We start from the raw sequence: 121,896 nt of genomic DNA, 5'->3' as shown, positions 1-121,896 counted from the left end.
CCCCAGGGTCAGACATGAACCATGGGGCTGGTTCCTCATCTCCACCTCCCCCCTCATCCCACCTATCTCCTCCTTTCAGTGTCTGGCTCACCGTTTCTAGGCACTATGGGCATCCAATCTCCTAGCCCTGACCAGGAGCCCCCATACCCCATTCTCTCTTCCCTGGGGGCCTCATCACGATCTCTGTCCCTAGAGCTTACACCTGGCATTTTCTGTGAGGTACCAGAATGCGCAGGGGTCTCAGGGTAAGATGCTCAGGGACAGGACAACCTCTGAGGGTTGTCCCTCGCTCTTCGTAAGTCCTGGCCCCTCCCAGTCCCCTGGCTCTATCTTGAACCTCAAAACCATCTTCCCAGACTGAACCACCTCAAGCCTATCTCTTACCTTGGAGATCAGAACTCCTGGGGTTCACAATCTGGCCTCCTCCCCCCTCCATCCCACAGCTGAGCCCTGCTTCTCACTTGCAGTCCTTCCCATCTGTGGACTGGTAGAACAAGAACAAAGCACAGAGGCCAAAACAAATGAGGTGCCAGAATTTCGTTTATTGGCTCATCCAGTGCGAAAGGTCCATTGAGCACCCTCTTTCCATGGATTTGGGAGCCCCCTGGCTCCTAATATCTTTTTCTTCTTCATACATTCCTCCTAGCCCTGACTGAAGCCACGGCAGAAGCTGGGGCAAAGTGTGGGGCAAAGGCTGGGCTCTGACAGGGGTCTGCTTACATGGGGCCTAGTCTGCTTGGCATAAGACGAGGACCCTAGTGGGGAAGGAAGATAGGCCCCCAGGTCAGGAGGAAAGGAACCAGCTCAGCAAGGGCCTCTACTGAGGGCTCTGAGGGGTGGAGCCCAGTCCAAGGGCAGGGCAGCAATGGGAGGAGGCAAAGGGGAGAGGATCAAGGGCAGAGGAGGAGGTGAGAGGCCCCTCGGAGCCCTACTCTCACATGGGCTGGGGTCCTCTGAGGCTCAGAGAGTAGGAGGGAGGGCTGAGGGTGGGGGGAGGTTACTGCTAGAGGGAAAGTCCTTTACGCAAAACCCCCCAGCTCTAGACCCAGAAAGATGCACACACAGGTACACTCTCACACGCACACCCCTGGAGCCCCAGCTCTTTTCAGTGGGCGCATGTAGCACACAGCCCTACCCAAGGCCCTCAGCTGCAGCTCTGGCCTGGCCCTCCTGGTCATTTAAGTGCACACTAAGCCCGTGTCCTCCATTCACAGCTTCAGGCCCAGAGCCCCTGCCCAGGTTCTCCGAGGCCTTCCCCACTCCCTCCCTCTCTCCCAGGGCCTTCAGGCCTGTCTCTGGTCATTCTGGGCTGTGACTGGCCCCCAACCCCGACCCCGACCCAGGGAGAGCAGTGGGACCATGTTAGGACTTCAGACAAGGGGATGGCCATGGTCTTCAGCAAGGCACTGGGTGGGCGGGGGCAGGGCTGGAGCGGGGAGAAGAGCGTTCAGGCTCTGAGGAGCCCACACCTCCTCGAGTGGCTCAGTCCTCAGCTCCTGGTCCAGCCTCTACCCTCAGCCCCCACAGCAGGGCCTCCCTCCTCTTTTCCAAGCCCTTCCGGGGGAGGGGCCACTGGGCAGGCACCAGAACCAGCCATCTGAGAGGCCCTAGGGCCTGAGAATGAGGGCTGCTGGCACAGTGTGGAGCTGGGGCTCTGCAGCCTGGGGCGGGGGGTGCGTGCCGGGGCCTCAAGCGGAGTCACCCCCCGCGGAGATCTTCTTCTTGGGCCGGGTCTTCAGCGTCTTGGAAGCCAGTGGCTGTGGGAAGGAGACAGGAAGACAGAGGGCTCAGCCTGGAGTCGCAACCCCTCGCCATTTCCCCAAGCTCTGGCCCAGCTCTCACCTCAGCTTTGGGCACTTTCTTGATGGATTTGGCCCTCTTAGGGGCCTTGTCTCCCGTGTCATCCTCAGAGATCTCTGTCCGGGGATCTGCCTGGTTCGTGCCTGACCTTAAACTCATGGCAGGGTCATCTCCTGGTTCGGGGAGGAAAGGAGAACAGCAGTCTGGCCTTTCTCCCACCTGGCCTCCTTGCCCCTGTGCCCCACGCCCAGCCCTGGGCCTGGCCTGTACCTAAGTCCTCAATGGTGTCCAGGAGGCTGCCAGGGCTGGGTCTGAGGCGGCCGTCGGGTCCCTGCAGGGGCAGCGCATCCTCGTCCCGGATCAGGGTCAGGTCCTGCATGCTGAAGCTTCGGAGCTTCTCTGACAGCACCCCCTGGCCCTAGGGTCACCACCACGCACCGGGAGAACCGGAGGAAGGGGCGGGGTGGAGATAGAGGTCACCGTGGGGCACTGGGCAGCCACTGGGCTCAGTGCTCTCCCCGCAGTGTCCTCACCCCGTCCTATGGCAGCACTGACAGGCTGGGGCCATGCTTTCCCTTTGGACAGATGAGGAAACTGGCCCGTTGAGTGGAAGTTCCTTAGCTGGAGGGTGTTAGAGGCAGGACTGGAACCCTAAGCTGCACAAGACCCCAAACCTTCACAGACCTGAGGACCTGGTGGATGCAAAGGGGCTTGGCCAGGGGGACGAGATGAGCAAAGTGGGGCCCTGGGAGCTGGGTCTGCCCCCATCTCACCTTGGCAGCGGCCGTGACCGCGGCATTAGCGGCCAGGTTCAGACCCCTCTTGCCCACCCTCATCATGGTCTCATAGCTCTTGTCTCGGGCCTGTGTGATGTACTCGTCGATCTCCTGAGGGGTCGGAGGGGAAGCAGGAAGAGGTGAGGGGTGGGCCCTGCTGGCCAGGCCCTGCCCTGCCCTTGTTCACACCTGGACAAAGGCACTGCTTGCCCCAGGAGGCCAGGGCCCTGCCAGATCACCCATAGGGAGAGCCACGAATGCACGTGGTTACAGGCACTGGGCTGCCTTGACCTGGGGCAGGTGGGAAGAGAGCTTCCCTCGTCCCAACAGACCTTCTCCTTGTTGGACAGTGTTGGGTGCACGAACTTGCGGTAGAGCACGCTGGAGCCTTTGGTATAAGGGGACAGCAGCCATATCACAAAGGCAATCTTGAGCTCAAAGTAGAATGGAAACCTGTTGGGTGGAGAGAGGCAAGCGGCGGAGCCTGGGGCAGGGAGTCAGGAGATGCGCCGACCCTCTGCATGACCCTGACTGGCCCCCCACCCCTTAGTGCACTGAGGTCCCCATGTGGCTCAGGAGACTGGTCAAAGGGAGGCTCAACTGAGACTCCAAGTGGGAAGGTGAGAGGTGATCCCGCAGAAATTCCCCGCAGCAGTGGCTCTCCTCACCCTCTTCTGACAGAAGACTACCCATTCCTCTGTCCTGGGGTCAACACCATGGCGAGATCCCTAAACTTCCAGCTGCACTCTTGGGTCCTCACCCCATTCTCTTCCTGCCCTTCCTCCCATGAAGAAGCCGGGCTTCTCCAGCTGTGCTCTGGATCCACCCCTTGATGCCATGGCATGGCCCCTGCTTTTAAGGATCGTTCTTCATTCCCCAAGGCTCTTTCCCAGGCCACACACTCCTTCAGGTCTCCTCCATCCTCATCAAAGCTCCCTCCTTTGCTTGTGTCAAGAGGCACCTACACTCACTGTTCTCAATTTTTAACCCATTACTCTTTCCTAATTTGACCCCATTCAACTTTCTCTTCTAAAACTGTTTTTCTCAAAGGCCATAGGCCCTTGAAATCTACAAATGCAAGGATGTTTTGTCCTCTACCTCTCTGTAAAACTCTTTTCTTTTGACTTCCAGTGTACCGTGCTATGTTAGTCCTCTCTTCCAAGAGGCATTTGCTCATTCAGTAACATTTTTGAGCGCCTGCTGTGAATATACAGATGATTAGGGCATTCCGTGTCCTCAAAGGACATATACATAGTCTAGTAGTGCCTAGAAAAAGCCTTTGAAATACAAGCATCTAATGTTTATAAGACTGACTCATACGCCTATTTTACAAATAGGGAAACCGAGGCCTAGGAAACTGTGACCTGTCAAGGTCACGGCAAGTCTGGCAGAAGCAGGTTTCCTGAATTCTATTGTGGTGATTTGGCTACCACCAGAAAGAAATGTGAGGGTTATGTCTGTTCTCATTCTGCTGATCAAGCCAGGTCGGAATGGGGATTGGGGGGAGGGGACACCCAGGACCCCGTGGAACTGTTGGGGGATTCCACCCTGGGTCTCAGTCTTCTGTTTGACTGGCTGTGTAGAAAAAGTCAGAGGCCCTGGCCCCTGAGATGCAGGGAGGGGATGCTAGATCTCACCAGGAGAGCACGATATCTGTGAGTGTCTCGGCAGTGGTGAAGAAGGCAAAGACAATCCAGTACATCATCCATTTCACCTGAAGGTACAGAGGGTGGTGTTGGCTGGGGCCTTGGAGAAACACCCAGGACCCCACCTTTGCCTGCCAACCATGCTGGAGGTGCTGTGGGGGACACTCAGGACCTCAACTTTGCCTGCGTATCACACCAGGCCTGGAGGAAAGGAACACACAGGAACCTCCCCTGAACCAGGTCTCATTAGTGCTGACAGCATTAGTACAAAGTCACCCCCACCTGTCATGTGACCCAGTGTGCTCCCTGATCTCTGCCACGTGGGTTGGGTGTGAGATAAAGGGTCATACACTCACATATTCCTTCACGTTTTTTGTCTTCACGGCCTTGTAGGAAGAATAGGCTGGGTACAGGGTGCCAAAGATGAGCCTAGGGAGGCAGGCATGGTTACTGGGCCCCTCGGCCAAGAGCAGTAGCCTCTCCCTCCCAGCTCTGCATCAGTCCCTGGGTAGGTAAGGGGAGAATGGACAGAACTCCAGAGTGCCACATCAGCTGGACTGATGAACTCAGGTCAGGGGTTTAGGTCAGAGCAGGCAAGCCTGAGGTGATACACAAGCATGGAAGCCCCAGCCAGCTAGGGTGATGCCTCATAACACCCCCCCCCCCTTTTTTTTTGGCTGTGCCGCACAGCGTGTGGGATCTTAGTTCCCTGACCAGAGATCAAACCTGGGCCCTCGGCAGTGAGGGCACCGAGCCCTAACCACTGGACGCCAGGGAATTCCCCTGTAACCCTTTATTGTTCAGTTTTTCTCCAGCCCCTGAGGCACAGAAAGACCCAGAGGCCAGAGGGTCTGATGTGGCCTCTTCAGCCCTGATCCTTGTTTGTGCATAAGCATATCAGGGGTGGGGGCCTGGTCACTGCCACAGGGTTGTCTTCCTTCTTGACACCACTCCCATTCATACCCATCTGCCCTTACCCTCTACCTCCCTGTCGCAGAGCCAAGCTGGGTAGGGCCACCTAACAGGGCACTCTACTTGGCAGTCAGAGGTACCACTGTAGCCCTGGGGGCCTGGGGAGCAGAGGGCACAGGGGCAGGAGGCCCTGAGAGGGGCAGAGAGGTTTATTCCCCCATGTAAACACTTTTGGGAATAGGCTCAGGGTAGTGTGCTGGGCTGGAGGTCCTGGCTAGAGTAGAGTCCGGTGCTGATCCCATCAGAGATCACGTACAGGACACAGGTGAGGGAAGGAGAGGACCGATGCCGCTCAGGGAGCTCATTCACACAAGAGAGAAGCAGACACTCGGAAGGTCACAGGGAGGTCTGAGGCCCCTGGATTCCCTCTGGGGTGGGATGGGGGAGAGGCAGGAGGGAGACTCTGGTGGGTCTAGAGAAAGCCAGAACACAAGCACATGACAGCAGGGAGGGGATTCTGGAGTGTCAGTCCCCCAGGGTAGAGGCTTAGGGGCAGGGACCTGAGCTGCGGCAGGGGTTGGCTGAGGCCCATGTGGAGCCCCTGCCAGGCCCAGCCCCTTGACAATGTGTGGTACTGCCTGTTCCCCCATGGACTTGCCTCACTGAGGCAGGACACTTCTGAGAAATGGCCTTTGGAGATGGGGTGGGGGGCAGAATCCTCAAGGACAAAGTCCCCAGTTGTGGGAGAGGGTACCCTCCTGCAGCCTGGGGGAGGTGGGAGGGACGTAGTTGGCAGCCTGAAATGAAGGCCACCTAACACCCTCCCCTCCACGGCTTTCACAATCCCAGGCTGGCCACACACATCCTCTCCCAGTTACCTCCCACACTTTGTCCTCCAAGCATCTCTGCTTCCCATATCCAGTCCTCCCTGGGGGGTCTTCAGAGCATGTGCCCTCACCCCCCAGTCTCCTGACAGTCAGTGGAAGAGGCAGGAGAAACCCGCCCCTTTGGGGAGGCCAAGGCTGCCACAGCCCTAAGCTATGGAATGAGGAGGCCCTGCCTTGCTCCCTGGGCTCTTCCATTAGCCCTCTCCCCAAGGGAGATGAGGGCCCAGGTTTGAGGAGCTCCTCCAGTCAGATCTGCGACGTGGGGGAGGGGACAAGCCACCTCCCCTGATAAATCAAGCCGTGCTGCCCAGCCCCTGGGGTGAGGGAGGGCGAAGAAACAGGGAAATTAAAAATAAAAGGGGTGGGAAGCCAGGCCTGCCATGCTCCTCTAACAGTTCCCCCTCCTCCAGGTCCCACACCTCCACGTCTCTGGGGACCCCAAATAGGGACGATGTGCCTTTAGGTGACTCTGCTGTATGAAGCCACGGAGTGGTCCATCCCGGGCTTCAATACCCCTCACCTCCCATCCCTAGCCCCCATCCCCCTCCCAACCGGCCGCGCCCCGCCGCCGCCGCCGCCGCACTCACACCACCAGGCGAGAGATGATCCAGGACACCATGGCGGGGCCGGGCGGGGCGCAGGGCGGGAACCCGGCCCGGGCCGAGGATGGAGCTGCTGGAGGTCAAGCGGCGGCGGCAGCAGGAGCCGCACTAGCAGCAGCACCCGCAGCAGCAGCCGCCGCGGGGGCAGCGGAGCGCCGAGCCGCCGCCGTTAAAGGGGAGGTCCTTGCCGCAGCGGCGGGCCGTGGGCGGCGGCTCTTAAAGGGGAGGCCGCGGCGGCGGCGGCGGCGGCGCGCCCCCTGCACCTGCTGTCGCCGGGCATGCGCCTTTGACCTGCCTTCTTCTAATCGCTTGTTCACCTTTCTTGGGTTCCAAGCCCTGGGTTGAGGTCCTCAGAGGCCTTCATGGTTCCATCCTGACATCCTAGCCCTCCCCCTGCCCTGCCCACAACAGTCTGAAAGAACATCCCACGAGGAATAATAGCTATGACTTATTGAGTGCCTACTGTGTGCCAGACCCTGTGCTAAGAGCTTCACATGCATTATTTCAGTGACCATCCTATAAGGCAGAAGTTATAGTTATTCTCATTTTGAAGATAAGAAAATGGGAAGCTTTAGGGAGGTTCAATAACTTGCCAAGGGTCACAGAACCACAAAGTCATGCTGCTAAGATAGGAACTCAGGAAGTCTACTAAATGGGCTACTTCTCCCAACTGCTGACTATCAAACCCTCCTCCCCCATCACAGGCCGTCAAGACACCCACCCAGGAAGTCCTGAAGTCAAAGGTAGAGGGGCATCTGTCCACCCCACCATCACCAATCACTCCAGTTGGAAAAGGACCTAACCCTGTTCCCAGTCTGATCTGCTTTTTCAGTTTTGTAAGGGAACTGAGCCCTGTGCTCTCAAGGTGGATACCCTGGGGCAGGGGAGTGCCTCGTGGTCAACAGAGGCTGGTAGAGAGGCCTGGGGTCCAGGTAGGAGATGAATCCAGGGGCTCCAATTCCATCCCCATCAGCAAGCACTGGCGGCAGTGGATGCCCTAATTCTGAAGACATTTATATCCAGAATGTAGGCTAGCCTGCCTCCTGATTTTCACCAAAGCAACAAAGCTCCAGCAACCTCTGCAACCCCCCTTCCCCCACTGCTTTCCTTTCCTGTCCCATTTCAAAGCTTCTGCATTCTTTATGTCGAGGTGTAATCCTCTGATGACCATAGCATCAACCCGTGCCCATCCAGGCTGAAAGGACATGCTCAGAACTCTGTATTTCATTTATAGTCCTATTCAAGCTCAGTATCCTTGAACCACACAATGGTCTATTTCCACCCGGATAATTGTATTTCCAGGCTGAAACACTTTGGAAGATGTTTTTCCAACAGGATCCAGAGAAGCAGCTTCTGATGACCCCTCTTGCTATTCTTTACAACTTCCTCTTCAAAAGGCCTTTTCTAATTGGAACGTAGTCTGTCCTCACCCTTCAAGCCACTTTAATTTCATATGTGGACAGCCAGGCCTCTTGTTTTGATGAACTTTTGTCACTGATTGCCCAAAACCTTGCTCAGGCCACTTCCCATGGCCTTTTCCCCCCAGACTGTTCAGGAAGATAGGAACCCAGCTTTCCCATAGAGCATAAAGTATGGAAAGCCCATCTTTGCTACTACCCTCTAACTCATGTAGCACCTTCCGTTCATCCCCAAGCCCTCAAACCACAATGACCTGGCACTTCCCTCTCCCAATTGGACACATTCGGGAAGCAAAGAGTAATAATCGGATGCAACAACGTAATGATGATATGAAAATGAACCATCCTCCACCTCCAACCCCATCCTCAACCTGGCCCTGCTTTTTAGAACGGCTGGCACAGGAAGAATTTAGTCCACTACAAACAGATTTGTTAGATTTTTAATAAGAACATGGAAATCCCAATCAGCCCTTCAACAAAATTAAAATACAGAAAGTGAAATTAAAAGTATTCTACAGTAAATGACTTTTATTAAAAAAAAAAAAATGTAACTGTGAACATATAAACAAGCCTGCAGGGCACTACAGTACAGCCGGGAAGATAGATACATTTTCCAATGTACCTATGGGCCAATGAATTCCATCATTTTCAAATAAATTCTTAATAAAACTCCACTGAGTTGGAAAGTTTTGCTGAAAATATTTCCGGACAAAAAAACCCCCAAAACAAAAAGCCTCATGTAGGAAAGCAAACTTTCCTTCGCATTTGGAACTATAAGAGGAGTCCCAAGGGAACGCTGGTAATAGATGGAAATGGGTCCTGGAGTCACCAGTGTGTGTATGCGTGGAACACACCAACAGCACAGACATGACAAAGTTCTTTCTCAAGATGGCTGTTCCCTCAAGATAGGACTGAGATGGGATGGGGAGAAACTAAAAGAATCCTACAAAGCCAATTCTTTAAAATTCTGCTTTGGCTGATTTTTGTGCTATAATGGGCAGTTGATTTCTAAAAATCTTATTTCTTCAAAGAGTTTTATCGAAAGGAAGACTAAATGTAATGTGCCTTTCCTCATAATCCAGGAAAACAACTGTGGTATTTCAAAAGTTCTAAAAATATCTACTTTCATGAAATAGTAACTATTTCACTACAAACCTATTTTTCACTAAATACACACGTTTCCTAATCCTGGAGCCCCTTGGGAAAAGCAGTGGATTCCCCCTGGGTCCTTCAAGACTCCACTGTTTACGGGAGAGATGGTGGGGAAAGGCTTCACCCGGCTCCCGGGATGGGGTGTGTCAGAGGTCATGTGCAGAGACACCGTCAGGCTTCCACCAGGGGTGTTTAAGCAATTAGCCCCCACTTGTACCAGTTATGTGATTCCCCCTACCTCCAAACACATTCCCACTTAACTAGGCACAAGAGAAAAAGAAAAGAAAGGTGTGCCCACATTCCTGGTTTCCACGAATCTCAAATCATGAGAATGTGCAGGAAAGCCCAGCGATATTCAGGCAATTCAGAGTCCCAAAAGGCCACAGGATGGGGATGTGGCACCCTTGGCTTGGAGTCTGAAACTGTGTGTGTGAACAGTGCGACTTTCCTGTGTCAACCTTCAGTGTTGAGGCAGCAAAGAAAAGAGTGGCTGGAGAGTTTGTAATACTGACCACACTGGCTCCAAGTGAAGGACCTCTGCTCCAGCAGAGAACCCTGCTGTTCCCTGTATGTGTTGTGAGTGAAAGACCTGCTTCACAGGCGAGTTTGGAATTTCTCCACGCCTAAGACCTTGCCAGCTTGGATTCATGAGCCTTGAGGGTGCCAACAGCATCTTTCACTGCGTGATAAATGATGTTCTTCACCTGGAGAGAGCAATCAGCACAGTCAGTTTATGGCAGCCACAGACTGTGTTCTGCAAATGAAAATGTATGTCCTACACCGACTAAAAGCCTTCTGATTAGTGAGGAAAGCCCTCAACCAGGACTGCGTGCTTCCTAAATCAATCCCAAAAGATGATTTACAAGTCACACAAGATATATAGTCTATATTCAAAAAAGAATGATTTCATCATTTGAAAGGCTATGTAATCACCATCCTCTATATGCTGGGAACTACTGTTAAGCTCTTTATGTGGACTTTCATTTAATCCTTACCATAATACTATGAGGTAGATTCTATTATTATCCCCATTTTACAGATGAGAACTGAGGTTCCATGGTTAAGAATCTTACCTGAGGTCCTGTAGCTAATAAGAATGCACTAAAACAATAGTGGACAGGTAGGATTTATTGGGTATTTTTCCCTTTTGTGCTTATACATATTTTCTAATTTGTCAAAAAGGAACACATATGTGAAGTAAAAGTTATTAAAATAAAGTGAACAGGATAAAGATGGTTTTAAACCAACACTGTGATTATTTCTGAGGAGGTGGAATGGGAAAGAGTACATGGAGGCTTCAATAATGTAGTTGTTGTCTATGTATATATTGTGTATGTGGTATGTATATGATGCTTTATTTCTTAAGCTGAGTTATGGGCACACAAGCCCCCTTTGCTGTTCTCTATTACATTTTTTGTATTAATTCAATAAATATTTACTGAGTACCTACTATGTGCTAGGGAAAAGCAGTGAATAAAACAGTAAAATCCCTGCCTTCATGGAGCTTAAACAGCTTATGTCCTAGTAGGGATAGAAACAAACATAAAATACATAGTATGTTAGATGGTGAAAAATACTACAGAAAAAAATAAAGCAGTGACAGAGGATTGGGAGGTGACATGTAACAAGTAGAGACCTAATGGAGGTGGGGTCTGAAATATGTATGCCTGAATACTTGCATTATATATCTATAATATCAATGTTATCTATTTATCAATGTGATGGTACTCTGTATAAGAACTTTATGGTTGAAATATTCCATAATTTTGAAAAAGGAACAGCAAAACAGATCAAGTTCAGGGATAAAGGTGATTAAATCTACCAGCAACCAAGAAAAATCTCCAACCTCATGGGTCACTGACCAAAGAAAACACACCTGAGTCACAGGCACGATGGAGGAAAACAGGTCACATGTGAGAGGCTGTAAGAACGCCTGTTCAGATGCTGAAGTTCTGCCTGGGAAATCTTGCTTCCTTATTCTTTTTTTTTTTTTTAATGTTATTAAAGCATCCAAGTATATTAACAATGAAATTCTGCCCTTAAAGTTCCAATCCATTTCTGAGCAGAGGAAAACCTAATCTGATTGTCCAGCTTAGATCTACAAGTGGGAAACAACTCTTAGGGACATGGATTACAGTCCCTAGCAAGGCTCTAAGGAATTGAGTTTTCACAAAAGTTTGCTGTGAGAAGCAGCTTCGGGGAAAGAGGTTTAGAACACATTGCCACAGTGCTTTTCCCACCTGACTGAGGAAGTCAGTCTAGTCAGTTACTAACACGGATACACTGTATCTTCCAGAGGCAGAGAAACAGAAGATTGTCACACTGGAAGTGATTAGGTTAAAAGATTCATATTCTCTAAAAGCAAACCCGAAGAGGACTGATTAAATACTTCCTGGAGGGAGGACTCCATACCCCAGACATGGGTCCCTTAATCATCTCTCTGCAGTTATACTGCCCAGGTAATACCCTCAGAAAGCAGAATGTGCCTCCTGTGTATGTAGCCTAGTAGGAGATGAGAAGACAGGGTTCGGGTGGAGAAGGAGTCCTTTACCTGCAGTTTATCCTCATGGTTTGTATGAGTGTTAGAGAGATGCCTGAATTCCTGAGTCAGGCGGAAACAGTGCTTTACATGTTCTGGAGATACAAAGTCTTCTGCTACTTTTATGCAACTGTATAGATTGTGCACCTGGGAGAGGAAAAGTACAGAGGCAAACATCAGGCACTAGAGAGTCAGCAACAGGTGGAAACTGTCCATCATATCGTTTAAAAAAACACTTTAGAAATACTTATGATATTCCATTTTCATAAAGACAACAAATGCAGAAAGACTATGAGTATACATTTATAGATGAAAATGTTAGTATTTGCACAGAAAAGGATCTGGAAAAATATACACCAAACTGTTAACAGTAGGCTACTTTCTGGAGAAGGCAGGCAAGGGGACTGAAAAGGGATATGGCATAGGTAGCTGAACAGAGACTCACCTTTTCTTTAATAGTCTCCCTTATTTAAAAATCTTTAAATGAGCATTTAAAATTACATGGAAGGGGGACTTCCCTGGTGGCGCAGTGGTTAAGAATCCATCTGCCAATGCAGGGGACGCGGATTCGAGCCCTGGTCCGGGAGGATCCCACATGCCACGGGGCCTGTGAGCCATAACTTCTGAGCCCGCATGCCACAACTACTGAAGCCTGCGTGCCTAGAGCCCGTGCTCCGCAACAAGAGAAGCACCGCAATGAGAAGCTCGTGCACCGCAACGAAGAGTAGCCCCCGCTCACCACAACTAGAGAAAGCCCGTGCGCAGCAACAAAAACCCAACGCAGCCAATAAATAAATAAATAAATAAATTTTAAAAATAAATAAAATTACATGGAAGAAAATTAAAAATCAAAAAATAAGTTGCACTTGAAGAGCAATCAGTCTAACCCAGCCATTTATATCTATTGCCAGATTAGCAAGAAACACAGATATAAGGAAACTATGGGAATTGTGGAGCCAGCCCTACTCCCAAGTTGGAACATACCTGGTGTGGGGCTCCAGCAGGTATGAAGACGGCATCTCCCAGGAACTGAACAATGGCCCAGCCTTGCACACCATATTCCTCATAGAGTCGCTTACGTAGGGTCTGGTCCAAGTACCAACTTTGGTCATGAATTGGATCATGATCAGGGGGATTCTCTTGGCCTTGCTCTTCTCCAACCTGATCATGAAACCATGATCAAAACCCAAAGATGGAAAAATCAATAAATACATAAAGATTATTAACAGGATAAATCCAACTTGCTGCAGTAACATCACTGATGGGCCAAAGTTTCTACTTTATTTAATATCCTCTAAGTGTGGACAGCCCTATGGGGCATTTTGACAGAGGACACAGGTCTTTAATGCCAAGGGACTCCACATGAGAAACCCTAGGCAGGCTGTCTCAGCATCCCCAGACCCTTCGTCTGTGAGCTGGGAGCCCACCCAGGGACATACCTTTCGGAGCAGCTCCCGGATCTTCTCTGCATCCTTGGCTGCATAGATGTGCCACAAAGCACCGGGTTTCTCCTTTCCATCATGAATCCTTTGCTTTGTCACCTCATCAGCATCTCCCTCATCAATTGTCTTGAGCACCTCTGAAAAGAGCAAAGTGACACTTTTCAATGTAACCAGCCATTTCACTACCTCTGAGTGAAGCAAAATGTCCAATTCAAACAAGTTTAGTCTCTAGTATTCTCTATCTCTCTGGAGTGATATAAGGTAGAATCAAAGAATCAAAACTCACATTGGTCTAAGCTTCCTACACATGGGAAGAGCGACCCTAATCTTCCATACTTAACAGAGACTCAGCATTTTTTGGAGATATAGTGTTCCTTTAAAACATATTTCCTGCTCAAACTGTGTAGCCATATTTTATGTTCAAATTGCAGGTTATTTCCTGCTGTAAGTAGGTGGACTGTATACTTTCTCAAGACCTCTTCAAACTCTAGGATTCTGTGGATTTAAGGCCATGAAGAGTAAAGCTTCTCTGGCAAGTTAAGAGGCTTGGCTTCTAATCCTTGTCTGTTATGACCCTTTAAATGACAGCCTAATGGAAATATGTGCAGATGTGTAGCATCAAAAGCAAATGTGTGGCAGGAAATATACCAAAGTCATGATATTGATTATCTCTGAACTTTGAGATTTTGAGTTTTCTTCTTTAAAATTTTGTTTTCTAAAACTTCCATAATTAACACACATTAATTCTACACTGAGATAGCGGAGAGTGCAATGCAGCAAAATATCACTTTTATGCTTCATCTCTGTGCAAATGACCTGGCTTTATCACCTATTACCCCACAGCTAAACTGGGTGATGGACCAAGTAGGCCAGTTTGCCCTTTCTTCTTTATTCCTCTTTGTGATGCTACATACTCAGTGTTAAAGGGCAGCATTCCCAGAGAGGGAATAACTCTGGTCAAAGATACACAAGTAGCACTCTTCTCTGCTGCAATCACCCCTTTGTCTGGGCACCTACTATGCATCATGCCTGGCAGAGATTTAAGAAAAACCCACTGGCCCTGACTGAGGAGAAAGACACACCATTTTACTCCTGAGGCTAAACCTTACCCTGCTGAAGCACTGGGTTCTAGAAATCATACCTTCATCATGAGCACCCTCCCCGATGGGGATCCCAACATACACCATCACATTAACTGCATCAGACACATCTAAGTGAAGATTTGTTGTGCCAACTCTTCTGTCTTCTGCTGTTATCAAGCCTGAAGGTAAAAGGAAGATATGCAAGGTGAAAGGGCAATATTCTGTTGTTGTTGTTTTTGTTCTTTTTTGGCCGCGCCGCAAGGCTTGCAGGATCTTAGTTCCCCGACCAGGGATTGAACCTGCACCCTTGGCAGTGAAAGCGTGGAGTCCTAACCACTGGACCGCTAGGGAATTCCTGAAAGGGCAATATTCTGAAGAATCCATATAGACCCTACAAGTGAAAACATACTCGAAGATGTTCTTAAATGTGTAACACTGGGAGAATGACGTATATCTATTTATCAATAAATAATTCTCCTTGTCTCTTTTCTAGTGTTTTAAAACTGATTTCGAGCTCAGCTGATACTATCATTAGCTTTGACCATTGATCCAATTCCACCCTCCTAAATGATCTCTCCTTCAAAAGCAAAACAGATATGGACATTATGGACACTCAAATGAAGCTTGGCTTTCACAGTGATTTAGGACATTACTGTGACTTCACAAAGAGCTGGTTGGGTAGCATGGTACTCAGACGTGTTCACTCTTATCTTATCAAGTCTCTTAAAAGCTAAGGATCTTTGGTCGTGCCGTGCGGCATGCGGGATCTTAGTTCCCTGACCAGGGTTAGAACCCTCACCCCCTGCAGTGGAAACACAGTGTCTTAACCACTGGACCGCCAGGGAAGTCCCTTGGATGGAACCTTTAAGAGGAAACTTTCTAACTACTGTGTGTGTGTGTATATATATATACACACATACATACATATACAGTACTGGGCCCAAAGGGCTATTATGCAAATCAATGACAAAAGCAAACATATTCTAAACCATCCTGGATACTGTCAACTTCTTCAGCGCCTGTCACTTTGCCCTCTATCATCTCTACACATGATCCTGACTACAAATCTCCCTCTATAGGTGAAATGGAAACAGTAGTGTCCAAAAAGGTCAATTATGGCCTCTCCCTCATACCGTAGGCATTGTACATCTTGGGGCCCAAATCGGGCCTTACAAAGTAGCTGGGTAGCCTAGAGGCTAGATTGAGTCTGCCATCTCGTTTGGTATATTCTGGCAGAGGAAGGTTCTCCATCAGATCTTCAAACCTATAAAAAAAAAGCATGAAAGATGACTTAGCTTGTTATAGGGGAAAAAGGAAAAGAGGTGGAATTCACTGTTCTGTGATTACTTTGTGACAGCTTCAGCAAAGCACAAGTCTCTCAAGACGACTCACTGTAGTTCACTAACCTTGTTGGCATCATGTCCCGAAAATCTTCCCCAGGAGGCCAGTCCTTGAGTTTGAGCACCATTGGCTGCCCATCTTCTGACCTTAATCGCTCTGGAAGACAGAAAGCACTCCTACAAATATCTGCTGGGTTGGCTGCTGCCTGATTCTCCAGTGACTAAAAGGTTTAGAAGACTAAACTCTTATTTTCAGACTTGTAAACCCCCATAATGGATAAGGTGGGCTTTGTTTTCCTCAGCCACTGCTTTAGTACATGATAAATTTTTCCATCTCAAAGTGAAAGTGCTCCACACATCCCGTGTGATCATGTGCTTAAGTCCAGGTATGCTCTGGGAGCCATGTGATTGCCATGAGAGCTACCTGGTTGGCACCTGGATAGAATGTTCCTCCTGTTAAGAGGATGTAATTTGTTATTTCAGCGGTAGGGCTGGGCATATAGATGCTTACTTTGCAGTCTGCTTTTACTGAACCAGATATCAAAGCTACTTACTGCATATGATCTCGAAGCCATCCCAGAAATCCCGAACTTTCACATCGGAAATTATAGCACAGTTCCTGCAGTTCACCAAGTCCACATCCTGGTCTCCAAATTCCTGGCTAAAGGCTTCTGGCTTCCAGAGTTCAGACTTGAGTTTTTTATGTACCCCTGATACCAGCACTGGCTGTGGAAACAAAAGTATCTCAATCAGAGCCACTTAGGAAATACTTAGCTCAGGGCTAAGGGACAGAATAGGAGGGTTTCCTGGGGACAACCTCTTCTCCACAATGATTTATTATTCCCTCCCAGTTTCACAATCTATGGATTTCAACAATGTCAGCTACAGAAAATGAAAACACTTCTACTCTGTTATTACACTTGATTCTCACTGCGGGGGGTGGGGTGGGGGGTGGGGGCGCGTTCCACAAAAATCACTTCTGCTGCCCTGGTATCTACCACTATTTTGAGGTGAGAGGATGAAAAGCTGACAACTGCAAACTCTGAGAATACGTCCTCACATCTCGAATAAAAAACTATCCAGACAATTCTACAACCTCCCCCTTCCTCACACTTGCTAATGTATAAAAATCAGGAAGTGTTATCACACTATCACACAGACTTGTATGGTCTTGAAACATTTACCTAGAAGAGTACCACCCACTTCCACCCATTTTTGCCTCACCCCATATCACACTTACGGATTTTCCTCTAAAGGTGTCATTAATGCCAGATCACAACCTCACAGGAATTTCAACTGCCCTTTTAAGAACACAGAGCTACACAGCTGAGAAATAAAAAGATCCACAATGTATTTTTAGGAATCTTCTGACTTTTAAAAATCCAAGAAAACTCGAAGTAGCAAGGCTGTCTACAACAAACTTAGTATATGTCTAAATCTCCTTGGCAAAGTGTCTCCCAGAGAGAATTGAAACTATCCTGGTAGCTATAGTGGGCAGGCAGACAGCCGACCCTGGGATCTGCTTATTCTTGCTTACCTGGCCTTGTTTCCAACACTCCCGGAAGATCTTCCAATTGTTTTTGTTGCTGGGGTCATGGAGACACAAAAGTCTTCCATCACAGAGCCAGGAGTGAGAGGTATGGGGGTCCAGCACATTTAACCCCATCACCATCTCCTTCACTTCCTTTTGGGTATCAGTCAAGTTACAGGCCCGCTTTGCAGCATCTGAGGTTTTCTTATTTTCTACCACTGAGGCAATGATGTGGTCAAGGAAGTTGGGTAGGCTGGCCTTGCTCTTCACTCCCTGCCAGACACAAACCCATCAGGTTAGCATGACTGAGGCACCACCAGTAGAGTATTCAAAAATAGTCTCACAGTTATATTCACACGGAGTTCTGATCTACCTGATTAAATTTCATAAAAGTTATTGTAAAGTCTTTTGTAGTTGGAGGGGGGAGCCTATTAAGTCACTATCTTACATTTCCCTAGCCTTCATATTTTGCTTTATATTTATGAAAAAAAAGTACAGAAAGGTCGCCTCTACTGCAGGAGATTTGAGACCTAAGAAATATCTTTGGCATTCAGCCCCGTTTTAAGCATATGCACGTAGACTGCAGGGATCACAAAATGCTGTAACTGAGTGAGAAAGATCATTTATTTTGAGGGTTACACATTTTTTTTGGCCAGCATGCCCAAGGGATATACTTCAATTAAGTAACTGAGGTGACTTATCAAGGCAGTGATTTTTTTTACCAGGGAGTGTACCCCAATAAACAGTTGTACCAGAGTACCCAAGAGAACTGTATATTCTGAAAGCAGTCTTCTACTCCCCAATCTGTGGCCCCTACCAAGAATCTCTCATTTGTTTCAGCTGGTGGGAAAGCTCAGGCCCAGAGATGAAAGTGACATACCTAAGGTCACAGAAGTGAAGGAAGGGGAGGGCTTTTGTCAACTTGATAACACAATGTCTGAAGTATCACTAATCATGATCTCTACAGAGTATATGTAATCATATAACATCCTGGGAAAATTTAAAAAGAAAAAGGAGAACTGGGAGTTGGAGCAGTACAAATAAGACAGAGCTCAAAGTAATTTTTTTGGTCATTTATCCAAAAGAGAAACAAATAACTCACATTGTACAAGGCTCAACCACCCACAGTTCATCAAATTTCAGTCATTAGTCATAAAATAGAATGAGAAACATATTTGTGTACTTGTTTGAAATGATCTCTGAAATATATAAACTGAAAATACAAAAGCAATGTATAAAAACATCTGTGTAAAAAGGGGGGGGAACTATATACATATTTTATTATCACTGAAAGGACAATCATGAAACAATGGTCACCTACAAAAAGGGAGGCAACAGTGGGAAGGAGACTTTTCACTGTATTTTTAAAATTTAAATTTTGTACGTTTTGAATTTATTAGTTCAGTAAATGCTTACTAAATACTTATGTATCAAACATTGTGCCACTAGGGATATACTAGTGAATGAAACAGACAAAAATGGGGAATTCCCAGGCAGTCTAGTGGTTAGGACTCTGCTTCCACTGCTGGGGACCTGGGTTCGATCCCTGGTTGGGGAACTAAGATCCTGAAAGCTGTGCAGCACAAAAAAGCCAAAAAAAACAAAAGAACAGACAAAAATGCCTTTAAGTGGAGGTGAGGCAGAAAATAAATAAAACACAGCAAGTCAGATGGTAATAAGTGCTATGGAAAAAGTAAGTGCAGGGCTTCCTTGGTGGCTCACCAGTTAAGAATCTGCCTGCCAATGCGGGGGACACGGGTTCGAGCCCTGGTCTGGGAAGATTCCACATGCCACGGAGCAACTAAGCCCGTGTGCCATAACTACTGAGCCTGCGCTCTAGAGCCCGTGAGCCACAACTACTGAGCCCAGGTGCCACAACTACTGAAGCCCACGTGCCTAGAGCCCGTGCTCTGCAACAAGAGAAGCCACTGCAATGAGAAGCCTGCGCACCGCAAGGAGGAGTAGCCCTCACTCGCCACAACTAGAGAAAGCCCGCGCGCAGCAACGAAGACCCAACGCAGCCAAAAATAAATAAATTAATTAATTAAAAAAAAAAGTGCAGAGGTAACAGATATGAGTGGAGGATGGGAGTAGAATGGACTTTTAAAAAGGGTGATCTAAGAAGAAGGCTTACTGAAGAGGTGACATTTCAGGAGGGAGGAGAGGAAGTTGATTAAGAAGCAGGCCATGTTGTGACATGGGAAAGAGAGTTCTCGGTGGAGAAAAAGACAAGTGCAAAGGCTCTGAAGAGAGAGCATGCCTGCCCATGTTCAAGAAACAGCAAGAAGGTGGGTGTGGCCGGAGCAGAGTGAACAAGAGGGAGAGTGGTAGTTGAAGTCAGGGAAGTGAGGGGAAGAGAGGGCTGGAACGTTATAGTCCACTGAAAAGACTCTGCTTTTATTATGAAATTGGAAGCCCTTGAAAGATTTTAGGCAGAGGTGATATGATGTGACATATCTTAAAAGGACCACTCTAGCTGCTCTGTGTAGAAAGGGAAGAAATACAGAGGACCTGTAAGGAGTTTACTACAAAAATTCAGGCAAGAGAGGATGTTGACTCAGACTAGAGAGGAAGCAGTGGAGCTGATGAGAAATGGGTGCACTCTGAATACATTCTGATGATCAAACTGAAAGGTTATGCTAACAGATTAGATACGAAATGTGAGAGGGGAGTCCCAAAAGACTCCAAGATTTTTGGCCGAGCAATTGGAAGCCACTGACCAAGAGAAGCAAAAAATAAAGGAGATGCAGGCTCACAGGCAGAAGAACAGGAGTGTGGTTTTAGAGGTGTTAGGTTTGAAGCGTCTATTAGATACCCAAGAGAGTACAATATGAATGTACTGCCTACATTTAAAAAAAATTTAATGTCTGTTATTGTCAAGAAAATAAAGTGATTTCTGCTGATGATTGAAAAACTTCAGTCTCAATTTCTACTGACTTCCTAACATGGCACAAAAGGTTTACTACTTAAAAGGATCTCAAACATTCCCAAAACTTAATATAAAGAAAGATCTTGTCAGCTGGACTGATAATGTGAAGGACACAAGTCAGTCATATACCCTCTAACCCAGTTATCAGATCTCTGATGGTTCTTTCATGGAAAAGCAGCAAAGGCTAGAGTTGTAGAGAGGACACTTACTGCTGAGGATGTAGAGAAGACCGGGGGGAAGGGTATGCCTGTGTCCAAGGGGGTTTGAGGAAGCTTTCCGGGCCCGGAGTGGAGGAGGTCTCGAAGGCTAGAGCCTTCAGTTTTGTTGTTGGAGGCAGTGGGACCCAGTAACAGACTGTTAAAAAGCTTTGGAGTCAACGGAGAGACCTTTGCAGTGGAGTTGAATGAGTCCAGCCCAAAGGGTGAATGAGACTCTTTATTGAGCACCGACCTCAGGGACCCTGCTTCTGTAAGAACATAACCAGGAATAGCATTAGGCACAAGGAATACCCAGCAGGCAACTGACTCCTAAAAATCAGCCAAGTGGGAAAGAGGAAAGACTTTCCCCTCCCTTGCCCCCCAAACTACGTACGGTTTGTCTGGGCCAAGCCTGATGAGCTATGACTATGGCAGGTCTCATGGCCAAGGAGAAGCTCTCCTACTTCTTCCTTTCTTTTCCAGATCTGGATTTCAAACTTCCTTTTGTTCCCATCCATCTTTCGTCTCCCTCACTTTCTAAGACAGTGTTTCTTCAAGTGGGTCTCCAGAATACTTGTATTAGAATTACCTGGAGTGCTTGTTAAAAATGGAGATTCTTGGTCTTACTCCAAGAGATTTTCACTTAATAGTTCTGGTGGGGCACAGGAATCTGCATTTTTAACGATTCCCCAGGTGATTCTTGTGCCCACTGAAAAACAAGTCTAGCCCTCCTGGCTAGTAATACTGGCTATCAGGGCCATTTGGGAAGCTTGTTAAAAATCTTATATCGATTCTGACTAAAGAGGTTTGGGGTAGAACCCAGGCATGTGCCTTTTTTAAAAAGCTCCATTTCTAGAGAGAAGTGGAAAGAGATTCCCTCATTTTACATGATCAGCCAGAGAAAGCAAGTGGCATGTTTCAAAAATATGGATGGTAATGTGTGAGTCTGAAGAATCCCAGAATAACTCAAGTGTTCCACCCACAGGCAGGGCAGAGGCTTGTGTTAATCTCACCTTTTGTTTCTTCCTTAGCCTTCTGAGTTGCTAAATCCGCCAACCAGTGCAGGGCAGAGGAAGGTGGGCCTGTGTCAGGGCAAGGGGGCCTGATGGCTTTTAGCTCACTATTGCTATTTGACGCCGAACTGTCTGCTTTCAGAGGCTCGTCAGATCTGATGTCAGTACTGTCGGCTTTGGCAACATGGTCAGTCTCTGGTTGTGTTACCGACGCAGTTCCTCCTCCACCTGAGAAGGTGGTTTCATTTCCAGAAGAGGCACTAGGGTTTATGCTAGGAAGCTATAGCACAGAACGCCAACATGGTTAAAGTGTTGTCCTTGTGTAGAAAAAATACAATGCAAATAGTAATGACAGCTGACACTAAACAGGTCTGGGAAAGCAACTGTCCCATAAACTGCTATTTCACTCATTCATTAATTTAACATATATTTGTTGAGTCCTACAATGTGACAGAAACTATGCTAGGTTCTGTGGAAAGAGCAGTGAACAAGACTTGAAAATAAAACAGCGTTTTTGTTTGGCATGCCCGAGGCTCAAATTCTGCACTGGCAAATTGGTGATTAGAACTTGACCGCATAGAGCTGTTCTGAGGATTAAATGAGATAGTACTGATATATGCAAAGAGCTCAGCATAGTGTCTGGCACACATAAATGCTCAATAAAATGGTTATTATTCTATTATTGAATTTTCTAGATGATTTGCTCTAATATGTCAACTCTACTGAAAAGATATTTTGAGATCTCTCAGCATTAATCCCTGTACCTCTTATTGATCATGTGTAGCATTCCTGGAAAGCCCTCCGAATGTAAGAGGTATGTGTGCGGTTTTTTCCTTTTTTTTTAAATAGCCTCTTATTCAAAATAGTCACCATCACACCAGAATGACCTCCACCTCTGACAGAGCAATGAGAAAATCACTGCCTCTCTGTGAAGGCTTAGGACTGCTTTCAGGGTAGAATGATCCCAGATCAGCAGGCTAATATTCATATTTCTTTCCTCAGTACCTAACATGACAAGGCAGGGACCATGCACACGATAGGAATGTATTCCTAGTGACCTTTTCTGTACTCTTCACCTACACAAGGAACCTGAGGTACAAATCTTGACAAGATGCAAAGAATCTCTTTGTGCTATTTATCAAACAAGCCTGAATTGGTTTTAAAGACACATGAAGAGAAACTCATACCAGTCAGGGGGAATTTAAATCCCTTGCGTAACTTCTGGGGCTCTCTTTAGACAGGCCTCCCCATCCCCTAATTCCCCAGGAATCTGACAGTAGCCTGGGACAACAGAGGTGAAAATGAGGCACTTCCTGGTACAAAGAACTTGAGTTTCTCTCAGTTGTACCTATACACACCACTTTACCTGTGACATCCCATTAGTGACAGCAGGTCTCAACACAGATTTGTTCTGCCGGCTAATACAAGGGCAGTTTGCTTTAATTCCCCACTTGCCCCGGGCAGCATGTACCATGTCTCCAATATTGTAAAGAGCTGGAAAAAAAATAACAATTAACCTTAGAATAATTGTATGTGTCAGGTATTGTGCTAAAGACCTTCTTTACATTATCTCTCTCAAGCTTTACCACATTTCAGTGAGGTAGCAGCTTGTACCCTCAACTTTTGATGATGAAACTGAGACTCAGAGAAGTTAGGTTATTTGCTTAAGTACATAAAGTTGGTAAATGAAAGTACCGAGACTTTAACCCAGGTCTATCTAGCACTAAAGTTCTGTGCACGCTTAACCACTAAGCTACACTCCCTCCCTCCTCTAGTAAACGTTAACAAGGTGTCCTTTAGCAGAAACTCTAGGGGTAGATTCCCTATTGTTCAAGCGTATGTAAACATTTTGAATTGTATACTTGAGATTTACTGTAAGTTATACCTAAAAAAAAAATAGACCGATGTAAACTTTACACAAACATTTAACCAATGCTTAGATCAGCAGGGAGCAGGCATCTGACCACTGTACTCAGGGAGCTCTTCTGCTCTGATGCACTGGGTTATAAAGATCCAGGGGGTGGCTCCCCAAAGTGGAGAAGAATATAGGCAGAGGATTCACCAACTTCAGTGTGTGTATGTTAATGGAAGTGTGGAAGCTGGAAACAGACTATCTGGAGGAATCAATGAAGTAAGCTGCCACATGACCATTCATTCCTACTGTTAAGCTGCCTTCTTCATGGATTCAAGAGCTTTGATTAGCTTCAGCTGGATTTTTATAAACCTAGAACCAAAGGTCTTTCTGGAAGCCAGGGGACTGGCTTTTTCTTTCTTTCTTTTTTTTTTTTGCTGAGCCACATGGCTTGTGAGATCTTAGTTCCCCGACCAGGGACTGAACCCGGGTCCTCGGCAGTGAGAGCACAGCGTCCTAACCACTGGACCACCAGGGAATTCCCGGACTGACTTTTTCTATTCTGGTCCTGCCGACCATAGGAATGTAAAATGACATCTGAAAAGCAACCAACCCCTCCACCCAGAAAGGTGAGGCAAAGTGGGTGCAGTGGCTGCATACAATCTAACATTTCTGAAGATTCAAATTCTCAGGGAAATCTAGTGAGGCTTAAAAAGAGTCAAGCTGGGATAAACCATTTTACCAAATATTATGGTGTGTAAATTATAGCTCAATTAAAAACATCTTTTTTCCCCCACCAAATCTAAAACAGGAATTCCTTTACCTGTGCCAGGGATGATCTGTGTGGGCATGAGATTCTCTGGTTCATGGGACTGTCCCTTTGCACACTTCAACCAGGAGAAAACCTCTTCATCACCTATCTCTTCTGTCTCTGAAACAGAAATGAAATGACTTTACTTATTTTATGAGGGTCACAAGATGTATCTCTCTCAGTAAGTCAGAGTTTCAGACTTTACAGGCCAATTTTTTCATGGGTCAAAGAAGATAACAGCTAACTTTTAAAAATACTGCTACACTGAGGTGCAATTTACATAAAATTAATTCAACAATTTAAAGTGTACACTTCAATGAATTTAGACAAATGTATATAGTTGTAGAAACAGTACTACATTCAGGATTTAGAACTTTTCTATCCCTTCCTGAAGTTCCCTTCAGCCCTTTACAGTCAATACCCTTTCCTCAACCCCTGGCCACCAACGACCAACTTTCTAACACTAAAGTTTTGCTTCTTCTAGAATTTCATATCACCGGAAACATATGGTATGTCATTTGTGTTGGGCTTCTTTCATTTAGCAGTGATTTTGAGATTCATCCATATTGTTGCATTTATCAGTAATTCATATCTTTTTATGTCTGAGTGCTGTTCCATAGTATGGATGTACCTTATTGTGTTTACCCACTTATCAGCTGGTAAATAGTTGGATTGTTTCCCATTATTGGCTATTATGAATAAAGTGCTACAAACATTCAAGTACAAGCCTTTGTGTGGACATATTTTCATTTCTCTTGGAAATACCTAGAAGTGGAATGCTAGTTTATGTCTAAATTTATAAAGAAATGGCTATACTGTTTTCCAAAGTGATGGTACCAAATTGCATTACTATCAGCAATGTTTAATAAGTTTTAGTTGCTCCATATCCTTGACAGCACTTTTGTACTCTCAGTTTTAAAAATTTTAGCCATCCTAGTGGGGTTGGTGGTTTCTCATTATGGTTTTAATTTGCATTTCCCTAGTAAGTAATGATAGTTTTTTCCCATGTGTTTATTTTCCATTGATCTATCTTCTCTGATATCTGTTCAAATATTTTGCCCATTTAAAAACTGGGTTTTGGTGGGGACTTCCCTGGTGGCGTAGTGGTTAAGAATCCGCCTGCCAATGCAGGGGACACGAGTTTGAGCCCTGGTCCGGGAAGATCCCACATGCTGCAGAGCAACTAAGCCCATGCACCACAACTACTGAGCCCGCGTGCCACAGCTACTGAAGCCCGCGTGCCACAGCTACTGAAGCCCGCGTACCTAGAGCCTGTGCTCTGCAACAAGAGAAGCCACTGCATGAGAAGCCCGCGCACCGCAACGAAGAGTAGCCCCCGCTCTCCGCAGCTAGAGAAAGCCTGAGAGCAGCAACAAAGACCCAACGCAGCCAAAAATAAATAAATTAAAAAAGTAGGGACTTCCCTGGTGGCAGTGGTTAAGAATCTGCCTGCCAATGCAGGGGACAGGGGTTTGATCCCTGGTCCAGAAAGATCCCACATGCCGTGGAGCAACTAAGCCCAAGCGCCACAACTACTGAGCCTGCGCCCTAGCGCCCGCGAGCCACAACTACTGAAGCCCGCATGCCTAGAACCCGTGCTCTGCAACAAAGAGAAGCCACCGCAAAGAGAAGCATGTGCACTGCAAAGAACAGCAGCCCCCACTCACTGCAACTAAAAAGAAAGCCCACGTGCAGCGATGAAGACACAAAGCAGCCAAAAATAAATAAATAAATTCATATTAAAAAAAAAATTAAAAAAAAAACAACTGGGTTTTTTGTCTTGTTATTGAGTTTTAAGAGGTCTTTATTATAAATGCAAGTTCTTTAGCAAATATGTGATCAGCAAATCTTTTCTCCCACTATGTGGCTTGCCTTTTCATTTACTTAATGTCTTTTGAAGACAGTTTTCAAATTTGATGATATTAATTTTTCTTTTGTTTTTTGTGTCTTATCTAAGAAATATTTATGTAACCCAAGGACACAAAGGTCTTCTATTTTTTTCCTAGAGGTTTTAGAGTTTTAACTTTTATGTTTAGGTCTATAATTTACTAGAGTTAATTTTTTGTATATAATGTGAATCAAAATAGTTCATTTGATTATTTGAATATGTATATACAGTTATTTCAGTACCATTTGTGAAAGGACTATCTTTTCCCATTCAATTACCTTGGCACCTTTGCAGCTAATCAGGTGAATGTATATGAGTGGGTTTACTTCTAGACTCTGTTCTGTTGTACTAACCATAGTGTTTTGATTACTGTAGCTTTATACAAAGTCTTAAAATGAAGTAGTATAAATCCTCCAACTTCATTCTTCTTTTTCAAAATTTTGGTTATTCTAGGTCCTTTGTATTTCATATAAATTTTAGAAACAACTCGTCAATTTCTACAAAAAGGCCTATTGGGATTTTGATTGGAATTGCACTTAATTACAGATCAATTTGGAAGAACTGACATCTTAATATTCAATCTTCTATCCGTGAATACAGTATATCTCTCCATTTATTTAGCATTTAATTTCTCTTAGCAATATGTTGTAGTCTTCAGTACATGTGTCTTTTACATATTTGCTAAATCTATCCCTAATTGTTCACTGACATCATACAGGAATAGAACTGAATTTTGTTATGTTGACTTTGTATCCTGCAATCTTGCTAAACTCATTTATTAATTCTGGTAGCTTTACTGTAGATTTCTTGGGATTTTCTATATAGATGATCATGTCATCTGGGAATAAAAACCATTTTATTTCTTTCCAAGCTATGTGCCTTTTATTATTATTATTATTATTATGCTTTTCCTTGTCTTTTATTTCTTCATGCTGACTAGTAACTCCAGTTCAATGTTGAATAGAAGTTGTGAAGAGTGGACATCCTTGCTTTGTACCTGATCCTAGGGGGAAAAATACAGTCTTTCACATTATATAAGATGTCCCTATCTATACCTAGTTCAGTGTTTCAACTTTTCTTTATCATGCCCCCAAAAAACCTTCTTAGGCTTTTTTTTTGGTAATTGTGCTATCCACTCCAAGAAATCTGAATACAAATACTGTATATCTGTTTATTTGTACCATTTTTTGGTTTCATTTTTCCTCCTTTTGAATTAATTATTTTTTATAATATGATTTTGTTTCCATTTTTGGCTTAGTGGCTATATCTCTTAATTTTTTTGGTTTGTTTTAGAGTTTGCAGTATCTTTAACTTATCACAGTCTATCTTCAAATGCTGTAACACTTCACAGTGTTAAGACCCTTACAAAACAATACTTCCATTTTCCCCTCCTTTCCTTTGTGCTGTTATTACATATTTTAGTTTTACTTAAATTATAAACCCCACAATACACTGTTACTACTTTTGCTTTAAACAATTATCTTTTTAAAAGATTAAGAAAAAAAGTCTTTTATATGTACCTGCATATTTACCACATAGGATATTCTTCACTCCTTTGTGTAAATCCAAATTTCCACATTGTATCACTTTCTTCTGCCTGAGTAACTACCTTTAACTTTGTAGCATGGATCTGCTGGTGATGAATTCTATCACTTTTTCCATGTCTGAAAAGCTATTTCACTCTTGAAAGATATTTTCACTGGCATGAATTCTAGGTTAATAGGTTTGTTTTCAGCACCTTAAAATACTGTTCCATTGTCTCTGGCATACAGGTTTCTGACAAGTTAGCTATCATTCTTATCTTTATTACATAATGTGCCTTTTTTCATCAGGTGCTTTTCAGCTTTTCTCTTTATCACTGTTTTTCGGTAAGTGATTATGATGTGCTTTGGTGTGGTTTTCTTTTAATTTATTTATTATTTTTATTTATTTTTGCCTGCGTTGGGTCTTCGTTACCGTGCACAGGCTTTCTCTAGTTGTGGCGAGCGGGGGCTACTCTTCATTGCGGTGTGCAGGCTTCTCATTGCGGTGGCTTTGCTTGTTGCAGAGCACGGGCTCTAGGTGCATGGGCTTCAGTAGTTGTGGTGCATGGGCTCAGTAGTTGTAGCTCGCGGGCTCTAGAGCACAGGCTTGAAAGCTGTGGCGCACGGGCATAGTTGCTCCATGGCATGTGGGATCTTCCCGGACCAGGGCTCAAACCCATGTTCCCTGCATTGGCAGGCGGATTCTTAACCACTGCGCCACCAGGGAAGCCCCTGGTGTGGTTTTCTTTTCTTTTTTTTTATGAATAAATTTATCTATCTATCTATCTATCTGTCTATCTATTTATTTTTGGCTGAGTTGGGTCCTTGTTGCCATGCGGGACTTTCTCTAGTTGCGGTGAATGGGGGCTACTCTTCGTTGCGGTGCGTGGGCTTCTCATCGTGGTGGCTTCTCTTGCTGTGGAGCACGGGCTCTAGGCGCGCAGGCTTCAGTAGTTGCGGCACGCGGGCTCAGTAGTTGTGGCTCGTGGGCTCTAGAGCACAGGCTCAGTAGTTGTGGCGCACGGGCTTAGTTGCTCCGCGGCATGTGGGATCTTCCTGGACCAGGGCTCAAACCCGTGTCCCCTGCATTACCAGGTGATTCTTAACCACTGAGCCACCAGGGAAGCCCCGGTGTGGTTTTCTTAACGTATTTTCTGTTTGAGGATTATTGTTGGATTTGTGGTGTTATAGCTTTTTCATCAAATTTGGAAAATTTTTGGCTTTATTTGTTCAAATATTTTTTCTGTCTCTGCCCTCCTGCCCTTTCTCTTTCTGGAACTCCATTTATAAGTTTTGGAGACTGCCCAATATATCCTGTAGTTCAACAATCCACTCTTCAACTTATAAATTTCTTTCTTCTCTCTGTGCTTAGTTTTTATAGTTTCTATTGCTGTCTTCAAGCTCACTGTTTCTTCTGGAGTATCTAATCTGCCACCTAGTGTAATTTTTGGGGGGAGATATTTTTCATCTCAAGAAGTTTCATTTGGGTCTTTTACATGTCCTCTGTTTTTCTCATTGTGCTTTCCTTTATGTCCAAGCATATTTAAAAGTTTTATAATAGCTGTATTATGTCCTTGTACAATAATTCCATCACCACTGTCATTTCTGGATTTGTTCTACAGATAGTTTTTTTTTTCTTTTTTCCAGATTATTGGTCATATTATTCTGCTTTTCTGTATACCTGATCGTTCTTCACTGAATGCAGAGTTTTGTGAGTTTTATGTTCAGAGTACTGGATTTTGTTGTAATCCTTTAAAGAATGTTTGGTTTTAGTGTGGCATATAACTAAGTAACTTGTAGATGAATTTGATCCTTCCAAGGCTTGCTTTACACTTCATTATGGCAGGTCCAGAGCAGCCTGTATTCTGGGACAACATTAGTCTTACTACTAAGGGTGTGACTCTTTTGAACTCTATCCAGTGTCTCTCCACTCTGGCTGGTGGGAATACAAACTGTCAGTTCTGTATACTACTCAGTTGATTGCCTTGAGGAAAGTTTCATCTTATGCATGTGCAGATCACTATAAGACAAAAAAAATTTAGACGATTTCTCCACAGATCTCTGGTGTTCTCTCTGTGTAGCTGTAACCTCTTCAGTACACTACCTTAGTCTTCACAGATTCTGATCTCTGTCTCAACTCATGAGATTGCTAAACTCTATATTAGCTACCTTTCCCTGTGGTACAGGATGGAAACTGCCTCCAAGCAGTAAACTGGGGCAACTGTAAGATTCACCTTATTTCTTCCCTTTTCTTAGGGAACACAGACTCAAACTGCCTGTTGTCTAATATCTGAAATTGTGGTTTCATATATTTTGTCTGGTTTTCTTGTTGTTTATGGCAGGAGGGCAATTTGTGCAGAAGTTTATCTTTCATGGGCAAAAATGGAAGATCTTAGCTCCATTAACATGTAGAACCTAGTGGATGTCAGGCCCTGTGTTAACCACTTTACATACGTCATCTCGTTTAATCCTCAAAACAATGCTGTGAGGGACATACTCATATTATCTTTGTTTTATAGACAAGGAAACTGAGGTTCTGAGGGGTTAAGTAGCTAGCCCAAGATACCATAGTTGGTATAATATCGTGTGCAAGTAGGATTCAGATCCCAGTAGCCTAAGCTCTAAAACCACTGTTACAATGGTTACACTGTATCTTAGAAGAGGGAAGAATGAGGAAGTCAAGGGCCAAGGAGGATTCTTGGTGGGCAATAAGGTAAAGCAAAAACAAAGTGAAGCAAAGGATTTGAAGAGACATTTTTCCAAAGAAGATAAACATAGGGCCAATAAGCATATGAAAAGATGCTCAACATCAGTAGTCATCTGGGAAATGCAAGTCAAAACCACACAATGAGGGACCTCCCTGGTGGTGCAGTGGTTAAGAATCGCCTGCCAATGCAGGGGACACGGGTTCGAGCTCTGGTCCGGGAAGATCCCACATGCCACGGAGCAACTAAGCCCGTGCGCTGCAACTACTGAGCCTGTGCTCCAGAGCCCGCGAGCCACAACTACTGAAGCCCGCGCTCCACAACTACTGAAGCCTGCGCGCCTAGAGCCCATGCTCTGCAACAAGAGAAGCCACCACAATGAGAAGCCCGCGCACCAAAACAAAGAGTAGCCCCCACTCGCCGCAACTAGAGAAAGCCCGTGTGCAGCAATGAAGACCCAATGCAGCCATAAATAAATAAATAAATAAATAAATTTATTAAAAAACACACACACACACACACACACAATGATATACTACTTCATAGCCACTATGATGGCTACAATTAAAGACATTTAATAACAAGTGTTGACACGGATGTAGAAAAACTGGAATCCTCGTACATTGCTGGTGGAATTATAAAATGGTGCAGCTACTTTGGAATACAGTTTGGCAGTTTCTGAAAGGGTTAAAAATAGAACTGCCATATGCCCCATCAGTTCCACTACTAGGTATATCCTCAAAAAAAATGAAAACATATGTTCACACAAAAACTTGTACACAAATGTTCCTAGTGGCATTATTCATAACAGCCCAAAGTAGAAACAACCTAAATGTCCATTGACTTATGAATGGATGAAGAAAATGTAGTATATCATACAATGGAATATTACCTGGCAATACAAAGGAATGAATTAGGTGCTATAACATGGATGAAACTTTGAAACAGTATGCTAAGTTAAAGAGGCCAGTCACAGAAGGCCAAATATTGTATGATTCCATTTATATGACATGTACAGAATAGGCAAATCTATATAGACAGTAAGTAGATTAGTGGTTACCAAGGCCTAAGGAGGGGGAGGAATGGGGAGTGACTGCTAACGGGTGTGAAGTTTCTTTTTGGAACAATGAAAATGAAATTACTATATAACCTTGAGAATATACTATACTATGGTGATGACATATAACCTTGAGAATATACTAAAAACCTTTGAACTGTACATTTTAAAAGGGTGAATTTTACAGCATATGAATTATATCTCAAAAAAAGATGTTATTAAAAAAAAAAAACCAGGGAAGATGAAGATTTACTCTTCTTGGCTTGTTTTAACCTTTCCAGTTAGGCTGGAGTATTGGCAATTTTAAGACCTCACAATGTGACAAAACATAAATGAAGCTAAACAGCTAAAGAGGAGGCGCAAACCCATTTCTGCTTCAATTTCCAAGTCCACACCTCCACTGGCAGTTTACCTTTAGAACTACACAGGACAATATTTGCTCACCACTGCGTGGTCGGCTTTTCCTGAGCCTGTAACAGTCAAGGCAGACCCCAAATCCGCATTTGCGACAAACCCAGTGGATGTTGAAGAGAGTTGTTTCACATACATCACACATCTCCCGTACACCACGCACTGCTCGCTTCCATGCCACTTTCTCTGGTGGAAAAAGGAAGAGGAATACTGTTGGCACTGACCATCCTGAGCAACAGCAAAAGATCCCAGACCCACTGATTTCTACTCAAGTGTTTTGTCTAGCAATTAAACTCAAAGGTTCATGAAGTCTGTATTTCTATAATTGTAAGAGAAACAAAATACATGGAATTTCTAATATTTCTGAACAAGTGTCAATGAGAATGAATGCCACATGTTGTCATTTAAGATACTATAAAATTTTCAATTTGGGGAATTTTGAAACAAGAGGATTCTTCTCTTCAAGTGTAGGGCATAATTTCATAGTACAATATTCCTTGGTCTAGAAATAGGGTATAGTATCTCATAGACATGGAAATATCATAAATGTCTGAATAATGTGGGTTCTAGGTATGAAACACAACAACCAGTAGCACTTCATCTATTCACAAACCATCAAGTATCACATACTAACACAAATTAGTTCAAAGCAAACTGAAAATATTCAGCGTGAATCAAACCCAAACAGGGATCAAAATGCAAATTATGGCAACTGTGCTACAACAATGAAAGACAAACAGGGAAGGAATTTTTAGTTTGTTAACTGCCGAAGACTAAAAGAATGAGGACTGCTGGATACAGGTGTGGCTTCAGCTATTTAGTTTACTACAAAGAAAAGTTTTATTGGTCTTACTTCATCTATAGAAAATGCCACCTGCCACTCCTTCCACACCTCCCTTTAAGCAAAAGAAAATGAGTTTCCACCTAGAACTGACTGGAAGACAAGCAAGAGGGTGCCTTACGGTGTGGCTCCACCATCATCATGGCCTCCTTCTCAGACATCACAAGCTGGCAGAACTGGTCTCCAACGTTGGCAAGAATGTATTTTGAGGTTTCTAGGTCTATTCCTTCTGCTAGGGAGGAAGAGGGAATCCACAGGTTCATGGCATCAGGGTCACTTTGCTGGGGACTCAGAAACCCCTCCACTCGGAGTACCCCCTTTCGAGTGAAGATCAACCTGAGACAGGAATGTACACAGTCAAATACATAGTAAATAGCAGCAACCATGCAAACCAACACACACTTAAAATCCTAGGATCTAAAAGAAATTAAATGAGACATAACAGGAATCAGACTGAGTTAAGAAATTTCACTGTATTAGACCAACAGAGTATGCACTAATAGGAAGGCTTGTTAACACCTAGTAGGTCTGGGTTCTTTAAAAAGCTGTCCCCAGAAATGTCCACCAGTTTCTCCAACCACCTGTTCCACACCAGCACCCACACCACTGAATGTGACCAGAGAAAAATACAGAGCTATGCTCACTGTCACACTTGAAATTCATGTCTACTCACGTGAACCCTTAATATTGCCTGGCAGCCACAATACAGTTTCCTGGTGTGCTCCCTCTCCTAGATGCCTGTTTAATATCTTCTCCTTTCTTTTCAAACGTCCAGTATTACTTTCCCCACAAGGACCTTGTTAAGTATTTCACTGAAAAAATTCCGCAAGGAGCCAGAAGAGAATTCCCACAAGCTTCCACCACCACACTACCACACATTCCTGTCACTGGCCCCATGTACTCCATTTCATCTTCTGCTACTATGGATGAACTAGGTACCAGTGAAGACCAACCCAACCTCTCCACCTATGTTCTACATCCTATCCTCTTGCATAGGCATCCCTCCACTAATTCTCTCTTCTACATCACCTATTTTCCTCTCTACTGAATCACTCTTGTCAGTATTTGAACGTGCTATCTCAAAAATCCCCTTGATCCCACACCCACCTCCTCCATTTATCAGTTTGTAAGAGCAGTTTCTTAAAAGAGTTGTCTATACTGACAGTCACCAGTTCCTTTTCCTTTTATTTTCTCTTAATCCACGTCATTCAGGCTTTCTCCCACCAATCTACCAAAATTGGTTTTGTTTTTTTTTGCTATGCCACACGGCATGTGGGATCTTAGTTCCCTGATCAGGGATCGAACCCGTGCCCCCTGCAGTGGAAGTGTGGAGTCTTAACCACTGGACCGCCAGGGAAGTCCCAAAACTGTTTTTGACAAGGTCATTCCCCCTTGTTAAATCCAATGGTCATTTTCAGTCCTTAACTGACCCCACCCAATCACCAACATTTGCCGGAGTTCATAATTCCTTCCCAGAAACACTTTCTTCAGTTGTCTTCCAGGATACCTCACTGGCTGTTCTTTCTCAGCCTCCTTTACTAGTTCCTCCTCATCTTTCCCATCTCTAAATGCTGGAGAGCTTCAGAACTCAGTCCTTGGATTACTTCTCTTCTCTGCCTAGACTTTGACTCCTTAAGTGATCTCAGTTAGACTCACAGCTTTAAATACCCAGTGACGTCCACATTTTTATCTCCAGCTTGGACTTCTTCCCTCAACTCTGGAGTTGTATATCCAGCTGCTCTTTCTTTCTTTTCTTTCTTTCTTTTTTGGCGCACCACGCAGCTTGTAGGATCTTAATTCCCTGACCAGGGATTGAACCCGGGTCCTTGGTAATGAGAAGGCAGAGTCCTAACCATGGGACCACCAGGGAATTCCCCAGCTGCCCTTTCAACATCTCTACTTGGAAATCTAATAGGCATCTCTAATTTAACATATCTAAATTAAAACTCCCGCACTTCCTTGGTGGCGCAGTGGTTAAGAATCCTCCTGCCAATGCAGGGGACATGGGTTCGATCCCTAGTCCGGGCAGACCCCACATGCTGTGGAGCAACTAAGCCCGTGAGCCACAACTACTGAGCCCACGCACCACAACTACTGAAGCCCACGTGCTGCAACTACTGAAGCCCGTGCACCTAGAGCCCGTGCTCCACAACAAGAGAAGCCACCACAATGAGAAGCCCGCACACCGCAACAAATACCCAACACAACCAAAAATAAATTAATAAATTAACTAATTAAAACTCCCCATTTTCCTCCTCAAACCCACTTTTCCCTAAGAAATCACCTTACCAGTAAATGGCAATTCCATTCTTCCAGTTTTCAGGCCAGAAGCCGTAAAATCATCTTTGACTCCTTTCTTTCATATCCCACATGCAATCCATCAGAAAAGCATGTGGCTCTACCTTCAAAATATATCCTTAATTTAACCACTTCTCATCACCTCTATTAATACCTCCCTACACTAAGCCACCATCATTTCTCACCTGGATAATTCCAATATTCTCCTAATTTCTCCCTGCTTTTGCCTCAATATAATCTACTCTCAAGAAGGTAGTCACAGTGATCCTTTAAAACATTCATCAGTGTTACTCATCAGCTCAAAATCTCCAACAACTGCTTCTTCAGCATAAAAGCCAGGGCCCTTAAGAGTAGCCCTTTAGAATCTGGACCTATCATTAACTCTTTGACTTCACTCTTTTCCCCCCCTTGCTTACTCTCTTTTACCCACCCTAGCTCCATGAACACACTAGAAATATTCCAGCCTCAAGACAGTTGCTGTTGCTGTGCCCTCTATCTCGAATACTTGTCTCTCAGAAGAATGCGTAGCTCACTCCCCTCACCTCCTTCAGGTCTTTACTCAAAACTCACTTTCTCAAGTCATCCTTTTTTTTTTTTTTGGCCTTGCCACGTGGCATGTGATCTTAGTTCCCCAACCAGGGATCAAACCTGTGCTCCCTGCAGTGGAAGCGTGGAGTCCTAACCACTGGACCGCCGGGGAATTCCCCCATCAAGCCATCCTATTTAACTGTAGCCTCCTCCAATAAAGATATAAAAATAAATAAATAAATAAAAATAAACTGTAGCCTCTCTAGCCTCCCCACACTTCAATCCTCTTTCCCTCCTTTTTCTTCCTCACAGTTATTACAGACTGACACACTATATATTTAACCTTTTTTTTCTTATTTACTCTCTGCGTCCCCAACAAGCCTCCTGAGGGCAGGAATTTGATGGTTTTATGTACTGTTTAATCCTCAATGCCCACAGCAATGGCTGGCACACATTAAGTGCTCAATAAATATTTGCTGAATACGTGAATCCATGCCACATGGATAAACCACCTGGATTTCTTTATTTAAAAAACTAAGGACACTTGAATGATTGCTTAGAAGAAATTCCTCTTCTAAGTTTATCAAGCAGAAGAAAAGTGACTAAATAGCTGTTGTTTGGTAAAAGCAAGGGATATTCCTAGGATTTTCAACAGTTATCTCTATTTCACATTATCTCCTAATCTTACTTCCCCTTCTCCCTAGCGGACTCAAGTTACTCCAGCACTAAAGAGGAGTAAGTGGTCAGGCAGATCTAGGACACAAAATGGCACCCTTCTGCTCACACCACTGGTTTCAAATGGAGCCCAAGTTAGGAATAACTCAACACAGCTCAGGGGGCAGCAGGTGAGATTGTTCAATTTCAATTCTCTAAGGACAAAGTCACATATCATTTCACAATCCAAACAACTAAGTGGCCACTAATGGGATGGCAGAACCTTAGCACAGACTCTGAGAGCAATGTAATTTAGGAAAACAATAAAAAGATGGTGAGATATGTTTACCGATTCAGAGAAAGAGTGGAAGTTAAGTGTCACTAACGAAACTGGGAAGGAGATGAAGAGAGGAGTCTGGGTACCTCCGGAAGTGAAAGAAGCGGCAAGCCACAGTGGAATCATCTTGCTCTTGTTCCTTAAACTTCCGATACCGCTCCAGGCGGCACTCACGACACTTGTGCAGATGAGGGGCTACATTGATGCACGACCCATCCTGCAGGAAGGGCTCTCCGGACTGCTTCAGCTTCTTCACTTTGCTCACATCTTTCAGCACTGACTGGCCAACTGTGGCAAGGGAGGGGGAGAAATGGTTGGTCATGAAAGGTTTAAATGAGACTCAATAACATAATCCTCCTGGGGACAGTCACTTGTCCTGACCTGAGTCACTCCTCCTTGCACTGAATGGGCATGAGCCCATCAGGTCCATCCTTGACAGAAAAGGAGCACAGGGAACAAAGGCTTCAACTAGGAGCTAAAGACCATGGAGAATTTGTGGGAAGTACCCCATGACAACAAAACAACTCTGAGCATGGGTGAGGAAAACTCAAGACGGCAGAAGCCTCTTGCCACTAGCCCCTCAGGATATGACTGTTCTACTAATCAAGAACTCTTGGGGCTCCCATGGGATACCAAATCCTAACGAGAATGGCGACTTTTACCATCAGACTTTCTCTTAGACACTTGCCCTTATACAATTTTGGACCATAACCTCACTCTACAGGAGTTAACAGTTTTTGGAAGAGGTGTTAAAACCATATATATGTGACAGAGAGGAGCAAACTGAGGAGTGGCTCTCTTTGCTTCATCAACTCTACTAAAGGCTGCGATGTGAGAATGAAGACTAGTACTGAGTAACTCGCCTAAGTAAATAAAAGAGGAAGGGCCAAAGGCAACAGAAATACACAAGAAAAGAATTCCTGACCGAAAATAACAGACTATCAAGACTTTTTGGGATTATCATTACACAGGACAGATACCCCTCTTACAGTACTGGTATAGATCAATCCTGCCCTGAACCAGAAGGTCTGATGAGGGGCCCCTACTGCGCCCTTTTGACTATGTAATTCTATGAGATTATAGAACTTTCCATCAAAGAGAGGGCCTCTGTTGCCCAAGAGCACAACAAGCATTTAAAGCTAGTGCCAGAGCCAAGCCCACGTATAACCCCAGCAGGATCACCTTTCAAGGGGGCAGTCCGAGGCCGGCCCTTGGGGGCCTGCTTCCCTTTGCCTTTTCCCAGCAACAGCTCAGCACTGCGCTCCCCATTGGGGCCCAGCTTCCCCATCAGGTGCTCCGGAATCCCCTTCAGGCCAGTCTTGGCTTGCAGCTGCTCCTCAGAGTCGCTCAAGTCTGACAGGTCGCTATTGGTACTGGAGTCCGAGTCTTGTCTGCAAGCCAAGCTTCGCTCATCCAGTGAGAACCTTTTCACAGCTTCAAAAGGAGCTTTGTTCTCCTGTGAAAAATCTGCTGGGGAGGACAGAAAGCTGCCTGAGTGCCTGCCAAAGACGTTACTAAAGGTTTTAAGGAGAGGATTGTCCTGTTGCCCAGGCCCCACAGTTGGTCTCTCCTCTGTGGGGCTAGAGGAGAGAGTAGGCATCTCAATGGGCTGGGTGAGGCTGCTGGTGGGTGAACTGGACCGGCCATTCCCCATGGCAGAGAGGCTTGGCCCCCCAGTGGTAAGAGCTGAGCCCAGAACACCAGACACCAGTTTGGAGGAGTCAGTTGTGATGAAGAGGGTTTTCTTCTTTGCTAAAGATGCTGAATCTGTAGAGGAGTGAGACTCGGGCCAGCTGGGTGCTGCCTTGGAGGTGACAGTGGTAGCAGAGGAAGAGCTACCTGATGCCTGAGATGCAAAGCTGCTGAAAGGGCTATGTTCAACTTTCTCCACAAATGCCAAGAAAGGGTTAGGAGGCTCTTCTCGGGACAGTTTAGGGGGTTGTAAAAATAGATTTTCATGACTGTCTGGGGTGCGGGCATTTAGGAGGCTCCGTGGGAAGGCTGGCGTGAGGGTGGGCATGGACTCTGCAGGCACTTTCCGATCCACAGAGCTTCCAGCCTTAGAGCCTGATTTAGTGTCTGCTCCAAGAGCGGATCTTCCTTTACATAGGCTCTCAAGGCTTTGTTTGAATGAGTCTCGACTGGAGGAATCATCAGCCAAACTCTCTGAAACGGTAGTGAAGTAGTTACTGGTGGGTAAAGTTTGGGACATGCATTGAAAAAACAAGTTTTTGGAGAGATCAGAGTCTTTCTGAGACTCTGGTGCAGAGCTACAGCCAAAAGAGAAGCCCAAAGGTTTGTTCTCTGTGGCTAGAACCCCATTGGACTGGCTCCTTCCACTTCCAAAAGTCAAAGCTTGTGATGAACTCGGGAGAGATGCTCCAAATCCAGAAGAGGCCAGAACAGAATTTCTTGAATTCTGAAAAGAAGAGAAGATAGCCTGAGTTAGTGATGCTGGCTTCTCTTGACAACCTTACGATATCTTCTTGGACCTAGGCCAACATTTCCTGTGGGTCAATCAACTTTTCTCTCCTACAATTCCAGGAAAACTGTTCTTATACCTATATTTCACCAGGGAAGAAAACTGCCACAGACAGCACAGAGGGGATCTTTAGCAAGGTAAGCTAGAGATGGCAGGATGAATGATATCCTGCCATTCCCTTGGTTGTTAGCCAACTGGTTGTCAAAGCACTTGGAGGCTGTGTAGGCTTCTAAGTATCTATTTAGAAATGAAGACTCCGCCAGGAACTGAAGAAAAGGGCTCCCCAATGGACATCAGCTTTTACTCTGAAATATAGTGAAATATTACTAGTGACCCTGTAATATTAATCTATCTCAAAGACCTTAGGGGCTATGGTTAAAGTTTCGGTTTATTTAAGCCATTGCAAATTGCCCATCTTACAAAAGCGACTTCAGCCCTATGACAAGCCCACTGTACATTAAGGAAAAGTATTTTCTTTATTAGTCCGAAACTCACCAAGATGGACCCTTTTGGAATTTGGCCATTTATTTATGGGTCCAAGTCAACCTAAAAGTTGAATTATCTGTTTCAATTAAAGTTAGACCTAAAGGTGCTAAATTATAGAAGGCATACCAGTTACTGAACCCTTCTGTTATCATTAGGATCTAACAAGTCTCCAAAGTGGAAAACTGTAGACACTGATACACCCACCAAATAAAAGCATTCAGCATAACAAATTGGAGAATGAAAAAACACTTTCTTTTTTTTAATACCTTAAAAATGCTAACTTCTGCATTTGAATAAAGAAGGATGTATACATAAAGAAGGGTTAGAATCACTTTCATATGGTATATTACACACCCATATATGTGCGTAATACAGAGAAATATCCACAGGTAGGTACAAGCACTTATGTAATACTTGGAAATAAAAATTATTCCATGACTGCTTAATGGATATGGAGTTTCTTTTTGGGGAGAAGAAAATTCCTTTAACTAGATAGTGGTGATGGTTGCATAACACTGTGAATGTACAATGCCACAGTACTGTATACTTCAAATGGTGTGAGTGGTAAATTTTATGTTATGTGTTACTTTACCATAATTTTAAAAAATTTATGCCAGATAAATGAAAGGGTGTTGTTAAAAAAAGGGGGGTGCTTCCCTGGTGGCACAGTGGTTAAGAATCCGCCTGCCAATGCAGGGGACACGGGTTCGAGCCCTGGTCCAGGAAGATCCCACATGCCGCAGAGCAACTAAGCCCGTGTGCCACAACTACTGAGCCTGCGCTCTGGAGCCCGTGAGCCACAACTACTGAGCCTGCGTGCCTAGAGCCCGTGCTCCACAACAAAGAGTAGCCCCTGCTAGCTACAACTAAAGAAAGCCCGCGAGCAGCAACGAAGACCCAACGCAGCCAAAAATAAAATTAAATAAATAAATTTATAAAAAAGGGGGGGATTTCAATTTATTTAAGGTTTTCTTTAAATACGCAAGCGGAGTCTACATTAGGACTTTCTTTGGGGTGGCAAAGAGGCATGAGAACCAGGCAGACCACCTGTAGCTTGCCTCCAGCTGACATCTGCTACAGAGACTGCTTCAGTGCATTTAACAGTCAAAAACTTAGTTCATTCTTCTTTTCCTTCCCACTAACCAGCAACCAGACTTAAACTCTTCCAAATAAAAAGAAGAGAATAGACAGATACAGCACTGATGCTACGCTGTTGTTTCACTGCCAGAATTTCGCCAGGAGCCTTGACACCTGCATGACTGCAAGGAATAAGCATAAGGATCTCAGGTTTCACTACTAAAGTTACTCTTTAAGAATAAATACACACATGAATGAAAAATAATTTGGATGGTCTTTCATTTCCTTCAAATGATTAAATTTCAAATCCTCTTCTTATAAGAAAGTGATGACAAACTGATTTCAACACACTTTTTAGGGCAAGAAGTTTCCTGGGGGGCTGTGTCCCTATTTCATGATGGAAACATCCATTTCTGTACTTTTAAATCATATTCCAAGAGAATACCTAGGCTAACACATTAGCAAAGTTACAGATACAGTCACAGAAATTTCTCAAACCTGTTTGGAAAATGCCCTTTGATCCACATTTCATTTATTCAGCTTTGCTACTCCAAGAACAACAGCATTCAGTGGATCTCTTCTTGCAGAGTGTAGTATTTGTTCTATTTTGTAATCCCCATTTACATCTACTCTGCCTTTGACATGGATTCGATTTTAATCAATTTGGGCAATATGATGACTTACACATACTGGAAATCCACATAAGATCCCCACCTAGTTCTCTTGGGAATGCTGGTAAACTAACAGAGAACAAACCATGAAGAGTGCGAAATTTGCATTTACAGGCCTTCTCTTCTGCCTGGGCACTTCACCTTCCTCCCCAACCCTGCACACTAGAGATTAACAAACTGCATTTGCTAGGGAGGGGAAGAAGTCAGATGAAATGTATATGCCATGTTTTATATGGCACTGTTATACACTGTTATAAAATGATTCCATTTTAGGACGTGAGCTCCGTCAAACAGGATTTCAATTCTTTGTTTATAATATACAGTACTTAGCACACAGTAGTTTCCTATACATAATTTAAAAAAATCATTTAGTATTTTATTTGTATTTCATATTCCAGCTTGAATTAACAGCCAGTTTGAAAAAAATATGACTAGCGTCATAAATCATACTTTGGTGACCAAAATAAGAACCAAAAGACTATAAGAACTGATTTTGACACTTTCAAATTTGACTGGGGAGCCAACTTGATGTTAACTTGTATTTAACAAAAGTTCCTTTTCAGCAACAATACATGCAGGTAAGATAAAGAACATAGTAAACTGGATACTACTGTGATTAATTCCATCAAAATTTCCAGGTAAGGCTTACAAGATTAATTTAGGGGAAAAAAAAACCCAACCTTCTATGGTCATATCAAATCACAGAAAGCAGCCCAGCCTCAAAGGAAAATATATGAAATGATGAAATAATTCCATCAAAATTTCCAGGTAAGACTTAGAAGATTAACTTAGGGGAAAGAAAAAACCAACCTTCCATGGTCATATCAAATCAAAGAAAGCAGCCCAGCCTCAAAGGAAAATATATAAAATGATGAACTGAAAACAGGGGTTGGTAATAGTAGCTTTCACATAGCCTTAATTACAGTGTTCACTGTTGCCAACACTATAATTCATTAACCTTGCCTCTCATAGGCCTGGTTGAGGCTCAACCACTACATGAACTAAATAGATAACTGAATTAAAAAGATTCCCCATTAGATCTATTTTAACAACTCATTAAATTGGGTTGTATAATCAGTTTTTGATTAGCCCAATTGTTCAGGTGACTTTTAAGAGCTGATAAAGTTTTTAAAGATATATGCATTTGCCCAACGAGCAGTAAAGGACTATCCACAGAATACAATTTAAGCACATCTCAGAAATACTCCTTCCCTTTGGCATTTGAGATGCTTTTTTAATGTGTTAAGAACAAAGTAAGGTGAAAGAGTGAACCCAAATCTTGCAAATCTGCCCCTGAAACAACTCACCTCTCCTGGGGCCTGCGACCAGCTGCCTTTCTGTTTTTCCGGCCCAGTCCCTGCTGCAAGGCCAGTGTCTGAGATCCTCACCGTGGTTGGGGTGGAGCTGGCGGTAGTGACCACAGCTGCTGAAGCCACCATACCCTGGCCAACTTGTTCCAGTGTTTTTCCTGCCTCTTTATTTTCGGCTCCACCCACCTCTGGGGCCAAAGGTGTCTGACCTGTGGCTGTAGAATATGGAGTGAAAGGTACAGGTGTGTCCCCACCTATGGGCTCATCCTGCACCACCAGAGTCCTGCCGTTTTCTTTGGTGTAAGTGGCAAAGCGAATGTTGCGGTTAATCTGGGGGACAAATGTAGTCGGTGGCTGCTTGGCTCTCTGATCCAGCCCTGGCTCTCCACTGGCATTCCCTCCTTTCCAGGGCCCTCGGCTTGCCTCACCTCCATCGCTCCCATTACTGTCTACTTCACCCCTGTCTCCTTTTAATTTCTTTGATGCAGGGTCACACCCAGAGTCCGAAGCACTTTTCCTCCTCCGGCCATCTTTCCCCTCTATGCTCTCTCTCTTCTTCTTTCCTTTGGAAGATTTTACTGCTTTTAACGTACCCCCCTACAAAACAAAATTCAAAAAAGATTTATTACAAGGGACCTTCCATCCTGTGAAAACCATAAACCATTAGCTCTTTCCCATCTCTAGAAGCAGACAATCAAAGCAGGTACAGATTGCCAAATTCCAATGCCAGCTCTAAGACATCCCCTTTTGTTAAAGAGCTCCAGTCTTCCTGTGATTCAATTTATGCACACATATTCAAGATAATGATTACTAAGAAGTTAACTCACTTGGCAAACCTTTCCTTAAATAAAATGCACTACTTCCTCAACTGAACTTTTTTTAGGATTTTAAAAATTTGTGGAATTTCTTTTACAAAATAGACTGCTAGAGCTAGGCTGGGAACTTATTTGCCTCTTGATGAAAAAAAAAATCTGCTTTATTTTATATTTATCTCCTTGTTTGACAGAAACTGGCATTTCAAGTATTGAAAAATAAAATCTCTTCTATCCAGAAGTCACTAAAAACTGGTGACAACTTAACAATAGGAAAACCAACATTAATGAGTCTGTGACCAGAGCAAAAGTGAGCCCAACAGAAACAAGTCTGAATTGCTCTTATGGACACTATAAAGACACAAACAATCTCCAGAGCTTATTTCAAAGCATTAGACAGGGGAAAGCCAAAAAGGCAGGCTACCATAACCAAACAACCAAATCTCTTAGCTCTTCCAGTAATTTTAGCCTATCACATGAAATCTTATTTGTGCCTTATTTGAGAGGTCAGACAACCTTAAAAGACACAGAATTAAAAGGGGGCAATTCCTATCTCTGAATAAAAACTCTGTCCCTGAGGAGGACAAGAGGACAGGGGCTTGGGACACAGCTAACATTCTCTCAAGCAACTCATATCCGGAACAGTCTTAGATTGGTATCCCATCATGAAGCAGGTTTTCATTTTAGCTTCATTTAGCTAACTTTCAGATAGTTTTATTCAGATAACACGTTGGGGTGGCAATAAGCTAATGACATAGTTATTTGGCCATTATTATTTACTAATTTGATTACTCTATTCTTACTGCCCTTGAATACTTATAGATTCTTTGTGCAGATCTATCTTTGTTGTAATCATTATTATAGCTGTTATAACTGAAATTTTTTCAAATTTTACATTTCTTCTTGCCAGTTCTAGTTTTTTTTCTACTTTTTTTTTGCTGCCTTCATTTGTGTCTTTTCTCCCTTAATTTCCTTCTACAAACTTTAAACAAAGCTCAAGATTTATTTGTTTCTCCCATGCTTTTGGTAATATTAATCTAAGTTTCTAAATCTTTCGTTCAAGAACTGTTTCTGTTTGTTAAGAATTGCTTTCATTTGATCCTTTTAAAACCTTTTTACCCTTTCTTCAACCTCTATCATCACCCAGTTTTCAGTACTGTGAAGTATGGAAGTACAATCAGTGAAATCTCTCCTTTCTTTCTTGCTCACTCTTTCAAGGAGATGAGGTAACCATGGATCTCTAAGAAGGGTTACTGTAAAACTTGGCAGAACTGTCAATAATTGTACTTTGCTAGCTAAGAAGATAGCCACATCATGGCAAAGCTGAAAAGGGAAGAATCAACATCTGTTGCTGAAAACCACAGATTTCACCTTTAACTCATCCGGCCAACTTACAGAGCCTGGCTCAGAGCAATCTCCCTGATCAACAATTTACATGTATGCCCTACTTACGGTGAGTTACTCACACGTGAGTAAAAAGACTAGGACACTGAGACCAGTACTCTCTAGCTATATCTGGGCAGCTAAACAGTACCTGACATATAATAGGGCTTAAAGAATGAATGAAATAGGAAGGAAATAAAAGAGGGACCCAACATAGCATCAAAATAACAAGTGTTTTTCAGCCACGTAAACACAGTCAAGAGACTTATCCTATTTGTAATAATATAATATGTAGTAAAGAACTATTAAATTTAACCCTGATTCTTCTTTTCCTACCCTAATCTTGTTTTATCAAGCCAAAAATGACTGGATAAAGAAGATGAGGAAGAACTGTATACTCAGCAGGAGTAGCCAAGAGAGCAATACTATGCAGGTGCTAAAAGACTATGAGGAATATATGGACAGATGGCTGTCCAAGTCAATGTCCTACTGAAGGAAATTCATACAGGATTCCTTGATTGGTTCAGGCACTGATATATAATGTATCTTTTTATGGGTTATGATAATTCTGAATGAACCAAGAGTTGGCCTGATTCACAGTAATTATGGAGTAATCCACTGTGTGCTGAGCACTGAACTACGCACCAGTTTGATTTGACTCTTCTTGGGATATGGAATTTCAGATTTCCTTGGAGCTCACTACCACCTAATGGAAAGAAAAAGAGGATGTAGCTTCTCCTCCATTTCTTATTACTGGGTAGGTCATGAATATTTCTACTGCTTATTACAGCTTTGTCTACTGTATCTTTCAAATATACCTGTCCTGAAAAAATGTAAGAAAAAAATAGGCCATGGATTTTAAAACAGCTAGGCAACATAGCCATGATGAAAAGGGTTTGCTCAGACCTGGTCTCTTTCTTGAGATTATCCTCCCTCAACTGGACAAGACCGTGGAGAGAGCAAGAAATGTACAGTGGTCAGAGATGAAACCCAAAGGGCATCCATGGATAACACACACATAAGGAAGTCTATGTAACAAGATAACGCAAGCTCATGAGTCTGCTCAGAGACTCAGTTCATTACTGTACCTCGCTCTGAGGTGTTGAATTATCCACCAGCATCACATGGATCAGTCTGGGATCTACGGACTTGATCTCACCACTCTATAGTAGGAGCGGGATAAAAGAAAATATGAAAAAAGGAAGAAAAAGATTTAATGCCTTGTCCACCAAAGACATAATTATGTATTTTTCTAATCTATGTAATTATCTCTATTTGTTTCTACTCCCCTGCTAGAATGAAAGCTCCATGAACAGGGATCTCTATTATTTCATTCACTGCCAGAATAACAACATCTGAAACAAGGTCTAGAATATGGTAATCACTCAAATATTTGTTAAACGAATGAATGAAAAAATTGCATTCAATGCCCAAGTGTCCCTTTTAGGGATATTAACTTCAAATTCTGCATCTCTAAAACCTTCCTATTCTGTAATTAAAAAAACAAAAAACCTTCAGAACCAGTAATCATTAAAAGCACCACTCTACTATTAAAAAACAAAAGGTTTTGGGAGGGGCCAATTTGACAGACATTGTCAGATTTAATGTGCATATTCTTTGACCTAGCAATTACACACTTAGGAATTTATTCCAATAAATAATGTGAAACAGTGTACAATGATATATGCCCAAGGATATTCAATGCAGCATTATTCGTATTAGTGAAAATAATACAAATGATTTAAACGTCCATCAATTTTAAATTAAATTAGTTATGATACATCCATTCAGTGAATAGTATGCATCTATTTTAAAAGGACGAAGTATTGATAGATTTCTATATATATTTACACACAAAGATGTTGACAATTTAAAATTAAGTAAAAAAGGTAAATCAAAGAACTATATGGGGCTTCCCTGGTGGCACAGTGGTTAAGAATCCGCCTGCCAATGCAGGGGACAAGGGTTCGAGCCCTGGTCCGGGAAGCTCCCACATGCCGTGGAGCAACAAAGCCTGTGCACCACAACTACTGAGCCTGTGCTCTAGAGCCCGTGAGCTACAACTACTGAGCCCGTGTGCCACAACTACTGAAGCCCGTGCGCCTAGAGCCTGTGCTCCCCAGCAAGAGAAGCCACCGCAGTGAGAAGCCTGTGCACCGCAACAAAGAGTAGCCCCCTCTTGCCGCAACTAGAGAAAGCCTGCGCGCAGCAACGAAGACCCAACACAGCCTAAAACAAAAACAAACAAATAAATAAATAACAACAAAAAAAAGAACTATATGTATCATATGATCCCATTTGTTAATAAAGTATGATTTATATAGTTATCTCCTAAATAGACAATATATAAATATCATACACACACACACAGAGAAGATATTTGGAAGCATATGGAATATACACCAAACTGTTAATGGTGATTACCATTGTGGGGAGTAATATTTGCCTAGGGTAAGGGATGGCTTTCAATATCTATTTTATATATATGTGTATCATTTGAAATTGTAAATGAGGATTGAATAATTTAATAAATAAAATTCAATAAAGAAATAACTAAAATCATTTGTTTACATTACATGTGACTGCCGAGGGCAAGTCTGAAACCAATTCAAAGATATTATAAATACATACGTGTTTGCCTCAAAATACTCTGCTGTGGTTTTTGTTTTTGGCTGCACTGTACAGCATATGGGATCTCAGTTCCCCAACCAGGGATCAAACCTGCACCCCCTGCAGTGGAAGCAGTCTTAACCACTGCACCATCAGGGAAGTCCCCAAATATTCTTGTTGTTTTGACAGACAATTCTCCAGGTAGCTCTAGATGCTATGTTTTTTTCTATTTATTGCTTTAGAAACAATTCATTTTTTCAGCATCTAAGGGGGAGTGGCATAAGTATTATAGAAGCAAATGCTAACTGATTAGATTTTTAAATACTAAACTTTCTGAATATGATAAAATAATGATAATACCACTTCACATTTGTATACCCTTTCACAGATTTCAAAGCACTTTCAAATACATTATCTTAGTTCCCAAAACATATGCTGTGAGGTCAGGGTGTGGTTACCTAATTAACTCTAATTTACAAATGAGAACACTGCAGTTAAGAAAGTTGAACAGCCTTTCTCAAGGTGATAGAATCAATAAGTGATAAAACCAGGGGGACTTCCCTGGTGGCGCAGTGGTTAAGAATCCGCCTGCCAATGCAGGGGACACGCGTTCGATCCCTGGTCCGGGAAGATCCCACGTGCCACGGAGCCAGTAAGCCCGTGCGCCACAACTACTGAGTCTGTGCTCTAGAGCCCGCGAGCCACAACTACTGAGCCTGAGTGCCACAACTACTGAAGCCTGCACGCCTAGAGCCCGTGCCCCGCAACGAGAGAAGCCACGGCAATGAGAAGCTCACATACTGCAACGAAGAGTAGCCCCCGCTCACTGCAACTAGAGAAAGCCCGTGCGCAGCAACGAAGACCCAACGCAGCCAAAAATAAATTTAAAAAAAATGACAAAGCCAGAGATGGAACCCAAGTCTTCTTACATGTAATGAAGTGCTCCCTTTTCCTACACCACCCTGGGTAAGGGGATGGATGGACCTCGGACAAAATAACACAGAGCCTCACCTCAGTTACAGACACCTCCATAAGACGGGTGATGGAGTCTTGATGGCTTACAACACCACAGAGCCAACTTTCTTCTCCCTCTGGCTGGTATACTTTGACCCTGTGACCTTGAACACTGTAGGGACCTAAAGGAGAGATCAGTCAGTATTGAATATTTTTGGCTAAGCTGTATTTCATGATTGTTTCTAAAAACAGAAAGAAAATCATATAGTGTAAGTACTTGGCACTTTTAATCCTCTTGTATGGAGTTGAATACATGAGCAATTTCAGATTTACCATACACAGCAATTTAAAAACAAAACATAGTCTTTCCCAGAGACTTTTGTAAATTCTGTTTATTTGGAGATTTCTTAGAATGTCCCAGGCCTCTGATTCTACCTTATCTCAATCTTCCAATTCTAGAAAGTAATACAGGGAAGAGAAAGGAAACTTACAAATCAAAAACTATAGGTAATGTGAAAATCTACTCAGATCTATCTGACATATACATTAAAAAAGTGGGAGGCCAGTAAGTTGAATGTACTATTTTGTTATGTTACCATAGGAATGATATATAACCATTTACACTTTGCTATCTGACTTTCATTACAGTAGGTGGAGAGTTCAATTTATGAGATCTCCAGCCTCTGCACTAATAATAGTCTGAACAAATATAGCACCTGTCTTCCTAGGAACACAGAGTTGCAAAGATATTACTTTATCAGCAGGTAATGTTACCCTGCAATTTCAGCTGGCCCTCCAAGAAGGACAGTTTCTCTCTCCTACATATCTTATACATTTGAGACTATATAGCTAAATCACTGCTTATTTTATCTTTCAGTGCTACAATTAAGCTTAATTTTTCTATACATACTCATAAACATCTCTACCTCTCATTCTGTCCACTTGATTTTTTTCTCTCTGCTATTTTTCCTCACATTCTTTCCTCTTCTATACCTTTCCTTGATTATTAAACATCATTTTACCCTGATACTTTCCTTTCCCAAAGAGGCAAGTTTTCTTACCTTTACCTATTTAGATTTAGTTTGACAAAAGAGAACCAAGGATCCTATTTCATTGAAAAGCATGATTATCACAAGGGTCAGAAAGGACATAGAGTAGATGTACAACATGAAGGGAAGGATAAATGAGGCAACAGTCTACCTTTTGTGTAGAATCTTGGGCAAAATCTGTATGTGAACTGAAAAAGCTAATAAAAGCTAGTAATTCTTTTTTGTTTTCATTCTTAAAAATTTACATGCTGTTAATGTGAATGAGTCTATGGACACCTTCCTTTACGAACATACCTTACATTCTAAGTTGTTATTTGTTGTTGTTAACAGTCTTTAGAGCATACCTTATAGACAGTATGCTCAACAAGGGCAGAGACTTTCTAGTTCATGGTTATATCCTCAGTACCTTAACACTGTGTCTAGTACAAGGTTAGTACTTAATAAATATTTAAGAAATGAAAAAAAGAAAGACAAAATTGCATATTACGAAATGTAATACAAAAAGGAAATAGTGGTCTGAGTGAGATCCTATTTTTCCAATCTATTCTAGAGATCCAGCTAACTGGAGTTACTCTTGACACTACCCACAAAAAGAAGACAAGCACAAATGTTGAGAGTTGCATGGTGTCGCCCCCATTCTATCACTTTCAACACTGACCATACACCTGATTCAGAATTCAGGGACAGAGGACCACCTGTTCTTACCTCGGCTAAATATCTCTTGCAGCTTTTGGTCACTGATCAAAGCATTAACTGTTTCTCTCAGAGCAGCATGTTCCAAAAGAATCTGGTTTTGGCTATCTGTTCCCATCTGATAAAGATAAAAGAAGAAAGAACTGAATATTGAAATAAGTACCAATAATATCTAACCAGAAGAGAAAAATTATACCCCTGAGGAGCTCTACATCAGCATTTGCCAGAGAATGTTCCATAGAACCTTAGTCTCACAAGATGCTCTACAAAAGTTAAGGATGCTAGGGGAATTCCCTGGTGGTCCAGTGGTTAGGACTCCAAGCTCTCACTGCCAAGGGCCCAGGTTTGATCCCCAGTTAGGGAACAAAAATCCCACAAGCCAAGTGGCGTGGCCCAAAAAAAAAAAGTTAAGGATGCTAGGATCATTTAGGTTTAGGAAATATTATACCCCCATTGAACAAGGTGGGGGGGTTAGGGACACCAACTGCTTCCCCACCCCATGCAGTCAAAAATCTGCATATAACTTTTTTTTAAAAAAAATATTTTCCCGACGTTTATTGGTTCTACCAGTTTGTGGTTTGCCTTTGTGTTTTCTTTTCTTTTTTAATAAATTTATTTATTTATTTATTTATGGTTGCGTTGGGTCTTTGTTGCTGCCCGCGGGCTTTCGCTAGTTGTGGCGAGTGGGGGCTAATCTTCGTTGCTGTGTGCGGGTTTCTCATTGCAGTGGCTTCTCTTGTTGCAGAGCACCGGCTCAAGGTGCGCGGGCTTCAGTAGTTGTGGCTCGCAGGCTCTAGAGCGCAGGCTCAGTACTTGCGGCGCACGGGCTTAGACGCTCTGCGGCATGTGGGATCTTCCCGGATCAGGGATCGAACCCACGTCCCCTGCATTGGCAGGTGGATTCTTAACCACTGCGCCACCAGGGAAGTCGTGTATTTATTGATACCCTAAGTTTATGATGTCTGTTTACAAGATGAATCATCTGTCAGTATACTACATCAAGATTGCCTTATATAATACAAAACACTAGATGTTATAACTATTAGTAACACTAGATATCAAAAATGAAAAGATAATGTGAAAAAAATTCGTATTAATTTATAGGTACTGTATTTACTGAAAAAAATCCACATATAAGTGAACCCACATAGTTCAAATCCGTGTTGTTCAAGGGTCAACTGTATACTATACCTTTCTACATACGACAGTATATTAAAGGCTCTGAGAAGATGTGTAGGAAAAAAACATGTTTAGGTCAGCGTTTCTCAAACTTATTTGACCACAAAACATTTTGTTCCATGTAAATCTTTTTGTTTATTTTGATACTTATCCAACATTCACTGAGTGCCTATTCATATAAGCACTAGGATTACGAGATGAATAAAGCAAGATTGATGAGAGGGAGTGAGGCCTAATGAGGGAGGAAGACATATCAACAACAAAAAAAATCATTAATATTACACAGAACACAGTTCAGGAAATACTGTTCTTGGCTGCCTCAATAAGACAGCAAAACTCTTGGAAGTCTCCTAATTTTTAACCTTCAGACAGTAACCCTTGCAAGTGAGAAATAAATATTACCCTCCATAAATTCTGAAACTCTAACTCAGACACTAGTTTGTTTAAACTACTAACTTATCCCTTTTTTTGTAACTAAAAATATACCTAAGCTCTTCAGTATTTAATGTTGCTTGGAACCAGCCCAAATTCCCAGCTTCCCTGCCACGGACGTAAGTATAGGACCTCTTAGACTCAAGTTATAGAAGCAGCCACCTCTGGGAAGCCACCTCTTCTGAGGAAACCCTTAGAATTGCGGTCCTAAGTCTTAAGTGGTTTTAGGGTGGGGTGGGGGTGTGTAGAGGAGGAAAGAAGCCTCAGCTACCAAATACACTTTTCAAGGGAGCAAAGAAACTTTAAAAGGTACATGGAATTACTGGGAGGAAGAACTTGATTCAATGTTAAAAGAAAAGGGGACAATATAATTAATTGACTTATACTGCCACCTGTGCAGGCTGATGATAGCCAGACCAATACATCTGACCTCTGAGATAATTACGGGGTGTTCTGTGGGGCCCTCAACTCAGCCTTTCCAAGATTAAACTGATATTTTATCCTCCCTAAAATGTTGCTTTTTCTATTATTCCATCTCTTTGAAAGCATACACCATCAACTGTGGCATCCATGGAATTGTTTTACTCCATTGTTCTCATCTGGGCTGATTTTGCCCCCCTCTGGAACAACTGGCAGTGTTGGGAAACATTTCTGTTTATCACAACTCAGTGCTGGCATCTAGTAGGTAGAGGCCAGGGATGCTGTTAGACATCAAACAATACACAGGATAGCCCCCTATGAAAAAGAATACAGACCAAAAATGTCAATATCGTTGAGGCTGAGAAACCTTGGTCAAGACTGTTGAGGAATAATATTAAAATTGTAATCTAAGATTCCCACCATTCTCTGTAATTTTATAATGATTTAAAAAATATTATCTGAAATAAAAAAGGGGGGGAAGCACCCTATTTATAATCAACAGAGAAATTAGCAAGGAGAGAAATAAGTTTAGGACTAGACCAAGTGTTAAGTACCTGGAACAAATGCAACCCATTAGCATCTGACAGGAAACGAAGCTCTCGATCCAGAAGGTATTCAACTGGAACCACAGAACCCAAACCGAGTTTATCTACTAGGGGAGTGAAAGTCTGTGAAGTACAATGACAAGAAATGGATTAGAACTTGGAAAAGAAAATAAATAACAATTCAACTGAATATCTAACTGCAGAGAAAATATCCATTATTAATATATCTTTCACCCCAGTAAATATAGATAAGCTAAAGCATAAGTCCTCAGAGACATTCCCAACCTAGCATCTGCCCCTCAAATAATCATATGAAGCAAACCAGAGCATAAAGTCAGTTCAATACTCTTATTTACAGCTAAAAAGGACAAGAAGAACGGGAAATTCCTCATTCTCTCTAGCGATCTGACTAATCTTGTCAGGCTCCAATAGGGCTAAATTACAGTAAGTTCCCAGAATGAAGAGTCATGCCATTATCATCTCTGGAACTCCTGAAACCTTCATGAGATTTCTAAAATGATCAGTGGTATAAATATGCATGGGCAAATTCACATTACTGTTTCGTAAATAAACTGCCTACTAAAGTCACCCAGGGACCCAGATACATTTGAGCTTCTTCTAAAAGTTCAACTGGAAAGTGGTCTAAAAAACAAATGAAAAAAGACAGTTCAGTAAGTGATGATATGTATAATCAATAGGTTAAAAAGTTTTGTTTTGAATATTATTTAATTTGGTTAATAACAGGAGAATTAGATTTTTTTAAAAAATCTAACTATTTATGCCTACACTTTGCTAAAAGAACAGATAGAAACAAATGGATACTCTCAGAATTAAATTTTATAGCACTATTTTGTCTGACTTCAGCAAACAAAACTTAATAATTAAAAAAAAACAAAAAACAAAAAAAAACTTTAGGGAATTCCCTGGCGGTCCAGTGGTTAAGACTCCATACTTTCACTGCTGTGGGCCTAGGTTCAATCCCTGGTCGGGGAACTAAGATCCCACAAGCCGTGCTACACGGCCAAACAAACAAAGAAACTTTAAACATAACCAACAAAAGCAAAAATAAACAAGTGGGACTACATCAAACTTAAAAGTTTCTACAAGGCAAAAGAAATGATCAACAAAATGAAAATGCAACATAAGGAATGGGAGAAAATACTTGCAAATCATATATTTGATAAAAGGTTAATATTCAAAATATATTAAAAAAACTCATACAACTCAAGAGCCAAAACCCCCCACAAATATCCCCAGCTGACAGCCAGCAAGGAGACAGGAACTGAATTCTGCCATAAACATGGGAGGTTAGAAGAGGACCACCTACTATAGATGAGAACATAGCATTGCAAACAGCAATTTTTGCCTTGTAAGATTCTGAGCTAAGAAGTAGGACACAAAGTGTCTGTACTTCTAACTTACCCAACTAATCAATGGGTGTTAATTTAAAATGCTAAAAACAAAACAACCCCCCCCCACAAATAATCTGATTTAAAAATGGGCAAATCACCTGAATAGACATTTTTCCAAAGATAGATGAATGGCCAACAGGTACATGAAAAGGGGCTCAACTGCACTAATCATCAGGGAAATGCAAATCAAAACCATGATGAGTAATCACCTCACACCTATTAGAATGGCTATCATCAAAGACAAAGATGACAAGTGCTGGCAAGGATGTAGAAAGGGGGAACTCTTGTGCACCATCAGTGGGAATGTAAATTGGTGCAGCCACTATGGAATACAGTATGGAGGTTCCCCCCAAAATTAAAAATAGAACTACCATATGATTCAACAACCCCACTTCTGGGTATTTATCCAAAGGAAATAAAATCATATCTTGAAGAGATATCTGCAACCCCATGTGCACTGCAGCAGTATTTACAATAGCGACGACATGGAAACAACCTAAGTGTCCAGTGATGGATGAATGGATAAAGAAAATGTGGTGTACACACACACACACACGAATATTATACACAATGAAATATTATTGAGCCACAAAAAAGGAGGAAATCCTGCTATTTACAACAACAGCTGAATCTCCAGGGCATTATGCTAAGTGAAATAAGTCAGAGAAAGACAAATATGGTCTGATTTCAATTATATGTGGAATCCAAAACAACTGAAATCAGACACAGAGAATATACTGGTGGTTGCCAGGGGTGGAGGAAGTGAGGGAAATGGGTGAAGGTAGTCAAAGGATATAAACTGCAATAATAAGATGAGTAAGCTGTGGGGAGCTAATGTATAGCATGGTGACTATAGTTAATAATGCTGTACTGTATACTTGGAAGTTGCTAAGAGAGGAAATCTTAAAAGTTCTTACCACATATGTGTTGTGAGAAGCAAATTAGATAATATGTAGGAAAGTACTCTATAAAACAGTGAGATTATTATACCTTATTGAGATTATTAAAGTGTTCTGCAAAGTTAAAAAAAAAAAGTTCTTACCACATACACAAAAACCTATGTGAGACAATGGATGTGTTAATTAACCTTATTGTGACAATCATTTCACTATATATAAAAAATCATCACATTGTACACAAACTTACACAATGTTATATATGTCAATTCTATCTCAAAAAAGCTGGAAAAAAATAAAATAGGTTCTATGGAAGAAAAAGACTTTAAGGATTACAAACATTGTTTCATAACATAACTAGGAGAAAAGAAAGGTAAAAAATTATTTAGAAACAAAGTATCAAATATTATCTAATATAAAAAGTATGGGAAGACACAGGAGAAAAGATCTCTCCCAATTTTTGCTTTGGTAACTTCAGAATCAAAGTGTGTTAAGGACAAAGCACTGGGAGTTTTGGGAATTCTAAAGAGTTCAGCTATTGGGTAAGTACCATATAGAATAGGAATAAAGCCCAAATATGTTCCTAGCCAATAAAAGTCACTCACCAGGGCCGGCCATTGTGCAATTGAGACTCGAGTGCCCTGGACAAGGACTGGGTCCTTCCGGGGTGCCCATACTAGAGACCCTTCCAGCAAAAGTACAATAACTTCTTCAGCATGAACTTTAACCCAGGAGTGTTGCTTCCAGCTACAGCCATCAAATTCTACAAAGATCTGGAAAAAGAGATAAAAAGCCATCTTGAGGTCACATTTGGAAAAATCCCACACTATAATATAAAAACAAACACAAACCCCCTGATTTGAAAAACTGACTAGGTAAAATTCTACTAACTTGTTTTTAAGTTCTTTTAATGGATTTCAATAAAAACCAATCTTACTTCAGAGCCAGGAAGTTGGTCTCATCCTCACTCTGAAAAGAGCGTACAGATTTAAGGGGGCGTGAGTTATCTACAGTTAGTAATTTCTAGCCGTGATCCTACTGAGATTTACAACTCTTAGTTTCCAATTCACATCTAAGCACACTAGCTGGCGGCTTACTATGTATAAGGCACTATGCTAGGTTCAGGAATACAGAGGGGAATCTAGCACACCTCCTGGTCTCAAGGAGCTTACAGTCTAATAGGTAGGAAGAGAAATTTTTTATACTTCTACTGAAAATGACTGTGAACTTTTAAAATTAATTTTGAATAGGTTATATACACACAGTACAAAATTCAAAAGGATAAACAATTAAAAAAAAAAACCTCCCAGTACCAAGTGTGGATTTTTAAAGTACCACTGACTGCCAGGAGTGATCTCATATCTGCTAGCAGAGGCACACCATTGTCACAACAATGCTTTGCTTCCTCCCAGAAAAGATACTCCACCTTTTCAGATATACTTAAGTAGAATCTGTAAAGAGTTTCTGAAAGCAATTCATATTAAATGAAACTACATTTTTCTAATAAATAGTATGCTTAGGTTTAACTTTTCCATATAAATTCTGACATCTGAGCATGTTCTACACAGCAATAAAAGCAAGACATATGCATATAGGTATCAATATTTAGAACAGATATGTCTAGTGCCTAAAATATAGCTGGTTACAAAATAAAGGCTAGAGTATTTATATCCCTCTTCATTTTCGAAGGATTTTAGTTGGCTTTTGGGAAACATATACAATAAGATGATAAAATATAAATTAAAAAACCAGGGCTAAGCAAACTACAACAGGAAGTCACTATCAAAGTGTAAAAAGAGGGAAAACTTAAGCAGGCAATAGGGATCTATACAGCTGTATGACTGAGTGACATATGATGAATGATTGATTGATTGATTGACTGACTTGGCTCTGAGCTTCCTAAAGGCCAATCTGAAAATGGAGAGGTCAGTGGCATATTCATCACTGGCAAAAAGTAAAACACAAACCAGTTTCTCAGGGAAGCAACACTTTTCCAACTACTTGGCTCTACAAGAAATTTCTCACATGACACTTCCTAAGGCAGCAATGAGTGATGTAGGACAACATCAGAATCCCCACAGCAGTCATTCCCAACTAGGAATCACAGAGTTACCAGGAATATCTTAAGACTAAGGGTACTAAGCATTTCCTGTAGACTAAATACTAGAGGTCTGGTACATGTGTCACCATTATTTTTCAAATATATGTAGATCATATAATGAATAGAGTTCAAATCCATTAAAATTGTTACTGAAGTCACAACAACTTTTGTCAGTATATTAGTTCCCATCCAGTCAAGCTAAAAATTAGAGTTACAACTATATGAAAATTTACGATACTTATACTTGAAAAGTGTGGAACCACTCAGTAGCCTAGCAATAGGCTTAATCTCTTCACAGGTAATAAATACTTGTGAATTGAAGTGCACTGCTGGAAAAGCTATTCCAGAAATTAAATTCATTATACAAAGCTCCAGTTTTATTATTTATATTATACCAATATTTTATTATTTATAATATACCAAGTAACCTTCACTTCTACTTAAAAAAAAAAAGATGGGAAAATAAGGCTCAGAAAGGGGAAGCATGATTTTACTGCAATACCTTTAACATGTGAACAGGAAAGAACATTAAACTGCAATACATTTAACGTATGAATGGGCTCACTCATATATTCACATATGTTCTAGGGGAATCAAACACAACTTTAAGTAACTTGCTGATAACTGGAAAAAGATGTATTCAAACTTACATTTAAGTGCAGACTCAGGCACCAGGAAAGGTAGTAATGGACAGAGCTTGGGGATTATGTTCCGGGAGGCTTGGATTTCAGTCTTAGCCCCACCCTCTACTAATCACAAAACTTGAGCAAATCACTCTCCCCTCCTCAAGTCTTGGTTTCCTCCCATGTGATAAGACACACCTGTCTTACTTACCCTCAGACTGGTTGTGAAGATTAAATAAAGTAATGGATTCAAAAGCACTTTGGTCAACTGCAAAGCACTACTTGGGCAATAACATGCCATAAGATAAACAGAAATAAAATAAAGTATAGGGGTGTTCAGAGGCAGAGAGATCACTTCAGGTGTGCAAAGGGACTGATACGGGCTGAGGTTAAAAAAAAAAAAAAGTCCCAGTCAAATTCTAGGATGGCCAGGAGCTATAGCACACTGGGGAAGGAGTGGGAAATGAGACTAAAAAGACTAAGAGTCGATGTGGAAGACCCCGAATACTGGGATAAAATTTGGGTTCATCTAGCTGCCAATGGGAGACGTGTTTATGTGTGTGTGGGTGTGTATATGTGCAATTGCCATTAAAAGGTTTCTGATCGAGGTCAAAATTGAACAAAACAGTTGGTTTTAGGACAACTCAGCTACTCAGTGGATGTAGATGGTTTAGAGTTGGGGGTGGGATGGGAAACAGGGGGTGTTCTTACATGATCTAGAGTGGGAGCAGTGAGACTAGGAAGGAAGTTACTAGTGCTCGTGAGAATCGATGAGTCCTATCATCAAGCATGATGACTGGCTGGATATAAGGGTAAGGGAAAATTCAAAAATGACCTGGATTTTGAACCCGAGACTAGGAGAACAGTGGTCCCATTACTGTTCAGTGGTGCCATAACTGATGTCTGGAGGAGGCAATGGCTGAAGGACAGACAAGACCTTGCAAGCCATGAAAAGGAGCAGAGACTGTTGAAGCCCCAGGCGGAGTCTGACCCTGAGTGACACAGTACTCTACTGGGCATCACTTAGAAAACCGGAGGTTGAGGCTCCATGGTGCCTGACAGCTAGGTGCCATGCTATAGTTCTAATCCGCCAACCACTTTAAAAATCAACATACGAGTCACAAAATTCTAAGTCATACCAACACACAAATATAGGAACACACTAAAAGAAATCACTGTACTAAAGCTGTAACGATTTTAATTCTTCGTAGATAAGAACTTGAACATTTAAAAAGTTAATATTCAGGAATCCTATCATCACACATCTGAAAACACCATGGAAAAGCTGAAATATTTGAAAGTCATATTTCACCTAATTTAAGGGCAATTATTTCCTAACCTGCCTGGGCAAAGGAATAAAGTGTTGAACTTGACAACCACAGTGCTATATGTTCTAGGATCAAGCAACAGCTCTAGGCTAATAATACAAATATGTTTTGAGAGCAATATGGAATGTGGATATATGTAAACATGTTCTACCAGCATTAAGGCTTGTTTTTGGCCCTAGCACTGTGCTTCACTTCCTAGCTAGAGATGGAAGGAGTTAGAACATATAAGGTGAAGAATCATTTCAGGTCAAAGCACACAGAACATGAACTCTTAAAATGGTAGTGGCCAGGTCACAGGACAGAAAGAAGGGATATAAACTAACAAAAATCAATGGTGGTTGTTGGACTGAGTTAGAGACGGCCAAGGCAGGTTGATAATCTGGACAGAACAGAGCTAAAACACTTTGAGTTGATTTTTTTTAAGTCTTTTAAAAATTTCTACTATTAGAGTAAAAGCAGCAAATAGTAGTATACATTGTACAGCTAGAACCCAAGGACTAGATGTGTAAAATATTTCCTTAGTTAAGAAGAGTTAGTGGTAAAACTCCTGCTTTCATTTCAAAATTTCTTCCATGGTCTATATGTGATGTACATTCATTTGAGTGACATTAAAACGAAATAAAATTTTTTAAAAAATCAAATAAGTTAACCTAAGTTTGAAAAAAATCAAATGATAGTAATCTGAGTAATATAGACCTTCATGTTTATCACATAATCATGTAATAATCAGTTTGGATTCTGGTTCTCCCTAAGGCCATTCTTACTACAATTAATAAAATTATTCATTTATTCACTCACTCAACAAAAATAGACAGAACGCCTCAAAAATATAGGTGTGTGCGCGCATGTACAGCACTTGCCAGGGCTAAGAGTATCAAGGTGAATAAAGAAGCACTCGGCAGGAGGGAATCAAACCCTAGATGAGCCAACAGAGAGGTACAGAAATTATTACAGAGTTATGTAATAAGGGCAATAATAAAGACTGAACATGCTAGAGAAGGCGTCTGCCATGGTAAACTAGAAAGGTTTCACAGAAGAGGTAGTAGTATACAAGCTGTATCTCAAAGGACAAACTATATTCTTCTGGCAGAGAAGGGAGAGAAAGACTTTCCAGCAGGTGCAAAGGCAGAGAAACTAAGAGCAGATTGAGTGTTCTAGAGAAGGATTAGGATAGGAGAGGTGATAGTATTTTAGCCTTATCAGTAAATGTTCCTTCTTTTTTGTTTTTAAACATATTATTTATATAATAACTTTTTTTTTTTTAAAGGAAAGAATTAACTTTGGGATCAGGTTGGAAGGGAACTCGTAGAGGCAAGAAACTGGAGGCAGGGAGACCAATTATAAAGTGATAAAAACCCAGGTAAAAGATGTAAAAGGCCTAAACCAATAAGACTGTGTAAATGAAAAACATATTTGAGAAATTAGAGATAAAAATAACAGGATATGGTGATGATTGTGAGAGGGTAAGGAAAATGGAAGACTAACTTCCAAGATTCCCAAATTTTCTTTTCCTGTTTTTCTAACTACACTCTAAACAAAATATGAACTCTGTTACAAATGATATTACAAAACTGGGATATCTTGACAGCCACAGTGGGGAATGATGCATGTCTAGAACACTGCTGTTTTCAAGCAAAAAATAATATTCTCTCTATGGTTCCTTTGATCAAGAGAGAGATTTCTAACAATTACTCCCATTTTTTCCCCTACTTTCTAACAACCTCAATAAATAAAATGTTAAGTACTTGAGTACCAAAGGAATAACCTGAATAAAAACTCAAGCATATAGATATATATGCTCTTAGGGGTAGAGGAATCACAAAGATCTGGATTTGCATCCCAACATCCCTTATCTGTGTAACTGGGAGCAGGTTACTTTAGCCTCTTTGAGCCGTACTTCCTTTGCCTATTAATACGGACAGTAAGTACCTCAAAGAATTACGGCAGGATTAAACGAAGTAACGTAAAATGCCTAGCAGATCTTGGGCTCCTGATAAACATGCATTCCGTATGCAAACTCATACTACTGGTCAGAATATAAACTGGTATGACTTAAAAGAAAAAAAAAATTGTCATATATCAAGAATCTTAAATATGTGTATATTCTGTGTTTCCATAATACCACTCCTGGCAAAAATCCTAGGAAATGACCCTAAAAACAGAAAGGGCTTTATTCACAAAAATGGTCATCAATGAATTATTAATAAAGCCTAAAATCTGAAACAATTTCAATATCCAATGAAAGAAGAACAGTTAAATAAATTATCCAGGTTAAATAAATTATAAGATTTTCTTAGAGAGAATTTATTGTTTCCCTTTCAGGTATGAAAGCACCTGAAGCACATGTTATCTGTGGAAAATACAGAAAAGCACAAAGAAAATTAAAATCACCTATAATACAAAAGTTTTTGGTAATACAGGAAAATAATTGTCACATTAAGTGAAAAGCAAAACTCAAAACTGAAAATACAGGGCTTCCCTGGTGGCGCAGTGGTTGAGAATCTGCCCGCCAATGCGGGGGACACGGATTCGAGCCCTGGTCTGGGAGGATCCCACATGCCGCGGAGCAACTAAGCCCGTGTGCCACAATTACTGAGCCTGCGCGTCTGGAGCCTGTGCTCCGCAACAAGAGAGGCTGCGATAATGAGAGGCCCGCGCATCGCGATGAAGAGTGGCCCCCACTTGCCGCAACTAGAGAAAGACCTCACACAGAAACGAAGACCCAACGCAGCCATAAATAAATAAATAAATAAATAAACCCAAAGTTAAAAAAAAAACAAAAAACTGAAAATACAGTATGAATTCAACTTTTAGCAATTCTACAAAAAGATTAGAATATGTATCAAAACATAGCAGTTTTTTAATGGGTTATGACACTATAGGGGCTATTTTTTTTTACTTATATTTTTATTAAAATAATTTCTACATTTTGTATACTAGGCGTGTATTACTTGAGAATCAGAAAAACAAAACATCTAATGCTTCTAATCCAGCAACTCAGATGTAAATCACAAAAACCAATGGGCAATGTACTTTGGATGGGGGTCCCAAATATAAATCCAAACATGTAAAGAAAAAAATTAGTAGTGAGTCAATATCAGTAAAAATATATAAAAGAAAAAACCTTAAAGATCAAGTATAAATACCTTATAACAGGGGGCCACAGAGTAGAAAATCCATAATAAATCAGAAGTGAAAGTTAACCTAATACTGGCTTCTAAATATGCTATTTCTTAAGATAAGGTGGTCAGAGAAGGATTGTAAAATAATAGTAAAAAATGCATGTGTTCCCTGTTCTTGATGAACTTAGAATCTAGTAGGGGAGATAAGCTATATACCTTGTTATGTATCTATATCAAGAAAAACTGTGATAAATATTCCAAAAGAGGTATCCACAAAGTGATAAAGGAGCAAAGCAAAAAATGCTCTGGGGATTTAGAAAGGCTTTATAGAGGTGAAATAACCTAGAATGGACACGCTTTCTTTTCTCTTTATAGGATTTCAATGGATGACAAAATCAAAAGCAAAGGGTAGAGGGGGAATAAAACAATGGAAGCCAGAAAGTACTAGGAAAGCAGAGGATCACCGAATCAGGACTGCTTGCTGTAAATATTCTTTTGGCAACACCCTACTTTCCTTGTCTGATTCTGTGCATGACAAGGATCTGTCTTATCTGTAATTTGGTCTCTTGAGGAGACCAAGAGGGGGTTCTGTGCAGATCTCTGGATAGGTTTATCTCCCACTGTAGATTAATAACTTTACATGTGGATTTACAAATCAGTCTCCAGAGTTTGGTTAGTGGGAATCAGTCCCCTAGAGCCTGATTACCCGTGAAGTCACAGAAAAAACCCCCAGAACTCCTGCCTTTGTAAAACTGAGAGAGATAGCTGTATGAGTCACTACTAAACAATCAGGCAGGTTTTACCCAACTACAGAACAAGGGTAAAAGATACTTTGGCAGTAGGGATAGTGGGGTGGGGAGGGCTTAAAAACCACCAACCTGTCAAAGGCAGCGGAAAACTGAGAAGCAGCAACAGGTGTTGTGTCCCCCAGGCCTTGTGGAAGCAAAGCCTACAGGAACCCATTCCAGCTGTTGTTGAGAAAATCACTAACAGAAAACACCATGTTACTTACAGGAGCAACTAAGCCCGTGCGCCACAACTACTGAGCCTGCGCTCTAGAGCCCGCGAGCCACAACTACTGAGCCCGTGTGCCGCAACTACTGAAGCCTGCGCGCCTAGAGCTTGTACGCCCCAACAAGAGATGCCACCGCAACGAGAAGCAGAGTGCAGGTGAAAAGTCTCAGTAGAGGGCCTCACACTTAAACGTTATATATTCTTTTGTACAATCTCATTTTTATTTAAAGTTCTCTAAACCGCACACTGATCCACAAAACATATTCTATTGACTTTAATAAACAGCATATGATACTATAATATTATTCAGATTTTTATTTAATTTTGGAATTATAAGCAAGAAAAGGACACTTAAGGATAATCATTAAAAGCCATAATTTCCTGTTTCAATTAGGGCTTAAATTCTGTGTTTGAACACAGGTTGAGAATAAATTATATTGGACTGTACACTGGAAACCTGACTATAATTATTACATTATATAGAAACAAAGTAGAGAGGTATTTTAAAGTCCACCTAATCTGAAACAAAGAGGAAACATTGGAGGAGGAGGTTAAAAAAAAAAAAAAAAGGGCGGGTAGACTTCCACTCCTCTTGGAAGACTCCCAGATGGAAGAAACACGAAACACGGTACTAGCCCAGACGCTGCCACAATGATTACATTATCTCAAATCAAAGAAAAGGAGTATTTTAGAGACCACCTTTCCCCCAGATGAAGATAAAAGATTAAGGGATTAAAAAAATTAAGGCAGATATGCTTTTACTCCTGTTGCAAGTTCTGGACAGCTGAGATAGGTAAGATACACATTCAAAACAAATCAGTGCTACTAAAAGCATCATTTGATTCTATCATACAGAAAGAAAAGGATGGTTTATTTAACAAAATTGGTGCTGCCCCAATTGGTTACTACTCAGTAGGAAAAGTTAGATTGTCCATCACACATGCCACTTACAAAAATATTCCAGATGGACCAATAAATGAAACATTAGAAAGAAAAGCTGAAAAATATTTATATAGGCTCAAGGTGGCGGGGGGAGGTCCTCTTCCCAAGCAATTAAACCCTTCTTAGAAGCCATTTAGAAAGGTCTAAGAGATCTGATGATACAAACATTTTATTTTTCTGTGCAGCAAAGCAACCCAGAAATAGTTAAAAGACAAATGAGAGAAAATACACACTTGACAGGTAAAGGGGTTAATGTGCCAAATATGCACAGAACTTGTACAGAATAAGAAAACTTCTTGTACAGAATAAGAAAACTTCCATTTTTTCAAATACGCAAAAGATTGGCATAAATAACTCATAAAAAATGTAAGAGGCCAATAAACATAGAAAAAGATCAGTAGTCATGAAATGCTAGATACTATTTTTCGCCCATCAGATTGCCAAAAACAACAAAGACCAATGACACCAGTGATGGCAAGGATGAAGGGAAACAACCATTGCCTGAATGCTGGTGGGAGTATGAAAAGCTAAAATCTCATAGGAAAATAACCTGGCATTACCTAATAAAATAAAAATATATACATGTACTCCTTAACCCAACAATCCTGGATAGCTAAACTACAGAAATAAAACCATGATTACACAAAGATATATGTACAAGTATATTAACTGCAGCATTGTTTGTAAGTGCCCCAAATTTTAAAATACCTTGAATGCCCATCATAAAGGGTACGTCCATTCTATGGAATATAATGTAGTTATCTAAAAGGATGAGTAGGAGCTACAGGTACTGATGCCCATGGTCTAATGTTAAATGGAAAAAAGAAAAAAAGCAGGCTACAGATATTGTGCAGTATGATACCATTTGCTAAAAAAAAAAAAAAAGCAACCTTTTGTATAGAGATAAATGTTTTCATATTTTTTGTACCAGTATTGAGAAAGGCGCACAAGGCTTCTTTGATAAGTGGAAGCTGGTAAAGGATGGAGATTGTTGGCTTTCCCGTGTTTATGCTTGGCTGTTTGACATTCTGCAAAATGCAAGTTTTGCTTTTATAACAAAAAAAGAAAAATCCACTATTTTTGGTTTGTGTGTTTATTTACCATATGTATATATGTGAAGGTCCCAAGGTCTCTGCCACTTACATGGACCAATAATGAACCAGAAACACAAGGAGGACACAGAGTTAGAAAAGAAGTTAGAGGTAAAGGCATAAAACTCCATTAAACTAATTTTGCAACTAGACTTTTTTTTTTTCCACATAACAGGCCTATTTTGAAATACAAATAAAGCTACTATTCCATGAGGGGGAAAAAAGCTGTTTATCTACTTAATCTAAAAATCTCAGTAGTTATTTGTCAGCATAGCTTTGGTGAGGAAGATGCCCACCTAACAAACCCTTTTCAACAAAACTCTTGATCAACAAGATCCTGACTTATGGCTTTGGAACTGTTTTCCAAAAAAAAAAAGGGTTCATTAATGGATCAGGACTACATTTTGAAAGATTTGTGGATCAAAAAGTATTTAGAAAGAGGATATTAATGGAGCTTAAAATTGCAAAGTGTTTTCAATCACTTCAAAAACTCATTCATTCAACCCTCAATTACTCATCCTTAACAGGGGGCGCCCTGCCATGCATTACTCAAAACTAAGCATGCCAGAAAACATCTTAAACATAACTGAATGAAAATCTGCCCAATCACAGGCCAGCTGCTTGCAAACTCCACCCTTGAGTACAGGAAGAACACTTTTGATTGGAAGACAGTTGTGTTTACTACGGGTGTGTGGAGCAAACTGGAAAGGCCCACATGCCTAGGGTCCAAAGGAAATCTCTTTAATGAAAAAGGAAAACAAACGGCCAGTTCTGATCCTATATTAATTATTGTCATTAACAGAACCTCATCATCACAACAGCAATTCTTGAGCAATTTTGCAAGATGGTAAAAAATTTTAAATGCTCTGAGTTTTGTTGTGGCTGTTTTCTTACCTATGTCCCTTGATTATACACACAAGACAAGCGTAAGAGTATTCTTAAAACCAAAACTGCCTTTGTTTTTATATGCATAAAGCTCTATGCAAGACCTCAACACAGTTGTAATATACACTTTGCTTTAATTTCCAAGAATCACTGCAACTTTTTACTTGGTTTGAGAAACCAATTCCAAGGGCAGTGGTAGAACTACTCAGTATTTAGCTTAGTAGGTGTCCAGCATCTCAGTGAGCTTCAAAAACCTCTGCCCTTAGGGAGCCCAGCAAACAACAAAGTGAATGGGTAGCCATTTCAGGTGCAGAGCTCATTAGCAATTCATCTGATGGAGGAAACAACTAGAACATAAAACTTTGACTGAAACACTAGGACAGACTAAGCCTTTGGTCAAAATATGCACATAATGGTGGATCTTACTTAAGTTTTGCATTTAAGGGGGTAAATTACTGGATCTAAGAGGGACACCTCTCTCCTGTCCAAGCCTAAAAAGCAATCTTCTAAAGAAAGCGTAAAGGAATTTAAATCCAAATCCTCCTTCTTAATCATCATCCTCACCCCACTATATTCCTGTTATCTGTACAAATTCGCCCCACTGAAGCCTCATAATGTCCAAGCAGCCTTTTTCTTATAGAGCATGGAGAAAGATCAAAGTGAACGAACTCAAGTAGCAGAAGCCTAAGCCAGCCACAAGCAAAACAACCCATAAAGCTTGCGTATCAGGAAGAAAAAAAAAAAAGCCTAACACCACTGATCAATATGTAGAAAAACGAGTATCAGAAACCTGCAATATTAATATCAAATCTTACGAGTTCCCGTTTACAGCGAATAAAATATCTGCAGAAGCAAGTTCATCAAGAAAATTTTCCTTCTGCCTGAACATCTATAACAATCCAAAAGAATCCCCCTATTTTTCACAGCCTTATCTCAACAGAGAAACTAGGGCCGTTATCAGAATGAGGAACTAAAGAGGTTTGCCAAAGCTCAAAGGCAGTATTTTAACGCCACCTTAACAAAAAAAACACATCATGATCCCGAATGCTAGTTAAGTTCTATTACTGAACAACTTTAATCACAAAATACACCAAGACAAGTATTCAAAAGCGGCCGAGCCCCAACACAAAGTTTCAAAACAAAACCTCTCCCAAGGTTTGGGGGAGTAGCCCAGCTACGAGCAAAAAAGCACCACCCAATAGCCCCATTCCGCTGCCAAGACAGATCTCAAACTTATCAAAAACAGCTACAACGGCAGCTCCTGTCACCCAAAAGCGCAGAGAGAGGAGCCTGAAGAGAATCCTGAGAGCTGGCCTTTCTGGAGACCGCCTGGCCGAGCCTGGCTCAGACAAGGAGGAAGTAACTGCCAGCTAAAACAGCCCCGAGCAGCTCCAACTGCAGCCTCTCTGTTTCCTACAAGTGCCCACATTCCCGCCCCACTCGGGGCTCCGGGAAGAAGGGAACAGGGCGCAGGTCTCCCGGGAGAGGCTGAGGACTATAGGTCCGCGTCTTCAACGAGGCAACGGCAGCACCGGCCGAACTCTGAGGGGCCCGGGAGCCCAGGGTGCGAGAGCCTGCTCCGAAGGCGTGTTTGGCGGGGGGGGGGGGGGGGGGGAGGCGGGGGCGGAAAACACTGAGAAAGGGGTCGCTCAGGAGGCGGGGCCTGCCGGGCGGAGGCAGTAGCTCCTAGTGCCCCGGCCGCCCCCCGGGGTAAACCGGGGCGCGAACCCCGACGCGGAAGCCATGCTGGCCAGAGCTCGGGGTGCTGAGATGCCGGCGGGGGGCGCTGAGGAGATCTGGGGGCGCGGAACTGGGTCACCCCCATCCCACCGCCCCCTCACAAAGGCCCCCGGGGAGGCCGCCCGCAGGCCGTGCAACCCCGGCCTCGAGTGCCCGCCTCGGCCGCCACTCACCGCTAAGTCCTGGGGCACCGCCCCGCTCATGGCCCGCACCGTGCCGGCCCGCCAGGCCCGAGTGCGCAGCGCAGGCCCCGGATCTCCGCCCGCCGCCGCCGCCGCGGGGACCGAGGCCGAGGACGAGGCCGCGGTGTCCGCGAACAGAAGCAGCAGCCGCTTGCCCACCGGGGAGGCCGCCGCGTCCGCCATCGCCAGGGCCGGCCAGACCCGCGCTCCCGCCCGCCGCCTCCCACCACCTCCGCCGCCGAGCTCCCGATCCGCCCGCAAGGCCTCCCTCCGCACCACCCGCGGCCGCGGCTCCCCCCCCCCCCAACAGCCACCACCAACCACCGGCGCCGCGCAGCGCCCCCCGTGGCCGGGAGCGGAGCCGCAACCCGGGCCCCGCACAGCGCCCCCCGCGCTCCGGAGCGGGACGGCAGCTCCGGGCCCCTCGCAGCGCTCCGCCCCAACCTCCCCGGGGCCTGCAGTGCCCCCTGCGGCAGGGAGGGGAATTGCAGTTTCGGCCGGGGTGGGGAAGTGGGCGGGTCCCTCAGTCCCCCGTGGCACCATTCTGGTGCCATATTTCCTTCAGGGGGCCCCTTTATCTGAGAAGGCTTTGGCTTACCCTCCTCGGACACCAAAGACTTTTACTGGGCTGGGGGCCTGAGGGGCAAATTACCTAGAGAGTTGATATTTTGAGCTAAAAAGTTAGTGCCCCAATACCCCATTGATTTCCGAACCTGAAAATAGGCACTACCCCTCCTGTCATTATCTTCTAGGAAACTTTCTTCCCATTGGTCCATGGGACACAATTATCTTTCTTCTCACTGGTCCATAACATGGTACCATCCCATTCTATATTACCAATACTTCATAGGTTCCTTTCCAATTGACCAATGTGTTACACACCCATTGTATGTAATAATGCCACCCTTTACATTGGCTGAAGGCCAGCATGCTTCCAACATCTCAGTATTTTGACATAACCCCATGGAGCGTCTTCCCCTTCCAAATCAGCCAACGTTATTAAGTCCAGGTGTTTCTCAATTCAACTTTCAGGGGAATTGGAAAGAGACCAGAAGTATATACATCTTACCATGGAAGTAGTGGGGCTGGGGACAAAGATAACCTCACCACTCCTATCTGAATTCACAGGCATGGAAGATTGATACTCCTGTTAGAAAAGGGGCTGTAGAGAAGGGGAGATACAGAGATTTTTTTGCCTAGATTTTTATTCACACTGGCAATGAGAAACCTAAGTCATTAACGTTGGTCATTTAGAGACTAGCACAAGTTCCATGGCCTTATGGATGCAGAGTATATGTGGAAACAGATATAAACCAGAAAAAGGTCCAGTATTAATGCATGATTACTACCGTAAAAGTGCCCATTTTTTTCAGTGATCTGACCTACAGTTAAGAGCAGTAGAGTTCTTTCAAGACCTATGTGCCTACCCAGAAATCTGTCCATAGCCTTCTTTACCCTTGACCTACTTGTCTTCTAGCAAAAGTTGGGGGCAATACGGAGGTACCAATTATTGACTTCAGTCAAAGTACGACATCCAGGGAAGTCACTCTAGAACTAACCCTGTGGAGCACCAAGGAAACATTTCCTTGGACTTTTTTTTCTCTCTATTCATTATAACTTCCATTTCCCATAGCCAACCTGAGGACTGACTCAATGTTTTTCTGCGCCAAGAGACACCTCTTAAAGCACACGGCCCAAAAATTGTAGTTGGTAGGAGGGAAACAGGGGTGAATCCATACATGATCTAGCTGCCTTGCAGCTTTTCCATTAAAATTCACTGCTGGGATTTTCTCCCATATGGAGCTCTAATTACTGTCCCACTGTCCAAAGCTGGCTTCTCACAGCACTGACACAGAAATGTGCCTAAGCCCAGGGATGGGAAGGCAAAGGTAAAAAAATTAATTCAACAAATATGGCAGATACTTTTCACATGCCAGTATCTTTTCAAAGTGTTGGGACACAACACTGAATAAAACAAAACCTTTGCCCTCATGAAGTTTAGATTCTTTTCTATACTTCAGGAATGGAAAATAAAATCACACTTGCCTTCACAGAAAATAAACAGTAGAAAAACCCAAGAAAAAAACTGAACAGAAAGGAAAAAAAGGAGAGGGAAGTAATTTTAGATGTTCAGGCTTTACCCCTGCTCAAACAGTAGGTGAAACAAAACAGCAGTTCTGAAGAAAGAACGAACCTATAATTCTGGGATTCTTTAACCACGTGCTGTTGCCCTACCCCCTCAAAGCCCTTCTTCCTTTGTTTCCAGGGCAGGTAACAACTCCCACTCTTTTTAGAGTGCTTGTTTTCATCCCCTCAAAGTTCCTGCTCCAGGTAATCAAGCCAATCCTGCCTCTTGCACACTTCATTGGTATTCATTGATGAGTGCCACCAATTTGAAGCAGGAAACTGGGTTGGAGGCTAAGCAACTTGACTCTTCTTGCTGCCTGGCAAGTCAGCACCACAACTGTTACCAGGCTATGCCTTAGGGACAAGAGGCTCCTGCCTGGCTCTCTAAGCAACTATATTTCACCCACACACATTGGAAGAATGCTAACGTAGGGAGAAGAAAGGGTGGAATAGAAATGTCTAAAGAGAGAGAGAGAGAGCCATACAGCTTCTTTCAGCAAATGAACATTCCACATTGAAGCACTAGGGAAAATACCACCTTCTAGAGCAAAAGAGAAGCTCTGCTGCTAGGATAATTTTCCAAAATCAGTATTTTCAGGATGGAGAAATTGCCTAGGTCTTTGGAATCTGAATTCTGATGACTTTAGCTCCATCTCTCCAGGACAGAACATGTGAAAACTCTGAAAAGACATTCCTGGTCAAGGCTCCTATCGTACCTCCTCCCCACTTCCCAAAGCCTACAAACCAATCTAGACAAGTTTCTAACTGCACCATCAAGCATTTCTCAGGGAGCAAGAATGTATTAATACTTGACTTCGCCCTGCTGGAAGTGAGTGGCAGGAGGGAAGAGGAGATGGGTATAAGTACCAGGGAAACAAGAGATCAAATCAGACTGCCAGAAATAACCAAGGCCTTAACAGAAGCTGGGCATAGGATGTAACTACTGTGGCCGCAAAGGGCCCAGCGACCAAATACTGCCCTCGAGGGGCAAAGGCCCAGCCATGTCATAGAAGAAGGGGCTGGAACAGTTAGGCGGCCTTCTCCCGCTTCCTCCTTGCCTTTCTTTGTGAAGAGAGGAAGAAGACACTGTAGTACACAAGGTTGCTTGGGAAAATGGATTATTCTAATAAAACTTTATTTTTTCAAACACAGCCACAGAGGCAGGACCTCATGTTTAACATACACAGACTTATGGATTTTTTTAAAATATAAAACAAAGTTTACGAAAAAATTTTTTTCCACTTTTTGTATTTGTAATCCCATTGGCACAGGGACTTTGGCAGCAGGTGGGAGTGAAGGGCAGCTGGAGCTGCCACTGGGCAGTCACCGGGCACAGGAGGAGAGCACCAGCCTGGGAGTGGCTTCACTCACACACGCAGGAATACTCACCTACTGGTCAGCCACACCACACACACAACACAGATGCAGATGTCTACCCAGGGTCAACCACAGCCCGGCAGAGGTGTGCTCCACTCTGGGTAAGCCCAATATGTGAAAATCCAAAGAGTCAAAACAGCTAAAGTAGAGGGAGGTTGCTTGCTTTACAAAAGAAGCAATCACAGGCTGCTTTTAAATGGTCAGCAGTCCAAATGCATTGGAAAACAGCATTTGGTTTACACAGAACTGTTGGAACAGATCTACTGTGTAAAGCAAAATAAACCACTTCTCGAAAAGGCTTGTCCCAGGGCCACAGGTACTTAGATTGGGAAGCAAGATGATAGCTCCAGCTAGTTTAACTTTCCAGATCTTAAAATAATGGAATTCAAATATGGCATCTACAGACCTTCTCCCCTAAGGATGGTGCCCTAGAGCTTTGGGGAACTCAGGGTGGAGGCAGAATTATTGCCCTCACTTCTTCAGCTTTGGGCCTGCAGAGACCCCACTTGCATTACCAGTGGCCTATTGTAAGCTGGCACAGCCCATCTGTAGCAGAGAGCCCAGGGATGAGGATGCCCCAGGAGGAAAAGAAGCTGGCACCAGGGAAATTATGGCCTAAAGAGGAAGAGCCAGGGGAGGGATGAAACCAAGGATGGGCAACTCCTGGGCTCATGGTTTCCTTGGATTCTCCAGAAAGCCTCTCTCTCAAGCCCCTACAGACCTAGAAGCTCACTGGTAACATGTGGTAACTAGCAGGAGAAGTGAAGGAGCCCTGGAAGGGTAGAACCTCTGAGGGCTGGAGGCTGAAAAGGAAACAGCCACCTCCTCTGGAGTGGAGGCGAGGAGGTTAGGGCCTCATTGATGCTCCTATCCAACATGTGGCAGACCCAGAAAATGACAGGTTCAATTCCATGAGGAAAAAAACACACAGACTTTGGTCTTCTTCCCTAACATGAGCAACTGGTTCCTTCAAAACCCTGGAAAAATGCCCTTCTTCCAATAAACAGGAAGGGCAGGTCCAATTTGGTCCTGCAGGGTCTAAGCAAAGCTGGACAAAGCCTCACAAGCTATTGTAGCAGCAGCTTCAGTAGGCATCTCCACTGGAGCCAGCCCTACAGGGCTTCTGCAGTCCTTAAACCCACCACCGTGGCCACTGAGACCCATTGCCCAGGCTCAAGTTGTGGGTGTGAAACAAAAAAAGAAATTCAATCCAACAACAAACTCCCAGCTGCTTCTCACAGTCTTTGCTTTACACATCCTCAGCCAATCCCTCGGTGAGCCTCAACCTCCCTGAGGTCTCTAAGGGCCAATTAGAGACAAATATACATTTCCTAGCAGGAGTGGAAGACAAGCAAACTAGTATATGCTGACATCCCCTTCCTCTTTCTCAAGCAGGTCAGAAAAGAGGCTGGGCCTGGATCTTATAACAACAGGTTTCTCTAAAGTTAGTGCTGGGGTGCTTGCTGGGGACTGAACACTACTTCTGCTGCAGGTCAGCCTCAATATAGGGCCTTCCTTCCTTGTTCTTGACCCTCGAAGGGCAGAGGGTAAGGGGGAAAAGGTCCCATCAGTAGGGAGGGAAAGAAAGAGATGGAGCCCTTCAGCCCTGCCTCAGGTGCCCACATATGCCTGCATCTACTTAGAGAGTGAGAGAGGCAGGTTGTATACAGCCTAAGCAATCTGATGAGAAAAAAGGCCAGCTCAGAATCAGTGTGAAGAGCCCTCTCCAGCCAATACTAGATCTATCTAGGGGAGGTGTGGGCCTGAGGGAAAGACCATTAGCTGAGGTCATAGCACTTAAAAGACCCTGCTGTACCCCCAAACAGAATCCTCTGCAGAGCCATTGGTGCTAATGGATTACGAGCCTGGTTCCAGAGCTCCTTAGAACCTTGACTCCTTGAACAAGCCTGCTGTCCCGTAAAAACCCAAGATCCATGGTGCTCTGCTGTTAAGGAGCAACTGCCTTCCTTCCCTAAGGCTACCCAAACACACCTTTCCTCGAGCACTCTCATGCACGCACACACTCTCACACAATTTCTCGGAGGAGGCTGAATGAACCCCCCACCCTGGCCAAATTCTAAGACACAAGTGCCCTTTGAAGCAAAGGGGCTAGTGAAATTCCCCGAGCTGGGGTCAGGAGACCCCTTCCTTCCCTGCCCATTGCTTTCTCGGTGGCAGGGATACTCACACTCAGGGCCGCCATGGTAAGGGCATGCTCTGGGGCTGTCCCTCCCGCCACCAGCTCCGTTTATCTTGTCCCGGCCAGTCTCTCGGCATGGTCGAGCTTCCTGGAGTGAGAAGGTTTCCGGCTGCCCTGAGTCGGAGCCCTCCACTCACCCCCATTCCCAGGCTGGGCCCCCGGCCTTGGGACCTCGACACTTGTTAGTAGCCATAAGAGAGTCAGTCTGTGTGGCCCCAGGAAGTAGCCTCTCAGTTTTAGTTCTCCTCAATCAGATTCAAGTCCAGGTCCCCAAAGTCCTGCTGGCACAATGTCCGCTTGCTCAGCGCCTGCCGGCCCCACCGCACGGACCCCTCCTCCTCCTCTTCGCTTTCACTCAGCACCTGGGAGGAATCCCCAATGGGGCTGCAGGAAGCAGAGAGGTGTGAGGGGCTACAGGCCATGAACCATGGTGGAGAGATACTGCTGCCTTCCCGGGCTGTTTCTTGGAGACAGAGACCTCCTGAGTATGGTTTCTGTCAAACAAACAAACAAAATTAAGGCAAAGAAAGATGCTAATTTCCCAGAGAACCCTGGCCCAAGTTGGATTTCAAAGTACCCCTCTTAGTTATCCTTGAAGGCAGGAGTCCTAACTGTTAGGGTGAGATCGTGAACTCCCTGATAAAATTTTGAAAATTTAGTGTATGTGCACATTTCTTTGAGGAAAGTGCCCATAGTTTCTATCAGATTCAAGATTAGAAGCATGTTTATAAACTTCATGTGGACAGGAATACTGTCTGCTTGTCTCACTCCTGTATTGCCAGTGCCTAGTCAGAGCCTGGTACAGAGTAGGTATCCAACAATGTTTGCTGACTGGTTGAATGAATGACTCTATGAATAAGTGAATAAGTCCTCAGAAAGTTTTATGACCCAGTGGTCTGGAAGGAAGAATATGAAAAAAGTGGGCAACTGCCTACAACAACTGCACTCACACTGGGAAGTCAAAAAACATTTGTTGGCAGATGAACGATGCAGCAGCCTGTTTTGCTTAAGCCCTTACAGACCCACATGAAGCAGTAAAGGGCAAGTGACAAAACCAGCCTTGCATGAGGAGGGGTGGGGCACTGATGATGGGGCTTTTGTGGCTCATGCATTCTCAGAGAGGAGGGAAAGTGCCTCTAGCAGGACAATCTGGGATCTCTGTTGGAAGGTTTAACATGGGTCTCACCCCAAGTTTCTCTGGAACCCCCAGGACTGAGAAATTTCACAGGACATGGGACTTTCAATGGTAAAACCAGAATAATCCTGGGCAAATCGGGATGGTAGATCACTCTTAGCAGAAGCTCAGACAGAAAGGAGCTCCAAGGGAGGCCCTGCCAGGAGGGCCTGGAGCTAGAGGACAACTCACAGGTGAAAATGGAACAGTCCCCCTACTCCCATCCAAGCTTCCCTAGTCCTACTGGTCCCACCTGATTCATCTTGTCAAAGTCCAAGGAAGGCCGCAGCCGCCGAGGGTCCTCCTCGTGGCGCCGCTTGACCCCAGCTTTGCGGGCATCAAGATCACAAGGCTGTGAGCGGCTTCGGGGAAGATTGCGCAGGCCTCGAGGTCGCCAGGGCAGCTCTGGGGAGGATGCGGGGGAGCTCCGGGTAGAGGGCAAGAAGCGGCTTGCCTGTGGGCCCAGGCTGGGTGACAGGGAGAAGCGACGCTGGGGTGGGCAAGGTGACAGGGACTCAGCATCACTCTCCCAGGAGCCACTTTGGGGGGAGGTGGCAGAGGGACGAGAAGAATCTTGGGCCAGGGCCAGGCTGAAGAAAGGGGGGCTGTAGGGTCTGTGGGGTGGGGCACATTGAGTAGAGGCACTGGGAGCTTGGAGGAACCTGAGGCTGGAGACCCGCTTCGGGGGGCTCTGGTGAGGCACCTGCGGCCCACCCCCTCCACCACTGCCCCGGTGCTTGATGGGAGTCCACAGCTTGGAGGGGGCGGGCCGCCACACCGGCTGCCAGCGAGACAGGTCCACGGGCACTGAGAGTGAGCGGCAGTGCCTCTTAGATGGAGGGGCAGGGGGCACAGGAAGCTTTTCTGGGTCTGGAGGCTCAGGGCTTAGGACTTGGGAGAGGGGCTGCTCCTGTGGGGAATTTCCTGGGCTGGGTGGTCTGAGGTGCAGGCTCAAGCCTGAGGGGTGGTAGCTGAGATTGAGGCTGTCCTGGAACTCAGTACAGGAACAGTGGGGCAGGCCCCTCCAGGAAGCACCTTCTGGAAGGCATTCATAATAAAAATAATATTAATGATAGCTAATATATTTTTAAGAGCTTACTATGTGCCATACAATGTGATGAGCACTTTATGTGAGGTTTCCTGAAAACTTCATGAGTTAGGTACTATTACTACCCCCATTTCACAGATGAGAGAAGTCCAGTAACTTGCCAAAAGTCATGTAGGAATCAAATGACCAAGGCAGGGTTCAAAACCAGATTTGTCTGATGCTAAAGCTGCCTTTTAACCAGCATACTATATTGCCTCCAGTATGAGGAACCACCTGAAACTTAAAATATAGTCTCATATACTGCCTGCTGCTCCCCCTCAAAGGTGGAACAAGTCAAAAGAAGCAAACGTGTGTGTGCCATGCTTATCCCTCACTACTCCACCGAGCTCTACTTTGCTCCTGCACCCCCCAGCTCGGAGTTGTGAAAAGCAGGCCTATGCTCTCTGTCCTTAGCCTTTCCCTTTCCTATGTGTCAAAGCACCAAGACAGGAGGTAGGTGATCAAGCAGGTAAGATATCATTTGTATTTCTAGGGAGGGCAAGTAGGGTGGGGAAGGCCTTTGACAATGGAACCCATGCTTCGGAAAAACCCTAAGACTGCTCGTGTTCCTTTGGGTCTGGCCACCCACAAGGAACATACTTATAGAGAAAGATCTTCTAGCCATATTATGGTTAGTTTAAAAAAAAAACAAACTGCCAAATATACAGAATGCAACCTTTTGTGTTAAAAGCGTGGGAATAAATAATTTACATTTATATTTGCTTCTATCTGTATAAAGAAACTATGGTTGGATAGACAAGAAACTAGTAACAGTAGTTACTTTTAGTGAGGTGATGGGAGCTGGGTGCATAGGAGAGAGGAGAGGAAGGGGGACTTTTTTCAGTATAACGTTTTTGCTGTTTAAAAATTTTGGAAATGTGAATGTATTGCCTACACAAAAAATTAGATTATAAAAGTTCCTACAAGACTAGAATAAGAGCAAACTAAACAGGTAACTTCCATGCTGGTGCAGTAAAATGGAGACAAGCGCCAATCTCAGAAGGTGACCCTGGCAAGAAAATTGTGGAGGCAGGCTAGCTAGTCCTGGTTACTGAAAACCAATGAAAGAAATGCGTGGATAGAGGCATGGGCATACACACAAATATACACATCATGTCTTACCAGACACAAGCTGGAAAGGATTCCCACAGTTGGAGATGTCTACATGATCAGGCAAAGGCTAAGAGACAGAGAATATCCATCATGATTCAGGATCAGGACAGAGTTCCAGGAAGCCCTCTTCAGCTCACCCCTGCAATTCATGGGCTATAGGGATGTTAGGAACTCCTAAGTGTTCTCTTCTTCTTGTCCTCCCAAAGTTAGTAAGTAAAATAATCCACATCTTCCAGTATCTCAAACCCTTTTCCACCCAAATTTTGGTGTCCCTTTTCTAACAGTGAAAAAAATCCCTGCCCCCTTCCTTTTGGGCTGGGTTTTGAGCCTTTAGTGGGCTCTTCCAGTACAAGTACCATGATTCACACAGCACAGGACAAGGGTGAAGTAGTAACAACAAACAGCCTCCGAAAAAAGGGGGAGAGGGTCGTAGAGAAGCAGGAAGACTGGTCTTTTACCAGACTGATGCTGAAGCGAGTGCATTTCAGCTCATCCAGAGTCTGCTTCTGTAGCTGCTCAGTGATCAGGGTTATCATGATTCTCCCCGGAATTTGACTTGCACACTTTGGAGCAAATGATGGATGTCTTCCCTGTTGTTCTTCCAGACCTCACTCGTGAGCCGTCTTCTGCCACTGCAGCACCATTCTAGCACCATTGGGACTTCCCTCTCCAGTCATGCCTGCTGAGTCTGCCAATTACAGAGGGACCAGCCCCAAGTGATATTAGAGATGTACCTAGTCCAGAGATGGAAAATGCATGGCACACATACCACAGCATCCCTATGTCAGGCCTCTGGCAGACATCATTAATTGATCACAGCTCTTTCCTGCTAAGCCTAAACATAGCCTCAGAAACATTCTCAACCTGGCACTCCGGATAACCAGTAAAATGAAATGGAGTTGGCAAGCAAGTTGAAACCTATTTGCCACTCCTAACCTGGTTCATGCTCTGCTCTGCCTACCCAGAACACTAGCACCACTTAGAAAATAGCTCAAATGAGAGAGATGCCCAAATTGTTATTTCCATCCTGATTAGTCCAATATTTTCTTTATCTTCCAGTCATAAGCAAAGAGAGGTACCCTTTTCCTAAACTACAGAAAGAGTAATAGGGAACAGAGCGGTACAGTGGTTGTAGGAATGACTTTCTGCTTCAAACCAATCAGAATAAACAAGGTATTATGTTCTCCTTTAGCCTGAATAGCTGATATTATATTATTGTTCTCCAACAGATACTGTACATATTCTCTTATAAGAGGATAAGGAAATGCTACTGGGGAAATTCCATTTACATTTCAACTCTATAGAGTTTAACAACAACAACTCTGACTTCATTTGACTAAGTTTTTAGCCTGATTTGACTCAAAGACCATGAATACAATTAATCAAGACTCTTTCTCATGGTCAATTATAGTAGAAGCAAAGTAATTCTATCAGAGGACAGGCTTCAAGCCCACAAAACTGCCTGAGGGGCCTCGCTCAAGGGAGGAGGGGAAGTTAACCTAACATTTCCATACTGTTCTGCCTATTCCCAGAAATGACCAGCAGGCAGACAGCACACCAGACAGTGGAAGTAGCACTTGCTAGCAGAGAGAACAAACTATCAAGAAATCAAATCTGGATCCGATTTGGTGTGATGGTCTTGGCAAATCATCAAACTTTTCTTTGCCTCAGTTTACCCATACGAAAAATGGGTAGAATAATCTTACTATGTCACTGGGGGCTTCCCTGGTGGCGCAGTGGTTAAGAATCTACCTGCAGGGGACACGGGTTCGAGCCCTGGTCCGGGAAGATCCCACATGCCGCGGAGCAACTAAGCCCGTGCACCACAACTACTGAGCCTGCGCTCTAGAGCCCACGAGCCATAACTACTGAAGCCCGCGCACCTAGAGCCAGGGCTCCGCAACAAGAGAAGCCACCGCAATGAGAAGCCTGCGCACCGCAACGAAGAGTAGCCCTCACTCGCCGCAACTAGAGAAAAGCCCGTGCGCAGCAACAAAGACCCAACACAGCCAAAAATAAATAAATAAATTTATTAAAAAATATATATGTCACTGGGACAATATAACACAAATATCAAAATGTAAAAAGTATACCACATGACCTGTACAAATCAGGAGTTCACAAAGACTGCCATTTCTCACCCCTCCCATTTGTTGCTCTACAAAGCCTCAGAATGCCACAAGTGATAATATTAGGATGAAGAAGGCAATTGCGTTGATCTATTTGGCTGGATATCAACCTCCCTCACCTGCATACCAAGAGAAGCCCAAAAGGCTTGACCTTAAGGGCAGATAACTTTCTACCTTGGCAAAAAAAAAAAAAAAAAAAAAAAGAGGGAATCCTCTCTACCCGATTCCCACCTCAGAGGGAGGCAGACCACAAGGAAAAGCAAAGAAATACACCTCGGCGTACTTGGAGTTTAGGGAAAAACGCTGTAGAAGTCAATCATCACTATAGTTAAATAACATTTTCATGCATAATCATCATTACCACCTTGAACAAAGTTCCAGTTTCCTGAGTGCTCCCTTCAGCTGCTTCCCCTGTTCTTGTAGAAGCTAAAGCTTATATCACTTCTGCTCTTGGTTTCTTAACTCTGCCCTCAAAGATCAACCAGAGAGGGAACTTAACTGCAGGCTTTTACCCCCAGAGACCCCAGGCCTCAGGCTGACCAGCCATGAGGAGCAGGGAGTGAAGCAAACTCTTTCAAGCTTTTCATGAGGCATCTGGCCAAACAGCAAACTTCCAGCCCTCTCTGGGATCAAGTGAAGAGAGTGATTTTGTGTTTTTCTGCATTTTAATTGTTGGGATGTGGCCACACACGGCGGTAATTGGAACAATGCAGCTACCACCACGCAACTGATACTCTCAGTCTGAGTTTCCTAAAACAGGCCAGGCTGAGAGGGGGAACAGAACGGAAGCCATAAGGAATCAAACCAGGACACAAAAGAAGGCAAACCAGCTCCGCGAGGGGCCTCCTCTTTCTCAAGCAGGCAGAGGAAAAAGTATAAGAAGCCCTCTCTTGCCGCCTTCCTTCCCCTTCCATTTTGTGTATCTGAGGGGCAGAGAGCCCAACGTTCACTAAGCAAGTTAAAACTTCTCAGCTTAACAACTGGCACGGGGGCTCAGCCCTACACAGGGCAGCAGGCCGCTAGGCCCTCCCCCAAACCCCACCAGGCCCAACTCTCAATCCAGGCTTTCTCTCCACCATCAGCACCACCCCCCCGCAAATAAAGGCTGGACCCCCACCCCACTGGGTGGCAGTAACCCCTGACATTACGGTTTCAGGGATGCTGAGGTTGTGCTGAAACCTCGATAACCTAGGATCAAGTCAGGCCAAGGGAGAGGAGAGTCACAAACCCCTGGGGACCTTCCCCCCAGGTTCCAGTCCCACAGCTCTGGGGGAGACTGAAGGAAAACATGAGGGAGGCATGGAGGTACATGAACAGGTATGTGGGGACCTAACTGCTCTTCCTCCATATGGCACTGAGGGGATAGGGGTGACAAGTGGGGAGCACCCCTCCCCCCACCCCAATGAAGAAGCAAACGGCTAGCCCTCCCCCCCCCTCCAATCTTCAACCTCTCCCTTGGTTGCCCTGCCTGTCCCCGCGGGGTGGGGCATGGGGCGTCCGCTGGCCCCTGGGGGGCGGGGGGCGCCGGGGCACGCTTGGGGGGGCTGTCGCTCGTCTCTTCCCAATCAGCTTCCATCATCTGGCCGCGGGAAGCGAACTCAGGACGCAGGGTATGAAGAGGGTCTGGGACTTTGCGCTCCGCCACCCCCTCCCCCACCAGGTCCCGTGCTCTCCCCGCGGAGGCGGCCAGCGAGGCCGTGCCTCGAGGGTGGACGGGCTGGGGGAGGGGAAAGAGGGAAGGAGGGAGGGACGGTCTAGGTGCCCGCCCCGAGGCCCCAGCGCCACCTGCCCTCCGCCACCTACCGCGGCTCCTCCAGCTCCCAGGGCCGCGGCCGGAGCAGCTCTGAGCGCTCGGTTCGCCCCACGGTGCCCTTAAAAGGCGCCGGCCCGAACCAACGGGCCCCTGAGGAGAGTGGAGAGATCGCTCCGGTTCGCAGAACGCCCCTGAACCGTCCGCGGAGGCTCGAGACCCGCGTCGTTTCTCTCGCAAAGTCTTTCTTGGAGAGCGCAGTCGGGAAGACGCCCGGCTCTTTGATTTAGCGATGAGGGTGGTTTCCTCCCTAGCGAGTCACCCCCTGCAAAATATTGCAGAAGGTGGACTGGCCCAGTTGGAGGCAAATCTCAAAATCCCCGGGGGAGGCCGTGTCGGTCGAAGGTAAACAAAGCCATCGCCCCTGCCCTCTGTTACTACATCGGCCCCTGTACAGCCCCCAACTCGGTTCCGGCGCGTAACAGAATTAGCCAGGGTTTCTCTCACCTGCTCTCCTACCCTCTAAGGCCGCCACTCTGAAGGAATCCCCCTTCCCCCAGCAGAGGACCCGTCCGCGGCGTGAAGGTTTCTGGGAAGTGTAGTCCAAGCGCCGATTAGGGCCTGCTCTGAGTCCCGGGAGCCCCTCTTCCAGCTGCCGGATGGGCTCGAACGTTATAAACCCAGGATTTACAACGGTTGCGGGGCCGTTCCCACTTGGTTCTGTAATTAGCCGTCACCCAAAACACCGTAAATCAGAGGAGGGCCCAGGGCGGTTCACTCCTTCTCCTCCCTCTACGCCCCCCCACCCCAGCAGGATGAGGTAATGGGATTGTGATTATGACATCATAGGCGGTTCAGTTGCTTGCGTGGGGGAGGGGGGAGTTCGGTGGTTACAGCTGGACCACTTTCCTTAAGACAAAAAGGGAGGGAAGAAACAAGCAGCTGGGGAAAAGATGTTGATGGCGCTATACTTCCTCTTCAGGAAGAGGAAACCACCTTTTATTAAATCTCCACCACTACCACCACCTCCCACCTCAGCCAAAGTTTAAGTCCTTTTTGAAGAGACTGAATGTAGCAGTTAGCAGGTGAAGAGGTTGTGGAACAGCTAGGTGGTTTCTGGCTCTTATGTAAATTTGAGTCTCAGCCAGCAAAGAAGGTTTAGAGAGAGGGTAAAATATGGGAAAAGGAGAGGTTTTAAACAATGCCTTCGTGTTATCTCTTTGTAGGACAGAGTTTTAGATCTTTTTTAATCGATTGTTAAGTAGAAGTGGTGCAAGTAACCTTCACTATTACATTCAGCAACGAGTCCCCTGAAAGACATGTTTTCCCTAAATATTTTGTGTCCCACTCAAGTCTGGGACAGTTAAGTAACTGTGATCAGCTAGAAGGTAGAGCCAGTGGTGGGGATCTTCCTCACAGAGCCAGGGAAGGGAGGAGGCAGGAGCCACCAAACCTGCAAACTGGAAAAGAAGAGTAGAGGGAAAGTGAGGTAGTATCAAGAAAATGGCGGGGGATGGGAGATACACTGCACATTTGTTTGCCCTGCACATTTCCCCTTGGCAAAAGAAGGGACGGGGCCATGAAGTGTAGGAGACATGGTTTCCAATAATTGCTGCTATGGAGCATTTATGTGCCAGGCACCGTGCTGCATACTTTAAATATGTATTCTCATTTTTGTTTACAATCATCAAATGAGACAAAATCTCCTTATTTGATGGATTAAACAGCAGGAGAGGTTAAGTGACTGCCCGTGTGGTGGACAAAACCAGTATTAAAAAGCAATCTGACTCACAACATTGTTAACCAACTATACTCCAATATAAAATAAGAAGTTTAAAAAAAAGCAGTCTGAGGCTCTAAAGCCCTTGGTCTTCACCACTTGGTGATCCCCCTTTTTATTTAATAACAAAATACCATGCTTACTAAAGTTAAGTGATTGAGAATAAGAAGTTAAGTTAGCATTGGCGCATTTGGAAAACACTGAAAGAAACTGAGACACTTAAAACAACCAAACCCTGCAACTCAGGTTTCATGTCTCCTTTCAAAGGAAGATGACACCCATTTCATCACATATAGAACAGCGCCCCCAGTGCAGCCCAACCTGTCCCGCATTACTAACTATAACTAGATTTCCTTATGCCACTTTTGGTTCAAGGTTTTTTACTCACGTCCTGCAATTTTTTCCTTCTGTCCCATTTTCCTTCTTTTGTTCTTGGGCTACTACCTTGAACCCCATCATAATAGTGACCTCCTGGGCCAGATCCCATCTCTGACCCTGCTCCAGTGGGTTTTAGCAGAGGATACTACCTGGGCTCCCTTCTGTTCTCCATCCAGATTCTCTGAGGGTTCCAGGGTCTGGAGCCAGTCATCCAAAGGGGTGGAATCCATTGGCTCTAAGAGATTGTCCATTCCCCACCTAGGAAGGCAGCAGAGTCAGAGGAACGTGCAGCTCATTCAGACTCTCCCTTTCAGCCAGTGAAAGCTAAACCTCTGCAAAGTGGGGAGAGGTAGGGCTTAGGCCACCACTCAGGGAAGGAACAAGGAATAGTAGTGCACACACCCCTCAGCCTGCAGAGGCTGGCTGGGGGGATCCCAGGAATGTAGGGCTCTTCTCCACTGCCTGATCTGGGCATCCCAGGAGCGACGGCTGTACCTCCTGTTCTTGTTTGGTGTTTGAGGGTGAAGTCCTTGCTGTCGCTGTGCCCTGGCAACAACATACATGTCAGACCGAGGTCAAGGTGAAGGGGCACAGCTCACTGCTTATCATGATGAATTAGGAGACTCATTAGGGATTCTCTGATAATGAGGTAAGATCAATGCCCGCAATCCAAAGAAAATCTTTAAATTAGATTAAACATCAAACTTCCCAATTCCCTAATATTCTTTCTTCTGGGAAGGGTAAATTAGATATTCCAACTCCCTCAGAAGTCAAGGTAGATATAAAAGAAAATATTTGACATCTCTTTAAAATACATTCTACCTTTTCATACATTAATTTGTATGTATGCATGTAAGCTTACATGTAATTAGGCAAGTATGTTGTAATTAGCCAAGTCAGATGGAGGCATGGGTGAAAATGGATGGAAGAAAAAAAAATTTCATTAGCAAACATGGATAGAGCTTTAAAAAGTCTTATGGCCCATGTATAACTTGTTCCATTTGGAAAAACACTTGGAAACTTATCTGGGGGGCTAGACTGCAGGATAATTTATTTTAGTAATGCTACAACTTTGTGGGAGCATTCAGATTCTAGTATCTTTCCATCATCTGACAGTGAACAAAAGCCACGTGGTTGACACTCTTGTTGTGACTACCCACTATTGCACTCACTTGGGGACCTGCTGCAGAAAGCACTGGTAACCAGGTGTGCGCTTGCCATAATCTATCTGCTTTTGCCGCCGCTGTAGGACAATTGCATCTGTCTCTACCTCCCACCTGTGAGGAAGTAGACAGTGGTCCCATGAAGTGTGATGATGTTCATCAAAGCGGAAACCAACTCTTCCCACATTCCCTTAATCCCCAGCCTGATTGTCAAACTCACCTGGCATGGCAGGGCTCTGTACTGACTCCCACACTCACCATCTCTATCCTAGAGGATAAAGACTCTTCAGGCACCTCCTTTCTGGGGAAGCAGATTCTACAGATGAAAAGGTTATTAGGATAAAACCCAGCTACTCTCAGCCACTACCACTACCAAGATCCTGACACCAGATAAAGGTTGTATTTCTCACTTACTGTCTCTCAAAGATAAAGGCTGCATTTCTAATTCGTTTCTCAAAGTGTGGTCTGCAAGCCATCTGCCTGGGTAGCACCTGGGGGCCTTGATAATTCCTGGGCCCTACTCTAGACCTACTGAATTATCACTTTGGGAACATGTATTTTAAAGAGCTTCCAAGGTTATTTTAAACATTTTAATGGAAAATTTCAAATATATAAAGCGAATAGCATAATCCCCTGCAACTCAAAGTATGGTCCCAGTATCAGCTGCATTAGCATCAGCTGGGAGCTTGTTAGACGTTCAGAATCTTGGGTTCTTACCCAGATCTACTGAATCAGAATATGTATTTTAACAAGATCCGCAGGTGATTAGTATGCAGATAAAACTTTGAGAGCACTGATATCATGTACCCCCTAGCTACCCATCACCCAATACTCACGGCCAATCTTGTTTCACCTATACTCACCACCACTCCCACAGGATTATTTAAAAGCAAATCCCCAACATTAAGAATAAATTCTTAGTATCACCTAGTCAATGTTCAAATTTCCATAAACAAACAAAGTTTGGGATCCTTTGGACTGTGATAAGGATTACGCCAAGAGATGATTCAACTCTCCTACTTTCCTTGAAAAGGAATTTCCTTTACCGCATATAACCTAGCGTCTCAGATGCTGCGCGCTTAAAAGGAACACCGACCCAGGAAAGCTCTTGGAAGGGGCCAGTGCTACTCATCATAAATACACGCACCTGTCTCGCCGCAACATCTGCCACACGGGCGGCAAATGTTCCATCTACAGGGGAAGGCTAGCAAAACTAAGAGGGAAAGGTCCACGTAACGATACGAGAAAGAAGCAAGGGAAAAAAACAAAAACAAAAAACGTTTAAAGCACCCTCCCACCTAAATTAATTTCTCCAGGTATTATCCTAGGGAGTGGTCGTCGCTAGAAAGGTGCAATTTAAATGTCCCGGGGTTGGAGGGGCTGAAGGAAAGGAGAGCTCAGAAAGGGTGTGGTGATAGGCCAGAGGGAGAGCCAATGAGGCGCCAAACTCCCTGTGGGGCGGGGCTTAACTTGGGCCTTGCAGAAACCTGGTGGGCCAATCGGCAGCCCGCTGGGCTGCGGGGCGGGGCAAATCTCTCTCCTTCCGGAACAGTTCACGCCCCCGGGTGATGTACGAGGCAAACGATTGGCCGAGGAGTGGGGGGGGCGGGGGGTGGTCTAGGCGGGTGCGCGGAGATTGGCTGGCGCAGCTTAGAGGAGAGCGGGATAGGTTATTGGGAGGGCGGAAGGTTTGAATGGTCAAGGCCTATGGCTGTTGATCTTGCTCTGAGGCTGTAACTTCGACAGTCCGCTGAGAGAAGCGGAGAAGCCAGGCTCCGGCCTATCTAGTTGAGAGGCATAGCTGTCGTCTGGTTAAATCGCCTCCTTTCCCCAGATTTCCTTGAATTCTGCTAGAGTCTTCGCTTGTGTGTGATTCCCCGCCTACTTCTCTTCCTCCTGAAGGCAAGTCTCAGACTCAAACCTGAGGTAAGTCCAGAGCTGTGTCCTCCTTGGAATCACGGGCCTCGCAAACAGAGGTTAGGGGGACAAAACAGGCATTATCGCGAGTTAGGAGACCTGAGTTCCTTCCTGTCAGGAGTCACGAGCTGTGTGGCCCCTAACAAGTCCAGGTCCTCTTTTCATTCCATCTTTTAAGGTCCTGAGGTTGCCTTTCGGTAAGTTCAGGTTCCGCTGGAAAGGCCAAGCCGCTTCGGGCAAGTGCTATTTAACCTTCAAGCCAAGATGTGGTTCACCGTTTAGGAATGCCCCCTCCTTCAATATTGATCCGGTTGGTCGCTGCTGGAAAGGGTGGAGGAGGTTCTGACAGCTAGACCATCTGTGATGTACCTGTGTAGATGACGTTCTCCCTTTCTTAGCTAGGTTTTATTTTTTCTTAGTAGGAACTCGGAGACCATGTCTGCAGAATTCTTTTCATCTACAAGAGAGGAGGGAAGCCCTGGCTCAGGACCTAGTTTTAGGTCCAATCAGAGGAAGATATTAAACCTGCTCCTGGAGAGAGATACTTCCTTTTCCATCAGTTCAGATCTCCCTAGAACTCCAGTGGAGAAGAAACTTTTTGGTGATTCTGCAAACCTAAGCATCTTGTCCGGGTAAATCCACTTTTTCTTTTCACACCTTATCTCCTTTGCTCTTCTAAACAGTTTTTGGGTTTTTAAAAATTATCCTGGCTCAGAGATCAGGGTTTAAGTCTTAGCTCTGCCCTTGACTAGCCATGTGACCGTTTTGAGTCTCAGGCTTCTTTTCTGTGACATAATATCTTACTATCTTACTAGGATCTTGTGAGAATCAAATGATGTGATGTCTGGGAAAAGTCTTTGAAAACTTTATTGCATTATATGAGTTTCCACTTTATTAGTACCACTGTTAACGTTAATGTTACTGTACTTCAAATTCTGGTCATGCCATGCCCTGATGTGTCAGCTAGCCAACAAAGTTGGAGAATCAGAGAAGTACTGGAGACTCCAGGGAGAAATCAAATCTGTGTTGTTATGTTGCTCAGGGCAAAAGATGTGTGGTCAAGACCCACCTCAGCCAATTTTTAAAAATTACCTTGCCTCAATATGTTGGTGAGGAGAAAATGAGGTACAGATTATTAGAGTAGAGAAAAGGTGGGAGATTTTTCTCAGCCTAATCTGAAATATTTCCAAAAAACAATTAGCTTTATTTGGATACTGCTCAGATTATGTGATAGTCATTGAGGGGTGTTTCAAATGAAGAGGATAATGTGATCTTTGCCTTTTAAGGATATTACAACCTAATGGGAATCTTGATGTATTATTATGTCTCAACAGAGAAACCCCAAAACGTTGCCTTAATCTTTCGAATCTTAGCAGCGGGGAGATGTCTGCCACTCAGTTTACCACTTCTTCAGACCTTGATGAAACTGGTAGGGAAAAGGGAGGTAAAAACCTCAAGGGAAGGAATAACTGTTAGGGGTGAGGACAGAGTAGTAGGATAGAGATGGAAGGTGGTAAAAGTAAATAGAGAGCCTTGAAGATGGAATTCTTTGAGTACCTAGAGGATTTTTGAGGAGAATGATTCAGCCAATGGGAAGAGAATTGACCCCAATAGAAGTCACTTTGCATTGAGAAAGTTAGACAAGAAGGAATATTTTGTTGACTGATTGTGGGAATGAAAGTGGTAGTTAAAGATGAAAAGTTTTATGCCCTAGTCTAATCTCAGCAGAGGCAAAGAAACCAACATAAAGAAATACTTTGTCAACTAATTCTTATGTGTTTTTATAGGGTGTGTACCCCAAAGGAATGTGTTTTACTAGTCAACCATTTTAGTATTTCTTCTGATTTCACATTTCCTGAGTGATAAGCTTTCCTTTCTACTCATGGAAAAAATCTCTGTAGGTTAGCATAATGCACTGCTTCTCAGAATTTTTTCTTTCAGTGACACATGTAAATTCTTAAGTTTCCATGAACTTGTACCTTATACCATGGTACCTTGTACCATGAAACTGGTACCTATCAAGAGCCTTTGTGTTCACAAGGCCAGCTTTTGAAATTAATATGGCTCACTGGTAATGAAGAAAATGAGAAGGAAAGACAAAATGCATGGACAAGAATAACTCTTCACATCTGATTGCAGGTCACTTGGATTCTACAGGACCTGAGGAAATACAGTTAGCTGGGATGTAAGTTCTTTTGCGAAATGAACCCCATGCTAAAGCCTTTTCAGCACTGGCCTGGGGATTTTATTATCCTATGCAGACTCTGTAGAGTAGAGAATGTTTCACTTTAGATGTAAGTGGGCTTTGGGGCCTAGATTCTTCCCTTGAAATGTTTTTAAGTTTCCAAGATCTAAATTGTGTTGTGAAAATGAAGGCTATTCATTTTAACCATCACATACAATCAGTATTGTCTTTAGAATGGAGGAGAATGGTATACTGCACTTAGACGGAGTATATATGTCTTAGTGGTTGAAAGTGCAGAGTGCAGGCTCTGGAATCAGAGTGTCTGGATTCCAGTGGCTTACTACTACTTCACCAGCTGACTCTGACAAGTTTCTTAATTTCAAGGGACCTCAGTTTCTTTATTTGTAATAAAGAAATAATAATAATGGAGATAATAATAGCACTTTACATAAATGGCTGCTGTGAGGATTAAATGAAAATGTGTACCTAATGCATACCATACATTTTATAATGTTTATTATTATTACTGTTGAAGATTCTTTGTTGGAGATTTTAAAAATTAATCTATTAATTAATTAATTAACTTTTGGCTGCGTTGGGTCTTCGTTGCTGCGCGCGGGCTTTCTCTAGTTGTGGCGAGTGGGGGCTACTCTTTGTTGTGGTGCACGGGCTTCTCATTGCGGTGGCTTCTCTTGTTGTGGAGCACGGGCTCTAGGCGCATGGGCTTCGGTAGCTGTGGCACGCGGGCTCAGTAGTTGTGGCTCGTGGGCTCTAGAGCGCAGGCTCAGTAGTTGTGGCGCACAGGCTTTGTTGTTCCGCGGCATGCGGGATCTTCCCAGACCAGGGATCGAACCCGTGTCCCCTGAATTGGCAGGCGGATCCTTAACCACTGAGCCACCAGGGAAGTCCCGTGTTGGAGATCTTAAAATGTTCAATCAGAGAGTACTCAGGACTGAAAAGTAATTTTAATTCAACTTCTTAAATTTATCATAAATTTTCCATTTGACTGTTTTAATCTTTTTATAGTATTATTCTTCGATGTTTAGATGAATTAGGTGCCAATTTCATGCACTAGGGAAGGGTTTCCATGAATATTTTTAATCAATACATGTGAAAATTTTACTTTATATTGCCTGTATTTTCTTTGCATTGTTTATATGTCCTAACCCAGGTAAACTAGATAAAATCTGGAAAAGGAGGATAGAAATTCATAAAAAAATAAATATTAACTCCCAATAGTCAATGCTGAAAAATTAGTAAATTGTAAATTATGTCTGCATAAGATGTAGGACAAACTCATCATCTTTGATGCATATCTATATATATGGTTATGCCAGTGAAATGAGGTCCTTATCCCCAGGATGTCACTCAATGTCTTGATATTTACCACAGAGAACACCCTACATATTGTTATTGGAAGAGACATATCAACTAGGTACAGGTCTCCTAGAATGGAAGAAAGGAAAAGTGGGATGTCCCAAGCCACTGAAGAATAACCAAATCCTATTTGGGGTTTAACTGACTGGCAGTTTTTTTTATCTACAGGAATTATCACCAACACCTTGTAAAATGCAGCCCAGTGAGTAACTCATCTTTCTTGGGTCTGAGTTTGTTTGTCACGTGGGAAGCAGAGGGCTTCCAGCTTACCTGTGGCTTGAGGATGCTGAATGTTCTCAGAAAACAATCTCTTGTAGGCACAGCTGCTTTGTAGCACTCCGAATGCTTTGGACCATGGCCACAGGAAGAAAGATGCAATATGTAGCTCATCCGCAGATAAAGAGAATGTGAGTGTTTTAATGGAAACCTAGATCCATTAGCAGTTTTCTTCCTTTGAGTGGAGCAACTAACTCATCAGTATCATTATGAGACCTAGAGCTGTTTGTGCCTCAGTATGCTAGACAAGCAAATTGCATCACTATGGAAAAAAAATTCTTTATGGTTTGTTTTGTTTTTACCCTTTAAAGTTTGATCCTAGCTCCAAGTCTTCCACAGCAGGTCATCATTATTACTCACGTTCAGTTGATTGCAGTGTAAGGAATTTAGGACTTTTTTTTTTTTTTTTAAACAGATAGGGATAACTTACATAACTTGTTCACATATTCTTTGCATGGCTTCATATACAAGTCTAGGTTTCTTAATTTCTTCTTATTTCCCCCTTAGCCCAGCTTCTTAGCCCCTATTCTGAGGAAGTCATTGTCCTTTTTTGTCTGAGTCTCAGACCATCCTTCAGTTCCAAGTTGAAACTGGCCTCTGCAAAGCTACCTAATTGCTAAGATAATTCTCTAACTAATCCCTTCAACTAATCCCATTTTCTAGCCATCATTTTTCTTTTCGCCCGCCTCCCATCCTTTCCCCCAGGTCAGTATTTATAAAAGATAGCTGCTGTTCTTCTTTGCTCACATTGCCTAAGTTATGCCCATGTTTTTGGCTGTTCTAATCAGCTTTTTCTTGAATTACAGTCCTTCTAATCTCCCTTTATAATCACTTTTTAAAAATCTCATCATTCCTTCCCCTGCCAGGCTCCCTTCTCCCTCCCTTCCTTTGGCTTGTGATCATAAAATTAGTACCCTCCAGAGCAGATCTACACACCATAACAAATCCAAACCATAATTTGTATTTTCAAGGTACGTGGTCAACCTTGGTTACATATACTGTGTTTTGTAAGGATTATTCATGGCTTCATCAGATGAAATGTTTTTGGCAGGGTCTGCTGACACTTCTCTTCCTCCAGCCAATGCAGTTTTTCTTATGCAGGAAAACAGCACTTCAAAGCCCTTGGAGTGGTGGGTACCCAGGAACCTGAGGTCTCCTCTTTTTCTACTGGTGAGTCACTGGACATCTTCCTCAAGAGTCTACCGAGGTATTGTGGGGTAGAGGATGATAGATCTGGATTTATGCCCCTTTGAATTTTTCAAAGCTGACTTGGGTGAAAAAAGGGGTTGGAGAAGTAACCTTTGAGCAGGGAAAGGGAGGAGATGTCCTCTGATCTTTTTATTCATTTAAGTTTAAGGAGAAGAAAAAATTCTTAGGCCTTTTAAAAAATTTCCCCTTTATTCTTTAAGTGTTTCTGCCCCCCGTTCCCTGATTTTAAAAGTACTATGTGCCCATTGTGAAAATGGTATAAAAATATAGTAAAATATAAAAAAGAAAATAGCTACCTCATAGAGAAAAACCACTATTAACATTTTACCTCATTTCTTTCAATCTTTTAACCATGTGTACAGTTTTACAAAGTTGAGGTCATATCATATATATAACTTCATATCCTGTTATTTTAAGTTAATATTAAAACTCTTAGTAAACATTACTTTTTAAGGGATGCTTTTATTCTAACACCTAGGTACAATACTTCCCAATTGTTGGACACTTAGGAGTATCCACATTTTGCTTTTACAAATAATGCTATCATGTAAGTTCTTGAGCACAAATTTTTGCCTATGTTAAAAATTTTTTTATTTAGGATTAGTACCAAGACACATAATTACTGGATTAAAAGGTTTAAATATTTTTAAGATTTTTGATACATATTGCCAAATTTCTTTCCAAAAAAAGTTCTAAGAATTTACGTTTTCAGGAGCAATCCATGGCTCATTTGGATAATTTGTTATCACTTAAAAAAATTGCTAATTAGATGGGTAAAATGTTTTATTTTATGTTAAAAATAATTAGTAATGATTTCATGTGACTGTTAGCCATGTATATTTTCTCTAGTGAATGATTGTGTCCTTTGTCCATTTTGCTACTGGAGTCTTAAGTTACCCAGGCACTCACTTGTTGTGATTTTTTTCTTTTTTTTTTAAATTGAAGTACAGTTGATTTACAAGGTTGTGTTAGTTTCAGGTGTACAGCATCACTTGTTTTTAATAGACTATGGACTTAAGATACTCCAGAGATTTGGATTCTAATCTCAACCCTCTGGGAAAGCCATTTTAACATATCCCATGCTAAGTAGATAAAGTTGATCATGTTTCAGATTTTTGATTTCTTGGAGTAGGGGAAGACTTGGAGCATGGTAAATTACTAGATACTCTTCTGTATATGTGTGTGTGATTTTTTTTTTAATGTAGTAAAACATACATAACATTTACCATCTAAACCATATTTTTGTGTACAACCCAGTGACATTAAGTACGTTCACAGTGTTGTACAACTATCAGCACTATCCATTTCAGAATTTTTTCATCCTTCAAAACAGAAGCTGTCTACTCATTAAATAATAACTGCGCTTTTCTCCCCCTGGTAACCTCTAGTCTCTTTTCTGTCTCTGTGAATTTGACTACTCTAGGTACTTCATGTAAGTAGAATCATATAATATTTGTCCTTTTGTTTCTGGCTTATCTCACTTAGCATAATGTCTTCAAGGTTCATCCATATTGTAGCATGCCTCAGAATTTCATTCCTTTTTATGGCTGGATAATATTCCATTGTATGAATATACTGCATTTTGTTTATCCATTAATCTGTTGATGGACATTTGAGTTGTTTACACCTTTTGGCTATTGTGAATAATGCTGCTGTGAACATTCGTATAAAAATATCTTCAAACCCCTGCTTTCATTCTTTGGGGTATATACCAAGAAATGGAATTACTGCTCATATACGGTAATTCTATGTTTGATTTTTTGGGGGAACCACCATACCGTTATCCATAGCGGCTGCACCATTTGACATTTCCCACAGCAATGTACAAGGGTTCCAATTTCTCCATATCCTTGCCAACACTTGTTATTTTCTGGGGTTTTTTGTTTGTTTGTTTGTTTAATAGTAGCTATCCTAATGGGTACAAAGTAGTATCTCATTGTGGTTTTGATTTGCATTTCCCTAATGACTAGTTATGTTGTGTATCTTTTCATGTGCTGATTGGTCATTTGTATATGTGTGGAGAAATGTCTATTCAAGTCCTGTTTGCTTCTGTTGTTATTGTTGCTATTGTTGTTATTGTTGCTATTGTTGTTGAGTTGTGGGAGTTCTTTATATATTCTGAATATTAATCCCTTATATGTGATTTGCAAATATTTTATCCTATGGGTTGCCTTTTCACTTTTTTGATAGTATTCATGTGATTTGCAAATATTTTATCCTATGGGTTGCCTTTTCACTTTTTTGATAGTATTCTTCGATGCACAAAAGTTTTTAATTTTGATGAAGTCCAGTTTATCTATTTTTTCTTTTGTTGCTTGTGGTTTTGTGTAATATCCAAGAAATCATTGCCAAATCCAAGGCTGTAAAGCTTTCCTCCTGTTTTCTTCTAAGAGTTTTATAGTTTTAGCTCTTACATTTAGGTCTTTGATTCATTTTGAGTTAATATCTGTACATGATGTAAGGTAAGGGTCCTGGATAGTTTTTAATATTGTCAATATAATTCATAGGACAATGGAAACTTGGTGGAAAGTGAAATGAAATATCTGGACAGTCCTATTACTACAGTTTCAAAATTAGATAAAAATCCAGAGCTAGGAGAAAACCAGACAGAGGAGATTTCAGATGAGTTGATGGAGTTTTATCTGGAAGATCAAGAAGAGGCCAAGGTAAAGTACTCTCTGATGGTGTCTTTGCATTTTTCAAATTCCTTCATTCTTTTAAATTAATTAATTAATTAATTAATTAATTAATTAATTTTTTGACTGCGTCAGGTCTTAGTTGCAGCATGCAGGATCTTTCGTGGTGGCGGGTGGGTTTCTCTCTAGCTATGGCACGCGGGCTTCTCTCTAGTTGTGGTGCACAGGCTCCAGACCGGGTGGGCTCTGTAGTTGCGGCGCATGGGCTTAATTGCCCTGCGGCATGTGGGATCTTAGTTCCCCGACCAGGGATCAAACCTGCGTCCCCTGCATTGGAAGGTGGATTCTTAACCACTGGACCACCAGGGAAGTCCCAAATTCCTTCATTCTTGAATAAATAATATTGTGTATCTAATATGTTGCAGCCACTGTACTATGTGGTAGGTCTGCAGAGATCAAGAAGACATGGTCTCTATACTCTAAGGGCTACCTGACTGATATGGTATCAGGTCATCATGGGACTCTTATTACTGCTGGGTGAGAAGGTTCGTTAGCAGTTTGAGTAGATCACCATCAGTGTAATCTTGTGTAAGTGATGCCTCCAGAATAATAGTAATAGATGAGATATACTTAACATGATTTTTTAGGTATTTTACAATATATCTTTTTGTCTTTTATCCTCCCCATATCATTGAGAGGAATATCTGAAGCCTGTGGCTTATTGGCGATGTACTGAAATATCAAAGATAGTTTCTGAGGCAGTTAGATTTTCTGAATCAACTTCATTTCTTTGAGACAAATATGTGTAGGGGTGTTTTTTGTTTTTTGTTTTGGCCTTGCCTTGCGGCATGCGGGATCTTCCCCAACCAGGGATTGAACCCACGCCCCCTGCATTGGAAGCATGGAGTCTTAACCACGGGACTGCCAGGGAAGTCCAGGTGGTGTGTTTTTTAAACTTATTCATTTTACGAGGTAAATATGATATAGCTGAGTTAGAACCCTTGGATTCTGGTCCTCATTCTCTTATGTAGTGTTATGACCATGAACAAGACACTTAACCACTCTAAGGCTCAGTTTCTCAATTATAAAATGGAGAGCATAATGATAATAAACACTTCTACAAGAGAATCATTGTTAATATGATAAAGTATTAAAAGCAGTTTGTAGTAATATACCTACTTTATTATTGTTAATAAAAACTAGTATAAACTGTAACAACATTCAATAAGTATTTATTAGGAGGCTGGTATGCACCAGGTGCTGTGCTAGAACTAAGAACAGAGTCATGATTAAGATGGACAAGATTCCTAATTTTCATGTAGTTCCTATTTGTATTTTTTCTAGTCAAGAAGATAGATAATGCAAGTAAGTCAATAAACAAGATAATGATTGTTAAAAGTGCTATGAATGGCAGAGTGATAGGAAAAAAGGACCTAGGAGTTTGGGATGGTACTACTTTTAACTTTAATCTGAGTAACTGGAGAAATAGTGACACTGTAATGAATTTGAAAAGAAAGGTGAATTCAAAGGGAATAAGATATGTTCAGTTTTGGACATTTCAGTTAGAGGCAGTAACAGGAAGCTTAAATGGAAATACTGAATGAGGAGTTGGAAACATCAGGACTGGAAATGAATGTACGTTTCAGAACCATCTGCATAGAGGAGAAAATGAAGGCTAGTGACTCCAAGTTTAAAAGCAGAGAGAAAGTTTGTGAAGAAGGAGTAATAGCCACTGAAGAGTCTAATAATGAGGTAGATACATAACAGGAATAACATCATTCAAGGATCAGAAAGGAGAGATCTAGGGCACAGAGGTGTCAATTTTATTTTCATCACCCCACACAGAAATTCTTTGTAGAGTTGTATAGTTATAGCTCTTAAATTTGGGTCTTGTTCCATTTTGAATTAAGTTTTGCTTATGGTGTAACGTAAGGGTCCAATTTCATTCTCTTGCATGTGAATATCCAATTTTCCCAGCACCATTTGTTGAAAAGACTGTCTTTTCCTCATTGAAAGGTCTTGGCACCATTGTCAAAAATCATTTGACTGTGTATGTGAGGGTTTATTTCTGAACTCCCTATTCTATTCCTTTGGTCTAGGTGTATCTTTACAGAACCATAGTTTCAATTACTGTAGCTTTGTAGTAAGTCATTTTATATATTTTTTATTTCACAAAGTATATTTGAATATATTCTCCTTGAAAGAAAATTAGGGTTAATTAGCCTTGGGTATTATGTTTTTCTGACCACCATTCCCAATCCTGATTGAAGGATGACTTTGAGATTATTTGGTATTAGAGGGAAAAGTCAAGAGCATGGGAGTCAATGGAGCATGTTGGTCTAAAACGTATGGACTCTAGAGCCATACTGCCTGGGTTCATAGCTTGACTCTGCCACTTCTACCTGCATGGGTGAGTAATATGATCTTGCTATGCCTCAGTTTCTTTTTAATTAATTAATTAATTTGTTTGTTTGTTTGTTTGTGGCTGCATTGGGTCTTCGTGCCTGTGCACGAGCTTTCTCTAGTTGTGGCGAGCGGGGGCTACTCTTCGTTGTGTGCTTGGGCTTCTCATTGGGTGGCTTCTCTTGTTGCAGAGCATGGGCTCTAGGTGCGTGGGCTTCAGTAGCTGTGGCACGCAGGCTCAGTAGTTGTGACTCGCAGGCTCGAGAGTGCAGGCTCGGTAGTTGTGGCGCACGGGCTTAGTTGCTCCGTGACATGTAGGATCTTCCGGACCAGGGCTCAAACCCGTGTCCCCTGCATTGGCAGGAGGATTCTTTTTTTTTTTTTTTTAACATCTTTATTGGAGTATAATTGCTTTACAGTGGTGTGTTAGTTTCTGCTTTATAACAAAGTGAATCAGTTATACATATACATGTGTCCCCATATCTCTTCCCTCTTGTGTCTCCCTCCCTCCCACCCTCCCTATCCCACCCCTCTAGGGGGTCACAAAGCACCGAGCTGATCTCCCTGTGCTATGCGGCTGCTTCCCACTAGCTATCTATTTTACATTTGGTAGTGTATATATGTCCATGCCACTCTCTCACTTTGTCCCAGCTTACCCTTCCCCCTCCCCGTATCCTCAAGTCCATTCTCTAGTAGGTCTGTGTCTTTATTCCCGTCTTGCCCCTAGGTTCTTCATGACCTTCTTTTTTTTTTTTTTTTAGATTCCACATATATGTGTTAGCATACCGTATTTGTTTTTCTCTTTCTGACTTAGTTCGCTCTGTATGACAGACTCTAGGTCCATCCACCTCACTACAAATGACTCAATTTCGTTTCTTTTTATGGCTGAGTAATATTCCATTGTATATATATGCCGCATCTTCTTTATCCATTCATCTGTTGATGGACACTTAGGTTGCTTCCATGTCCTGGCTATTGTAAATAGAGCTGCAATGAACATGTTGGTACATGACTCTTTTTGAATTATGGTTTTCTCAGGGTATATGCCCAGCAGTGGGATTGCTGGGTCGTATGGTAGTTCTATTTTTAGTTTTTAAGGAACCTCCATACTGTTCTCCATAGTGGCTGTATCAATTTACATTCCCACCAACAGTGCAGGAGGGTTCCCTTTTCTCCACACCCTCTCCAGCATTTATTGTTTGTAGATTTTTTGATGATGGCCATTCTGACCAGTGTGAGATGATATCTCATTGTAATTTTGATTTGCATTTCTCTAATGATTAATGATGTTGAGCATTCTTTCATGTGTTTGTTGGCAATCTGTATATCTTCTTTGGAGAAATGTCTATTTAGGTCTTCTGCCCATTTTTGGATTGGGTTTTTGTTTTTTTGATATTGAGCTGCATGAGCTGCTTGTAAATTTTGGAGATTAATCCTTTGTCAGTTGCTTCATTTGCAAATATTTTCTCCCATTCTGAGGGTTGTCTTTTCGTCTTGTTTATGGTTTTCTTTGCTGTACAAAAGCTTTTAAGTTTCATTAGGTCCCATTTGTTTATTTTTGATTTTATTTCCATTTCTCTAGGAGGTGGGTCAAAAAGGATCTTTCTGTGATTTATGTCATAGAGTGTTCTGCCTATGTTTTCCTCTAAGAGTTTGATAGTGTCTGGCCTTACATTTAGGTCTTTAATCCATTTTGAGTTTATTTTTGTGTATGGTGTTAGGGAGTGTTCTAATTTCATTCTTTTACATGTAGCTGTCCAGTTTTCCCAGCACCACTTATTGAAGAGGCTGTCTTTTCTCCACTGTATATTCTTGCCTCCTTTATCAAAGATAAGGTGACCATATGTGTGTGGGTTTATCTCTGGGCTTTCTATCCTGTTCCATTGATCTATATTTCTGTTATTGTGCCAGTACCATACTGTCTTGATTACTGTAGTTTTGTAGTATAGTGTGAAGTCAGGGAGCCTGATTCCTCCAGCTCCGTTTTTCTTTCTCAAGATTGCTTTAGCTATTCGGGGTCTTTTGTGTTTCCATACAAATTGTGAAATTTTTTGTTCTATTTCTGTGAAAAATGCCACTGGTAGTTTGATGGGGATTGCATTGAATCTGTGGATTGCTTTGGGTAGTATATTCATTTTCACAATGTTGATTCTTCCAATCCAAGAACATGGTATATCTCTCCATCTATTTGTATCATCTTTAATTTCTTTCATCAGTGTCTTATAATTTTCTGCATACAGGTCTTTTGTCTCCTTAGGTAGGTTTATTCCTAGATATTTTATTCTTTTTGTTGCAATGGTAAATGGGAGTGTTTTCTTAATTTCACTTTCAGATTTTTCATCATTAGTGTATAGGAATGCAAGAGATTTCTGTGCATTAATTTTGTATCCTGCTACTTTACCAATTTCATTGATTAACTCTAGTAGTTTTCTGGTAGCATCTTTAGGATTCTCTATGTATAGTATCATGTCATCTGCAAACAGTGACAGCTTTACTTCTTCTTTTCCGATTTGGATTCTTTTTATTTCTTTTTCTTCTCTGATTGCTGTGGCTAACACTTCCAAAACTATGTTGAATAATAGTGGTGAGAGTGGGCAACCTTGTCTTGTTCCTGATCTTAGAGGAAATGGTTTCAGTTTTTCACCATTGAGGACAATGTTGGCTGTGGGTTTGTCATATAAGGCCTTTATTATGTTGAGGAAATTTCCCTCTATGCCTACTTTCTGGAGGGTTTTTATCATAAATGGGTGTTGAATTTTGTCGAAAGCTTTCTCTGCATCTGTTGAGATGATCATATGGTTTTTCTCCTTCAATTTGGCAGGAGGATTCTTAACCACTGGGCCACCAGGGAAGTCCCTGAGCTTTTCTTTGTGAGAAGTTTTTGTTTGTCATTGTTGTTGTTTTTAATTATTTTATTTTATTTTTTGGCTGCGCCACGTGGCATGCGAGTTCTTAGTTCCCTGACCAGGGATTGAACCCATGCTGCCTGCAGTGGAAACGCGGAGCCTTAACTACTGGACCTCCAGGGAAGTTCCTGTGAGAAGTTTTAAAATTACTAATTTAATCTCTTTATTTTTTGCAGGTCTAGTCAGATTTTCTGGTTTTTTTCTTGACAATAGTTTTTGTCTTTTTAGGAATTTTCCCATTTAATCTAAGTTTTCTCATTCATTAGAATATAATTGTTCATAGTATACCATTATGATTTTCTAAAATTAATTAATTAATTAATTAATTTTGGCTGAACTAGGTCTTAGTTGAGGCATGTGGGATCTTTTAGTTGCGGCATGCAGGCTCTTAGTTGTGGCATGCATGCAGGATCTAGTTCCCCAACCAGGGATCAAACCTGCGCGCCCTGCATTGGGAGCACAGAGTCTTACCTACTGGACCACCAGGGAAGTCCCCATTATGATGTTTTTAAAACTCTTTATGATTGGTTGTAATGTCTTCTCTTTCATTTGTGATTTTAGTAATTTGAGTATTTTGTCTTTTTTTCTTGGTTAGTCTAGCTAAAGGTTTATCAATTTTGTTGATTTTTTCAAAGAACCAACTTTTGGTTGTGTTGTTTTTCTCTGTTGTTTTTCTGTTCTCTACTTCACTGAGTTTTGCTCTAATCTGTCTTATTTCCTTCCTTCTGCTTGCTTTGGATTTAGTTTCTTCTTTAGTGGAGGTTAGGTCATTGACTTGAATTCTTCCTTCTTTTTTATTATAGATATTTACAGCTATAAATTTCATCTAAGCACTGGTTTAGCTGCATTTTTACCTAAGTTTTTGTATGTTATATCTTCATTCTCATTCATCTCAAAGTATTTTCTGATTTCCCTTGTGATCTTTTTTGACCCACTGGTTATTTAGGAGTGTGTTAATTTCTACATATTTGTGAGTTTTCCAGATTTTTTTCTATTATAAATTTCTAACTATTCCATTGTAATCAGAGAACATACTTTGTATCACTTCAATCCTTTAAAATTTATTGAGGCTTTTTTTTATGTCCTAGTATATAGTCTATCCTGGAGAATGTTCCATGTGTATTAGAGAAGAATGTATATTCTACTGTTGTTGGGTACAGTATTCTATAGATGTCTGTTAGATCTAGTTGGTTTATAGTATTGCTTCAGTTTTTGAACTTTCTAAAAATGGAACCATACTAAATGTGGCCATCACTGGCCTTGCTATTCTCACCAGGGCATTTGTTGTTCCTTCAGCCTGAAACACTCTTCCCCTGGGCAAACATGATTTTCTCCCTCATTTCGGTCTCTTATCTCCACATACGTCACCTTAACAGAAAAGCCTTTCCCAACAAACTTCTAACCCCAATATTTTTCCTATCTTTTATCCTTCTTTATTTTTTACTTACAGCACTTTTCACTACATGAAAGTACAGAGTATATTTATTTGTTTGTCTGTTCTACTCTCTGATTCACTGCTATGTCATCTGGTACGTACTTAAAAATTGTCAAACAGGTATGTGAATGTGGAAGTCTGGAAGTAAGAGCAGAAGTCTTGAGAGAAAAATTTGAGAGTCATCAGCATAGAGGGAAAGTTTAAATTCATGTGTAGAAAAAAATCACCTATGGCAAGAGTGAGGAGATTAAAAAAGGGCCAGGTCCTCACCCTGAATCCAGCATCTGTTAGAGGTTTGGTAGGTGAGGAAGCTTGACAAAGAAGACTGAGAAGGAGCAACAGAGAGGTAGAAGCATCACAGTTCTTTTAGTAAACAGTTATCTATACTAGAACTAAACTAAGAAACTAGGCTGTGCCATTGAAGCTAAATAAGGGATTAGCCAAGTCAGTGGAAGGCACTGTGAGCTTCAGGATGATACATGGCTAAAGAAGTGACTGTCTGATGTGACAACAAGAAGATTGTTGATAGCCTTGACAAGAGCAGTAGAGTGGTACAGACAGAAGCCAAGACTATGTGTGCTGAAGAGCATGTAAGCCATGAGGAAATGATGATGCCTCCTCAGTTTGCAAAGTAATAATTATCCAATTTGACCTTTTTATAAAATCTGCAAGTAGAATTGAACTTTTCTTCTTTCTGGCCTTTGCAATGCTCTAAAACTCCCAGATTTGGAAAGTGTTCATTGATTCCTTAAACAATGAAAGCCATTAGTTGGTAGATCTAAGACAGCTGGTCCTGGGATCTCCCCTCACCAGCTTCTGGTAACTGGGAAACTTCTAACTGGCTAGACAAATCTAAAGTATCATCGTCATCATTCCTCTATGACCTAGCACTTATACTCCTTGCAATAAGTTGCCATTTGTTTTTATATAAATATATTGGGAAGTATCTGTCAAAACAGTAGTGGCTGTTTCTGTTTGTTAAAGTAGTTTTTTGCTCTCGTTTATTTCTGGCTTCTTGTCCTTGGACAATATGAAACCCAAAGAGATGTTTATCACCTTCGTTGTCACCATCATAATAGCTACCAAAAACGTAAAGCTTCAGTGCAACAGAATAGAGATTCGAGAAATAGACCCATGCATATATGGTTAATTGATAATAAACCAAGACACAAAAGCAATTAAATGGAGAAGGCATAGTCTTTTCAACAAGTTGTGCTGGAGCAATTGAAAATCCATCTGAAAAACAAAAACAAAAACTTCAATCTATACTTCACACCATATATAGAAATTAGCACAAAATGGATCATGGGCCTAAATATAAAACCTAAAACTGTAAAACAACTGAAGGAAAAAACATAGGAGAAAAATGTTTGTGACCTTGTGTTAGGCAAAGATTTCTTAGATGTAATGCTAATAAATGGATACATTTCACTTAGTAGATAATTAATTCAAACTCTTTAAAATGAACCCTTAGCTTAACAATTACAGTGTGTTCTAGAGAGGCTCTTTTGGTTAAAAGAAACAAAGATTGCACTAAGGCCAGCAAATTTGAAATTCTGATCTGGCTTCCTCCTGCATTCTTCTCAGGGCAAAACTGAAGTTATATGAAGGGAAGTCTGTCATGGAGGCTGGGTAGCCTGCTCCTCAGTTCTTCACCACATTTCCTCTACCACCGTACCTTTGGTTCATCCATCCATTCATCATTGGCATCATGGCCTTGACTATATCTCTTGGCTTCTTCCTTTTTTTTTTTTTTAAAGCAAATCTGTCGTTATTTTTTATTTTTTTTATAAATTTATTTATTTATTTATATTTATTTTTGGCTGTGTTGGGTCTTCGTTTCTGTGCGAGGGCTTTCTCCAGTTGCGGCGAGCGGGGGCCACTCTTCATCGCGGTGCGCGGGCCTCTCACCGTCATGGCCTCTCTCTTTGCGGAGCACAGGCTGCAGACGCGCAGGCTCAGCAATTGTGGCTCACGGGCTTAGTCGCTCCGCGGCATGTGGGTTCTTCCCAGACCAGGGCTCGAACCCGTGTCCCCTGCATTGGCAGGCAGATTCTTAACCACTGCGCCACCAGGGAAGCCTGGCTTCTTCCTTTTAATAAAGCTTTGGCTTTTGCTGCTGCCTAATTATTTTGATATTTTCCAAGTTAGACTCCCAGAGAGGGAACCTGATTGGCCCAGGTTATGTTTACATATTCTTGACCACTAAATAGGAGTGTTCAGTCAGCAATATGGTCCAGTCACCAGTGGCTTGGAGTAGGGTTGTGGAGACATAGGGAGATGACTGGCAGGGGTCCAAGGGAAAAGGTAGTTATAGAATGTTGGTATATCAAATGTGAACTGTACCTTCAACTGGTACCATGAACAATGGAGTTTTCCTTAGGACCATGGGTGTGACAAACACTGTCGTGTAGATATAGTTATTGTAAAGTAAAATACTGATGTTCATATTTTCTTCTCCTAGAAACCATTTACTATCAATGTGTGTTCTAATTTTGGCTCTCTTATCTCTTATTTAGGGGGTCTAGCACCCTCCTAAATCAATCAATGGCAATTAGTGAGGTGAGTGTATAAAGAAGGAAACAGAGGATAAGAATCTTGGATTAGTTGAAACTTGCCATCAGAGGTCTTTTAATATATCCCCCTGCCTCTGGGTATATAACACACCTATCATGCCTTTCAAAGAGACAATTAGTCCATCCTCCTGTATTTAGTCTATTGCTGGGCCAGCAACTCCCAAGACTAGTTCTTCCTGGTATTTAATCTATTTTTTTCCTGATGGGCTTCATAGTTTCAATCCTATAATGGTCATCCTGATATTAGATTCTAGTGTTTTCTTTTCCCTTGCATGCTGCTTATTTTGCTATATTTCTTCCCCATTCATCCCCTTCTAGAAGGCTGAATGACATTTTTTCTCTCTCACTCCACAGATTGAAAATATTTTTTAAAAAAATTATTTTTCCCCAGAAAGTTCCAAAAAGTAAGCTTGAATTTGCCCACACAGGAAACTATTTACATAACATTTACATTGTATTAGGTATTATAGGTATTAGGTATAGGTATAGGTATTAGCTGTATTATAATCTAGAGATGATTTAAAATATACAGGAGGGACTTCCCTGGCGGTTCAGTGGTTAAGACTCCACACTTCCACTGCAGGGGGCATGGGTTCGATCCCTGGTCAGGGAACTAAGATCCCACATGCCGCACAGCGTGGCCAAAAAATAAATAAATAAAATACAGTATACAGGAGGATGTTCATAGATTATATACAGATACTACATAGTTTTAAGTAAGGGACTTGAGCGCCTCTAGATTTTGGTATCTGTAGTAGTCCTGGAACGAGTCTCTCACAGATACCAAGGGACAACTACATACTCTTGCTTCTTAGTACTTTTTCACCCAGGCTAACTTTTTTGGCTTGTCATCTTCAGTTTTGTCAGGGTTCTTAAATCTTGATTGTCAGGGTCTTGGACTTCCTTGGTGGCGCAGTGGTTAAGAATCCACCTGCCAATGGAAGGGACATGGGTTCGATCCCTGGTCCGGGAAGATCCCACATGCTGCAGAGCAATTAAGCCCGTGCACCACAATTACTGATCCTGTGCTCTAAAGCACACGAGCCACAACTACTGAGCCCTCGTGCCACAACTACTGAAACCCGTGCGCCGCAACTACTGAGTTCGCATGCCACAGCTACTGAAGCCTGTGTGCTCTAGGGCCCACGTGCCACAAGTACTGAACCCATGTGTGGCAACTACTGAAGCCCGTGCGCCTAGAGCCTGTGCTCTGCAACAAGAGAAGCCACTGCAATGAGAAGCCTGCGCACTGCAACGAAGAGTAGCCCACACTCACCGCAATTAGAGAAAGCTTGCGTGCAGAAAGAAGACCCAACACAGCTGGAAAAAAAAAATTGTTTTTTGATTGTCAGGGTCTTAGGATCCCATAGAGAAACTATCATATGACTGGAGGAACTAAGCTTGCATTTGCTTTCTTCTACAAGAATTGTTATATATAAGATGGTCAGGTTGAGAATTTGGCTGGATTTAAAACATCTAGGAGAGATGGAACATCATGCAGTCTGAGGAGAAAGATGTTAATGAGGAGGGGAAGACAGGTTGCTTACCTGGGGCATTGTTTCTCAAACTTGAGTGTTCCTAGGAATCACCTGGGCATCTTGTTAGAGTGCAAATTTTAACTTAGCAGGTCTGGGGCGAAGCCTAACATCTGGGATTCTGCATTTCTAACAAGCTCCCAGGAGATGTTCACAATGCTGGCCTGCAGACACACTTTAAGGAGTAAGAACCTTGGGGTTTCATATTTCCAAACAGGCATCTGTGAACAGGAGCTGCCTGTATCGCTCCTCTTCGTTGCCAGACAGTTTGAACAGTCCAAGACTGAAGCAGATGGTAAAATTCAAGGACAACACAATACCAGATAAAGTAAAAAAGAAGTATTGTTCTAGCCACAAAGAGCTCAGGAAGGTAAGAAACTTTTTAAGAAGACAGTCTCTTTAATCTTCTATCTCGTCTTCTCCACTTTTCTGGTATGGGGATTGCTTTAGTATATCTTTTGGTCTTCTTCCTCATTACTTTTACTTTTATCTCTTCTTTCCATCTTCCTGTTTTCTTTTCTACATCTGCATCCATATATAAAATATTTAATAATAAATATATTATATTATAATTTTGGAAATGATATCATTGTATTGTCTTCCCAACCCTCTCTTTTAAGATCTGAGAGAGTACAAGGGAACTTTGATTGGTAAGGACATTTATTGTTGTTTTATATGCATTCTGAGAGAAATAGCATCCTAGAGCACACTTGTTTGGTGGAAAGCAAATTCTGAAAAACTTAGCCCTCATCCCCTATACCTCCTTTAAAAAATCTCAATACATTTGGCTATTTTATAAAATCAGTGTATGACGTTACAGAAAAATGGAAAATGCAGGTAAGCAAAAAGAAGCCATTGCAAAATGCCCATAATCCCACAGGCCAGAGATAATTACTGTTAATACTTGATGTATAGTCTTTCAGACATTTTTTAATGCAAATATGTTTTTTCTTTTATTAAAGTGGCATTATAAAGTACATGTTTTCTAACCTACTTAATGATATCATGTCATATTTTCATGTCAATGAAATTTACAACATACTTTTTATTCCTTAATAGTAATCTATAATGTGTGGATATGATTTGTTTAGTCAAGATCCTGTTATTGATCATTTATTAGTAATTTTTCTCTGTTGTAAACATCCTTACAGCCAAATCTTTGTACATATCTTTATTTTCTTAGTAAAACAAGTGGAATTATTAGATCAAAGAGTACGCATATTTTTAATGTCTCCCTCCACTCCTTCCATCCCATGGTTTTTAACATGAGGACTGGGGGTGGGGGGAATCTTGTTGTCTTCAGGGCTTAGGTATAAAGAAAATGGTCTCCCTCTGTGACATTAATATGGCTCAGATGCTGGAGGAAGATTCTAACCAGGGGCCTCTGATTGGTGATTTCTCCAAGGTGAGTTTGGTTACACCAATCCTATATTTCATCCTGTATTTTGGATCTGAATCTTCTCTGCTTGCAGAGGACACTAGGTTTAATTAATCATGCATCTTCACCAAGTACTCATTGATAACCTGAAAGTGCTGTAGTGGTAGATCTAGGCCCTAAGCCTTTCATGAGAAAGGATTCCTTATTCATTCTGGGAATATCCAGAGCAGTGGGGAAAATAAGAGGCTTTTTTTTTTTTTTTTTTTTGGCTGTACCGTGCAGCATGCAGGATCTTAGTTTCCCAACCAGGGGTCGAACCCATCCCCCCTGCAGTGGAAGCACGGAGTCTTAACCACTGGACTGCCAGGGAAGTCCCGAGTATGAGGCTTTCTACTTTTTTTTTCTTTTAATATATTTTAAAATTATGTAAATCATACTTGGTCACTACAGAAAAGATGGAAAATGAAATCTACCCCAAATCTTGTCAGAGTATTATTGCTTTTATTTAATATTTTCTTGGTGTATATTCCTGCAGACGTTTTTCTATGTATTTTCACAAACACACATGCATGTACACAAATACATTTTTTGCTTTTCCAAGTTTGTTTTGTGATCTGTTGAGGTTTTTATTCCCTCTCATTTGATGTATCAGGAACATCTTTTCATGTCAGTAAACAGTTCTGCTTCATCATTTAATCACTTTTAATAGCAGCACAGTACTTCTTTCTTTCTTTCTTTTTTGGCTGCCCATAATTTCTTGATAAATCGTTTCTTGTAGGATATTTACTTCTACAATTTTTCCTTATGGACTATACCAAGGTGGACATATTTGTAGCTAAATCTGAAACTTTGTACACATCCGTAATTATTTCCTTAGGATCAGTTCTTAGAAATGAAATTGCTGCATATACACGTTATAGAGACCATTGATTTCTGAAGGCATCTGAGGTTTTAAATGTCATTTGGAAAGGACAATATATGGGTCATGATCTCAAATTTGGGTATAGAGAACTTGCTGTTATTTCAGCTCTTGGGTATTTCTAGGTATGTGCGCTGCCGACCGTGTCAGGGAGACACCAAGATCTGAAGTACGTCAACCCAGAAACAGTAAGCAGATTTCTGGAGATGGTAACTGGTTACATAAGCTACCATCTGGTCTGTTCTGTCCCTAAAATCCCCACTTCCATTTGTATTTATTTCTGTTTTCACTCATATAGGCTCTTTATTCAACTGAAGCTGTATTAAAGGACTCTCTTTTATATGCACCTTTGTTTTTAATTAAACAAATGATATATAATTGTTATGAAAGAAAGGAAGGAAGGAGGAAGGGGAAAGGAAAAAAGTAAAAATCACCCAGTTAGGCTGAACTTACATCCTGGTTTACATGTTGCAATCCCGTTTATGCCTATTAGTGTAGGGTAATTATTAATAGTGTTCTCTTTCACTCTCAAAAGTGTCCCAGTTTGTGCAGTAATTATTTGGTCACTCTACCCATAACCTCACCACCAGAAATAAGCACTAGTAATACTTTCCTTGTGGCCTTACACATTTTATTCTGGCATAAGTTTTATAAAAATAGGATCCTAATAAACATGTAATTTTGCAATTAGCTTAGTAAGACATTGTAAACATCTTTCTATAGCAATAAAAAGATATCTATATTATCCTTTTAATGGCTATGTAATATTCTGTTATACTGATAATGTCTAATTTATTTAATTCAACCCCTTTTATTGAGTATTTAAGTTATTCATAATATTTTGATAATCTGAAACAATGGTGAGATGAATATTATTGTGCCCTATCTTTATGTACTTTTCTGTTTACTTAACACGTTAGAAAAGAAATTGTTGAAAGTGTAATTGCATTTATTTTTATAAGTATTTACAAAGTCCCCTCCAGAAAGGTTGAACCAATTGACATAACTACACGAAGCTTAAGTTTCCTCTTCTGGATATCACCCCTTTCCTTCCATATCCCTTTCAGGAAACTTGCTTTCTAATTTTACAGCGGTGGGTGGGGAATCATTTCTCATTTCTTCTTGTAAAATCAGGAGCTCTAGCTGCTACCTGTGCCCTTACAGAAGTCCTTGGGTATCTTCTCAGAGGCTGACTGCAGCCATGCCTGCCTCCAAATAAGTAGCCTGAGTGTAGTTTTCCCTGATGTCCTGGCAATACCAGCTATTTTGGTTCTCCAAAAAGGCCATTTCCTATTTTATCCTCTTATGAGGGGTGGGGCTGCATCACTGCCATATTTCAACCATAGGGGGACTTTGGAGGCTGGGTGTACAGTGGAATGCTGTGCAAATCAGGAACTGTGTGACTGGCTCTTCTCTCCCTCAGAAGAAGCAGGATATTCAATCATAGTTTCTGTGCAGGTGGCTGCCTTGCTTTTGGGGAAGTTCCAGGGTCTGATAGAGAAATTTTATATCATCGATTGCCGCTATCCATATGAGTTCCTGGGAGGACACATCCAGGTAAGCTTACATTGAGGACTTAGCAGGGAAGGGGCTGGGGATAGCTCTTTATTTAGAAGTTTGGACAAAGGGTCCTGTGAACTCTAGAACCAGGGCAGATATTATACATTTGGAGCACATCAAGGCTGTTAGTCCTCATTCTTGTTCTAATTCTGTGTACTTTGAGCAATTTACTTTCCCTTTCCCTCTTAGACCAATCTCCCTTTTTTCTATAGGAGCCAAGAGCTCCTACCTGGAAGTAAAAACATTCATCCAAGGACTGAGAAACACTTTGCAAACACTTAATGCTTACAGACATTCCTCACAATGATCCCTACACTTCAGGCAGTTCCATTCTATAAACATTTATTGAGCACCTACTACATACCAAGCTCCATGCCAGGCCCTGGGGGTAGATACAGGTAGATTGCCTTTCTGAAAGTACTTATAGTCTAGCCTTCCTGAACCAAATATTTCAAGATGGTATTCCAGTTATTTCTAAGTGTTGGCCCTGTTCACAGATCCTTAAGGAAATACTTAATAAAATTCTTTTACAGGGAGCTTTAAACTTGTACAGTCAAGAAGAACTATATAACTTTTTTCTGAAGAAACCCATTGTCCCGTTGGATACTCAGAAAAGAATAATCATTGTGTTCCACTGTGAATTCTCCTCAGAGAGGGGTCCCCGAATGTGAGTGTCTACACAGGGTAGGGTGGGTGATGGAAATGGATCTTGAGTAGGGACTTACAGCCAGGGAACCTTCCCAGATCAGTTCAGACAGAGACTGAATCAATGAATGCTTTCCACTGAAGTTTGAAGAATGTTAGGGAGGTGGAGGAAAGGGGTTTCTACAATTCAAAGGTTTGAAGCAGTGAAGGAAAAAGGATTGGGAATTAGGTACCGATGGAGCAAAGGAGAAAGAGTGGTGCCACTTGGACCTTGTTTTGCAAAAACAGATCTGGAGCTCCTTTTGAGGGTTAGCAAAAGTCTATTCTTCCTCCCCTTCCCCAGTGAATAGCCCATGGAATCCTGAACTCGCTTCTTTCCACCCCACCCATCCCTGGATTTTCTCTAAAGGTACCGCTCTCTGAGACAAGAGGACAGGGCTGTGAACCAGTATCCTGCACTATACTACCCAGAGCTGTATATCCTCAAAGGGGGCTACAGAGACTTCTTTCCAGAATATATGGTAAAGGATGGTGCACATGGGGCAACGGGGGAGCCCAAACTCGGGGAAGCCTACTTTAGCATGCAGCTCCCAGGTCCTGCAAAGCCCTCTGAGAAGAAACTGCTGCTCCTTCTTAGCCACTACTTGCAGCATCTCTATTATACCTAGTAGGCAGACTGCAGGCATCAAGAGGATCCCTTACTCTGTCCCCTGCCTTTCAGGAGCTGTGCGAACCACAGAGCTACTGCCCTATGCATCACCAGGACCATAAGGCTGAGCTGCTGAGGTGTCGAAACCAGAGCAAAGCATGGGAAGGGGAGCGGCAGCTGCAGGAACAGATTGCCTTACTGGTGAAGGATGTGAGCCCATGATATCAGATCACCCACTGGCTGCCTAGGACTCACCAAAAGACACTGTAGAAACCCTAAGCAGAAAGAGGCCATCTTCTATTCAGCTAAACCCAAGATGTTAAGAGATGTCAGCAAACCAACAGGCTGCCAAACTACTGAAATCCCAGGCCTGGGGACTGGTTAGGTGTCAGTAGAGCTGCTGGCTGGTGGGAAGTCCTGGAGCTGGCTCTGTAAGGCTGGAGCCTTGGGTTGCATAGAGATTTGTGTTGCTTCAGGGAGCTGTTGCATTCCTCTTCCTAACTGCTCGAGTCTCCTCAGAGGTCAGCCACATCTTTTTCCCCGTGGGCTTCTGGCTATGCAAGAGAGAGTTGCCCATCTTCTTTCTCTATATTTTCCTTCTTCGTTTCCCTCTCTCACCTTTTTTTTAAAATGGGAAAATAAACATTGAAGAATGAGAAATGCGATTGTGAGCCCAGTCTGTTCCTGGAAGATGTGTATAAGGAAGTAATCACCACATTAAACTCCTTCAGACAAAGATGTAGCCATCTCTATTCATAGCTGAGGCCAAGGTGCTTTTCTTCAGACCATGGTTCTCAAAGTTTGGGCCCTGGTCCATCAGCATCATCTGAACTTGCCTGAAATGCACATTTTCACAGCCCACTCCAGACCTACTAAATCAGAACATCTGAGGTTAGGGCCCAGAAATCTGGGTTTTAAAAATCTCCTTTTCAGGTGATTCTGATACATGAAAGGCTTGAGAACCACAGCTCTGGAATTAAGGAAAACCTTTTAAATTTCATTCTTTAGCAATGTTCCAGGCTTTCCTTTCCTAGACCATTCCATAGTATGAGTTGCCTAAAAGTGTGCCCCAGACTCAACACTCAATGGTATCAAGGCTCAGAAAACCAAAATAATTGCCATTCTCTAAGGCCAAGGGATAGGTCTGAGTTGGGCTCAGAAGGTTCCTTATCTACAGCCTCAATGGAGTTTTGACTTTTCCCATTTTCCAAAGTTTTTTTCTCCACTCCATGTCTCACAGAGACAAGTTTAGGATTTAGGATGGTTGGAAGTAGAGATCCGTGCTATATGAAGATAGGAATAAAAGAAAAGTACCAAGCAAGATCAGTTAGACTTCAGAAGGATACTTTAAATTGCATTCTTCAGTATTATCCCAGGCTTTCCTATCTTAGAGCTCTTTAAGGTGAGTAGGCTTTTGTCTGTGTAGTAAGGTACAGCCCTACTTGGCCTGGGTGGCAGTGGAATTAATTGAACATTGTCTTCTCTGGCATTAACCTAGTTGTAGTGATAGCTCAGGACTAGAAAAGGACAAAGGGCTCTGAAGCCTAGACTGACATAGAATGGAGACAAAAATGATATCTTCCCAGGTTCTGGAGCAGGGAGACTTTTTAAAAGTGAGTGGGAGGGAAGGAGGGCATTAGCCATAGGGCAGCCCAACAGTGTGCCAGAGTGACTGGATTGATTTTTGCAAGGTTCGCAAGTGCTATTCTCCCGGAATGCTGCGTGCTTGCCTCACAGCAGAGGGCACTGCTGTATTCTCTAAGCCAGCCACTGCAGCCTGCAGCCTCCACTCCTAGCTGGAGCCTGTCTGTCCAGAGGGAGGCTCCCTCTCTGACCTTCTGCCTAAGCCCTTGAGCTCAGAGCTCAGAAGGGCCGGGGGTGGGGGGTGGGGGTGGGGGGGCGGGGGGGAAGGAGAGAAAAGCTGCTGCTACATTAGGTGGAGATAGCTGAGGGAAAGATGCTACTTCCCTGTCCCACTCCACACACTTCCCCCCACCAAGCAGGAACTTCTAGTTGCCTGAGCAGGAAACTGCTGGAAGCACCTCCACTTCCAAGTGTGACGAGGGGTCCCTGACTCACTGCCTGCCCTAGTGGATCATTTCCTGATAATTCTCCCCAAAAAGGTAGAAGCAAGTCATTACCTGGGAAGAGACTGGTGCACAAGTGTTCACATTTCAGTAATCTTAAACGGAAATTCTGAGCTGCATCACATAAAACTAGGGCTTAATCAGCTATCTACTTTGTGGAAAATTATATTTGCCTAAAAGGCAACATTTTCCCATATAGTTTCTTGTAATATCTTCCCACTGTATAGGTACCGCATCACTTAATTCATGTTATTTTCAGGAACAATAATAATAGTAGCTAACAACTTTTCAGTTGTTTACCGCATGCAAGACTTCATGAACTCATTTTATATGTATAAACTCATTTTCACAAGAATCCTGTGAGGCAAGTATTCACTATTATGCATGTTTTACCAATAAACAAATTGAGGAACAGAGGGATTGAGTAACTTGTTTTTTTAAAAAAAATTATTTAATTAATTTATTTATTTTTGGCTGCATTGGGTTTTCGTTGCTGCACGCGGGCTTTCTCTAGTTGCAGCGAGGGGGGGGCTACTCTTCGTTGCGGTGCGCAGGCTTCTCATTGCGGTGGCTTCTCTTGTTGTGGAGCATGGGCTCTGGGCACGCAGGCTTCAGTAGTTGTGGCACGCGGGCTCTAGAGCACAGGCTCAGTAGTTGTGGTGCACGGGCTTAGTTGCTCCGCGGCATGTGGGATCTTCCCGGACCCGGGCTCAAACCTGTGTCCCCTGCATTGGCAGCCGGATTTTTAACCACTGAGCCACCAGGGAAGCCCAAGTAACTTGTTTAAAATCCCACAGTTAATGAATGGCAGAATTGGGATTTGAACCCAGGCCGAGATGGCTCCAGAGTCTGTACCGTTAATAGATTTTGCTGTTACCAAATCCTCATCAATGAACAATGTGTCTTTCTAAGTTGGCACTGTATTAGGTGTTACATGTGTAAGAGCCTCAATTGTCGGTTCTTGAGAAGTCAGGGCCATAGGGTTGCTGGGGTTTGAGAAATGAGGCTAAGTGCAGACACTAAGACCCCAGCCCAGGAACCTCCACATGAGGCTATATAGGGGGTTAGCTCTGCTCTGGTGTCCTTGCACTGACTGGTATTCGTTCATCATGAAGTCAAGTAATAAAGAATGGAAACCTTTTGGTCTGAATACTGCTTCCTGTTTGATTCTCAGCCCCAGGACCTGGCTGACCTCTGCTACAGAGAGGGAAGCGTTTCCCTTTCCTTACCAGGCATATAAAGTGGGAGGCATGGACGATTTTCTTTCCCCACTCAGTTCAGGCAAATCTTAGGGAAACACCAGTTTCTCTCTAGGGATGTCAATTCTAAGTACCACAGGCATTCAAATATGGCACAGTTCCTGCCCTCAAGAAACTGACAAGGTAGAAAATGATTCTTTTTGTTCCCATCCCTACAAGCACTCTGGCCCACTACTATATTCAGCAAAAGGAAGAAGAACTAGCCTTAGCTCCAAAGCAGTAGGTCTGGTGGTAGGGGGTGGCTGAGTTCATAGAACAATTAACTCCTGCCTGCCTCCTGGGGTGATATCATTCCGTGTTCACTATGTGCCAGGCACTAAGCTAAACCCTTTACTCAGTGTATACTTGTTTAATCCTCACAATGGTTATATGAAGTAAATGCTGCTATTCATTTTACAGATGAAGAAACTGAAGCACAGAATAATTAAGTGACATGCCCGAGATTACCCAGCATGTGTTGGAAATGGCATTTGAAACCAGGTAGTCTGTAAAGCTTGTTCTCTTAACTGTTTTTCACTAAACTGCTAACACCCTGGATTAGCTAAGGATAGCAACAGGAATTAAAGCTCAACGGTGAGAGAGGGCTTGATAGAAGGCAGAAAACCAAGATTACAAATGAAAGTGGAGTTAGATACAGAGTCTTTGGACCTTTGAGCCCCAATCAGTGGTTTGCAAGGCCCTCCCAGGGCAGTTTGTGTCTTAATCATTTCTGCACCTGGCACAAAGCTGAACCCATAATCAATCTCAAAAGACATTATTGAATTGAATGATGGCTGAGTAACATCTTTGTGGAAAGGATTGGCTCATTTGTCATTATCCACAAGGTTCCCAATGACAATGCTGCTTATCTAGCAGGTGTTGGCAAGTCACAGAGGACATGGTTGGTGGGGAGACAGTGTGCTGGAGGATCTGTCAATATTAGTCTTGGAGTCATATGTATTTGCAGAGGCTTCCGCAACCCTCCACTAGCCTTGGTTACCAATCCTCATTAAAGGCCCAGTGATGTCAAGCTCTCCACCGCAGTGCCCAGACAGGAGTATGCTCCAAGTATCTCATTTACTCTCAAAAAGAGGCTGGCCTTTTACAGGTGGAATTGGGTATTGCTTTCAGCCCATTGGCTTGACCTTGTTCCTGCCTTCCTGGTCCATTTCGTGGGGAGAGCACTGAGTAGACCCACTGAGTAGGCACCCTGAGCAAATGCCTTTTCCAAAGTTACCCTCCTACGCCAAACTTGATTTGCCTTGGTTGCTGAAGGAGAGAGTGAGCAGAAGTGACACCCCTTGAACACCCCACATCTTTGTTGATTCATAGCACCCTTTCCTAGCATCCCAACCACCTGAAATTGTTACCTTTTGCCTTGTAAATCCCATTTTGAAACTATTGCCAGAGTGAAGTGGAAAGTGGGGGCTGTCAGCTCCCCAGCCACAGGTTTTCTAATCTTACTGGAGGGAAGGACTTGGGAAAGGTACACAGAGGTAGGGTGGAACTAGGGGGAAACAGGCCCTGTACAAAAGCTGAGTAGCCAGATGTTCACTTTCACAGCTCTCCTGTAAGACTGGCAGGGCAGATATAGATTAAAATGAAGCATAAACTCCATTTAAAGTGCATTACAGCTCAGGAATCAGCTCCCCCTGGGCAGGAGAAGGGAGAAAAGGGCACAAGAGGCCACATCAGACTCCTTCCTTATCTAGGACCACATGTCTCTCTCCTAGCTTTGTGAAGGGTGATTTACACTCTGGCTGGAATGACTCTCTTTCTAGGCTGATTACATCGGCAAATGCCCCCCAGAGGCCACAGCAGGATGGCCATATTCAGAAGCAGCAGCCAATAAATCTCAGAGGTCTATATTGCACTTCTCAGTACCCTCCCTCCTGGCCCTCTGCCAGGTGGGCTGTGGAAGTAGGAGAGGGCTTGGCTGGAGGGTTAGGGGAGGAAACCCTCCAATTCCTTTCATTACCATCTTCTCTAAGTACTGTTTAGTTCTCATTCTTCCAAGTCATTCTGCCTCTGTCTTTATCCTGGGAGCAGGTGGGAATCAGCTCAATAAATTAGTCTAATAAATACCCTTATCTTTATGTGTAGAAGTCCTGGGTTCTCCTAAGTATTTAATCTTGGTAGAGTAGCTTGGTCTCTTAACCATCATCTGAAAATGATGAGGCTCCTAAATGGTCTCTCTAGCCACCTTTCTCAGTGATCTTTTGTCCAGGGAAATCTCTACAATTTAGTCTGAGGGAAGTTTGATCCTTCCATCCTCCCTCATGACACTGAAGGGGCTGAATTTTGGAGGAGTCTAGTCTGGCAAAGGTCCTGGGATCTGGCCTCAGGTTTGTTCCCAGCAAAGCCATTTCACCTGTCTGGGACCCATCTTTGCAGAATCTTGGGGTTAATAACAACAACCGAATCTCACCCTTGAAGATATTTACGAGGCGAAATGAAATCATAGATGTGCAAATTCTAAAAGAAAAAATATACTTGAAACGCAAGTGCCCTTGTGCGTTTGTTCAAGTTTTGTTATTTCATTTGGGTTGGTTGTTCCTTGGTGGTAGAGGGGATTCCGGAAAGTGAGACAGGATGCTTTTTTTTTTTTTTAATAAATATCTGGACCCCAGAGATGGCGAGTTTCCATTGACAGCTTCCACACTGTCTTGGGTAGAAGTCCTCCTCTAAACGAAGTTGGCGGCCGACAGCATGTGGGCCGGCTGGGGTGGAGCACTCTTCAGAGCCAAAGACCGGCCGCTCCGGGGCGCGTGCCCTCGCTCGCCCTCACCCCGGCCTTGCCGGTCCAGTAGGAGAGTCGGCGTGGTGCGTCCGTCCACTTCGAAGTTGGAGGGCGGCGCCCGGGACCCTGGGTGGGAGCGTGTTGGCGCCGCGCGCGCGAGGCGGGGCGCAAGGCGGTGGTGGGAGGCGCCGGCGGAGGAGACCCGCTCGCAGAGCTCCAGCGCGAGGGGAGAAGGCACGCCGCGTCTGGTGCAGGCAGAGCGCCCTGGGACGCTGACAGTCGGCGTGCGCACCCCGCCAATGGCGCGCCCCCCGAGCCGACGACCGCTGCTGCCTGCGCTCCTGCTGCTGCTGCCGCTGCTGCTCCGAGCGGGTGAGTGTCGTCTGTGCGCCCGCGAAGCCCACTCCGGCTGGGGCGGGAGGGGGCGGGGGCTGGGGTGGTGGTGAGTGGTGGTGGTGACTGTGTAGGTGGGGTCCCGGCACCAGTGCCCAGGGAGGTCTCAGGCCCCGCACTGCTCCCTGGTAAGGGGCGTCTGTCTGTCCGAGCCTGGGGAACTGGAGGAGGAAGCCCAGGGTGTCAGGAAGGGGCTGGGTTCCCCGCCTAGTCCAGTGACTGAACTTGTAGATTGAGCGCCAGCCATGACCAGGGCACCCAAGCATCTCTTCGCTCCTGGTTCCCCCTCTTCCCCCTTTTGAGGTGCGTCTATACAGTCACAGAACAGCCAGCAGCCAGGCCACTACCACTACAGCATCTCTAGGAGGTGGGGAGAGTCAGAAGCAGGACTGCCTTTTGCTCCACGTGGGCTTCACCTTTTCCACCCCATGTAAGGACTGCGGAAGTGGATACTAGGTACAGGTGAAGCTGGAGAAGTTTTTGTTAGGACTGACTTGTCATTGGGAACTCCCTGGCCGTCCAGTGGTTAGCACTCTGCACTTTCACAGAAAAAACAAACAAACAAACACAACTGACGTCACAAATTAAGGTTGAAAACTGCTTCCCAGAACTTGCCAACATCATTATTTGGTTGTGTGGTTGAGAATATTGCTCACCATCAACAAACCCCCTCTTCAGGATATACTTTATTATTATTTTAATTGGAGCAGGAAACTCTCTAGTGGGCAAGATGGCCTTTCCGTGCAAGCTGCCCAGCACAGTGCCTTGCCGTGTTATAAATCCACAATAGGTGTTTTGTGGAATACATAGTTCAAGGCCGGGTTTTAGAACTATGCCATTCCCCCAAGGAGCACGCATGTGGCCTTTGGGAGTGGGATGGGTGCATGGAATCTCATTGTGGGGCTCCTGTCCAGAGCCTGCCTGGAGGGAATCGTGAGTCAGAGACCACATACCTACACATGACCTCAGTCCACAAAGTAGGACTGCAGAAGTGCAATCTTGGCTGAGAGACAGATATGGAAGGAAGGAAGGAAAGTACTGGTCTGTCCAGACTGACTTCATTAGTAAATCAGAGCAGCAAGACATCACCGATCTGATTGGACTGCCCAGGAAATTTCACTAACCCTAACAGTATGGCTGTATGTCAGGATCAGGGGTAAACTTTAAATACCTTCCTCATGACCAATTTAGTGGAACAAGTTACCACCTGTTAATGATGAAACTTAACATGACCCCCACCTTCTTTTGTTGAGCTGCAATGCCCTTAAATCTACTACTACTCAGACTTGGTGAACTATCAGCTTAGGAATGAGAGAGGTTTACTTTTGAAAATTGTTACGACTCAATATTTAGTCCAGTTAAAGCAATGAGACTTGGACCTGCTACGCTTCTTTCAGCAAGCACTTTCTGGGTACCTACCAGAAGTAACATCTTAAACATTCAGCATTTCGCAAACTGTTTAAATCCATGTCCCTTTTTGATAAAGATAAAACTCTCATGTCTTCCTTAAATAAATTTTGAAATTTCAGAATTTTTTTAATGATACAAATGAACTTACAGAACAGAAACAGACTCATAGACTTAGAGAACGAACTTATGGTTAGCAGGTGGGAAGGGTTGGAGGGAGGAATAGTTAGGGAGTTTGGGATTGACATGTGCACACTGCTATATTTAAAATGGATAACCAACAAGGACCTACTGTATAGCACAGGGAACTCTGCTCAATATTATTTAACAGCCTAAATAGGAAAAGAATTTGAAAAAGAATAGATACATGTATATGTATAACTGAATCACTTTGCTGTACACCTGAAACTAACACATTGTTAATCAACTATACTCCAATATAAAATAAAAAGTTTAATTAAAAAACTAGTTGCATTAAAAAAAAAGTTTTCTTGTTCATCTTCCACATATGAAATTGTCAAATATGCTTTTTTTATGTGATTTTTTTAACATCTTTATTGGAGTATAATTGCTTTACAATGGTGTGTTAGTTTCTGCTTTATAACAAAGTGAATCAGTTATACATATATATATGTCCCCATATCTCTTTCCTCTTGCGTCTCCCTCCCTCCCACCCTCCCTATTCCACCCCTCTAGGTGGTCACAAAGCACCGAGCTGATCTCCCTGTGCTATGCGGCTGCTTCCCACTAGCTATCTATTTTACGTTTGGTAGTGTATATATGTCCATGCCACTCTCTCACTTTGTCCCAGCTTACCCTTCCCCCTCCCCGTATCCTCAAGTCCATTCTCTAGTAGGTCTGTAAATATGCTTTTTTGAACCACACACTCCCTTTGGAAATTTTGATACACCCCCAAAAGGGGCCCATCCTCTCTCTTCCCCATCCCGTGCATTGAGAAACTCTGGTTTAATCCAACCCCCTTTTTCAAAATCAAAATTAATACCAAAAATCCATTATGAACAAAATACCAAAATTTTAAATTAAAAGAGTAATAATGCCATGTTTAAGCATATTGGAACCTGAAGCAAAGGGAAAAATCAGTACTACTGATCCTGTCTTTTTTTACACATTGGATATGGCACCAATTCTCAAACTTTAGGTTACATCATTCTCTCCAGTAAACTTACTAAAATGCAGATTCCCAGGCTTTATCACCAGAGGTTCTGATTTGGTAGTTCGTGCTAGGGCTCAGAAATCTGCATTTTAATAAGTAATCTAATTGATTATTATGTGATTGGAAGAGAAGATTGGACTACCTAAACTCAGAGGCCCCTCCTAATTTTGGGACTCTTTGATTATAAGTAGGGAGAAGGGGCCCAGAGAAGTTATCAGTGTGGCTCACAAAATGTCTTTGTTATGTGGTCATTTTTTAAATATTAGTAGGAGCTTACAAAGAACAAGCCCTGATCTAGGCACTGGCAACAGAGTAGTGATAAGATAGACATGGAAGTCTAGCTGGGGAGATAATAAAAAATGAAGTAAAAAAATATCAAGTGGTGATAAGTGCTATGCAGAGAATTGGAACAACAGTGTGTTAGAGTAGCTGGGGGGCTATTTTACATTGGTTGGTTGGGGATGGCCTTTGTGAGATGACACTGAATGACCGGAAGGGCCCAGCCATGTGAAGATCAGGTGGAAGAGCATTCAAAACAGAAAGAAGGCCAGTGCAGATGGAGGGAAGTGGGAGAGGAAGAGAGAGCTAGGAGGTAAGATTAGAGAGGTGGGCAGGGACCAGGTCTTTACAAGGCTTTGTAAACCAAGGCACATAAACTAGATCTTAATCTAAGTTCAATGGAAGCTGTTGGAGGGATTTAAGCAGAGAAATGAGATCATCTGATTTACAGTTTTTAAGAGATGATCCCATATAATGCTAGTCAGTATTAGAATTATGTTATATTCACACAATGTATTGCTATACAGCAGTGAAAATAAGCTATTTACAACTATACTTATCAGTGTGGGTGAATTTCAGAAACGTAATATTGAACAAAAGAAGCCAAAACACCAAAAGCACATGTTGTATGATTGAAAAACAGGCAAAACAAATTGCTAATGTTAGAAATCAGGATATTGTATTATATTTGCTTCGTTGGGAAGATGGTGACTGGCAGATGGCTTCTGGGGTGCTGGTAATGTTCTGGTTCTTTACCTGGGGAATCTGGTTACACAGGTGTATATAATTTGAAATTAAACTATATACTTTTGATTTATGTATTTTTCTATATGTTATACTTTAATTAATTTATTACCAAACATGATATACAAATGGCTAACAAACACATGAAAATATGCTCAATATCATTAGTTATTAGAGAAATGCAAGTGAAAACCACAGTGAGATACTACCTCACACCCACAAGGCTGGCTATAAAAACAGAGCAAAAAACAGAAAACACGAGTTGGCAAGTATGTAGAGAAATTGGAACCACCCTCATGCATTGCTAGTAGGAATGTAAAATGGGGCAGCCACTGTGGAAAACAATTTGGTGGTTCATCAAAAAGTTAAACATAGAATTACATATGACCCAGCAATTCCACTCCTGCGTATACACCCAAGAGAAATGAATACAGGTATTCAAGCAAATACTTGTACATGATTCTTCACTTAGCACTGTTCACAATAACCAAAAGGTGGAAACAACCCAAATGTACATCAACTAACGTTTAGGTAAACAAAATATGGTATATCCATACAATGAAATATTATTCATAAGAAAGAATGAAATATTGATATATGCCACAATGTGGATGAGCCTTGAAAACAGCATGTTAGGTGAAAGAAGCTACATACAAAAGAGTATATATTTTATGGTTCTATTTACATGAAATACTAGAATAGGTAAATGTGTAGAGACAGAAAGCAGACTAGTGGTTGCCAGAGACTAGGGGAAAGGGAGAATGGAAAGTGACTGTTTAATGGGTATGGGCTTCCTATTAGTGTGATGAAAATGAATTGGAATTAGAAGTGATGGTTGTATAGCATGGTGAATGTACTAAATGCCATTTAACTGTACCCTTTAAGATAATTAATTTTATGTTGCATGAATTTTTTTCTTTCTCTTTTTCTTTTTAAAATAAAGTTTGTACCTTTTGACTACCTTCATCCAGTTCTCCCTCCACACCCTCTGCCTCTGGTAACTGCAAATCTGATTTATTTTCCTATGAGTTTGTTTTTGAAGTATAATTAACCTACAGTACTATGTTCCTGGTGTACAACATAGTGATTTGCTATTTCTATACATTTCAGAATGATCACCAGGCATGAATTTTACCCCAATAAAAATGTTTTCCAACCTAAAAAAGTTATTAAAAAAGATGAATGCAACAACAAAAAGAAAGGTAATTATGTGAAGTGAAGGATGTATTAATTTTAACACATCTTATTGTTAACACATCTAATCTTATTGTGGTAACATTTTACAATATATACATAAATCATCATGTTGTATACCTAAAGCTTAAACAATGTTGTATGTCAATTATATCTCCATAAAGCTGGAAAACAAAAAAAGATGGCTGAATGGTATGGTACAATGAATTTGGAAGGTGGAATCACTGAGACCAATAAGGACTCTCAACTAGTTCAGACAAGAGTTGATGGTGGCTTGAGCTAAGGAGGTGGTGATAGATGTGGAGAGAAGTGGACAGATTCCAGATATGTAGTGGAGTTGACAGGACTTAATGGATTGAACATAGAATGTGAAGGAAAGAGAAGAATTCAGAATGACTCCTAGATGTTCTGCCTTGAAAAACTGGGGGATGATGGTATGCTATTACCACTTGATAGGGACCCTAAGTCCTAGGGTGCAGGGCCTTTCTCCAGAGCTGAACTATAACCAACCTTGATATTCCTGAGTGAGTGACAGAATCTATAAAAGCCCCCCACCCCAACCCCAACCAGTTCCCACTGTAAGGTATTTTTAAGTGACTTTTTTTTTTTTTTTGCCGCGCTGCGCGGCTTGTAGGATCTTCATTCCCTGACCACGGATCGAACCTGGGCCCCTGCAGTGAAAGTGCCGAGTCCTAACCACTGGACCGCCAGAGAATTCCCCTTAAGTGACTTTTAATGGAAGACTCAGAGTTGTTGCTAACTGTCATTTAGCACTCCCATGCACATTCTCAACTCTCTGGTTATGATGCTAGCCCTGTCCATGGCATAGCTCTGCTCAGGGCCCTCTTCCCAGTGCCTGGCTGGGCCATCAGGCTCAGCTTCAAATAATGTCCCCCTCCCCTTCCCAGGAGGCTGAGCAGCTTGTCTTCATCAAACCCCCACCTCTTCTTGAGCCTGATCTCTTCTGTCCAGATTGTGACAGCTGCAGACCCTCTACTCCTACTGGACTTCTTTCTCCCCGCTAAAGGCCTTTGTGCCACCCCAAGACTTTCCTGCTAAAGATTTCATCCAGAATCCCCCCACCCTACCTTATGACTAGGTTCTCCCAGACAGCTACTCTGACCTTATGTGAGCCTCACTTGGTCT

The 121,896-nt window shown here is 42.8% G+C and overlaps 5 protein-coding genes across 7 annotated transcripts in view; 2 read left to right on the top strand and 3 right to left on the bottom strand.

Moving 5' to 3' along the window:
- Positions 1-522: 522 nt before the first annotated feature.
- Positions 523-6,777, bottom strand: REEP2 (receptor accessory protein 2). The gene is made up of 8 exons (XM_061188228.1): positions 6,609-6,777; positions 4,579-4,651; positions 4,214-4,290; positions 2,909-3,029; positions 2,574-2,687; positions 2,071-2,218; positions 1,843-1,973; positions 523-1,757 (listed from the first exon to the last, which is right to left on the bottom strand). The coding sequence occupies exons 1-8, from the start codon at positions 6,638-6,640 to the stop codon at positions 1,689-1,691; spliced, it is 765 nt and encodes a 254-aa protein (XP_061044211.1). The 5' UTR covers positions 6,641-6,777; the 3' UTR covers positions 523-1,688.
- Positions 6,778-8,505: 1,728 nt separating this feature from the next.
- Positions 8,506-67,808, bottom strand: KDM3B (lysine demethylase 3B). The gene is made up of 24 exons (XM_061189646.1): positions 67,602-67,808; positions 55,188-55,355; positions 52,284-52,397; positions 49,711-49,816; positions 48,014-48,138; positions 45,481-45,555; positions 42,195-42,794; positions 37,354-38,590; positions 36,258-36,459; positions 32,476-32,690; positions 31,547-31,699; positions 23,942-24,049; positions 22,633-22,760; positions 21,267-21,546; positions 20,266-20,522; positions 17,134-17,400; positions 16,151-16,322; positions 15,663-15,753; positions 15,390-15,520; positions 14,316-14,435; positions 13,172-13,311; positions 12,717-12,893; positions 11,745-11,879; positions 8,506-9,897 (listed from the first exon to the last, which is right to left on the bottom strand). Exons 1-24 carry the CDS (start codon positions 67,791-67,793, stop codon positions 9,817-9,819), a joined length of 5,274 nt encoding a protein of 1,757 aa, XP_061045629.1. The 5' UTR covers positions 67,794-67,808; the 3' UTR covers positions 8,506-9,816.
- A 3,039-nt stretch (positions 67,809-70,847) lies between these two features.
- Positions 70,848-80,705, bottom strand: FAM53C (family with sequence similarity 53 member C). Its single transcript, XM_061189645.1, has 5 exons — positions 80,621-80,705; positions 77,147-77,376; positions 76,698-76,755; positions 74,742-75,526; positions 70,848-73,808 (listed from the first exon to the last, which is right to left on the bottom strand). The coding sequence occupies exons 2-5, from the start codon at positions 77,222-77,224 to the stop codon at positions 73,551-73,553; spliced, it is 1,179 nt and encodes a 392-aa protein (XP_061045628.1). The 5' UTR covers positions 77,225-77,376; positions 80,621-80,705; the 3' UTR covers positions 70,848-73,550.
- Positions 80,706-86,227: 5,522 nt separating this feature from the next.
- Positions 86,228-109,943, top strand: CDC25C (cell division cycle 25C). Of its 3 annotated transcripts, XM_061189643.1 has the most exons (13): positions 86,228-86,437; positions 87,140-87,234; positions 87,945-87,990; positions 89,536-89,569; positions 89,685-89,774; positions 93,360-93,518; positions 104,561-104,713; positions 105,647-105,748; positions 106,766-106,828; positions 108,099-108,197; positions 108,734-108,867; positions 109,255-109,366; positions 109,567-109,943. In XM_061189643.1, the coding sequence occupies exons 1-13, from the start codon at positions 86,241-86,243 to the stop codon at positions 109,714-109,716; spliced, it is 1,434 nt and encodes a 477-aa protein (XP_061045626.1). In that variant the 5' UTR covers positions 86,228-86,240; the 3' UTR covers positions 109,717-109,943. The 3 variants fall into 3 exon arrangements, with proteins under 3 accessions (XP_061045626.1, XP_061045627.1, XP_061045625.1); XM_061189644.1 differs by lacking the exon at positions 106,766-106,828; XM_061189642.1 differs by lacking the exon at positions 105,647-105,748 and having other exon boundaries at positions 86,241-86,437.
- Positions 109,944-115,858: 5,915 nt separating this feature from the next.
- The window catches only part of GFRA3 (GDNF family receptor alpha 3), a 15,837-nt gene continuing 9,799 nt past the window's right edge, over positions 115,859-121,896 (top strand). Inside the window, exons 1-2 of the mRNA XM_061188227.1 lie at positions 115,859-115,920; positions 118,171-118,199. Coding sequence (XP_061044210.1) covers positions 115,859-115,920; positions 118,171-118,199 — 91 coding nt within the window. The remainder of the gene's footprint in view (positions 115,921-118,170; positions 118,200-121,896) is intronic.

Source organism: Eubalaena glacialis, chromosome 4 (genome assembly GCF_028564815.1).
Source record: "Eubalaena glacialis isolate mEubGla1 chromosome 4, mEubGla1.1.hap2.+ XY, whole genome shotgun sequence".
In the NCBI taxonomy this organism is placed as follows: domain Eukaryota; kingdom Metazoa; phylum Chordata; class Mammalia; order Artiodactyla; family Balaenidae; genus Eubalaena; species Eubalaena glacialis.
Note: the sequence above shows the minus strand (reverse complement) of the source record. Positions and strands in the feature narration are given on the sequence as shown.

Bases quoted from the DNA above. Each gene is read 5' to 3' on its own strand.
- REEP2 (XM_061188228.1), bottom strand. From the start codon at position 6,640: ATGGTGTCCTGGATCATCTCTCGCCTGGTGGT. The intron at 4,291-4,578 runs GTGAGTGTATGA...CTGTACCTTCAG, and splicing joins CAAAAAACGTGAAGGAATAT to GTGAAATGGATGATGTACTG. The intron at 3,030-4,213 runs GTGAGATCTAGC...TCCACCCAACAG, and splicing joins ACAGATATCGTGCTCTCCTG to GTTTCCATTCTACTTTGAGC.
- KDM3B (XM_061189646.1), bottom strand. From the start codon at position 67,793: ATGGCGGACGCGGCGGCCTCCCCGGTGGGCAAGCGGCTGCTGCTTCTG. The intron at 31,700-32,475 runs GTAAGGCACCCT...TTTTTCCACCAG, and splicing joins GATGATGGTGGAGCCACACC to AGAAAGTGGCATGGAAGCGA. The intron at 11,880-12,716 runs GTATGTTCCAAC...TTCCTCTCCCAG, and splicing joins CTGCTGGAGCCCCACACCAG to GTGCACAATCTATACAGTTG.
- FAM53C (XM_061189645.1), bottom strand. From the start codon at position 77,224: ATGATAACCCTGATCACTGAGCAGCTACAGAAGCAGACTCTGGATGAG. The intron at 76,756-77,146 runs GTAAAAGACCAG...TCTGTCTCTTAG, and splicing joins CTCGCTTCAGCATCAGTCTG to CCTTTGCCTGATCATGTAGA. The intron at 73,809-74,741 runs GTGGGACCAGTA...TTTGTTTGACAG, and splicing joins ACTTTGACAAGATGAATCAG to AAACCATACTCAGGAGGTCT.
- CDC25C (XM_061189643.1), top strand. From the start codon at position 86,241: ATGTCTGCAGAATTCTTTTCATCTACAAGAGAGGAGGGAAGCCCTGGC. The intron at 87,991-89,535 runs GTAAGTTCTTTT...TTTTATCTACAG, and splicing joins GAAATACAGTTAGCTGGGAT to GAATTATCACCAACACCTTG. The intron at 108,868-109,254 runs GTGAGTGTCTAC...TTTTCTCTAAAG, and splicing joins TCAGAGAGGGGTCCCCGAAT to GTACCGCTCTCTGAGACAAG.